The 121896-nt window shown below is 46.1% G+C and overlaps 1 protein-coding gene across 3 annotated transcripts; it reads left to right on the forward strand.

The window, feature by feature from the left end:
- The first annotated feature begins 27036 nt into the window (after positions 1-27036).
- Positions 27037-121588, forward strand: fam169a (family with sequence similarity 169 member A). 3 transcript variants are annotated; one of them, XM_033018649.1, is made up of 14 exons: positions 27037-27177; positions 77517-77653; positions 79214-79313; positions 81463-81548; positions 84458-84629; positions 89981-90160; positions 91619-91747; positions 98663-98796; positions 101387-101441; positions 110187-110317; positions 111312-111467; positions 112315-113007; positions 114568-115110; positions 119623-121588. In XM_033018649.1, exons 2-14 carry the CDS (start codon positions 77519-77521, stop codon positions 119656-119658), a joined length of 2550 nt encoding a protein of 849 aa, XP_032874540.1. In that variant the 5' UTR covers positions 27037-27177; positions 77517-77518; the 3' UTR covers positions 119659-121588. The 3 variants fall into 3 exon arrangements, with proteins under 3 accessions (XP_032874540.1, XP_032874541.1, XP_032874539.1); XM_033018650.1 differs by having other exon boundaries at positions 27038-27177; positions 110187-110328; positions 111320-111467; positions 114568-115136; XM_033018648.1 differs by having other exon boundaries at positions 27038-27177; positions 110187-110328; positions 111320-111467.
- Positions 121589-121896: the final 308 nt, after the last annotated feature.

Consider the following 121896-nt stretch of genomic DNA (forward strand, 5'->3'; position numbering starts at 1 on the left):
CCGATCGCCACCCATATGAAATGTCTGACCTGATGGTGATCAATGTGAATATTGTGCCTTCACAGCAAATGCAATCCCTGGTCCAGCACACTGCCAAGGATTCTGCCCTGCAGCAGCTTGCTGCCGTCATCCAGCAGGGCTGGCCAGACCGTCGCTCCACCTTGCCGGCTGGTGCCGTGCCCTACTTCCTGGTCCGTGATGAGCTTGTGCTGCACGACGGCGTGGTCGTGAAGGGACACAAGGTTGTTGTGCCTGCTGCGCTGCACGACCACTATTTTCAGGCCGCTCACCGCGGTCATCCTGGAGCCGAGGCCACTCTGTCTCACGCTCAGAGCCAGTTCTACTGGCCTGGTATGGCTCAGTCCATCCGGGAGAGGGTCTCCGCCTGCTCCACCTGCAACAGCCTCGCTCCCCACCAGCAACGACAGCCGCTTCTGCAACAGCCTGCTCCAGAACTGCCCTGGATGGCGGTTGCCACTGACATTTTCGAGTGGCGTTGCAAGCACTTCCTGGTCCTTGTCGACTCTTACTCCAGCTGGTTCGAGGTTGACCAGCTGCGCTCCCTCACGTCTTCGGCCGTTATCGGGAAGCTGCGCCGCCACTTCGCTACCTTCGGCTCCCCGGCCAACCTGCAGTCGGACAATGGCAGCCAGTTTACGAGCGCCGAGTTTCGGGATTTTGCGGCCAGCTGGAATTTCCGCCACTACACCAGCTGCCCTGAGTACCCGCAGAGCAACGGCCTGGCAGAGCGCGCAGTCCGCAGTGCTAAGGACTTGCTGGAACATTGTCGATTGTCTCACTCAGACTTTTACCTGGCCCTCCTTAACCTTCGCAACATCTCCCGCGACCCTGCCATGGGCTCCCCTGCGCAGCGACTCATGTCTCGCACCACAAGGCCCCCGATCCCGCTGGCCCAGCGCTCCCTCGTGCCCTCCGTCCTCAAGCCCGCTGCTGTCCAGGAGCGCATTGCCCTTAAGCACGAGATCCAGAAGCGCTCCCACGATAAGTCCTGCCGCTCCCTCCCGCGTCTATTCCCCGGTCAAGTCGTCCGAATGCAGTCCCCCTCCGGCCACTCCAGGCTCGCCACCATCGTCAGTACCGCGGGCTCGCCGCGTTCCTATCTAGTCGACCATGACGGCACCGTTTACCGCCGGTCCCGCCAACACCTGCGGCTCGTCAACGAGCCTCCACCACCGCCCGCTAACCCTTTTGCTCCTCCGCTGCAGTCTCCCATACCGCCCGCGGCCCCCCGCATGCCTCGGACCCTGCCTTCTCAGCTCTACCAGCCAAAGTCTCCTCCGGCTCATCCTCCCTCACCTGCCCGTCTGCCCACTGCTGCACACGTTTCCCCTCCTCCTTCTCCGTCTTCTCCCTCTCCTCCCGGATCCCCCGTTCCGGTTCGGTCTCCTGCTCCTGCGCCGGTTCCTCTTCTTCCTGCAGGGAGGGGAGATGGCGAGATGCGAACCCGGTCGGGGCGCGTTGTCAAGCCGCCCGTCCGCTATGGCGACTTTGCGTAACTGTTCACAGCGCATGAGACGTGGTCGCCCTGTCACTGCCTTGTTGCCTCTTGTAAACTCCAGAGTGTACAAGCCCAGCCGCTCCATTCTCTCAGCATATGACAGTGCCGCCATCCTGGGAATTAACCTTGTAAACCTACGCTGCACTCCCTCAATAGCAAGAATGTCCTTTCTCAAATTAGGGGACCAAAACTGCACACAATACTCCAGGTGTGGTCTCACTAGGGCTCTGTACAACTGCAGAAGGACCTCTTTGCTCCTATACTCAACTCCTCTTTGCTCCTACACTCAACTCAAGTCACAGAAGTGGATCTGCAATGACGCATTTCAATCGCTCCACAAATTTAAATCTCTACTCCTGCAGATTCCCTTATCATGTATCCATGCACTGTGGATGGCTCGATTGCAATCATGTATTGTCTTTCCGCTGACTGGTTAGCACGCAACTAAAAAGAATTTCACTGTTCCTCGGTACACGTGACAATAAACTAAACTGAAGCTGAACTGACTCTATGAGTCTATTCACCTTACCTATTCTCCTCATGATCGTATACACTGATGCAGGGTCTCGATGCAAAATATTCACAGGCATAGACCGCTGGGGACACCCCTCAAACAAGGGAAGGGATATCACTCCAGGGGGGCACATGAATGGCAAGGGTGTTTTGTTTAATATGCTGTTGGATATGTGGAGCTGCAATAACATTGAATACGTCTGTTAATAGACAAAACAATGCACACAATGATAATCCGGTCTCTTCCACATGAAAACACTGCAATTCTAATTTATATAACCAAGCGTACATTGCATTAACAGAACAAGCCCACCCGTACAACAGATGTATGGGAGCTGGCTATTATGAATTTAAATCCTGGTGGAGTTAAATAAACATCAGTGTTTAGTTTACGGTTTAGAGATACAGTGCAGAAACAGGCCCTTCGGCCCACCGATCCCCGCACACTAACACTTTCCTACACACACTATGGACAATTTGTATTTACATTTTTATACCAAGCCAATTAACCTACAAAACTGTACGTCTTTGGAGTGTGGGAGGAAACCTGAGATCTCGGACACGGGGAGAACATACAAACCTCGTATAGACAGCACCCGTAGTCGGGATCAAACCCGGATCTTCGGTGCTGCAAGCGCTGTAAGGCAGCAACTCTACCGCTGCGCCACCGTGCCGGTGTCTTCCAGGTTATTTTCCATTTTCCTCGGAATCTTTCCATTAACAATGATTTGAGGTATTTAACCTTCCTGGCAGTATTTAATGTTCATGGAACTGAACCCACCTTTATCGCACTGGACGTTGCCTTATTTAAGCCCAGCAGCCATTAACTCTTCATTCTTACGCTGATCCAATGGTTCTGTAATCATTATCTCACATCTGTTTTGTTTTCACATTAGTGTAAGAAACATATGTTTAAGAAACATTTAGACAGGTACATGGATAGGACAGGCTCAGAGGGATTGTGCCCAATGCAGGTAGGTGGGAATAGTGTAGATGGGACATGTTGACCAGGTGTGGGCAAGTTGGGCCAAAGGGCCTGTTTCGACAATGTATGACTAGTTATGTTTCTCATCATTTACCCATACTCAAATCAATTTAAGACAATTTACAATTTTACCGAAGCCAATTTTCACATACAGCAAGCCAATTAACCTACAAACCTGTACGTCTTTGGAGTGTGGGAGGAAACCAAAGATCTCGGAGAAAACCCACGCAGGTAACGGGGAGAGAGTACAAGCTCCGTACAGACAGCGCCTGTAATCGGGATCAAACCCACGTCTCTGGCGATGAAAGCGCTGTAAGGCAGCAACTCTACTGCTGTCCCACCGTGCCGTCCAGAAGAACAACCTTTTCACACAGAGGATGGTGGATACACAGTACGAGCTGCCAGAGGGGGCAATAGATGTGGGTAAATGTCCAAGATTTAAAAGACATTTAGGCAGATTTATGGATAGAAAAGTTTTAGAGGGATATGCCCCAAACACAGGCAAGTATCACTAGCTTAGATAGGTATCTTAACTAACATTCACAAGTTGGGATGAAGAGAGTTACCATGATGTATAAGATTTTTTTCTACATTTTATTAAATTATCAAAAAATAAGAAATAAATTCTTATTAAATGGAACGTGGAATTCATTGCCACGGACGTCTGTGGAGCCGTCATTGGCTAGTTTTAAAGCAGAGATGAACATGTACTTAATTAGTAACGGTGTCAAAGGTTACAAGGGGAAGGCAGGAGAATGGGGTTGGGGGGGAAGATATCTCAGCCATGACTGGATAACAGACTCAATGGGCCGAATGGCCTAATTCTGCTTGTATGACGTGTAAGTAAATGAACTCAATTCATGTTCTGGACTGCGACATGGTGGCGCAGCAGTAGAGTTGCTGTCTTACAGCACCAGAGGCCTGCGTTCAATCCTGACTATAGGTGCTGTCTGTATGGAGTTTGTACGTTCTCACTGTGACCACGTGGGTTTTCTCAGGGTGCTCCCACACTCCAATGACATTATGTACGTTAATTGGCTTTGGTAAAATTGTAAATTGTCCCTAGTGTGTATGGTAGTCTTAGTGCGTATGGGGTGATCGCTGGTGGGAGCGGACTCGGTGGGCCAAAGGACCTGTTTCCACGCTGTATCTCTAAACTAAATACAAGGTGATTTGAAAAGAATATTCCTTCTTTTGCAGGATTTGTGTATTGTTGACTATTGTTTTGGAGTTTAGAGATACAGCACGGAAACAGGCCCTTTGGCCCACTGAGTCTGCGCTGACCAACGATCCCCCTCACACTAAAGGGCCAGTCCCACGAGCATGCGACCTGCATGCGACAAGCGCGACCAACCCGGAAGCGGGGGCCGTGCGGAGGTCGAGTGATCCCCGTACAGGGCTGGTCCCACCAGCATGCGCCGGCATGCAGCGAGCGCGACCAAACCGGAAGCGGAGGTCGAGTGAGTGACGTGATGTTCGAGCGAAGTCCGCGGGAAGTTCGCGCGTGACATACGGCATCAAGACGCTGCACACGGCAGTCGAGGCGGTGGGTACGGCGTCGAGGCGGCTGCGGGCCGGCAGGCCGTTGTCGCGCGGAATTTTTGAACACGGTCAGTTTTTCGGAGCCCCGCGAGATGTCGGGACCAGCTCCGCACAACTCCATACGACTCCGGCGATCAAAGTGGGACCGGCCCCGCGAGGCCGTACGGCTCAAGCGACCACGATAGTTTGCGCTTGCCGCATGGAGTCGCATGCTCGTGGGACAGGCCCTTAACACTATCCAAAACACACTAGGGACAAGTTACATTTATACCAAGCCAATTAGCCTACAAACTTGTACGTCTTGGGGATGCTGAAGGAAACCGAAGATCTCAGAGAAAACCCAGGCAGGTTAAGCGGAGAACGTGCAAACTCCCTACCGACAGCCCCCTTAGTCAGGATCGAGCCCGGGTCTCTCGCGCTGTCAGGAAGCAGCTCTTCTGCGACACCACCATGCCACTCTGGTATTGCTAAAGTCTAAAGAGATTAATTAAAAATTATGTGCTACAAAAGAAAACACACGTGCATAACTTCTCATTCAAGTCTGGCAAACCTGTTGGACTGGTGTGGAACAGAGACCCAATTGCAAAATGTTCCCCTTCCATCAGCTCAGGACACTTGCGCTTTGGTATCTGACCTCCATCCTACTTTGACGTCCGTGTTGCAATTCACAAGAGCCAGGGTCAAGAACGAGTTGCCCTGTACACCACAGCTGGCCAGTGACCCTGGAACCCACCTGCTGCAAGGCAGATTGTTGGGGCCCAGTTTATCTCTACTCTGCTCGAGTTTCATCAGCCTTCTTTCCACAGCTGCCTTTTTCGTAGCAACCTCCTTGAAGATTGGAACAGTGGTGAGAGTCTGTGGAATTCTCTGCCTCAGAGGGCAGTGGAGGCAGGTTTTCTGGATGATTTCAAGAGAGAGCTAGATAGGGCTCTTAAAAAAAAGCAGAGTCATGGGATATGGGTTAGGGTTCGCTCGAACTTCACGTCACTCACTCGACCTCCGCGCGGCCTCAGCTTCCGGTTTGGTCGTGCTCGCCGCATGCAGGCGCATGCTGGTGGGACCGGCCCTGTACGGGGATCACTCGACCTCCGCGCAGCCCCCGCTTCCGGTTTGGTCGCGCTTGCCGCATGCAGGTCGCATGCTCGTGGGGCAGGCCCTTAAGGAATGGTGCAGCGGTTGCGTTGCTGCCTTACAGCACCAGGGACCCTGATTCGATCGTGACTATGGGTGCTGTTTGTATGGAGTTTGTACATTCTCCCCGTGACCTGCGTGGGTTTTCTCCGGGTGCTCAGGTTTCCTCCCACATTCCAAAGACGTGCAGGTTGGTAGGTTAATTGGCTTCTGTAAATTGTCCCTAGTGTGTAGGATAGAACTAGTGTACAGGTGATCGCTGGTCTGTGTACACCCAGTAGGCCGAAGGGCCTGTTTCCATGCTGTATCTCTAGACTAGACTAAACAAATGATTTTTAACCTGGTGTTATAATTAGTAGCATTTAAACATAAAGATAGATTAGACAAATAATTGGTTCCTGGACTTTATTGACAAAAGGAAATTAATTGATGGTGCCTGCCAGTTATATCCTGTAATTTAGTATGTGACACCTGTCTGTCACACTTTTCATTGCTATGTAGTATTGAAAGAACATTTCTGAAACTCATTCCAAAAACACACACAAGAAATTTCCAGGAATATATAATATGAAGTCAGGATATTTGTTTAGGAAGGAATTGCAGATGCTGGTTTACACCAAAGATAGACACAAAATGCTGGAGTAACTCAGCGGGACAGGCAGCATCTCTGGAGAAAAGGAATAGGTAGTGTGTCGGGTCAAGACCCTTCTTCAGACTGAGAGTCAGGGGAAGGGAATTGGGGGTATGACAAGTCAGACCCAGGAAAGGTGGAGCCCACAATGGTCCATTGTTGGCTGTGGAAGAGGTGATAATGAAGGGATGCGAACAGTGAAACTAGCAGGGTGACTGGGGTGGGGGGAGGGATGGAGAGAGGGAATCCAAGGGTTACTTGAAATTAGAGGAATCAATATTCATACCATTTTGTCGTAAACTGCCCAAGAGAAATATGAGGTGCTGTTCTTCCAATTTGCGCTGGGCCTCACTCTGACAGTGGAGGAGGCCCAGGAGAGAAAGGGTCGGGTTGGGAATGGGAAGGGGAGTTAAAGTGTTTAGCAACCGGGAGATCAGGTAGGCGAAGGTATTCAGCTGTGTGGTTAATGTTTTTAAGAGCTCTTCGATCTTCCATCCAAAAAAAAAACTCATTTGTGTTTTGCTTCACATAATGTTCCATCCTTTTAACAGAGAACCTATGTATATATGACCTTATTTTAGTTTAGATTTACAGCGCAGAAACAAGCTCTTCGGCCCACCGAGTCCGCACCAACCAGCGATCCCCGCATATTGAAACTATCCTGCACACCCCATGGGCAATTTACAATTTTACCAAAGCCAATTAACCTGTACGTCTTTGGAGTGTGGGAGGAAACTGGAGCACCCGGAGAAAACCCACGAGGTGCCGGGGAGAACATACAAACTCCGTATAGACAGCGCCCGTAGTCAGGATCAACCCCGGGTGTCTGGAACTGTAAGGCAGCAACTCTATCGCAATGCCACCGTGCTGCTGTACATCATCAGCTACATCACAGGAAAGTCTATAAACTAAAATAAACAAAATATTTGGACAATGTTTTTGGGCAATAATCTTATTTTCGGGATTACATACTGATTTTCCAAACTGCTTCATGAATGTTCTTTTGGTTTGTAATGCCTGGTCCATTTTAGCTGAGTCTGGGAATAAATCTTGGATATTCAGTGCAGGTATATAAACAAAACATTTCTTTCTGGTTATTTTCAGAATTAAAAGTTGCAAGTTCGGGTGAGTTGGACTGTTAAGTGTGGCTGGAAAATCAGAAAGGAAGCTCTGATTCTGTTGAACTTTAAGGAAATTCAGTCTGTCAATAAATACGATATTGAACTTCTGAAGGTGGACAATAGAGAGCCTACTGCCTGGTTCAGTAATTTGATGGCCCAGGAATGAAGAAGTGGTGGACATTGTCCAGTCCATCACAGGTGTTGCACTCGCTACCATTGAAGGGATCTATGGAAGGCTGCAACGACCATCAAAGATCCACATCACCCTGGTCACGCTCTCATTTTGCCACCACCATCGGCAAGAAGATGCAGGAGCCTGAACGGCCATGACCACCAGGTTCAAGAATAACTTCATCCCAACAACCATCAGGCACAAGAGAACATTGCACAACACTAACCACTACCACAGCAACTATGGACCAAGTCTTTGATTACACTATGTTCAAGTTCAAGTTCAAGTGAGTTTATTGTCATGTGTCCCTGATAGGACAATGAAATTCTTGCTTTGCTTCATCACAACAGAACATAGTAGGCATTGACTACAAAACAGATCAGTGTGTCCATATACCATTATAAAAATATATACACACATGAATAAATAAACTGATAAAGTGCAAATAACAGATAATGGGCTATTAATGTTCAGAGTTTTGTCCGAGCCAAGTTTAATAGCCTGATGGCTGTGGGGAAGTAGCTATTCCTGAACCTGGTCGTTGCAGTCTTCAGGCTCCTGTACCTTCTACCTGAAGGTAGCGGGGAGATGAGTGTGTGGCCAGGATGGTGTGGGTCCTTGATGATGCTGCCAACCTTTTTGAGGCAGCGACTGCGATAAATCCCCTCGATGGAAGGGGAGTTAGGTTTTGCACTATTATGGTTACCTATTATTAGTGCTATTATATTATTGTTTTGTTTAGTTTAGTTTAGAGATACAGCGCAGAAACAGGCCCTTTGGCCCACCGAGTCCACACTGACCAGCGATCCCCATACGCTAACACTATCCTACACAGTAGGGACAATTTATAATCTTTACCGAAGCCAATTAAACTCCAAACCTGTAGTTCTTTGGAATGTGGGAGGAAACCGGAGCATCCGGGAAAAACCCACAAGGTCACTAGACGAACGTACAAACACTGTACAGACAACACCTGTGGTCAGGATCGAACCCGGGACTCTGACGTTGCAAGGCACCAACTCGACTCTGATGAAACACTTTTTCACACAGAAAGTGACGAGTCTGTGGAATTCTCTGCCTCAGAGGGCGGTGGAGGCAGGTTCTCTGGATGCTTTCAAGAGAGAGCTAGATAGGGCTTTGCAGGAACGGGGTACTGATTGGGGATGATCAGCCATGATCACATTGAATGACGGTGCTGGCTCGAAGGGCCAAATGGCCTACTCCTGCACCTATTGTCTGTTGTCTATTGTCTACCGCTGCACCACTATTGGGGCATGCTGTGCCAACATTATTGATTACTATCTATCAATGTGTTACTGTGTTAACAAGCCTGTTATGCTGCAGCAAGTAAGAATTTAATTGTTTCTTGGCACATAGGACAATTAAACAATCTTGACCCTTGGCTGAGAGATTGCAGCTGTAGGTACTATGTCAATGCAGCCTGACTTTATTCATGAATACTCCTTTGTACACCATCTGTCATTATAAAATATCTGAAAGGTTGAGGATTTCACAAGGTTCAGGGTAAGCTACAACGAGAAGAGCGGAAACATGTTTCAGTTAATAAATCAATATGTATCAAGATTCCCGCATCTCCAACCTCTTGTGCCACAATTGTACCTGTACCCTCTGCCATAACTTAATTCAGTGAAAGTAGAAATGTATGGGCATGGCATGGTGGTGCAGCGGTAGAGTTGCTGCCTTACAGCGCCAGAGACCTGGGTTCGATCCTGCCTACAGGTGCTGTCTGTGCAGAGTTTGTACATTCACCCCGTGATCTGCGTGGGTTTTCCCTGAGATCTTCGCCTCCCTCCCACACTCCAAAGACGTGCAAGTTTGTAGGTTAATTGGCTTGGTATAAATGTAAATTGTCCCTAGTGTGTGTGTGTGTGTAGGATTGTGTTAGTGTGCAGGGATCGCTGGTCGGCATGGACTCAGTGGGCCGAAGGGCCTGTTTCCACGTTGTATCTCTAAGCTAAACTAAAATAAAAGTCAGGAACTTAGCTCAAGCCTGGCTTCCTCTTTGCCTTAACGTTATTCTGTATTTTGTACATAAAAAAACAGTTGCCTTAACTGTTTTCCAAAGTGTTTCTGATCTCTAGGACAGGAGAGAACATTTTGGTGTCGTATTTGCGACAATATTGTAACTGTGTGTCTCAAGGACATGGGTTGGGATTTCCTTGCTGTTCCAAGGCAACTTGTTTACACCAGAATTTCTGCTGCACTTATCATGGGGGAGCAAGAGCAGCCTAGTCGAAATGTTGATCCCTTGTTTACAAGTTCACTAAGTAAAGGCAATCTGTTTTTTCATCAAGAGTCCTCCAATCTCACGTAATCCAAAGCAAGAAGATTTCACTCTACGAAAACAATTAATTTGGAGCAGTGCGGATATCTGAAAAATAATGAGTTGTTTGGGTCAGATTTCAATGAGCGTGAATATCCAACAGTGGCTGCTGTTAGTGAGGCTAGACTCCACATACATCAGTTCATGATTATTCTACGAACACTACAGGAGTGAGCGCGGCGGTACAGTTGCTGCTTTACAGCGCCAGAGGCCCGGGTTCGATCCTGCCTATGGGTACTGTCGGTATGGAGTTTGTACGTTCTCCCCGTGACCTGCGTGGGCTTTCTACCAGTGCTCTGGTTTCCTCCCACATTCCAAATATGTACAGGTTTGTAGGTTAAATTGTCCCTAAAGTGTCCCCAGTGTGCAGGATAGAACTAGTGGACGGGTGATTGTGGTCGGCATGGACTCGGTGGGCCGAAGGGCCTGTTTCCCCGCTGTTTCTCCAAATGAAGCTCAAAACACACACGTCAGGCAGCTATTTATTGACTATGGTTCAGCGTTCAACACTATCCTCCCCTCCAAACTCATCACCAAGATGAGAGACTTGGGCCTCCCTGCTTCCCTGCAACCTTGAGGTCCTTATCAACAGACTTCAGTCAGTGCAGATGGGTAACAACACCTCCTCCTCACTGATCATTAACACAGGTGCTCCTCAAGGCTGCGTGTTTAGCCCCCTGCTCTGCTCTCTTGGGTGATTCTGTGGCTAAGTACAGCTCCAATGTCACCTATGAATTTTCTGATGATGCCATTGTTGTTAGCTGAACCGTGGGTGGGGATGAGTCAGGACACAGGAGAGAGATAGGTTAAGGACGAGTGTCACCCACCCCGGTCACTCCCCCTTCCCCCTTCTCCCCTCGCCCATCAGGCAAGAGATACTGAAGTGTGAAAACGCACACCTCCAGATTCAGGGACAGATTCCGATTCTTCCCAGCTGTTGTCAGGCAACTGAACCATCCTACCAACAACTAGAGAACAGTCCTGAGCTACCTTCTACCTCATTGGAGACCTTCAAATTATCTTCGATCGGATTTGGAAGAGGGAGTGGGCGGCGCGACTCTTGTCAGCAGCGGCCTCTGCGGTCCGTCTGTCTTTTTATTGTTTTCTGTCTTGTTCTATGTAGTTTTTATTGTTTTTTTTGTCGGGGTATGTGTGTGGGGGGGGGGGGGGGGGGAACTTTAAGGTCTTTCCCCTGCACGGGAGACCCGACCTTTTCTTTGTCGGGTCTCTGTTGTCGTTGGGGCTGCAACGTGGAGCGGCCTCCAACAGGAATGACCTGGGGCTCCAGTCGCGGAGCTGCGGATCTACTCACCATCACGGAGCTGGCCGAGTCCGGAGCGGGTGTAGCTGTGGTGGAGCGCTGCTGTGACCCGACACCCGGATATTCGGAGGCTCCTACCGCAGGTCTGTGGACAGTAATACCGGGAGCCCGCGGGTCCCTGCTGGGAGACCGCTTTTCGGGGCTTCCGCAACGGCGACTTCTCCCGCCCGAGTTGCGGGGTTGAAGATTACCTGGAGCGGGGCCTACATCACCGCCCTGCGATGCTTGGAATGGCCGCGGGACTTTGTGAGCGCCCGCCGGGGGCTCCAACACCAAGACCCGGTGCGTGGCCTTGCATCACCCGGCGTGGCTTTAATGGCTGCGGGACATTTAACATCGCCTGCCGGGGGCTTTGACTCTGTCCTTGACTCTGACATGGGGGGGGGGAGAGGGGAGTGCAGGGGAGAGATATGTTTAAGTTTTGCCTTCCATCACAGTGAGGAGGACTCACTGTGATGGATGTTTATGTGAATTGAATTGTGTTGGTGTGTGTCTTGGTTCTTTTTTTGTATGGCTGCAGAAACCAAATTTCGTTTGAACCTCATGTGAGGTTCAAATGACAAATAAAAGGTATTGTATTGTATTGTATTGTATTGTATTGTATTGTATTTTACTGGACGTTAGCTTGCCTTAAACATTATTCCCTTTATCCTGCGATACTGTGGATGGCTCGATTGTAATCACGTACAGTCTGTCTGCTGACTGGTTAGCGCGCAACAACAAGCTTTTTGCTGCACCTCGGTAAACGTGACAATAAACTAAACTAAACTAAACCTGGGGGTTGAGTGGTGCTGTAACAACAGCCTGTTACTCAACATCAACAAAGCTGAGAACTAATGATTGACTTCAGAAAGGGGATCTTTAGGAATTTTAGCTTGAAACCCCACGTGTGCGGACGCGGCGCTGACAGACGAGAAGCCGAAGCAAAGAAGTCGAAGCCAAAGAACCGAATGGAAGCAAGGTCGAAACGTCAAATAACCAAAAGAGTACGAAGCTGAAACGCCAACAAACCGAAAGGATGGGACGTCTAAATGCAAACTAACCGAAGTCTGTTGATAAGGACACCTCATTCATCTACCTCATCTGGCAGCTCGTACCATACACCCACCATCCTCCATCAAAAATTTGCCCCTCAGGTTCCTATTAAATCTTTCCCCTCGAATTAAACCAGTGTCCTCAGGATATTGATTTGCATACTCGGTGTGGAAGACTATTGTGCATAACCTATCTATTTCCCTCATGATAAACCAGTATCAATACCACCAGGACTGAGTGTGTAGGAAGGAACTGCAGATGCTGGTTTACACCAAAGATAGACACAAAATCCTGGAGGGACAGGCAGCATCCCTGGATAAAAGGAATGGGTGATAGAAACATAGAAACATAGAAAATAGGTGCAGGAGTAGGCCATTCAGCCCTTCGAGCCTGCACCGCCATTCAACATGATAATGGCTGATCATCCAACTCAGTATCCTGTACCTGCCTTCTCTCCATACCCCCTGATCCCTTTAGCCACAAGGGCCACATCTAACTCCCTCTTAAATATAGCCAATGAACTGGTAGAGAATTCCACAGATTCACCACTCTCTGTGTAAAAAATGATTTTCTCATCTCGGTCCTAAAAGACTTCCCCCTTATCCTTAAACTGTGACCCCCTGTTCTGGACTTCCCCAACATCGGGAATAATCTTCCTGCATCTAGCCTGTCCAACCCATTAAGAATTTTGTACGTTTCAATAAGATCCCCCCTCAATCTTCTAGATTCTAGTGAGTACAAGCCGAGTCTATCCAGTCTTTCTTCATATGAAAGTCCCGCCATCCCAGGAATCAGTCTGGTGAACCTTCTCTGTACTCCCTCTATGGCAACAATGTCTTTGTCTTTGTCTTTGTGATGTTTTGGTCGAGACCCTTTTTCGCTGAACTTAGTCGTGGAGTCAAAGAGTCACCTAGAGTGGAAACAGGTCCTTCAGCCCAACTTACCAACACGGACCAACATGTCCCATCTACACTAGTCCCCCCAGCCTATGTTTGGCCCACATCCCTCTAAACCTATGCTATCCATGTACCTGTCTAATTGTTTCTTAAAAATAGCGATAATCCCTGCCTCAACTACCTCCTCTGGCAGCTTGTTCCATACACCCACCGCCATATGTGTGAAAAAGTTACCCCTCAGGTTCCCATTCAATCACCCCCCCCCCCCCTCCCCCCCTTCACCTTAAACCTATGTCCTCTGGTTCTTGATTCCCCTATTCTGGGCAAGAGACTCTGTGCGTCTACTCAACCTATTGCTCCTCCGTAGGGATTTTACGCGGCCAACACCAGGACTCATGTGGGCGACAGTTGGGTTCCATAGGGCAACGGTGTGAATGTTTTCTTCAGTTTTCCTCTGGCCCTGAGCCGGAGTTATGATGAGAACCTGATGGAGACAGTTTGACTGGAATTTCAGCCCCAGGGTTTTTGGTTTGAAATTACTGAGCCTGTTGGAGGCCGTGGAGAATTTAGAAGATGCAGCCAGATCTTTAGTGTGGGGAGGAACTGCAGATGCTGGTTTAAATCGAAGATAGACACACAATGCTGGAGTAACTCAGTGGGACAGGCAGCATCTCTGGAGAGAAGGAACGGGTGACATTCCATAATGAAATATTTTTTTTCGTTTTCTGTAACATTGCACAATTATCCTCAGTTCGCCTGTGGTCCAGTGATATGCAAACATTATTCTACAGTTTGGATGCAAACAGCTCCCTGGTGCTGGAACGTCAACCCTCCTTTCCCCTCCCCCCCCCCCCCCCCCTCACCTCCTCTCCCCTCCTCTCACCTCGCCATCTTTGTGTCCCATGGGCGCCTCCTGTAGCCGATCTGGAAGGCACTGGAGGCATATTACCCTGGTACAGTCTCCTGTCGACCCTCGCACCTCGCTTCCGGCGTCTCCAGCTCCCACCGAACAACGGGCCTTCGGACGAGATCCTGCCAACCGATGAGCCCACGGCGAAAATGTTTTTTGCCAGAACCATTTTCCTGTAACATATATTCTGTTATTACATGCAGAACATGTCCCAATGTTACAACACAATTTCCTTTGTCCTGCCAAAATACATGTGGAATTCCAGCAACATCTGGGCTCTGCTTGTAAGTGCTTTTGTTAGGTTGCACACAAACAACTTCTGCAGGAGCGGGGTGTGGGGGGTGGGGGGGGGGGGGGGGTTGTGTTGGGAAGATTGAATTGAAGGTGATGGCCAAACACCACTGGTTGCGTTGGAAGATGTATTTAAGTGGGCAGAAGGATCAAAAATTAAATCCAATGCAAATTTATATGTTTTGCACAAATAAACACAAAGACACCGCAGGTAGTCCTGGAGTGGAGTAAAAAAAGCTGAGGCTTTGTTTTCATATATGTCTAAAGAATGTGAACATTACTGACAAAATTTACATTTCGTTAGACAAAACAGAAAATACCGACACACTCATTAGGTCGGGCACCTACGCTGGCAAGAGGAAAAGTGTTTCCAAACAGGAGAAGGTTTTAAGTAAGTAAGTAAGTAAGTTTATTGGCTAAGTATTCACATACAAGGAATTTGCCTTGGTGCTCCGCCCACAAGTAACAACATGACATACAGTGACAGTTACGAATGACTCAGAAAACACTAAACATTAATAATAATGAAACATTAATGATAAAACACCATTGATCAAGCATGTGAACCAACAAAATACCAGATCAAAGGGAGGCTACAGATTTTTGGTTGTTGAGTAGAGCAACTACTCGTGGATAAAAACTGTTTTTATGTCTGGCTGTGGCAGCTTTGACAATCCGGAGTCGCCTTCCAGAGGGAAGTGATTCAAAGAGTTTGTGGGCAGGGTGAGAGGGGTCAGAGATGATCTTGCCCGCTCGCTTCCTGGCCCTCGCAGTGTACAGTTCATCAATGGAGGGAAGGTTGCAGCCAATAACCTTCTCTGCTGATCGGACGATTCGCTGCAGCCTCCAGGTGTCGTGCTTGGTGGCTGAGCCAAACCAGACCATGATGGAGAAGGTGAGAACAGACTCTACGATGGCCATGTAGAATTGGACCATCATTGCATGTGGCAGATTGTGCTTCCTCAGCTGCCGTAGGAAGTATATCCTCTGTTGTGCCTTTTTGACTTAAGGTTCTTGGAGATGATGGTTCCCAAGAACTTAAAAGACTCCACAGATGTGACTGTGGTGTTGTTGATGGTGAGTGGGGTGAGGGGAGAGGGAGCTCTCCTAAAGTCTACAATCAATTCAACTGTCTTAAGAGCATTGAGCTCCAGGTTGTTGCGATGGTACCAGGACGCCAGCTGTGACACTTCCTGTCTGTGGGCAGATTCCTCCCCATCCTGGATCAGTCCAATCAGGGTTAATAATAATAATAAATTTTATTTAATGGGCGCCTTTCAGACATCTCAAGGACACCTTACATAGTAATCGGAATAAAAACATATAATCGGAATATAACAAGTAATAAAGACATCACAGAGACACAAATTAAAAACAGAATTCAATCCAAAAACAGAAAATCAAAAACACAGTGTGAAGAGAGAGCAGCGGCAGCCAAAGCGCGCCAGCGTCCACTCTCTCTTCACGGCAGCCATCTTGGACACAGACCTACAGGACTACAATTAGACAAAAAAATCATCCCCCCACAGTGGATAGCACTGTGGAGGAAGACACAATGTCCAGTCCCCACCCCATGTTCACCCCAAAGTCAGGCCTATTGAGGCCACCACAATTGCCTCTACGGAGGCCCGATGTCCCTGGCCGTTCTCACCGGGTGGTCTTGCCCCGGCGTCGGTTGTGTCGTCCGCAAACATGAGAAGCTTGACAGAGGTGGCTGTGGAGGTGCAGTCATTGGTGTAGAGAGAGTAGAGGAGAGGAGAGAGTACGCAGCCTTGCGGTGCTCCTATGCTGAGGATTTGTGGTTCCGAGATGTGCTTTCCCAGCCTCACATGCTGCTTCCTGTCTATCAGGAAGCTGGTGATCCACCGACAGAGGGGTTCAGGCACAGTCAACTCGGAAAGTTTGGAGTGTAGTAGCTCTGGCACAATGGTGTTGAATACAGAGCTAAAATCAACAACCAGGATCCTCGCATAGGTCCCCTGGCGGTCCAGGTGCTGTAGGATGAAGTGCAGACCCAGGTTGACTGAATCATCCACAGATCTATTGGCCCGATATGCAAACTGCAGAGGTTCCAGCTGGGAGTTTGTGATATTTTTCAGCTGGGCCAGCACAAGCCTTTCGAGTGTCTTCATGACAACTGTGCGACAGGCCTGTAGTCATTAAGACAAGTAATCCTTGCCTTTTTGGGTACAGGAACAATAGTGGAGACTTTGAAGCAGGCAGGGAAAGTACATGTTTGCAGGACTGGTTAAAAATGTCTGTATAGACCGGTGCCAGCTGTTTGGCACAGAGCTTAAAAGTAGAGGGGGAAACATTGTCAGGTCCTGGAACATTTCGGCTTTTTTGTCCTCTGAAAAGCCTCTCCACTTGCTCTATTTTTATTGTTGATATCGGATAAGTGATGTTGTGCAGCACAGAGGGTGTGGGTGATTGGGTGTGAAGTAGTGATTGGAGGGGGTGGGTGTAGAAGGGCTCAGTCTTTGCAGAATGAGGTCAGGCTGCGAGTGGGTGTGAAGTGTTGGTTGGGGTGGGAAATGGTCCAGTTATTTCATACTGGAGTCTTGCCTTAAGCAGGTGTGAAGTGGTGGATGGGAAGGAGAGGGTGCAGGGTTCATTCTTTGTAGACTACGTTTCTGCAGTAAAACCTGCAGTAAAATTCATTCAGGTCGTTGGTCAGCTGACGATTGTCCAAAGAGCGGGGGGCTTTCCTCTTGTAGCTGGTAATTTCTTGCAAGCCCTTCCAAACTGAAGAAGAGTCACTAGCTAATGCTTCTTCAGTTATTAATACAATAAAATAGGACCAAACAGTTTGACCATCATCATCTTTCTTAAAGACTTATTAAAGACAATTCATATTAAAGAATGCACAAAGCGCTGGAGGAACTCAGCAGTTCAGGCAGCATCTCTGGAGAACATGGATAGGCTAAGTTTTGGGTCAGGACCCTTCTTTAGACTGATTGGAATGGGTGGCGAGAAACCAGGAAAGGAGGTGGGAGTGTGACAAAGGCTGGCAAATGATAGGTGGGCACAAAATGCTGGAGTAACTCAGTGGGTCAGGCAGCATCTCTGGAGAAAAAGGATGGATGATATTTCTGGTTGGGACTCTTCCACAGACTGCATCAGCAGTCTGAAGAAGGGTTCCATCCCAAAACATCACCCATCGTTTTCCTCCAGAGATGCTGCCTGACCCACTGAGCTACCCACTGAGTTACTCCAGCATTTTGTGCCTATCTTTGGTATCAATCAGCATATGCGGTTTAGTTTAATTTAGACGTACAGGCCCTTCGGCCCACTGAGTCCGCATCAACCATCGATCCCCGCACAATAACACTATCCTACGCTAGGGACAATTTACATTTATACCAAGCCAATTAACCTATTAACCTGGGTAGACACAAATTGCTGGAGTAACTCAGCGGGACAGGCTGCATCTCTGGAGAAAAGGAATGGGTAACGTTTCTGGTCGAGACCCTTCTTCAGACTTCGATTTAAACCAGCATCTGCAGCTCCTTCTTAAACCTATAAACCTGTACGTCTTTGGAATGTGGGAGGAGACCGGAGCGCGGGGAGTGATAGGTGGATACAAGTGGGGGGGGGGGGGGGGTTGTCGATTGGTAGATGGTTAGACAAAGGCAAGGGATGAAAAGATAAAAAATAGTGAGATACAGAGATAAGGAGGAAAGAGGTGAGAAATGTGAAGCCAGAAGAAGGGAGTGAATAGGGGAAGGGGAATGGGGGAAATGGGTACACAGTCCAGAGGAGAGAAAAGGGCAAAGGGGTTTGTTTGCTGGTTAATTACCTGCAAACTATAATCTATTAACTACAAAATTGAATGGCACACTGTGACAACAATAAACGATTACAGTATCGATGAGTACGTACAAACTCCATACAGAAAGCACCTGTAGTCAGGATTGAACCCGGCTCTCTGGCGCTGTAAAGCAATCAATCAATCAATCAATCAATCAACCAGTTTTATTCGTCACATTGCACATAAAGTGCAAGTGAAATGAATTTGCCAGCAGCGGTACATTGATAAAGAACACACAAAACATTTAATACAAACATCCACCACAGCATTCATCACTGTGGTGGAAGGCACAAAATTTGGCCAGTCCACCTCCATTTTCCCCCGTGGTCGGGACCTCAACCCTCCGCAGCTGCTGCAGCGGGCGTCCAGATGTGCAAACAAGGCAGCAACTCTACCGCTGCGCCACCGTGCCCCTCCTTACTCCAGCACTTTGTGTCCTTTTTTAATGCTGAAGATTTCTGGTTCGATGTAGGTCAATTAACACACCCCAATGCCTTGCATACGGTAATGAGTCATGGTCATGTGCCCTGTCTGTTTACAAAACTGCCCTTTTAATCTCAAACTGATCACTGCTTCCAATGTGCATTAGAACAGATATTCTGAAGACTAATTCTTACTTTGAATTGTCTAGGAAGGAACTGCAGATGTTGGTTTACACCAAAGATGTACACGAAATGCTGGAGTAACTCAGCGGGTCAGGCAGCATCTCTGGCGAAAGGGAATAGGTGACGTTTCGGGTCGAGACAAACTGAAGAAAGGTCTCGACTTGAAAATGTCAACTATTCCTTTTCTCCAAAGATGCTGCCTGACCTATTGAATTACTCCAGCATTTTGTGTCGAGCTTCTTTTTTTATAATTAATGGCTGTTACTTCCACGTAATGTTTTAATTCCTCAATAATTCCTAACAGTCAGACAGTTTATCTTCATTTAATTCCAAAATGGCTTATTTCTTATTTTGAGTCTCCTCGTTCGAGACTCCTCTATCCACTCCATATCTACCTATGGAAGTCTGCAAGAATTCTGTTGCATTGCATTCTTCTAAACTCTGAAGAATAAACACCATCCTTATTCAAGTCCACCTCACATGTCAAACCTGCCATCACAGGAACACGCCTATTGAATCTTTGTTGTATTTCCTTTGTGGAAAATGTATATTTTTATCTAGAATACAAAGTGCTGGGGTTAAGGGCCTGTCCCACTTAGGCGATTTTTTCGGCGACTGTCACAGTCATAGCAGGTCGCCAAAATAGCAGCGACTGCACCCTCCTACGACAATGTCTACGACAAGCTACGACAACCTAGTCGACGTCAATCTACCAACAACCGGCGACCCAATAGGACGTTCACCTACAACCAGACAGGCGACAACCTACAATACAATACAATACAATACAATACAATACAATTTATTGTCATTTGAGCCCCAGTGAGCCTCAGTAAATTCTGTTTCCACAGCCATACAAACAAAGACAATTCCTAGACATACACACAATTAAGTTCACACAAACATCCATTACAGTGGACCCACTGTGATGGAAGGCAAAGTCTTTTCTCTCCCCTGTTCTCCATTTCTCTCCCGATGTCCAAGCCCCAGGCGGGCGATGATAAGTCCCACGGCCATTTTAGGCCGTGCCGGGCGATTTACGGCCCCGCTCCCGGTCTAGAAGTCTCGAAGTTGGAGCCCCCGGCGGGCGCTGTAATGTCCCACGGCCATGAAGCTGCGCCGGGCGATGTACGTCCCCGCTCTGGGTCGTTCCAACCCCGCGACACGGGCTGGAGAAGTAGCGTTGCGGGAGCTCCGGGAAGCGGTCTCTCCCCCCAGACCCGCGAGCTCCCGATGTCCCAGTCCACCGGACCTGCGGCTGCGTTGCTGGAGCCTCCGAGCCCCAGGAGTCGAGTCGCAGCAGCGAGTCACCACCGCTCCCCACGCTCCGAGACCGGCCAGCCCCACGATGGTGAGTAGTCCGCAGCTCCGCAGTCTCCCGAGCCCCCGGGTCATTCAGGCTGGAGGCCGCTCCACGGTGCTAGGCCCCAATGACAACGGAGACCTGACAGGGAAAAGGTCGGGTCTCCCAGACAGGGAAGAGATTTTAAACGGTTTCCCCCTGCCCCCCCCCCCCGCCCCCCACATATACACATTTAAAACCAGTGTTAAAAAACACCAACACTACATTTAACTAGACAAAAAATTAAAAAAAACACAGACAGGCTGTAGGGGCCGCTGCAACGGGTGAGTCGCGCCGCTACGACAACCAAAGTCAACCTACGTCCACTCGCGACAAGTCACGACAAACAACGACCCTGTCGCCGGTTGATGTAGGTAGTCGCCGATGGAATTCACCGAAGTCAGCACCCGGCGACAACCAACGTCACCTGGCGACAACCTGCGTCATCCTGGCGGCAACCTACGATAGCAACTGCGACAGGAGAAGACAAGCTACGTCAAGCCCACAGTCGCCGAAAGGTTTTGAACATTTCAAAATCCAGCGGTGACCAAAAAAACGTTAAGACTCTTTTGGCGACTTGAGGAGACTACTCAAGACCATGCAGGCGTCACCCCGCGACCATGTGGCGTCAGCCTAGTCACATGTATTCGCCGAAAAAATGGTCTAAGTGGGACAGGGGCTTAACTCAGCGGGTTAGGCAGCATCCATGTCCTCCAAAGATGCTGCCTGACCCACTGAGTTGCTCCTTGTGTTCTAAATAAAAAGATTCCAGCATCATTACATCATAAGATCATGTGATAGGAGTAGAATTCGGCCATTCGGCCCATCAAGTCTACTCCGTCATTCAATCATGGCTGATCTATCTCTTCCTCCTAACCCCATTCTCCTGCCTTCTCCCCGTAACCTCTGACCTGTAATAATCAAGAATCTATCTATTTCTGCCTTAAATATATCCATTGAATTTGCCTCCACTGCCTTAGGTGGCAATCAAATCACAGATTCACCACCCTCTGATTAAAGAAATTCTTGCTCATCTCCTTCCTAAAAGAACGTCCTTTAATTCTGAGGCTATGACCTCTAGTCCTAGACTCTCCCACTAGTGGAAACATTCTCTCCACATCAACTCTATCCAAGCCTTTCATTATTCCAACATCTGCAGTTCCTTGTGTCTAAATATATCCTATTATTAGGTAAGGAGTCCAGAATTGTACACAATACTCCAGGTATGGTCTCACAAAGGCCCATAAGATATATTGTTCGGCATCTTTTCTCTCGCACATAAATCACTCGCAATAAATGCTGCATTTCATATTAACTTCTCCAGGAATAGATCGAGTAGTTGCACAGAGTTTCTTACTCAGAGTAGGTGGACAGAGGACATAGGTTTAAGGTGAAGGGGAAAAGTTTCAATAGGAATCTGAGGGGTAACTTTTTCACACCAAGGATGGTGGGGTGTATGGAACACGCTGCCAGAGGAGGTAGTTGAGGCTGAGACTATCCCAAAGTTTAAGAAACAATTAGACAGGTACATGGATAGGACAGGTTTGGAGGGATATGGACCAAATGCGGGCAGGTGGGACTAGTGTAGATGGGACTTTTTTGCCGGTGTGGGCAAGTTGGGCCAAAGGGCCTATTTCCACGCTGTATCACTCTATGACTGTTATATAAAAGGCACATCGGTGATTTGAACATCAATGCTTCCCAACTACTCACCATTGGAACATATAGTATTAATCGGAATTAGTAAAGAGAGATATTAATGACTTAATCAACTACATGCTAATACATAACAAATATAATGGGTTCGGAAATTCAAAGGTATTCTTAAAAAGGGAGATTACATAATCCACCAGACAGGCTAGAGAAAATCTGTGCATTTATGTCTAACAGATTTAAAATGACTGGAATCTCCCCGGTTGTGACCCATTTATGGTTTGGCAAAGGTATCAATCCCATATCACACGGGAGTGGTAAACAAGGCACAATAATAAGATGAAGCATTCTAATACAAATTATAAATGGTGCTAAACCACCGAAAGCTCAGTTATTGTTATTGTTATTTAAAAAAATTAAATACTTTTTGTGTGCCACTCGGCTGATGAAATCTATATTGTTTTTATACATAATTCCAAGACAAATAATATTCAGGTGAAAAGATACACTTCTAGAGTCATAGAGTCTTATGCGCCTGTGCCACTTAGAAACCTGAACGGAAACCTCTGGAGACTTTGCACCCCACCCACGGTTTCCGTGCGGTTTACCAGAGGTTCCTGGAGGTTTTTGTCAGTCTCCCTAATGGTCGAAAGTGGTTTCCGCTTCTTCTATGTTCCAGCCGCAACTAAAAGTAGGTTGCGTTTTAAAAAATCGGTAATTTTTTAGTCGAAGCCGGTTGCGGTGCTAGTTGAAGGTGGTTGCCGGAGGTTGCAGGTAAGTGGGTGGGTCGCAAAGTCTCCAGAAGTTTCCGTTCAGGTTTCCTAAGTGGGACAGGGGCATTACAGTGTAGCGACACCCGCTGGTGCTCGCAGGTAACGAACCCCGAGGTTGGGTTCCATAAACACGTGACTCTGGGAGGGGTCGGGTTTTCGCGCGTTTTCTGGGCTGTGCCCAGTTAGTTGATCGAGACCACCGTTGTGACTAGACCTGTATTAGAAGCGTTTGTAAGACTCGTTGTCGTTGAACTGTTTGTGAATAAAACTTAGCTCAAAACATCCGACTTTTGGCTGCATCCGCCAAATTGGTGACCCCGACGTGTCCAGCCGAAGTTGGAGGAAGAAGAACATGCAGGACAATTATTTTCCTGCAGGCACGGCAGGTTCCCAGCAGGATGCAGTCAGTCTCAGACTGCCCCCGTTTTGGCCCGATCAGCCCCGAGTGTGGTTCGCACATGTGGAGGCGCAGTTCCATCTGCACCATATTGTAGTGGATGAGACCAAGTATTTCCACGTGGTGGGAGCCCTGCCGCTGGAGTCTGCCTCCCGACTACTGCCCTACCTCCGGGACCCGCCTGCAACGGCCAAATACGATGGCCTTAAGGCTCTTCTACTGCATACGTTCGGACCCAGCTGACGGGACCGTGCAGCCCGCATCCTGCACATGGACAGCCTGGGAGATCGGCGCCTGTTTCCCCGGCCATTGACCGCCAAGGGGTTTGTCGGGATGGTGAATTTTTACCACCGTTTTGTGCCATCAGCCACTGCTGTCATGCGCCGCCTGCTCCAGTGCCTGGCGGACAAGCCGCGGGACCTGGTGTGGTTCGACGAGGCAAACGCGGCATTCGAGGGTGCCGAGGTAGCGCTGGCCAATGCCTCTATGCTGGTGCACCCAAGTACGTCTGCCTCCACAGCTCACCGTTGACGCTTCAGATGCTGCTGTTGGTGCAGTTCTGGAGCAGTTCGTTGGCAAGCGCTGGCAGCCGCTGCCGTTTTTCAGTTGGCAGCAGCGGGCTCCAGAGTGTAAGGATAGTGCTTTCGATAGGGAACTGTTGGCGCTCTACCTGGTTGTCAGGCATTTCACGTATTTCCTTGAGGGCTGCGCCTTCACCGCTTTCACAGACCACAAACCTCTTATGTTCGCCTTTACTAAAATCGCGGATCTGTGGCAGCAGCGGCACCTCGCCTACATCTCCGAATTCACGACCGATATTCGGCACGTAGCCGGGCAGCTTAATGTCGTGGCCGACGCCTTGTCCCGTCCCGCCATTCCCTCAGTTTTGGCTCTCGACCGAGGCGTCAACTACAGTGAGCTGGCAGTGGGCTGATGCCAGTATGGAGGACTACCGCACCGTGGACTCGGGCCTCCGGTTAGCCGAGGTGCCTTGTGGCGCTGCTGGTAACCAGCTCCTGTGTGATATCTCCACAGGACATGCTCGCCCAGTCGTTCCCGTCAGTTGGAGGCGGCGGGTTTTCGACGAGGCGCATGGTTTATCCCACCCCTCCATACGAGCGGCGTTCGCCCTTGTAGCTGCTAAGTTCATCTGGCATGGACTACGTAAGCAGGTGGCTGCTTGTGCCCGCGCCTGCATTCCGTGCCAGACTTCCAAGGTCCAACGACATGTGCGATCTCCCGCGCAGGGTTCCACTATCCCGGAGGACAGTGGGGCTTGCAGTTCAACCCTTCCAAATGTGAAACCATGCGTGTCACCAGAAAGAGGAATCTAGGCGTCACATCCTACAACATACTTGGTGTCACCCTTGAAGAATCCAAACAAACCAAGTATCTTGGCATCAAATTGCAGAATGATCTGCGTTGGAATGGTCAGACTCATCATGCAACAGTGAAAGCAACAGGTGTCCTAAACTTCCTGAGGCGCAACTTTCATCATTGTTCAGCTTCTGTCAAGGAGAAGCTGTATTTCACCCTCGTTTGACCTCATTTGGACTACGCAGTTGCAGCTTGGGACCCATACACAGCTAAAAACATTTTATCCATCGAACGTGTCCAAAGACAGGCAGCTCGATTTGTTACTAACACCCATGAGAGAGAAGCGAATGTCACCAAACTTCTGAATTCTCTGGGGTGGAACCCTCTCCAAGACAGACGTGAAGCTCACTGTTTGACCTGTTTTTACAAAATGTTAAATGGTCAGCTAGACATAGATCACAAGACCTACACCAACCCCAAACCAATTAGGAGCAGACAGGGCTTTCGATCCAATTTGTGATCCCAGCTACAAAGACAGATGTATACAGCAATTCGTTCTTCCCCCGCACAATTAAAGCATGGAATAATCTCCACCCAACTATAGTTACCCAACCAGATGCAACTAAATTTAAAGTAGCTCTTTCTTCCCAATAACCCTTTCTGGCTTAAGCCCTCCCTTCACCACCTCCAGTTTAAATTCCAGTTGGAATATTTTGGAGGACCAAGCAACCAAGACAGGTTCCTGCATGTTCATGTGGATCTCGTGGGTCCCCTGCCACATTCACGAGGCGCCACACACCTGCTGACCATCGTGGACATGTTCACGAGGTGGCCGGAAGCCATCCCGCTTTCCGATACCTCGGCCGAGGCTTGCGCCCGGGCTATGGAAACCACTGGATCGCCCGGTTCGGGGTGCTATCCGACATTACCATGGACTGTGGGACCCAGTTCACCTCTTCCCTGTGGACGGCCCTGGCACAGCTCTACGGTGCCCGGCTGCACCAAACAACCGCCTATCACCCGCAGGGTAATGGACTGGTTGAAAGGTTCCATCGGCACCTTAAGTCGGTGCTGAAGGCCCGGCTTATGGATCCGGAGTGGGTAGACCAGCTGCCCTGGATCCTCCTGGGTATTCGTACTGCGCCTAAGGAGGATTTGGCTGCCTCCTCGGCAGAGCTCGTTTATGGCATGACCTTGCGGATGCCTGGCGATTTCCTGCCTGCCGCCCGTGGACATGAGGTTTCGGTCTCGGCATTGCTGGCCGAGTTTCGTGAACGGGTGCGCACGTTGGCTCCCGTTCCCACTTGCAGACGTCAGTCGTCCGCGGTGCATGTGCATGTGTTACAGAATTGTGCCTCTGTTTTCCTATGCAGGGACCCTCACCGCTCGCCACTGCAGCAGGTCTATGAGGGGTCGTTTCGAGTGCTGCGGGCCAGAGTCTCCACGCTCACGTTGGACATGGGTGGCCGGGAGGAGTTAGTCTACGTCGGCCGCCTCAAGCCCGCACATGTGGACGGTGACAGTCCGGTGGGCGTAGTTACACCGCGACGTAGAGGTCGTCCACCGGTCGTTCAGCCCTCTCTGAGCACCCCTGTTCCCGGCTTTGTTTCGCCGGTCCCCATTGTTACGCCCGCCCCGCGTCCGAGAACCACACGTTACGGTCGTACCATTCGGATCCCTGCTTGGTTCCGTACCTAGGGTTCTGGGGGGGGGGGGGGAGGACATGTAGCGGCACCCGCTGCAGACTTTCATATGAAGAAAGACTGGATAGACTCGGCTTGTACTCGCTAGAATTTAGAAGATTGAGGGGGGATCTTATAAAAACTTACAAAATTCTTAAGGGGTTTGACAGGCTAGATGCAGGAAGATTGTTCCCGATGTTGGCGAAGTCCAGAACAAGGGGTCACAGTTTAAGGATAAGGGGGAAGTCTTTTAGGACCGAGATGAGAAAAACATTTTTCACACAGAGAGTGGTGAATCTGTGGAATTCTCTGCCACAGAAGGTAGTTGCGGCCTATTTATTGCCTATATTTAAGATGGAGTTAGATGTGGCCCTTGTGGCTAAAGGTATGGAGAGAAGGCAGGTACAGGATACTGAGTCATGATCATATTGAATGGCGGTGCAGGCTCGAAGGGCCGAATGGCCTACTCCTGCACCTATTTTCTATGTTTCTATGTTTCTATGTTTGTCTGCATCCGCCAATACAGCGTAGAAACAAGCCCTTCGGCCCAAGTTGCCAACACTGCCCAACATGTCCCACCTACACTAGTCCCATCTGCCTGCGTTTGACCCATATCCCTCTAAACCTGTCCTATCCATGTACCTGCCTCAACTACCACCACTGGCAGATGGTTCCATTATTAATTCCATTAAAACGCTTTAATTATTCGCTTTTTCGTATTTTAGCAATCCCAGGTTTATGTTTTTTTTTAAATCCCGTTGACAAATAAGAGGTGGTGGGGGGGGGGGGGGGGGGGTGTTCTTGCAAAAACTTTAAGGGGGAAGAAAGGACTAAGAAAGCAACGAATATTGATTTTGAAATCAATGTTGTCTCCGAGGCAGAGTGCAACTTCCAGGAACTCTTGCAATTAGATTTTTTTTTTTGCAAGGAGTATTTGGGTTAATTATAAATTAACCTGCTGGAGTAATTTTTTTGTGTGTTTGTGTAAATCATTGAGGACAGTGCCCCTTTAATTTAAATCGCCGGCGTCGCATTGCGTGAGTCCGTCCGCCCGCTTTCTGTGCTGTAGCATCAGTGAAGAGCAGGGACTGGGCGCTGGAGCCTCAGCTACATCTCATTGCATCTCATTTCATCGCCGGCTGGCGAGTCCCAGGCACCGTGGCCGCTGCATGCATCTGACCTGTCGGTAGGCTTTCATTCCCTATTTGCAACGCCTCAGGGGGGCCGGTTGCAGTTGCAGGTTGAAACCAAAGATCTTTGCTGGAAACTGCAAGGCTCCCCTCCCCCTCCCGGTGTAGATATCAGGCAGCCAGCAAATGATGGGATTTAAGGATTGTTCTGCAAAACCGGCAGCAGAGCGCAGGCTTAGAACAACAGAGGGGAAGGGGGAAGGGGAGATTGGAAGGGGGGTGGTGGATGGAAGGAGGGTAAGTGAGGGAGTGGGGAAGAGAGGAGGGAGAGGGGGAAATTGGTGGTGGGGGTATGGGGAGGGAGGGGGATGAGGGAGAAATGGGTGGGGAGAGGGGGAGAGGTGGAAGATTCTATCTATCTATTATCTTCTATCTATTGGAAGTGGAGTGGGAGAGGGAAAGGAGATGGAAGGGAGGGTGCTTTGGGGAAAGACAGAGAACAGATAAAAGAGGGGAGGAGATAGAGTGGCGGGAGGAGGGGAAATTGAGAGAGTGTGGGGGAGAGAGAGGGTGGAGGGATGGGATGGGGACAGAGTGGGGGTGGGAGTGAGTAGCAAATCCCAATCAGCCAGAGTCGACGTTCCAGTACCGGGGAGCTGTGTGCATCCAAACTAGATCAGTGTTTGGATGACACTGGACGTTTGGATGACACTGGACAACAGGTGAACTGAGGACAATTGTGCAATGTTACAGAAAACAAAAAATATTGATGAGTTATTGCAGTGAATTTTTATTTGTGCTGAAACCTTTTTTTGATTGTAATCCTCCTGCAAGTGCAGCGGGAGAAAGTGGGTCAGTGTCAGATTGGATTGTGAAGTGTGTGTTCTCTAGCATGTGTGAGATGGCATGAACAGTGTAGACTTCTTGATTAGTATAGGGAGACTTCTTGAACCGCAGGCCGAGTGTGTGGGGCGCAGCGCAAAAAAGGCTGAAGGTGAGAGTGGACTTAGTTGAAGTTCGGGGGGAATACTCCAGTGGAGCTGGTGATAAACAGAGTAAGCACAGGATTGTCGGATGACTGCTTCAACACGAGCAATGCATTCCGTTTACAGTTAATGTGCTTTTTCAGACTGGTCTTTCCAATATGGAGGCCTGGATCGAGTGGATGTTGAGAGGATTTTTTCCACTTGTGGGAGAGTCCAGGATCGTAGGCCATAGTCTCAGATGTACCTTTAGGAAGGAGATGAGGAGGAATTCCTTTAGTCAGAGGATGGTGAATGAGAGGAATTAATTGCCACAGATGGCTGTGGAGGCCAAGTCAATGGATATATTTTAAAGCGGAGATTGACAGATTCTTGATTAGTACTTGTGTCGGGGGTTATGGGGAGAAGGCAGGAGAATGGGGTTATAATAATAATAATAATAATAAATTTTATTTATGGGCGCCTTTCAAGAGTCTCAAGGACACCTTACAAAAATTTAGCAGGTAGAGGAAAAACATGTAAGGGGAATGAAATAAATAGTAGAGACATGACTAGTACACAAAGTTAAGACAGAATTCAATACAAAACACAATATGAGGCAATTAATGCACAGATGAAAAGGGAGGGGGACGTGGGGCTAAGGATAGGCAGAGGTGAAGAGATGGTTGAGAGGGAAAGATAGATCAGCCATGATTGAATGGCGGAGTAAACTTGATCGTTTAATTCTGTTCCTAGAATTTATGAACTTTAAGAATATTGACCATAACAAATGGTAAGGAACCAAGTTACACAAAACTGGTGTTGCACATGAAAAAGTGTTTAGTTTAGTTCATTATCACGTGCATAGGTACAGTGAAAAGCTTTTGTTGCGTGCTATCCAGTCAGGAGAAAGATTATCCATGATTACAATTGAGCCGTCCACAGTGTTCATCTTGAATCAACTGGACTCGAGGTGCTGGAGTAACTCTGGTCGGGCAGCATCTCTGGAGAAAAGGAAGAGGTGACGTTTCGGGTCGAGACCCTTCTTCAGACTGAGAGTCGGGGGGGGAGAAATAAAAAGGTACAAAGAGCAGGAGGAATCACAGAGGGTCTCGACCCGAAATGTCACCTATTCCTTCGTTCCATAGATGCTGCCTCACCCACTGAGTTTCTCCAGCATTTTTGTATACCTTCGATTTTTCCAGCATCTGCAGTTCTTTCTTAAACACTTACTCAATGTTCTGTTTTGGCTTCAGGTTTCTGCCATGTATTTTTTAGTTTTGCTTCAATAACGAGTGGTAATGTGCGGTGAAAAGTATTAAGCTGTCGTTTAATATTGGTGTTCCTTTAAACTTTACGGGAAATATGCATCCAATTTTTTTCCTGACTAAACTCAGCATGTATGTACTAGTTTAGTCTGAAGAAGGGTTTCGGCCCGAAACGTCGCCTATTTCCTTCGCTCCATAGATGCTGCTGCACCCGCTGAGTTTCTCCAGCAATTTTGTGTACCTTCGATCTTCCAGCATCTGCAGTTCCTTCTTGAACACAATGTATGTACTAGTACTGCTCAAAGTGATATAACTTGTCCTAATTTTCAGCCTGGTTATGAATTTGTACAAATCCTATGGAAATTATTTTTTCCAGTTAACTACTTTCATTTTAAGATGATCGCTGCACCTTTTAGTTTAATTTAGAGATACAGTGCGGAAACAGGCTCTTCGGCCCAGCCAGTCCGCGCCGACCAGCGATCCTCACACACCAGCACTATTACCAACAATTTACCAAACATGTACATCTTTGGAGCGTGGGAGGAAACGGAAGATCTCGGAGAAAACCCACGCAGGTCACTGGGTGAACATGCAAACTCCGTACAGACAGCACCCGTAGTCAGGATCGAAACCGGGTTTCTGGCGCTGTAAGGCAGCAAATCTATCGCTGTGCCGCTCAATCTGTGCCATAATCTACCTATCCTATTTGTGCTAGTGTGGGATTCCACAACAAAGGGACATAAGCGGGTGCCGACTCGAAGGGCCGAATGGCCTACTCCTGCACCTATTGTCTATTGTCTTTCAGATAAGAACTTGGCAGTTTAGGGGTACCAAGGTAGTGGGTCAGGAGGTACACAAAATTGCTGGAGAAACTCAGCGGGTGCAACAGCATCTATGGAGCGAAGGAAATAGGCGACGTTTCGGGCCGAAACCCTTCTTCCCCATAGATGCTGCTGCACCCGCTGAGTTTCTCCAGCAATTTTGTGTACCTTCGATATTCCAGCATCTGCAGTTCCTTTTTGAACAGTGGGTCAGGAGATTTAATTTAGTTTATTGATGCAACATGGAAACAAGCCCACTAGATCCACGCTGGCAATTGATCACCCATTCACACTAGTTCTATGTTATTCCCACTTTCACGTCCACTCCCGACACGAGGTTCAATTTACAGAGGTCATTTCATGTACAAACCCCACACGTCTTTGGGATGTGGGTGGAAACCGGACCAACCCGGAGGAAACTTGCGAGCGGTCACGGGGGAGAACATGCAGACTCCACACAGACAGCACCTGAGGTCAGGATCGAACCCGGGTCATTGGCGCTGTGAGGCAGCGGCTCTACCAGCTGTGCCACTAAGCTGCCCCGCTCTGCCAGTGGAGACCACAGTATTGCTGGTGTTTAAGAAGGAACTGCAGAAGCTGGAAAATCGAAGGTAGACAAAAATGCTGGAGAAACTCAGCGGGTGAAGCAGCATTTATGGAGCGAAGGAAATGGACAACGTTTCGGGTCGAGACTGTTCTTCAGACTGATGACGTTTTGCTGGTTGTATCTTAGAATCGCCATGTATTATGTCTGCCTGGGTCAGACATCTTGTTTTAATTTTAGACCTGCATTAGTTCAGGAAGGGGGGGGGTGGTTAATTCTCCACTGAGAAGTGGGGACCACAGATTGAAAACCATTGCATGGATTAGGTGTTAGACACAGCATAGATAATGGAACAGATGGGTACTGGTTGGCTGGCATGGACATGGTGGGCTGAAGGGCCTGAGCTGCATGTTTTGGATATCTGTGTGATATCAGAAGTCATTTTTTCACACACAGCGTAGTGAAAATCTAGAATTCTTTAGCCCTGTGGAACTTGGAGAATTGATGATGTTCTGATGGTTGAGGTCGGCAAAGGAAATGTAGCAAAAGAGAATAGGTTTATTCACAATGTGTAGGAAGGAACTGCAGATGATTGTTTACATTGATGATGGACACAAAAAGCTGGAGTAACTCAGTGATTTGAGTAAGTGTCTCGACCCAAAACATCACCTATTCCTTTCCTCCAGAGATGCTGCCTGACGCACTGAATTACTCCAGCTTTTTGTGTCTGTCATAGATTTAGTCAAGTTACTTAACAGTTGAGATCAAAGCTCCCGGAAGAAATGCCACTGTTATTCCAATGCTCTTATCATTAATGAAGAGGCAATAAAATTCTTCACAAACATCGACATGTTACTCAATTGCAATTAAAGGCCATCAAGTCCTGAATCCAAGCCCAATGGCCAGTGTGCCCATTGCAGTCTGGAATTCATATGGGGTCTGTCGGATTCATTCTCTTTTGAGACCCAGTTTGATGAGAGGACCTCTGGCTGAATGCTCCAATGTAGGTCTTCTTGTGTGACCTATGGGGATGAGTGGAGGAGCAGAATTCCCTGTAACCCCAGTCTGTTGATGTTCGACCCATTGCGTGCGGTCCTGCTTTCGGTGGATACAAAGATAGTTCCCTTGTGATAGACACAAAAAGCTGGAGTAACTCAGTGGGACAGGCAGCATCTCTGGAGAGAAGGAATGGGTGACGTTTCGGGTCGAGACCCTTCTTCAGACTTGTGAGCTGGTTGCTACCCGGCTCGTTTGGACAGCTGTGATGGGGGCCGATGTCTTTGGTGCAATTTAAAAAGAATGGAGAAGAGCACTTACACAGGTCTATCTTAACTGAATCCCTCGGTTTCAGTTGAGTTAATTGTCACGTATCTTCGTGCAGTGAAAAGCGTTTTGTTGCGTGCTAACCAGCCAGCAGAAAGACAATACACTATCACAAGTAATCCATTTACAGTGTATCCCCCGTATAAAATGGAACTACAGATGCTGGTTTAAACCAAAGATAGACACAAAAAACTGGATGCTGAGTATAAAATGTGATATTTAAAATTATTTGTGTATCTGTTTGTCCATCTGACATGTTTTGAAAGATTTACAAGGATGTTGCCAGGACTTGAGGGTCTGAGCTGAGGGGAGAGGTTGAGTAGGCTGGGACTCGATTCGAATGAGGGGTGATCTTATAGAGGTGTACAAATTCATGAGAGGAATAGATTGGATAGACACACAGAGTCTCTTGCCCAGAGTAGGGGAATCAAGAACCAGAGGATATAGGTTTAAGGTGAGGAGGGGGGGGGGGGGGGGGAGATTTAATAGAGATCTGAGAGGTAACGTATGGAACTAGCTGCCAGAGGAGGTCAGTGAGGCAGGGACTATCCCAAAGCTTAAGAAACAATTGGACAGGAACATGGATAGGACGGGTTGGGAGGTATATGGACCAAGCGCAGGCAGGTGGGACTAGTGTAGCTGGGGCATGTTGGCCGGTGTGGGCGAGTTGGGCCGAAGGGCCTGTTTCCACACTGTATCACTCTATGACTCTTCATAGATGGACCCACAGGGAGAAAAAAATTGTCAATGATTACTTTTGCTCAAATCAAGAGTGTTTAATTGTCACATGTACTGAAACAGAACAATGAAATTCTTACTTGCAGCAGCATAATAGGTTTGTAAACACAGTACTCATAGATAACATAAGAAACAAAAAAATAAAGAGTAGGAGTGAACGGGTCCTTTTCAGAATGGCAGGCAGTGGTGAGTCGAGTGCCGCAAGGCTCGGTGTTGGGGCTGCACCTGTTTACCATATATATTAATGATTTGGAAGAGGGAATTAGGAGCAACACTAGCAAGTTTGCAGATGACACAAAGCTGGGTGGCAGTGTGAACTGTGAAGAGGATGTTAGGAGGTTGCAGGGTGACCTGGACAGGTTGAGTGAGTGGGCAGATGTGTGGCAGATGCAGTATAATATAGATAAATGTGAGGTTATCCACTTTGGTGGCAAAAACAAGGGGGAAGATTATTATCTCAATGGGGTTAGGTTAGGTAAGGGGGAGGTGCAGCGAGACCTGGGTGTCCTTGTACACCGGTCACTGAAAGTTGGTATGCAGGTACAGCAGGCAGTGAAGAAAACCAGTGGAATGTTGGCCTTCATAACAAGAGGATTTCAGTATAGGAGTAAAGAGGTTGCAGTTGTATAGGGCTCTGGTGAGACCACATCTGGAGTATTGTGTACAGTTTTGGTCTCCTAATTTGAGGAAGGACATCCTTGTGATTGAGGCAGTGCAGCGTAGGTTCACAAGATTGATCCCTGGGATGGCGGGACTGTCATATGATGAAAGATTTGAAAAGACTAGGCTTGAATTTCACTGGCGTTTAGAAGGATGAGGGGGATCTTGTAAAAACATATAAAAGGACTGGACAAGCTAGATGCAGGAAAAATGTTCCCAATGTTGGGCGAGTCCAGAACCAGGGGCCACAGTCTTAGAATAAAGGGGAGGCCATTTAAGACTGAGGTGAGAAAAAACTTTTTCGCCCAGAGAGTTGTGAATTTGTGGAATTCACCACAGAGGCCAAATCACTGGATGGATTTAAGAGAGAGTTATATAGAGCTCTAGGGGCTAGTGGAATCAAGGGATATGGGGAGAAGGCAGGCACGGGCTATTGATTGGGGACGATCAGCCATGATCACAATGAATGGTGGTGCAGGCTCGAAGGGCCGAATGGCCTCCTCCTGCACCTATTTTCTATATCTTTGTCTAAATCAATCAATAAATAAATGCAATATTAGTGCAAATCGAAACAAAAGCCCAAACTCCCTTGACAGTTTGTATTTCGAAGTGTTTGGTGTTTGCAATGTTCAAACGCTTGATGTTTGTTGGGAAGTAGCTGTACCTGAACCTGGTGGTCATGGTTTGTAGACTCCTGTACCTCCGATGGCAGGAATGGATGGCGGTGTTGCTCGAAGGGCCGAATGGCCTACTCCTGCAATTGAAATTGGCCCATCGAGTCCTCACCAACCAACCAACACCTCATGCACCTCATCCTACACACTTGGGACAATTTACAATTTTACAGAAGCCAATTATCCTACAAACCTGCACGTCTTTGGAGTGTGGGAGGAAACCGGTGCACCCGGAGAAAGTGCACGCGGTGACGGGGATAACGTACAAACTCCGTACAGACAGCACCCATAGTCAGGAACGAACCTGGGTCCCTGGCGCTGTAATGCCCCTGTCCCACTTAGTAAACCTGAACGGAAACCCCTGGAGACTTTGTGCCCCACCCAAGGTTTCCATGAGGTTCCCGGAGGTTTTTGTCAGTCTCCCTACCTGCTTCCACTACCTGCTTCCACTACCTGCTTCCACTACCTGCTTCCACTACCTGCAACCTCCGGGAACCGCACGGAAACCTTGGGTGGGGCGCAAAGTCTCCAGAGGTTTCCGTTCAGTATTCCTAAGTGGGACAGGGGCATAAGGCAGCAACTCTATCGCTGCGACACCCAGCAATGACTGACATTTGAATGCCCCTTGAACTGATAGGCATTCCTGGAGCATTCAATTTTCAGGTTTTGGGAGAAACTTTAAATAAAATCTTCCCAACACAAGATGTCTGCAAATCTGGAAGTCCGGTTGCCGTTTGCTTACGAATGTGGAAGTCAAAATCATTGAAGTAAAGAAAGGTCTCGACCCGAAACATCACCCATTCCTTCTCTCCAGAGATGCTGACTGTTCCGCGGAGTTACTCCAGCATTTTGTGTCAACCTTCGGTAAAAATCATTGATATGATGCTCGTGCAAATTGTTGTTGGTTTGCAATGATCATTTGTCCTTCTAAATCAAAGCTAATTGCTTCTGACAGACCTGCCATAGCCAGCAGCAATTACTTGACACCAGAATGTGGTTTAACTTCATGAAGCTTGTGGCATGCCAAGATATCTTTTGCAAGAAGTTGTTTCTTACTTTTGTTAGGTGTGTCGGTGTTCTTTACGACGCAACAATGAGCAGAGCTCTAACGAACGTGCTTCACCGACTGAGATTGTTGAAAGGAGGTATAAATACAGGCAAAATGACCTGCAGATGCTGGTTTATATATTTTTTAAAAGGTAGACACAAAATGCTGGAGTAACTCAACGGGACAGGCAGCATCTCTGGAGAGAAGAAATGGGTGATGTTTTGGGTCGAGACCCTTCAGACATACAGTGCCCTCCATCATGTTTGGGACAAAGACCCATCATTTATTTATTTGCCTCTGTACTCCACAATTTGAGATTTGGAAAGAAAATCACATGTGGTTAAAGTGCACGTTGTCAGATTTTAATAAAGGTCATTTTTATACATTTTGGTTTCACCATCTAGAAATTACAGCAGTGTTTATACATAGTCCCCCCCCCCCCCCCATTTCAGGGCACCATAATATTTGTGACACATGGCTTCACAGGTGTTTGTAATTGCTCAGGTGTGTTTAATTGCCTCCTTAATGCAGGTATAAGAGAGCTCTCAGCACCTAGTCTTTCCTCCAGTCTTTCCATCACCTTTGGAAATGTTTATTGCTGTTTATCAACACGAGGACCAAAGTTGTGCCAATGAAAGTCAACAAAGCCATTATGAGACCGAGTAACACGAATAAAACTGTTAGAGACATCAGCCAAGCCTTAGGCTTACCAAAATCAACTGTTTGGAACATCATTAAGAAGAAAGAGACTACTGGTGAGCTTACTAATCGCAAAGGGACTGGCAGGCCAAGGAAGACCCCCACAGCTGATGACAGAAGAATTCTCTCTATAATAAAGAAAAATCCCCAAACACCTGTCCGACAGATCAGAAACACTCTTTAGGAGTCAGGTAGTGAATTTGTCAATGACCACTGTCTGCAGAAGGATTCATGAACAGAAATACAGAGGCTACACTGCAAACCACTGGTTAGCTGCAAAAATAGGATGGCCATGTTACAGTTTGCCAAGAGTTACTTAAAAGAGCAATCACAGTTCTGGAAAAAGGTGTTGTGGACAGATGAGATGAAGATTAACTTGTATCAGAGTGATGGCAAGAGCAAAGTATGGAGGAGAGAAGGAACTGCCCAAGATACAAATTGCCTTTATTGTCATTCAAACAAACAGAGGTTTGAACAAAATTTTGTTCCCTGCATTCATAACAATAAAATAAACATAACACACAATTAGCACAGTTGCACACAAACATCCATCACAGTAAATCTCCAACACCTCTTCACTGTGATGGAAGGTAAAAGTATTTTCTCTTACCAGTTCTTTATTCTTCCGCGTCAAGGCGATCGAGGCTCCTGATGTTAAAGCGCCCGGCGGGCGTTGATAAGTCGCATTAAGCCGATTAAGCTGCACCGATGATGTAAGGCTCTGGGACGGGCCGATTCAAACCCCTCGATTCAGGGCAGGCAAAGTTGCCATTGCGGGAGCTCTCGGAAATCGGTCTCCCACCAGGGACCTGCGAGCTCCCGATTTTACCTTCCGCAGGGGCTGTGGCCGAGGCCTCCGACGCTCCGTGATCGGGTCACCGCCGCTGTGCCACCACAGCCTCCGCTCCAGCCAGCTCCGCGATGGTGAGGCCTCCGAGGCTCCACGATGTTAGGCCCCAGCAAACGGAGACACGACAAGGAAAAGGTCGCGTCTCCGTTCAAGGAAGAAATTAGAAAGTTAAACTTTTCCCCCGCTCCCCCACACACACATATACACAACTAAAAATAAACTTAAAATAAACCGAAAACATACTCTAACGAGATGGAAAAAGAAAAAAGACAGACGGACTGTATGTGAGCCGCAGCCACAAGGCGCCACCACACTGAAGCATACCACCTCATCTGTGAAACACGGTGGTGGGGGTGTTATGGCCTGGGCATGTATGGCTGCTGATGGTACTGGCTCACTTATCTTCATTGATGATATAACTGCTGATGGTAGTGGCATAATAAATTCTGATGTGTATAGACACATCCTATCTGCTCACGTTCAAACAAATGCCTCAAAACTCATTGGCCGGCGGTTCATTCTACAGAAAGACAATGATCCCAAACATATTGCTAAAGCAACAAAGGATTTTTTCAAAACTAAAAAATGGTCAATTCTGGAGTGGCCAAGTCAATCACCTGATCTGAACCCAATTGAGCATGTCTTTTATATGCTTTGAAGAGAAAACTGAAGGGGACTAGACCCCAAAACAAGCATAAGCTAAAGATGGCTGCAATACAGGCCTGGCAGAGCATCACCAGAGAAGACACCCAGCAACTGGTGATCACCATGAATCGTTACGACTTTTTGCAGCCTTTCCTGCTCCTGGACGCTCAGGGTGCTGTACCAAGCCACGATGCAACCGGTCAGCATCCTCTCTACTGTGCACCTGTAGAAGTTTGAGATAGTCCTCCTTGACATAACGACTCTCCGTAATCTTCTCAGGAAGTAGAGGCGCTGATGTGCTTTCTTTATAATTCCGTCAGTGTTCTGGGACCAGGAGAGATCTTCGGAAATATGAACGCCCAGGAATTTGAAGTCCTTGACCCTTTCCAGCATCGACCTGTTGATATAAATGGGACTGTGGTACCCCATCCTACCCCTTCCGAAGTCCAAATCCATTCCTTGGTTTTGCTGGTGTTCAGAGCCAGGTTATTGTGCTGGCACCATTTGGTCAATCGGTCGATCTCGCTTCTATACACTGTCTCGTCCCCATCGGTGATACATCCCACGACAGTGGTGTCGTCGGCGAACTTAATGATGGAGTTTGCACTATGTCTGGCTACGCAGTCATGATTATAGAGTGAGTACAGCAGGGGGCTGAGCACCCAGCCTTGAGGTGCTCCCGTGCTAATTGTTATCGAGGATGACACATTTCCACCAATACGGACAGACTGTGGTCTGTGAATGAGAAAGTCGAGGATCCAATTGCAGAGGGATGCGCAGAGACCCAGATCTGAGAGCTTGGTAACCAGCTTGGAGGGGATGATAGTATTAAAATGGCCTTTATTAAAATCTGACAATGTGCACTTCAACCACATGTGATTATTTTTTAAATTTGACAAATCTCAAATTGTGGAGCACAGAGGCAAATAAATAAATGATAGGTCTTTGTCCCAAACATTACGCTTTGTCCCAACAAAATGCTCTCTAGTATTTGACATTTCCACCCCAGGGAAAAACATTTCTGACTGTCGACCCTATTGATATAAATTCCAAATTAATTTTTACTGTGAATCAGTTGCATTTATAACAACGGGCCATTATGGGCTTTGCCCTTCCTTGGTCATCTGTTGCCGGCCCTGCTTTGTTCTGATCTTGTCTTGCCTCCAGTCCCCTCCCCTCTACTTTCAGTCTGTAGAAGGGTCCCGACCCAAAAGGTCACCCACACGCTTTCTCCAGAGATGCTGCCTGACCCGCTGAGGTACTCCAGTACTTTGTGTCTATCTTCAGTATATATACATTCATATCCATGTTGTTTCCAAACTTAATCTCACACATAATTGGCCTTGGGATGTATTAATACAATATTTGAATGTAATTGTCAGTGCTTTGGTGAATGTGGCTGAATTGACCTTGGCATATTGCAGACTAATGAAATTGAGCGCTAACCTGTTAAATGAGGTCACCAATTCAACAGATGCATGTCTTAACTATTTCTGAATGGAAGAAGAGCATACAGGGGCGCCAAGGTAGAGTTGCTGCCTTACAGCATCAGAGGCCCAGGTTCGATCCTGACTACGGGTGCTGTCTGTACGGAGTTGGTACGTTATCCCCGTGACTGTGTGGGTTTTCTCCGGGTGCTCCGGTTTCCTCCCACACTCCAAAGATGTACAGGTTTATAGGTTAAAATTGGCGTGGGTCAATATTGTAAAATAGTGTGTCGGATAGTTCAAGTTCAAGTGAGTTTATTGTCATGTCTCCGTGATAGGACAATGACATTCTTGCTTTGCTTCAGCACAACAGAACATAGTAGGCATTGACTACAAAACAGATCAGTGTGTCCATATACCATTATATTGTATTAGTGTGCGGGGGATCGCTGGTCAGCGCAGACTCGGTGGGTGAAGGGCCTGTTTCTGCACGGTCTCTTTAAAGGTAAGGAGTAGAAATTAAAAAAGACTGAATGAATGTTTGTACTAGCGTTGGCTTCTGAGGATCAGCAGTGGATGTTGCCAGTACTAGAAAGGCTTTATGTGTTCCTTAAACCTGAACTTTTCCATGTAATGTTCTATGTTCCTTGTTTGGTCACGATTGGGGTGGCGTTTCTGAGGGATAAACAGGGTAAATTGCCTTAGCAAATGCCTTCCAAATCTCTGGAAAAAAAACATATGAAGATTTTTAAATGGGGCAGAGTCGATGGGTGGGAGTTATTTGGAGCCATTGCAAATCGGCCATGGGAATGTACATTTTTATGGAAATTATTTCAGTGAAAAAATATCATTTGAACAACATTCTTGTAATTGGTACCATCTGCAGTTAGGACTGCTTTCACCAGTTTCAGAGAGCTATTGAAGTTGACGTGCGGAATTATTCAATAGAAGCAGGCTAATATATTTGTTAATTATCAAACACACATGCTTAGGAGGAATAGTTTAGTTTAGAGATACAGCGCGTAAACAGGCTTTTGCAGCCCACCGGGTCCGCGCTGACCAGCGATCCCCGCACATTAACGCTATCCTATACCCACGAGGGACAATGTTTACCAAGCCAATTAACGTACATTGCAGTTGTACAGGGTCTTGGTGAGACCACACCTGGAGTATTGCGTTCAGTTTTGGTCTCCAAATCTGAGGAGAGACATTCTTGCCATAGAGGGAGTACAGAGAAGGTTCACCAGACTGATTCCTGGGATGTCAGGACTTTCATATGAAGAAAGACTGGATAGACTCGGCTTGTACTCGCTAGAATTTAGAAGATTGAGGGGGGATCGTATAGAAACGTACAAGATTCTTAAGGGGTTGGACAGTCTAGATGCAGGAAGATTGTTCGTGATGTTGGGGAAGTCCAGGACAAGGGGTCTCAGTTTAAGGATAAAGGGGAAATCCTTTAGGACCGAAATGAGAAAAACATTTTTCACACAGAGAGTGGTGAATCTCTGAAACTCTCTGCCACAGAAGGTAGTTGAGGCCAGTTCATTGGCTATATTTAAGAGGGAGTTAGATGTGGCCCTTGTGGCTAAAGGGATCAGGGGGTATGGAGAGAAGGCAGGTACAGGACACTGAGTTGGATGATCAGCCATGATCATATTGAATGGCGGTGCAGGCTCGAAGTGCCGATTGGCCTACTCCTGCACCTATTTTCTATGTTTCTACGTTACATACCTGTACCTCTTTGGAGTGTGGGAGGAAAACGAAGATCTCGGAGAAAACCCAGGCGGGTCACGGGAGAAGGTACAAACTCTGTACAGACAGCACCCGTTGTCGGGATCGAACCCGGGTCTCCGGCGCTGCATTCGCTGTAAGGCGGCAACAATACCACTGGGCGGTAGAGTCATATTATAGATTATGGCTAGATTATGATGAGGGGAACTCTCCATCATATAACTCCATAAACTATCTTTCAACAATTTTGTTGCACGGACACTCAGAGAATTGCAGATGATGGAGTCTTGAGATTGATACACAGTGTTGGAGTCTTTTAGCAGGATCGGGCAGCATCAATGGAGGACATGGATAGGCTGACATTACAACGCCTCAAATTTTGCTTGAGCAGCTAGCAACCCAGCAGTATGAACATTGATTTCTCTAATTTTAAGTAACCTCTGCATTCTCCCCCCCCCCCAACCCACCTCCACTCATCCTACTAGTTCCCAGAAATAACCCACACAGCCACTGAAAAAACTTGACTACGGGTGCTGTCTGTACAGAGTTTGTGCATTCTCCCTGTGACCGCGTGGGTTTTCTCAGGTTTCCTCCGGCATTCCAAAGATGTACAGGTTTGCAGGTTAGTTGGCTTTGATTGTAAAATTGTCCCTAGTGTGTGTAGGATGGTGTTAGTGTACGGGGTGATCGCTGGTCGGTGCAAACCCAGTGGGCCGAAGGTCCTGTTTCTGCGCTGTATCTCTAAAGTCACGGGAGAACGTACAAACTCCATTGAGACAGCACCAGTAGTCGGGATCGAACTCGAGTCACTGGTGCTGTAAGGCAGCAACTCTACCGCTGCGCCGCTATGACACAGATGTTCCTTATAGTGTGACTTTTTTTTTCCTTCTAGACACAAGAGGTCAAAATTTCAGTCTTTAATTTTAACCACTGCAAGCTGTCTTCCTCCTGCAGTTTTGTGCCTCAAAACCCAGATTCCCTAAATAGTCATTTCCATTTGCCTTTAACCCCACTGTTTTCAATCTTATTGTTATTCTGTGTTTCATCGGGTTTTTTTCCGCCTGGGTCTCTCAATTTTAAAACTATCTTTTATTGACATTGTCTTTCAAAATCAAACCTTTGCTTTTTGAAATATTTAGGGCTAATGGAATTAAGGGATATGGGAAGAAAGCAGGAGATTTGGGATGATCAGCCATGATCATATTGAATGGCGGTGCAGGCTCGAAGGGCCGAATGGCCTACTCCTGCACCTATTTTCTATGTTTCTTTCATTGATTTGTTGGTACTCACCAACAAAAAAAATCAATGAAAGTCAAGGGGCATCAATTAACAAATACATTGCTACTAACAGCTCCACCATTCAATCACGGCTGATCTAATTTTCTCTTCTCAACCCCATTCTCCTGCCTTCTCCCTGTAATAGAAACATAGAAAATAGGTGCAGGAGTAGGCCATTCAGCCCTTCGAGCCTGCACCGCCATTCAATATGATCATGGCTGATCATCCAACTCAGTATCCTGTACCTGCCTTCTCTCCATACACCCTGATCCCTTTAGCCACAAGGGCCACATCTAACTCCCTCTTAAATATAGCCAATGAACTTTATGAACTTTATGATATAGCCAATGAACTATAGCCAATAATCTTTGATGCCCTTACTAATCAAAAGCCTATCACTTTCTGCTTTAATACCTAACGACTTGGCCTCCTCCATCATTTGTGGCAAAGAATTCCGCAGATTCGCTGCCCTCTGGCTAAAGAGATCGCCATTCCACATCCTTCAATTCTGAGGCTGCGCCCCCTGCTCTTAGACTCTCCCACCACTGGAAACATCCCCTCCACCACCCCCTCGGGCAGTGTCCCCCAGAATTCAATCTCCCCCTATCGCTGTCGAAACGAGGTGACACTTGTGTACTGACTAGCTGAGGTCTGCTACATGCTGCATGGAAATCAAATCATTTCCCTGTACATTTGGCAGCTTTCGTGATAAAGGCATCAGAATAAAATGGGTGGATAATTCTCATGCTTTGGAAATATTTTCAAGTCCAGATGCAGCCTCCGAGGCTCTGACCACCTGCCACGAACTGTTCAAAACACAGCCTTTGTCTCGAGTAACAAAACAGTTAAAACTGAAGAATACATAAAGTGTCATTGAAATCATTCTCCAACTGATTTCCTCTACATTCCTTGTCCTCAACCTATTCCCCCTGGTCAGAAATACTGCTACTGAGTGAAAATGTTCCTCATTATCTCTGCCCCTCCAGGTTTGTGCACCTCATTTAGGCTTCTTCCATCCCCCACCCCCTCCACAAAGTCTGAAAGTATTTTATCAGGATGCATAGCTTTGGAACAGCTCCATGCAAGAAACTGCAGCAAATTGTGGACACAGCCCACTTCCATTCCATTGACTCAATGTATACCTCGTGCTGTCTCAGCAAGGGCAGCAGCATAATCAAGGACTGGTCTCACCCTGGTCACTCCCTCTTCTCGCAGCAAGCAAGAGGTACAGAAGTGTGAAAACGCACACCTCCAAATTCAGGGACAGTTTCTTCCCAGCTGTTATTAGGAAACTGAATCATCCTATCACCAAGTAGAGAGTGGTCCTGATCTCCCATCCACCTCATTGGAGACCCTCGGACTACCTTCATTTGGACTTTACTGACATTTATCTTGCACTAAACATTATTCCTTTTATCCTGTACTGTACACTGTGGGCGGCTAGATTGTTATCATGTATTGTCTTTCTGCTGACTGGATAGCACACAAAAATAGCTTTTCACTGTTCTTTGGTACATGTGACAATAGACAATAAACTAAACTATTCTCTTGCATGAGACCATGTCAAAGTCTTACTTAAATCCATTTAAACCACCTTCAAAATTACTTCCTTAAAAATTCACTCCTGTTTGACAAAATCCTCAACTAAACCCTGAATCTCTCAAATTCTAATTAATCCTGCTCTTCTGATCATCTTCTGATCTGCATTATCACGTATCTCCTCTGGGACCAGAGATCACTTGAAGATTTCCACCAAACCCCAACAACCTTCTCCCTTGCACCTCAGGATCTAGGACCATTCCTCACGTGGTCAATAAAAACTGGTTGTTCACTGACCTCTACATTCAGTGATGTGATAAATAAAAAGTTCAAACAAACTTCACTGATAAATGACTAAATGTGTACGTTCATAAGTGGTAGTAGCAGAATTAGGCCGTTCAGCCCATCAAATCTGGCATTCAATCACGGCTGATCTGTTCAATGTAGAAATATTTGGTTGTGTTTATCATTTTTGACATTTTGCATGGTTAAACCTTGGTGTTTAATCATTTTGTGTGTTGCATGTACATCTCTAAACCAAGTCTTTGGTTTAGAGATATATAGCACGGGAACAGGCCCTTCCGCCCACAGAGTCAATGCTGACCATCGATCACACGTTCACAATAGTTCTAAGTTATTCTAGTCTCTCACCTCTCTCTACAGAATTCCCTTAGAACAAAGGGGAGGTCATTTAAGACTGAGGTGAGCAAAAACTTTTTCACCCAGAGAGTTGTGAATTTAAGGAATTCCCTGCCACAGAGGGCAGTGGAGGCCAAGTCACTGGATGGATTTAAGAAAGAGTTAGATAGAGCTCTAGGGGCTAGTGGAGTCAAGGGACATGAGGAGAAGGCAGGCACGGGTTATTGATAGGGGACGATCAGCCATGATCACAATGAATGGCGGTGCTGGCTCGAAGGGTCGAATGGCCTCCTCCTGCATCTATTTTCTATGTTTCTATGTTTCTACATACTAGAGGCAATTTAATCTACAAATCTGCACTTCTTTGAGATATGGCTGAGGAAACCCACAAGGCCACAGGGAGAACGTGCAAATGCCACACAGTCACCGAAGTCTGGTTTGAACATGATTCCCTGCAATTTAACGGGATGGGCAGCATCTCCGGAGAATAGGAGTAGGTGATGTTTTGGGTCGAGACCCTTCTGCAGTCTGAAGAAGGGTCTCGACCCAAAACGTCACCTATTACTTTTCTCCAGAGATGCTGCCCGACCCGCTGAGTTACTCCAGCATTTTGTGACTTATCTTCGGTGTAAGCCAGCATCTGCAGTTCCTTCCTGCACATTTTCTCTGCAATTTTGTTTAGGTTGAGAACTTCCCTGGTGTATATATGTTGTGAACCTTCTCCTTGAGAATTTGGACTGAGTTGAGAATGTTCAGTCCCATTCCTGGTTTAAACTCAGCCTTCCTTTGGTTGCAGATCCTAACAATATTTTTGCTGAAAGACACAGTAGCTCTAGCAAATCTCCCCACCAAAATATCGATCCCCTTTGAGTTCCGGTGCAACCAGCCTGCCTTGTGCAGGTCACCTCTGCCAGAGAACACATCCCAATGGGACACCAATCTGAACGCCCTTGTACCCTGCACCAGCCCCTCATCCATGCATTCAACTGCCCTGGCCTCCTATTCCTATTCTCTGCAGCATGTAGCACCAGGACTAATCCAGAGATTACAACCCTTGATCCTGCATGTTAATCTCCTGCCTAAACCACTTTATTCACTCTCAGGACCTCTTCCCTTTTCTACCGATGTCATTGGTACCAATATGTACACTAACCTTTGCCAGCCCTCCCTCCGTCCCTGTTGAGAATGTTCTGTAACCGCTCACAGACATCCTTGACCTTGGCATCAGGTAGGCAACACACCATCCCAGTGTCTCGTTTGCAGCCACAGAATCGGCCCAACCTTTTCCCTCTATCGAGTTTCCTCTTGCTACAGCTCACCGCAATTTTAGATTAGTTCTGAGATACAGTGCAGAAAAAGGCCCTTTGGCCCACCGAGTCCGCACCGACCTGCGATCCCCGCACCTTAACACTATCCTGCGCACACACTAGGGACAATTTACACATTCACCAAGCCAATTAACCTAGAAACCTGTACGTCTTTGGAGCGTGGGAGGAAACCGAAGATCTCGGTGAAAACCAACGCAGGTCACGGGGAGAACAATAGACAATAGGTGCAGGAGTAGGCCATTCGGCCCTTCAAGCCAGCACCACCATTCAATGTGATCATGGCTGATCATCCCCAATCAGTACCCCGTTCCTGCTTTCTCCCCATATCCCCTGACTCCACAATGTTTAAGAGCCCTATCTAGCTCTCTCTTGAAAGCATCCAGAGAACCTGCCTCCACATTCCTCTGAGGCAGAGAATTCCACAGACTCACCACTCTCTGTGAGAAAAAGTGTTTCCTCGTCTCCGTTCTAAATGGCTTACTCCTTATTCTTAAACTGTGGCCCCTGGTTCTGGACTCCCCCAACATCGGGAACATGTTTCCTGCCTCTAGCGTGACCAAGCCCTTAACAACCTTATATGTTATGGGTTTGGACACCCTTATGTTAAGGGTAAGGAACGTACAAACTTCCGTACAGACAGCACCCTTAGTCAGGATCGAACCCGGGTCTCCGGTGCTGCAAGCACTGTAAGATGGTGGATGGCAGAGCGTGTTCAAGGGACCCAGGGCTCGAAATTAGCGGTTGCCCGGGTGCCAATGGCAACTTACAGTCCCGCCGGGCAACATAAAAGTCATGCCATTTTGCCCGGCTTGTTAAGCAACTGGGACACTTAGCGTTTAATTCTGAGCGGGCCCCCTCTCTATCTCTCTCTCTCTCTCTCGCTCTCTGTCCACCTCTTTCTCCGCCCGCCATCCGTGTCCGGCTCTCGGGTCTCCGCTCGGCGCTAGGCTCTCGACTCTCGGCTCGGCTCTCGGGTCTCCGCTCGGCACGGCCGGCCCCCTTATCCGCACTGCCACGACCAGCACATCATCGGCCGTGGTTGTGCGCAAGTGCGGCCCTGCACATGCGCACTGCCACGGCAACTGGTCGGCGTCGGCCACTTTCTCCCTCCCTTTGCATTGTGGGAGTTCTGGCCGCCATTGCTGTCCGGTCGCTGCCTCACCGCGACCGCTGAAAAACAACGCAGAATCACTCCCTGGAGCTGCAGTAACTCCCTGGAGTAACTCTTACTTCTTGGTTTCCTGGTCCTCCAAAAATATTCGAAATGGAATTTAAACTGGTGGACCCACCACCACCAAACTCCAAACTGTGAAAAATAACAGCCTATTGCATTTTATCTGTTTATTTATTGTGTATATATATGGTCTATAGTATATAGATTCACTGAACTTTTATCTCCTGTTCTGTATTATGTTTACATATTCTGTTGTGCTGCAGCAAGCAAGAATTTCATTGTCCTATCTGGGACACATGACAATAAAACTCTCTTGACTCTTGACTTGGACTTAAGCAAAAAAGGGTTCTTGGGGGAAAAAAAACGACCTTAAATTTAGTTGCGTCTGGTTGGTACCTATGGTAGGGTGAAGACTATTCCATGCTTTAATTGTGCGGGGGAACTCCATGGAGCAGCCAGTAACTCTGGATAGAAGAAATTGGGTGACGTTTCGGGTAGAAACCCTTCTTTACATTTCCTCTGTGTTTTAGTTTAATTTAAAGATACAGCGTGGAAACAGGCCCTTCGGCCCACCCAGTCCACGCCGACCACCGATCACCCGTACTCTAGTTCTATCCCACATATTAGCGACGTGAGTCAAGAGTGTTTTATTCTCTCACGTCCCAGTTAGAACAATGAAATCCGTACTTGCAGCAACACAACAGAATATGTAAACATAGTACTCTGTAAGCAATGTTATAAATGAGAAAACAAATCTCCATACAGACAGCACCCATATTCAGGATCAATTCCGGGTCTCTGGCAATTTTAGGCAGCACCTTTATGGCCAATGTACTGCCCCAATAGCCTTGAACTGAATTAAACCATACAGTAGCTGTAAAGGGGGACATAGCGTCACTTAGAGATTTAAGACTGAAAATGGATAGTTTCTTTTTTTTTTTAGTAACCAAAGTTATCAACGTATAATTTTTTGTGTGTTGGAAAATATAGTGGCACAGTTGGTTGACTTGCTGCCTCACATGCCAGGGATCTGTGTTCGATCCTGTTCTTGGGCACCGTCTGTGTTGAATTTGCACAATCTCCCTGCAAGCATGTGGGTTACCTCCCACATCCCAAAGAGGCATTGGCTTTGTAGGTTAACTTGTCTCTGTAAAATTGCCCCTAATGTGCAGGGAGTGGGTGAGGAAAGTGGGATAACATAACTTGTGTGAATGGGTAGACAAAAATGCTGGAGAAACTCAGCAGGTGAGGCAGCATCTATGGAGCGAAGGAAATAGGCGACGTTTCGGGTCGAGACCCTTCTTCAGACTGATGTGAGGGTGCAAGGGGGGGCGGGAAGAAGAAAGGAAGAGGCGGAGACAGTGGGCTGAGGGAGAGCTGGGAAGCGGAGGAGAAAGTAGGGACTACCTGAAATTGGAGGTCAATGTTCATACTGCTGGGGTGTGAACTGCCCAACAGGCGACGTTTCGGGTCGAGGCCATTCTTCAGACCGATGTCGGGAGGAGTGGGGGGGCGGGAAAAAGAAAGGATGAGGCGGAGACAGTAGGCTGTGGGAGAGCTGGGAATGGGAGGGGAAGGAGTGAGAAAGCAAGGACTACCTGAAATTGGAGAAGCCAATGTTCATACCGCTGGGGTGTAAACTACCCAAGCAAAATATGAGGTGCTGCTCCTCCAATTTGCGGTGGGCCTCACTCTGGCCATGGAGGAGGCCCAGGACAGAAAGGTCGGATTTGGAATGGGAGGGGGCGTTGAAGTGCTGAGCCACCTGGAGATCAGGTTGGTTATTGTGAACTGAGTGGAGGTGTTGTGCGAAGCGATCGCCAAGCCTGCGCTTGGTCTCACCGAGGTTGATCATACGCTGAATAACCATATTTTTGTTTGCAAGTGGAAAGAGATAATAGAAATTGCATTCATTGCAACGTGTAAAAAGAGATGAGATACTGTATTGTAATTTTGCTGCATGTCATAGTGGGATATATCATGTCTTGATTGGTGAATATGTTTAGTTTGCGACTTTATTTGAAGCAGAAATAATATGTGAATGCTTCATTGACCATAATTCCGTCTGGTAACTACGCACTTCGTCCGAGCACATTATCGCACACGTCATGCAAGCCGTCTTAAATGACCACCTAAACTGTCATTTGGCAACTTAAAAAGCTGCCGAAGTTGCCCGGCTGGCAACAGGGGAAAAAAGTTAAGCGAGAGCCCTGGGGACCACATGGCCTCTTGTTCTTTTGCTCCTCGCCTTCTCTTGGCCTTTTGGGTTGACGGCTGTGGAGAGCACTGGATCTCTGGTTTGTCTCCGGTGCTACCAACTTGCATTTTGGACCCAGATTGCAAAGATAATTGAAACAAGGCTTTTTTTTGTTCTGGTTTCCTCCCACATTCCAAAGACGTACATGTTTCTGGATGTAAATGATTGATGTTACACAGGCCGAGAGTTTAAAGTCATCTTTAATTGTAACACATAGTGTAGTGGTACAGCAGTTTGTTAGTTCATCACCACCGCTTCCAAGACTACTTAATGTAGGAAGTGGGTGTTAATATAAAGCATACAGTAAGGTGGGGTTAATGATGCTACTCTACTATGATTGGTTCACATGCAATAACCAATCTACATCCTTCCCCGTAAAGAGTGAATATAGTTAAAGCAAAGGTAAGAGGCGCGAATTTAAACATATTCGCCGTATCTGTCAGGCGGTCTACTAATACGGCCCGAACGCATACGGACCAACCCCTCTCCCTCCGTACCAGAAAAATTAGTGGGGGAGGGAGGCAGTGAACCCGGAAGGGAGGAAGCAGCTGGGGACACATTAGGCGGCTGATAGGGTGAGCATGCGGGAGAGGTAGTGTTGTTGTGAGACGGGGTTGCCGACCGTGGCGGAGAACGGGACACGCTGGGACTGGTGATAGCGGCAGCAGCAGAGGGTTTAAACAGCAGGGGTGGAGCAAAGGGATCGGCTGGTGGCGGACGAGGTTATTTTACAAGCAGCAAGTGTTGGCGGCTCCGTCTGTACAGGGCACCATCGACGTCGACAAGGTAGGAGCGGGGTTCCTTAGACGGGCTGACAACGAGACCTAGACGGGAATGTCCCACAGCAGTCTGCAAACGGATGACTTGACCCTGCAGCAGCGGCTTCAGCGGTTTACTGGACTTGTCATCGGATCGTTTCTGGATGTTGTGTTTCCCGCTGGATGCGCTTCTGGACCGCGGCTGGCTTCAGCACCTGTGGCGCCAGCTTCCGCTGGGCAATTGGTATCGGAGGTCATGTTGTCCGAGACATCAGGCGTTGAGCTGGTGAGCCCAGGACCCCCTTCTCTGGAGATGTTTCTGAGATTTAAAAGGTCGAGATACACATCTGACTTGGCCAGGTGGGAGCGTTCCTTCAGCGAGCCCGTTACTTTGAGGGTATTCAGGGCTGCTCGTGACATGGTGGAAGTTCCATCTGTTGGCAAAGTGTTTGAATGTGGGACTGGTAAATTGTCTTCCGTTGGCAGTTTGCAGGCGGACTGGCGCGCCGACTACGGAAGAGTGTCTCTGTAGCTTTTGAATGACCATGTCGGATGTGATGGTGGGATGTGATGATGTGAATAGAGTTCGAACTAGTTGGAGTAGGAGTCAACTAGGACTCAGTAGTGTTTACCGTGCCATTCGAAAATGTCTGCTGCTAGTGACGTCCAGGACAGTGCTGGTGGGGGTTTTTGTAGCAGAGGCTGTTTCTGTTGGTCTGGTGCCAAACTGTTGCAGATGGGGCAGGATGCTGTTCTGTCCCGTATGTACTTGGCCATCCCGGGCCAGTAGAACATGCTGTGTGCATGGGCCAACGTGGCCTTGGTACCTGGGTGACTGTTGTGTGCCTCTTTGTAGTATTCGTCTTGTAAGGATGAAGGATCACGACTTTGTGACCTTTAACAATGACACCATCCTGTATTACCAGCTCATCGCGGACTAGGAAGAACGGCTGCACCTCCAATGGTGTACTGGATTGTCTGTCTGGCTAGCCTCTTTTGATTATGGATGAGAGTAGCTGTAGAGTGCCATCAGCCGCTGTGTGTTCAGCCAGGTGACGCAGGCGTTCCGTGGGAACAAAGTCAATCTTAAGAACTGTAAGCTCATCACATTCATAGAGATGTCGTTCTCTGGACGCATGTGGTGCACGAGAGAGAGTGTCAGCAACCAGCATGTCCTTTCCTTTGTTGTAAACGATTCTGAAGTCGAACCGCTGGAGCTGCATCATCGTGTACTGCAGTCGTGCAGGTGTTGCGTGGATGGGTTTGTTCAGGATGGTTACATGTGGTTGGTGGTCTGTTTCGACTGTGAAAGTGTTTCCCGAAGATGAAGTCCTTGAATTTTGAGCAAGCAGCTCTTTCTCGATCTGGGCATCGCGCTGTTCGGTGTCCGTCATGGTGCGGGAAGCGTAAGATACAGGTAGTACAGTCCCATCGGCAGATGTTTGAAGGCAGGCTGCGCCCAGCCCATATTGTGAGGCATCACAGGTTATCGTGACAGGACGCTTCAGGTCGAAGTTTGTCAGGGTGGGAGCGCTGGCCAACTGAAGTTTTAAAAAATCGAATACCTGTTGATGCTGCTGGTCCATTCAGTGTCCTTGCGGGTGAGTTGTCTCAGTGGTGAACTTAGCTCGCTGAGATTTGGTATGAACTTTCCCAGATCGTTCACCATACCCAGATATCGATGTCAGCTTAGCACATCGGTGGGGGCTGGCATTTCTCGGATGGCAGCAGTTTTCTTCGGGTCAGGCTTAAAACCATCAGAAGTGAATACGTGTCCGACATAGGTGACCTCTGGAACCCGGAACTTGCATTTCTTCGGGTTGAAATTTAGGTTAATCTCACGTGCCCTGTCCAGAATGCGCTTGAGGTTGTTGTCGTGCTCTATGTCCTTGCCATAAACCAGGATGTCATCTACGATGATGGCACACGGGAGGCCTGTGAACAGCTGTTCCATGGTTCTTTGAAAAACCTCGCTGGCCGAGTTGATGCCGAATGGCATTCTAAGAAATGTGAATCTGCCAAATGGTGTAGCAAATGTGGTGAGGTTTGAGGACTCGTCATCCAGAGGTATCTGCCAGAACGAGCTTTTTGCGTCTAGTACAGAAAACACTGTTGCGCGCCCGATTTGTGCAGCGACGTCCTCGATAGTCCTCATCGGATAGTGCGGGCTTGATGGCATTGTTTAAGTCTCTTGGATTGATGCACACGCGGAGCTCGTTTTTGTCTTTCTTATGTGTGACAACCATGGTGGAGACCCAATCTGTGGGTTTGTTGATTTCGGCTAGTATACCCATGGAGACCATGTTTTTTAGTTCAGTCTCAATTCTGTCTCCCATGGCATGTGGCACACGGTGGGGGGCACGGACCGCTGGGTCGACGGTGGGGTCGATGCCGATCTTATAGGTCGCAGGCAGCTTGCCCAGCTTGCCATCGAATAGATCAGGGTAGCTTTTTATCGGGTCCTCAGATATAAGTAACTTGTGAATGGAGCGGTCGAAGGCGACCAGCCCTAGGTCTTGGCACGCATGGATGCCCAGAAGAGTCACAGAGTCTGATTTTAGGATATAGAAAGTCAGATTTCTTGTGGTGTTTTGCAGCACACATTTAAAGCTAGTTCTTCCAAGAGGATGCAGGACCTCCCCCCCCCCTCTCCCCCCCCCCTAAACATGTAAAGTAGAGCTATCTCTAGTCAATGTCTCATTATTTTTTATCCTGTTGTAGACATGCAGAGACATTACATTCACGCGAGCCCCAGTATCCAATTTGGCCTTCACAGGCTTGTTGTTAATTAACATGGACACAGATGGATCCAAAAGCTTACCAGCTGTGTGTAGGAGTGTATGTACAGTGGACTCCTCATATGAGCTAATTGGATCATCCTCGTGGGCAGCTTCGAGCTGGTCCTGTGAGTCTGAGAATGTTTGGTCTTGTTGCAACAGGTGCAGATTAGACACTGAGCTGGAAGTTCTGTTCCCACGGGACCTGCAGGAAACGGCAAAGTGATTCACCTTCTTGCAGTAATTACATGGCTTGCCTTTCGCTGGACAGAACATCCGTCCCTTGTTGTGGAAATAGTTACAATTCGGACATCTTTGCGGCGGCTCATCTATAAATCCCCGGTTAGCCGTTTGCGGCGGTTCATTCATAAATCTTCTGTTAGCTGTCGGTGTGGCTCGTTTGTTGAAACCCGTCAAGTTTATACTCTTTTTCTGAGTGTCAAACTGGTCACTAAGTGGAGCCACGATCTCAGACATGCGGCAGGCATGCACAGCTTGTTCAAGGGTTAAGTCGGCATTCCATAGTAACTCAGTCTTTAGCTTTTGATCAGTCATGTCACTGACAAGTTTGTCCCTGATTAATTTGTTGGACATAACCCCGAAGCGGCATCGCTGAGCCATATATTTCAAATCACAAATAAATCTCTCAACAGGCTCATCAGGAAGCTGGTATCTCACGAAGAATTTTGCTCGTTCTAAGATACGGTTTGAGGGTAGGTCGCATAGTTCCCGGAATTTACGCAGTAAGACATTGGTGTCATGCACAGTCTCAGCAGGTACAACCACCTGATCGTTGGCGTCAAGAACGGCTGGCGCCAAGTCGAAAGTCTGCGCTCTCATCAGAGCCTCTGGTCCCGCCAGGTTTAGTCGAAGCGAAGCCTTGACAGCATCTGGTTCATTACGATGGACGATGCTGATATAGTGTTCGTAGTCGATCTCGAATAGTCGTTCCCCGATGTCTGAATCGAAGATGAGCTGCACTGGCCTGCGGCACGAGTGAGCCATGGTGATACAAATAAAAACTGATAAAACACAAATAAAACCCAATATACGTACGCAGTAAATTATGTAAATGATAGATGTTACCCAGGTCTAGAGTTTAAAGTCATCTTTAATTGTAACACATAGTATAGCGGTACAGCAGTTTGTTAGTTCATCACTACCGCTTCCAAGAGTACTTAATTTGGCCCGTTCGCGGAGCACGGTTGAGCCGCGGGACTGACTTTACTATCGCCCGGTGGGGTAACAACATCGGAGGCCTGGATCGCCTCAGCGCAGAGGGAGAATAAGGAGGGAAGAGACAGAGACTTTAAGACTTTTGCCTCCATCACAGTGAGGAGGTGCCTGGTGAACTCACTGTGGTGGATGTTAATTTGTGTTTATTGTGTGTTTTGTTATTTATTATTAAATGTATGACTGCAGGCAATAAAATTTCGTTCAGACCGAAAGATCTGAATGACAAATAAGGGAATCTAATCTAAATTAATCTAAATTAATGTAGGAAGTGGGTGTTAATATAAAGTAGCAATGTTACAAAATTTTGAGATTTAAAAAATCAAGACTGCAATTTATCCCATCAGATAAAGCATAAAAAGAAGTTTAATTTGACACCTAATTCACTTTCATATCTCAAGTATTTAAAAAGTTATGGCCATTTTCATACTCGGAAATTAGCATCTTGTTCCCTATTGATTTTCTATGGACATAATAAAAAAGCTGTGATCGTGGACAGTCAAAAGCCCATAACGTTCTTAAAAAATAAGAGAACTGAATGAAATTTTCAGTTATCATAGATTGAACCATTCTGAAACAAATATAAAATAATCTTACTTGGATGACCTGAAATTAAAGCATATAATTAGTTAGTTACCCAATTGTACCTAATTTCAAACTTCAATTACTAGATCTAAACATCTATCCATTTCTTAATAAATGATTAACATTTTTAAATAGCCTAAGTGTCCAAATAATATTCACAAATAATTCACAATAAAACATGATTTTAAAATCTCATTTACATTAATTTATAGGCCAAATTGAAGGAATTTAGTGTTCAATTGCTGTAAATTAAAGTCCATTTAAATCAGCTTTCTAGTGGGATCCTGTGAACGCGCTGGTTTAGAACGTTCACATTGCGGTAGATTTGTGCCCTCAAATGCCCAGAAAAATACTGCGGGATATAATGGGGCCCAAAATTAGCTACTCGCAACATTAAACTTTGTATAAAGGGATCTTAAGAAGCCCTTTTTAACGTAAAAAATAAACAGCCTACCTCCTGTTGTCCCCTGTATGAGATCCGGCCGGTTGCCGGCCGTCGGGGGTTTAGAGGTTAATTTTTAAACTACTATAGCAATTAGATAAAGCTCTTAAAACTAATAATAGCTCAAGCGACGGAATCTGCCAGCGAATTTTCGTTAATAATTAACTAGGCTGAACATCCTCGATTTGAACAGCCTAGAGAAAATCGCGTTTTAAACCCGCCCCCCTCTAAACGGCGCCAAAATCGCGCACACGGGCTAAAACAGATTTTCAGCGACGCTTCAGGTACGCTTTGCAACATACCTATATAAAGCATACAGTAAGGTGGGGTTAATGATGCTACTCTACTATGATTGGTTCACATGCAATAACCAATCTACAGTAGGTTAATTTGGCTTTGGTTTAAAAAAAAGAGTAATTTCCACGAATATATAAGGTGCTAATGTACAGAGATTGCTGGTCGGCACGGACTCGGAGGGCTGAAGGGCCTGTTTCTGTGCTGTTTCTCTAAACTGAATTAAAACAGTATGAGCAAACTAGATTTCATACTCGACCAGTTAATTTGCGTTGCTGAAATGTAAAGTTGTTCTCTTTTTGTTGGAGGTCCTTGGGTCGGTTCTGTAATCGTTTGTGGAGAGCACGTGGAATGAAGGTTCATTGTTGAAGGTTCACTTCTTTGTTTGATTAACTGTTCAGGCACTTTCTGTCTAGTAGGGATTTCCTTTCATTGTTTACCGATGGTCTAGCCCGCTTTTATTAAAGCATGTTCCTCATTTTCTTCGTTTTCTGCCCTTCAAATCTCCTGCCTTAAATCTGGCGTTTATTCACAAGAACAAGATTGAAGTAAATGTCCAACTCCACTGCAGTTGTGAGGTATTCTAATAATGAAAGAGTGGCAGAGAGAGATACCTAGAACATAAAACCGTGCAGTACTGGTAGATGTCTGAAGAAGGTTACCGAACCGAAACGTCACCTTAACATAGGATGAATCTTTGTCGGCACTGGGCCTGTACTCGCTGGAGTTTAGAAGGATGATCTCATTGAAACTTACTGAATAGTGAAATGCCTGGATAGAGTGGATGTGGAGTGGATGTTTCCACTAGTGGGAGAGTCGAGGACCAGAGGCAACAGCCTCAGAATAAAAGGACGTAGCTTTAGAAAGGAGATGAAGAAGAATTAATTTTACCAGAGGGTAGTGAATCTGTAGAATTCATTGCCTCAGACAGCTGTGGAGGCCAGTAAATAGATATTTTTAAGGCACAGATTGACAGATTCTTGATTAGTATGGGTGTCAGGAATTATAGGGAGAAGGCAGGAGAATGGGCTTGAGAGGGGAAGATAGAACAGCCATGGTTGAATGACGGAATAGACTTGATGGGCAGAACGGCCTAATTCTGCACATAGAACTTATGAGCTTATTCCTTTACTCCAGAGATACTGCCAGATCTAAGTTACTCCAGCATTTTGTGTCTTTCACCAGGTAAAGGCCGTTCTGCCCACAATGAATGTTCCGAACATGATGCCGAGTTAAACTGATCTTCTCTGCCTGCTCCTGATCGATGTTCCTCCATTCCCTGCAATTCTGTGTGGTTATATAAAAGCCTCTTAAATGCCATCATCCTGCCTGCCACCACCACTACCCCGACAACAAGTACCAGACACCCAACTGACTCTGTGTATATAACAGAAAAGCTATGCCCTGCAAAAATGGGATTGTAAAAATAGGGGGTTCCCAACTTTTTTCGTCCCGTTTACCCCTGGCAACTTTAATAGCACATAACAATGTTATTTCACTTATGATGAACAGATACAGGCATACCAGAACCAAACACAGTCAGTCGCTGAGAAAAAATATGTACAAATCCTGAATCAATAAAATTACCCCAAGTTGGGAACCCTTGGTATAAATATTCCTGTCACAGTGAAACATGAAAGTCCTGGGTCAAGATCAAGCTTGATATCCTGTTAGCATGTGCAGGAAGCAACTGCAGATGTTGCTTTACACTCAAGATGGACACAAAATGCTGGAGTAACCCAGCGGGACAGGCAGCATCTCTGGAGAGAAGGAAAGGGTGACGTTTCGGTCTGAAGAAGGGTCTCGACCCGATAAAATCACCCATTCCTTTCTCCAGCGATGCTGCCTGTCCCGCTGAGTTACTCCAGCATTTCAGGTCTATCGACCCAGTTAGTAGGCTTGCTGTTTTTTCTGATGCAGTCCCTTTCACAAAGCAAATGTGAGGCTGGTACATTTTACATTGATATTCCTCTCGAGTAGTTTAGATGTTCGTTGGTATTCGTGGCACACCTCAAACATCTGGAGCTTTTTAGAAACGTTGTGGAATGCATTAAACATGAATTTCATGGATTTCTTTATTTTATTGAAATGGTATTTGAAAAACATTGAAAACTTTGTTTAATATGCTTGCCTGGTGCCATCCCTAGATGGTTAAAAGTGTGATCATTTTTTTTAGTTTAGAGATATAGCGCGGAAACAGGCCCTTCGGCCCACTGAGTCCGTGCTGACCAGCGATCCCCGCACATTAACAGCATCCTACGCACACCAGGGACAATTTACATGTACACCAAGCCAATTAACCTACAAACCCGTATGTCTTTGGATTACTGACTTTGGTTAAAATGATATCATTGACCTGGATAGAATGGATGTGGAGAGGATGTTTGCACTAGTGGGAGAGTCTAGGAAATTAAAGGGCGTTCCTTTAGAAAAACGATGAGAAGGAATTTCTTTAGCTAGAGGGCGGTGAATCTGTGGAATTCATTGCCACGGAAGGCTGTGGAGGCCAAGTCGGTGGCTATTTTTAAAGCAGATAGATAAACTCTAAATTAGTACGGGTGTCAGGGGTCATGGAGATAAGGCAGGAGAATGGGGTTGAGAGGGAAAGTTGGATCAGCCATGATTGAATGGAGGAATAGACTTGATGGGCCAAATGGCCCAATTCTACTGCTGCAACTTGTGAACTTATTTCAGTGAACAATGAAACCACATGTTATTTCTCTAGATTCTGCTTAGGAAAACTACATATTTGTACATAGTGCTTGCATTAAAACCATTTTGTGTGTGCCCGAGTAAATCTTGTGGAGTTTGGTGACAATGATCAGCATCTAATCCACTGCCTATCTGATCGTATTTGTAAATAGCAGTAAGGGACTCTGGGTGTACAGAATTAAGCCTTAGAACAGTACAGCACAGGAACAGGCCCTTCAGCCCAATGCATTTGCGCTGACCACAAAGCTGAGTTAAACTAACCTACTCTGCCTGCATAAGATCCTTATCCCTCCACATCCATGTGCCTTTCTAAAAGCCTCTTAAATGCCACTGTGGTATCTGCGTAGGAAAGAACTGGATACTTTCAAGAGAGAGCCAGATAGGGCTCTTAAAGATAGCGGAGTCAGGAGATATGGGGAGAAGGCAGGAACAGGGCACTGATTGTGGATGATCAGCCATGATCACTTTGAATGGGTTATTTGTGCTGGCTCAAAGGGCCGAATGGCCTACTCCTGCACCTATTGTCTATTGTCTAACTGCAGATACTGGTTTAAATCAAAGTTAGACACAAAATGCTGGAGTAACTCAGTGGGACAGGCAGCATCTCTGGAGAGAAGGAATGGGTGACGTTTTGGGTCAAAACCATTCTTCAGACTGATCAGATACTGTGGTCTCAGCCTCCATCACCACCCCAGGCAGCGGGTTCTAGGTTCTTGCCACAGTGTTTGGGTGGAAAAAGAACCGACCACACACATCTACTTGGGGACAATTTACAGAAGCTAGTTAATCTACAAACCCACACGTTTTTTGGGATCATAATAAATAGGAGTAGAATTAGGCCATTCAGCCCATCAAGCCTACCCTGCCATTCAATCATGGCTGATCTATCCCTCCCTCCTAACCCAGTTCTCCTGCCTTCTCCCCATAACCTCTGACACCTGTACTAATCAAGATTCTATCTATCCCTGTCTTAAAAATATCCACTGACTTTGCCTCCACAGCCGTCTGTGGCAAAGAATTCCACAGATTCACTACCCTCCGACCAAAGAAATGTATCCTCATCTAGTTCCTAAAAGAACGTCCTTTAAATCTGTGGCTATGACCTCTGGGAAATCCATGCGGTCACAGAGAATGTGCAATCTCCACATTGACAGCAAGTGAGGTCGGGATCTAACCCAGGTCTCTGGGCAGGGACCCTACCAGTTACACCACTGTGCCGTCCGGCACTGAATATCAGATTTTTGCATTCATACATTAACATTTTTTTATACAAGTGCCAAATAGAAATCAATGTACATTTAGTTTTTTTTAATACAAGTGCGAATTAGAAATCAATGTACATTTAGCTTTTTTAAGTTTTGGAAATACAGCATGGAAACAGCCCTCGGCCCACCATGCTCGCACCACACATGTCCATCCGCATATTAACCCAACCTTACACACACTAGGGACAATTTACACTTATACCAAGTATACAAACCCAAACCAATTAACCTACAAACCTGTTCGTCTTAGCAATGTGGGGGGGAAACTGGAGATCTCTGAGAAAACCCACGCAATCACGGGGAGAGCCCGGGTCTCTGGCACTGTAAGTGTTGTAAGGCAGCAATATTACTGTGCCACCGAGGTGCCCTATATTTATGTAGCACCTCCAGCATAAAAAGCTGCTGGGCACTTTGCAGAAGCAAAACAAACATAATGTAATTAGAATTGTAGATTAGTAACTTTGGAATACAAGCTTTAATATACAGTGCCCTGCAGAAAAGGGGAGATGCAACGAGACCTGGGTGTCATGGTTCACCATTCATTGAAAGTAGGCATGCAGGTGCAGCAGGCAGTGAAGAAAGCGAATGGTATGTTAGCATTCATAGCAAAAGGATTTGAGTATAAGAGCAGGGAGGTTCTACTGCAGTTGTACAGGGTCTTGGCGAGACCACACCTGGAGTATTGCGTACAGTTTTGGTCTCCTAATCTGAGGAAGGACATTCTTGTCATAGAGGGAGTACAGAGAAGGTTCACCAGACTGATTCCTGGGATGTCAGGACTTTCATATGAAGAAAGGCTGGATAGACTCGGCTTGTACTCTCTAGAATTTAGAAGATTGAGGGGGGATCTTATAGAAACGTACAAAATTCTTAAGGGGTTGGACAGGCTAGATGCAGGAAGATTATTCCCGATGTTGGGGAAGTCCAGAAGAAGGGGTCACAGTTTAAGAATAAGGGGGAAGTCTTTTAGGACCGAGATGTGGGGGGCTGTGTATAAACACTGCTGTAATTTCTACATGGTGAAAACAAAATGTATAAAAATTGCCTTTATTAAAATCTGTCAATGTGCACTTTAACCACATGTGATTTTTTTTTTTTCTATTACCAATCTCAAATTGTGGAGTACAGAGCCAAATAAATAAAAGATGGGTCTTTGCCCCAAACATTATGGAGGGCACTGTATATATATACAGTGCAGTTGTACTGAGCCCTAGTGAGACCACACCCGGTGTATTGTGTGCAGTTTTGGTCCCCTAATTTGAGGAAGGACATTCTTGCTATTGCGGGAGTACAGCGTAGGTTTACAAGGTTAATTCCCGGGATGGCGGAATTGTCATATGCTGAGAGAATGGAGCGGCTGGGCTTGTACACTCTGGAGTTCAGAAGGTTGAGAGGGGATCCCAAGTTGTCCTACAACTTTAGGCTGTGCACACCATACGCGAGAAGAAGAAGATGGGATCTTATTGAAACATATAAGATTGTTAAGGGTTTGGACACGCTAGAGGCAGAAAACATGTTCCCGGTGTTGGGGGAGTCCAGAACCAGGGGCCACAGTTTAAGAATAAGTGGTAAGCCATTTAGAACGGAGACAAGGAAACACATTTTCTCAAAGCGAGTTGTGAGTCTGTAGAATTCTCTGCCTCGGAGGGTGGTGGAGGCCGGTTCTCTGGATACTTTCAAGAGAGAACAAGATAGGGCTCTTAAAGATAGCGGAGTCGGGGGATATGGGGAGAAGGCAGGAATGGGGTACTGATTGGGGATGATCAGCCATGATCCCATTGAATGGAGGTGCTGGCACGAAGGGCCAAATGGCCTACTCCTGCACCTATTGTCGATATACAAATGTATCGGGATGTCTTGATGAATAATTATGCTAGTGTAACTGATTTAATCTTTGGTTAATTTTATCAGGCAAATTCTTAAACCAATGTTGAAATTTCTTTAAGTAAGTTTATTGGCCAAGTATTCACATACAAGGAATTTGCCTTGGTGCTCTGCCTACAAGTAACAACATGACATACAGTGACAGTTACGAATGACTCAAAAAGCACTAAACATTAATAATAATAAAACATTAATGATAAAACACCATTGATCAAGCTTGTGAACCAACAAAATACCAGATCAAAGAGAGGCTACAGATTTTTGGCTGTTGAGTCGACCAACTACTCGTGGATAAAAACTGGTTATATGTTTGGCTGTGGCAGCTTTGACAATCCGGTGTTGCCTTCCAGAGGGAAGTGATTCAAAGAGTTTGTGGCCAGGGTGAGAGGGGTCAGAGATGATCTTGCCCGCTCGCTTCCTGGTACCTTGCAGTGTACAGTTCATCAATGGAGGGAAGGTTGCAGCCAATAACCTTCTCTGCTGATCGGACGATTCGCTGCAGCCTCCAGGTGTCGTGCTTGGTGGCTGAGCCAAACCAGACCATGATGGAGAAGGTGAGAACAGACTCTACGATGGCCGTGTAGAATTGGACCATCATTGCCTGTGGCAGATTGTGCTTCCTCAGCTGCCACAGGAAGTATATCCTCTGTTGTGCCTTTTTGACTGTGGAGTCGATGGTAGACCCCCACTTAAGGTCCTTGGAGATGATGGTTCCCAGGAACCTAAAAGACTCCACAGATGTGACTGTGGTGTTGTTGATGGTGGGTGGGGTGAGGGGATGGGGAGCACTCCTAAAGTCTACAATCAATTCCACTGTCTTAAGAGCATTGAGCTCTAGGTTGTTGCGACGGCACCAGGACGCCAGCTGTGACACTTCCTGTCTGTGGGCAGATTCCTCCCCATCCTGGATCAGTCCAATCAGGGTTGTGTCGTCCGCAAACTTGAGAAGCTTGACAGAGGTGTCTGTGGAGGTGCAGTCATTGGTGTAGAGAGAGTAGAGGAGAGGGTAGAGTACGCAGCCTTGCGGTGCTCCTATGCTGAGCAATTGTGGGTTCGAGATGTGCTTTCCCAGCTGTGCATGCTGCTTCCTGTCTGTCAGGAAGCTGGTGATCCACCGATAGAGGGGTTCAGGCACAGTCAACTCGGAAAGTCAACTCTGAAACTGGTCAGTTGAAACCCTCACCTCTACCTCTCCCATGTGTCCCACCTGGACTTGCATCTATTTCTCCCCTTTTTCCCTCCCCTTCTCCTTGCATTGCTTCCTTGGGCTTCACAATTTGCAGCTTATCCATCCTTTTGTTTCACACAGTCTGTATTTTCATCTCTGACCTTGGTTCCGCACCCATGTTCAAAATCCCCCCCCCCCCCCCCCCCTCTCCTGTGTTCACCTTCTACCTGCCATGCTTAATCCCACCTCTCCTACCTCCCAGCGTTCCATTCTCCATTTTACCCTACGTTCATAAGTGATAGGAGCAGAATTAGGCCATTCGGCCCATCAAGTCTACTCCACCATTCAATCGTGGCTGATCTATCTCTCCCTCCTAACCCCATTCCCCTGCCTTCTCCCCATAACCCCTGACACCCGCACTTATCAAGAATCTATCTATCTCTGTCATACAAAATATCCACTGACTTGGCCTCCACAACCTACCAAGCACAACACAGATTCGCCACCCTCTGACTAAAGTAATTCCTCCTCGTCTCCTTCCTAAAGGAACGTTCTTTCATTTTGAAGTCCTCTGGTCCTCGACTCTCCCACTAGTGGAAACATCTTCGCCACATCCACTCTATCCAGGATTTTTACTCTTCTGTACGTTTCAATGAGGGCCCCCTAATCCTTCTAAACACCAGCGAGTACAGGCCCAGTGCTGACAAACGCTCATCATATGTTAACCCACTCATTCCTGGGATCATTCTCTTGGGTTCTTCAGTTGCTGCAATGCATCCTTTAGATGGTACAAACGACTGGAGCTACATGTTGGTGGTGGAGTGAGTGAATTATTGTAGCTCAAGTGGGCTGTGTGATCTGCTGTTTGAGCTGCACTCATTCGGGCAAGTGGGGAGTATTTCATCGCACTCCTGACTTGAGCCTTGTCGATTGTGGACCGGCTTGGTGGAGTGCTCTTCTTCCCCCTCCCTCCTTACAATCAGTCTGAAGAACGGTCCCAGCCTCAAACGTCACTTCTCTGTCTTCTCAGCAGATGCTGCCTGACCCGCTGAGTTACTCCAGCACGGTATCCGTTGCTGACATTTCTTGTGTAGGAAAGAACTACAGATGCTGGCTTAAATCGAAAATGCTGGAATAACTCAGCGGGACAGGCAGCATCTCTGGAGAGAAGGAATAGGTGACCTTTCGGGTCGAGACCCTTCTTCAGACTGATTTCAGGGAATAGGCCAGTACAGAGATAAAATGTAGATGGAGGCACTAAGATTGGTCAGAGAACGGGGAAGGGGATGGATAGAGAGGGAAAGCAAGGGCTACTTGAAGTTAGAGAAGTCAATGATCATACAGTTGGGCTGTAAGCTAAGCAAGCAAACTATGATGCGCTGGGCCTCATTCTGACAATGGAGGAGGCCCAGGGCACATTGGTCAGTGTGGGAATGGGAGGGGGAGTTAAAGTGTTGAGGAGATCAGGTGGGTTTGGGCAGACTGAGCAGAGGTGTTCAGTGACAAGATCACCGAGCCTGCTCTTGGTCTCACCAGGAGTCCATACCTGGGACAGCGGATACAGTAGATGAGGTTGGAGGAGGTGCAAGTGGACCTCTGCCTCACCTGAAAAGAGTATCGGGATCCTTGGAGTTGAGGGGGGAGGTAAAGGGACAGGTGTTGCATCTCCTGTGGTTGCAGGGGAAAGTACCCGGGGAGGGGATGGTTTGGGTGGGATGGGACGAGTTGACCAGGGAGTTGCGGAGGGAACGGTCTCTGCGGAAATCAGAAAGGGGTGGAGATGGGAAGATATGGCCTGTAGTGTGATCACGTTGGAGGTGGCGAAAATGTTGGAGGATTCTATGCTGTATGCGACAGTTGATGGGGTGGAAGGTGAGGACAAGCGGCACTGTCCTTGTTACGAATGGGGGAGGGGGAGTAAGAGCAGAGCTGCGGGATATTGGGGAGACCCAAGTGAGAGCATCATCTGTAATGGAAGAGGGGAACCCTCTGTTCCCTAAAGAATGAGGACATCTCCGATGGCCTGGTATGGAAAACCTCATTCTGCGCGCAGATGCGGCGTAGACGGAGGAATTGGTAGTAGGGGATAGAGTCTTTACAGGAAGCAGGGTGGGGAAAAGTATAGTGTAGATAGCCATGGGAGTCAATGGGTTTGTAATAGATGTCGGTCAATAGTCTGTCTCCTGTGATAGAAACAGTAGGGAGATGTCGGAGATGGTCCAAGAGAATTTGAGTGCGGGATGGAAATTGGTCGTGAAGTTGATGAAGTCAGTAAGTTCTGCATGGGTGCAGGAGGTAGCACCGATGCAGTCGTCAATGTAGCGGAGGTAGAGTTCGTCGATAGGGCCAGTGTACGCCTGGAACAATGATGATTCGACGTACCCTACAATGAGGCAGGCATAGCTAGGGCCCAAGCGAGTGTTCATCGCTACGCCTTGGATTTGGAGGAAGTGGGAGGAGTCGAAGGGGATGTTGTTAAGGGTAAGGACCAACTCGGCTAGGTGAAGGAGAGTGTTAGTAGACGGAAATTGTCTGGTTCTGCGGTCGAGGAAGAAACGGAGGGCTTTAAGACCTTCCTGGTGGGGGATGGAGGTGTAGAGTGACTGAATATCCATAGTAAAGATGAGGTAGTGTGGGCCTGGAAAATGGAAGTCATTGAAGAGACGAAGAGCGTGTGAGGTGTCTTGGACATAGGTAGTGAGGGATTGGACCAGGGGGGATAGGATGGAGTCAAGGTATGTGGGAATTAATTCAATGGGACATGAGCAAGCAGAAACTGGGTCTGCAGGACAGTTCTGTTTGTGGATGTTGGGGAGAAGATAAAATCGGGCCGTGCTGGGCTGGGGAACGATAAGGTTGGTGACTGTGGAGGGCAGACAGCCGGAAGTAATGAAATCAGAAATGTTGTGTGATAGTAAGGTCTGGTGCTCGTCTGTGGGATCATGGTCCAAGGATAAGTGAGAGGAGGTGTCTGAGAGTTGTCACCTGGCCTCAGCCCGGTCGAGGTCAGCGCGCCAGATGACCACGGCACCTCCCTTGTCGGCGCGGTTTGATTATCATGTCTGGGTTGCTGCAGAGTGAGCGGAGGGCTGTAGGCTTGGGGAGTGGGGAGAGAGGTTGAAGTAGGCAAGGGGAGTGGAAAAGTTGAGACAATAGTTGATGTCACGCCGGCAGATGGCAATAAAATGGTCTAAAGTGGGTAGAGGGTCATCTGGGGGAGTCCAAGAGGAGGGGATCCGTAAAATCACTCAACCATCAGCCAAAAAAATATATTCCCTGGTCAGTAGCCACATGGCGCGATTTGTGCGAGCTTGCTGTGTGCAAATTGGCTGCAAAAGTCTTCAGTATCAGAACAATAAGCTAGCACGGCATGGTGGCGCGGCGGTAGAGGTGCTGCCTTTCAGCGCCAGAGACCCTGGTTCGATCCGCCTACGGGTGCTGTCTGTACAGAGTTTGCTCGTTCTTCCTGTGACTGTGTAGATTTTCTCCAGTTGCCCCAGTTTCCTCCCACACCAGGCATGAGATTTCTCCGTGCATCTGCGGATTTTGAAATTTGATAAGGCATCGCCGCCGCTGCGAGGCTTCACCGCCGCCATTGGCCCATCGTCGCAGGCTTCACCGCTGCCGATGCCTCACCGCGGTCGACGCCCCACCTCACGCCTCTGTGGTGCAGACATGGGCCCCAGCCGCGGGCGCCGTAGGCCGCTTCATCCGACCCGAGCTTCTACCCACTAGGCCCCGACTGGGGTTCTACGCGGCGATCTGGGAGGCATCGAGACCGTGGTGCCTCGATAAAGGCTTCTGGTCGCGTTCACAGCCGCGGCCCGTCGGGATGCTTTCTGGCCGCGCGGGGCGTCGGGAAACCTTCTGGCGGCGCAATACAATGTATTGTTGCATTTCCAACTTGAACTCGCCATTGAGTCAGCAATCAGCACTCCTTGCATTCCTTGAGTCTGAAGAAGTGTTTCGACCCAAAACGTTGCCTATTTCCTTCACTCCATAGATGCTGCCTCACCCGCTGAGTTTCTCCAGCATTTTTGCCTACCTTCGATTTTCCAACATCTGCAGTTCCTTCTTAAACATTAGCACTCCTTAATAGTCACTGACTTTGCAAATTCTGGCAATCAGAAAATGTCCAGCAATCAAAAGAAGATAAAAGATTATTCGCTTATTTTTCTTTTTTTTTAAATAATTTGACAATGGATGTAAAGAATTGAAATCTTTAATTTTAAGTTTTGGGAAGTGTTATGTTCAAATAATGTCTTAAATTCCAGGTTGAGATGTTAATATATTGTCCACTGTACTTAGTTTGACTGAGTAGCTATGTAGCACAATATAAGTAAGTTATACTAAGCTACACAATATAACACCAAGTTACAGAGAAAGGTTGAACAAGTTAGATCTTTATTCTTTGGAGCGCAGAAGGTTAAGGGGGGGCTTGATAGAGGTCTTTAAAATGATGAGAGGGATAGACAGAGTTGACGTGGATAAGCTTTTCCAATTGAGAGTAGGGAAGATTCAAACAAGAGGACATGATTTGAGAATTAAGGGACAGAAGTTATGGGTAACATGAGGGGGAACTTCTTTACTCAGAGAGTGGTAGCTGTGTGGAATGAGCTTCCAGTGGAAGCGGTGGAGGCAGGTTTGATTTTATCATTTAAAAATGAATTGGATAGGTATATGGACGGGAAAGGAATGGAGGGTTGTGGTCTGAGTGCAGGTAGATGGGACTAGGGGAAAAATAAGTGTTCTGCACGGACTTGAAGGGCCGAGATGGCCTGTTTCCGTGCTGTAATTGTTATATGGTTAATATGATCATCTTTGAAGTTGATGGACCATCATTTTCATCCCAACTGTTAAGAGTTGGATTTGAAATTAATTTGGCATTTAAATACAATGGTAAAGGATACTTCTCTCTAATTAAACCAAGCAAGGAACAGCTATCATGTTACAAGTAGGTGTAGTATAAAATATTTTCAATATGACGAGTGTAAACAAGCAAGGAGTTGGTGTCATTTTAAGGTATGATTATTACACATTTTCTGTGTAAATTAAGAAGTGACAAGCAAGTAAAATGTGTTATTTTAAAGTACAATAAAAAAATTACAGGATGAATTAAGGGTAAACAGGCAAGAAAACTGTCATTTCAAGGTACATTTCTGCATATAGGGGGCACTGCCCACTTTTACCCCTGCCTGGTAAGGGGTGTTGCCCCTTGGAACCCTACCAGGGGGCATTGCCCCCAGGACCCCCATCGATCTACCTCTTTTTTCAGTTTTTTCCTGTCTCATGCCTGCACACTCAAGACGTACAGGTTTGTAGGTTAATTGGCTTCGGAAAGTTGTAAAATTATCTCTAGTGTGTGTAGGTTAGTGTACGGGGTGATCCCTGGACTCAGTTGGCTGAAGGGCCTGTTTCCGCGATGTATCTGATGTCTAATGTCTAAATAACCTAAAATACTTCAGGACATCCCACATCATAAATTCAAACCCCTCTTCAATGCGGTATGATTTCTGTGTAAGGGCGGCACCGACGGCAGCCTGTGCCTACAGCCCGTTTGTCTTTCAATCTTTTTTAGTTTTTAGTCAGTTTAAAGTTTGTTTTTGGGGGAATCTTTGACTTTTATTTGTGGGGGAGGGGGGTAGGGTAAGGGGGAAACTGTTTCCCAGTCGCTTCCTGGCAGGGACGCGACTATTTTCCTAGTCGCGTCCTCGCCCCCCTTCCTCGCGGCCTACCACTTGGATCGGAGCGGCCTTTCCTGCCGGGGACCGGGAACCGGACCAGAGCTTCCAACAGCGGCAGCGCGGCGCTGAATTCACCGCGGAGCGGGCAATGCCTACCTGGGTCGCCGTTTGGAGCTCCAGAGCATTGGGCCGCTGCTCCAACATCGTGGAGCTGCAGTTTCGGAGAGCTCCTAGCGCGGGAAATGCTGACTCTCATCGTGGAGTCCTGGGGCCCTTTGCCAAGGGCCGCCAGTGCTGCATCTCCGCCCAGCGCGGCCTGCGGACTTTGGGAGCCACGGAATCCGGAAGGAGGTGGCCGACTCGGATGTCCAGGCCGCTGAGGAGGTCCCCCAGCTCCGACGTCGGACTTACATCACCCCGGCGAGCGGGCCTGAACATCGGGCCGCCCGTAGCGGCGACTGCGGAGGGCTCGGGGAGGCCCCGACCACGGGTGAACATTGGGGAACATTAGAGGAAGAGACTGACTTTGTTGCCTTCCCTCACAGTGGGAAACTTTGATTCTGCAGTGTGGGGATGTTTTATGTTGAATTCTATCAACTCTATCGTGTGTTGTTTATTTTTCCTGTATGGTGATTACATTTCACTGTGCCAACTGGCACATGTGACATATAAATGTATCTTGTAAAAATAATGAATCTCCCGTCTTTGGCAGCAAGCATGCTGCACAACTGTATCGGCGACTTGTACTCCGTTGTAAATCACATCAAGTGTTACTGACTGGAAATAAAATTCAATCTGATCACGTCCAGAGTACAGCAGCCATCCAATCTTCAAAGAATGGCAGCATCTTGGCACCCACAGACCCTCAGCATAGGAGCGCCGCAAGGCTGCGTACTCTCCCCTCTTCTTTACTCTCTCTACACCAACAACTGCACCTCCACTGACTCCTCTGTCAAGCTTCTCAAGTTTGCGGACGACACAACCCTGATTGGACTGATCCAGGATGGGGAGGAATCTGCCTACAGACAGCTGGCGTCCTGGTGCCATCGCAACAACCTGGAGCTCAATGCTCTTAAGACGGTGGAATTGATTGTAGACTTTAGGAGAACTCCCCCTCCCCTCACCCCACTCACCATCAACAACACCACAGTCACATCTGTGGAGTCATTTAAGTTCCTTGGAATCATCATCTCTAAGGACCTTAAATGGGAGGCCGCCATTGACTCCACAGTCAAAAAGGCACAACAGAGGATGTACTTCCTGCAGCAGCTGAGGAAGCACAATCTGCCACAGGCAATGATGGTCCAATTCTACACGGCCATCGTAGAGTCTGTCCTCACCTTCTCCATCATGGTCTGGTTTGGCTCAGCCACCAGGCACAACACCTGGAGGCTGCAGCGAATCGTCCGATCAGCAGACCTTCTGGTTTGGCTGCAACCTTCTGCCTATTGATGAACTGTACACTGCAAGGGCCAGGAAGCGAGCGTGTAAGATCATCTCTGACCCCTCTCACCCTGGCCACAAACTCTTTGAAGCACTTCCCTCTGGAAGGCAATTCCGGACTGTCAAAGCTGCCACAGCCAGACATAAAAACAGCTTTTTTCCATGAGCAGTAGCCCGTAGTAATCAATAATCTGTCGATCTCCGCCTTAAATACATAGCCGTCTGTGGCGATGAATTCCACAAATTCCATCTTTAAACTAAACACTAAATGTTGTACACTTTATCTTTCATCTGTACACTGTGGACAGCTGGAGTGTATTCATGTGTAGTCTGACTGGATAGCCTGCAAACAAAAGTTTTTCACTGTACCGAGGTACATGTGACAATGATAAACTACACTAAACTGCTGACTATGATGTGAAGGCTGTCTTCTGCAGTTGAGCAGAATCCAACACTGGTCAATCGATGGTTTTCTCTTGGACTCTCAGTTCCGGGTTACGGTTAGGGTTGCCAACTTTCTCACTCCCAAATAAGGGACAAAAGGTCAAAATACGGGACAAATTCCCGACAGCAATTCGTTGACCGACTCTGCCGTGGCTGGGTGAATGATGAGTTGGCCCGGGTGCTGGACTGCACACAAAGCCCAGCCGGCGGGCCAGCTGAGGAGTTTTGGCCCGGGCCGCGCGCAAAGTCCGGCAACCCGTCCAACTCATGAACCGATGATCGACCATGAGAAGGAGGGGTGGTGGTGTCGGCGGTAAGCGAAGGTCCGAAGGTCAGACAGCTGGCCGGGCTGCCGACCGACGGGGCCACGGGCGAGGCGCTGCTGCTGCACTCCATGCGCTGCACTACGTCGGGACAGGTGAGGCGGGGCCGGAGGCGGTACTCCGACCCGACAGTCCCCTCGACCCGAGTCGTAGCAGTCATATACGGGACAAGGGCGGTCCCGTACGGGACAAATCAGTTTGGCCCAATCAGGCATGTGCCTAACTAAAATTATAAAATGGTAATTATTAAATATAAATAGTCAAGATTTCCAATTAATTTACTAAATTCGGTATTTATTATAAATGGTTATTATTTTAATAATCGATCTTAAGTAGGCATAATTCTCCCGTGCCTTTCATCCACAGTACATGTAATATGTGGAACTATGTTCAACTCATGTGCTGTGGACGCTGCTTCAAGCCTTCACTTACAACGGGTTTAAAGGCAGCTGAAATTCTGCCTTTGCACCGTGGACTGGGCGCATGTGTGCCGTGCAGCCTTCGCAAGTAGTTGCGCATGCCCACAGGAGAGGAGACCAATCTGCGCATGCGCGCTTTTTAAGATTTTTAAAAGTCGACTGGCTGCCTACACAGGGCTGCCAACTCTCACGCATTGAGCGTGAGACTCACGCATTTCACGAAATTCTCACGCTCTCGCGTTGATCACAAAATTTCTCACGCTCAATTTTTATAAAATAAATTAAAAAATAAATAGAATGACGGGCAGTTCAATTCACACAAGGCTTCCAGATCTCCTCCACACTCACCAATGAGAATAGTTTTCTGTCGGACGGTTTCCCGTAAAGAATGTGTAATTTGATTGTCTTAAGCCCATCGCACACTATTTAAAATGTCAATGTAACTACAGTACTAATGATTCCATTTGACATTCATGGAGATAAAATCTGCAGATGATGGGTTTAAAATAAAGCAAAAATTGTTTTAGAGGTGAGTAAAAACCATGAAGGGAATATATAAGGTGAGTGCATTGTCTTTTTCTCGGGATATGTGATTTAAGAACTAGGGGGCATTGGTTTAAAGCAGGGATGTCAAACTACTGGCCCATGGGCTGCATCCAGCCCACGTAGTTTAGAGACTAAACGAAACGACACATTCCCGTGCAGCTGGTGTGATAGGTGAGATACGGCGGTGGTCCTGAGACACCGCTCACACCTCCCACCCTCACCTCTGGCGGTTCTGTGGCCGTCGGCCGCTCTGTCCACACCCCATGCAGTTTTAACCCCGACCCGGAGCCAGGAGCGGACCGGGTGAGTGGGGGCATCGGTGCCGCCTCTCGGGCTAAGGCTCCGCTCCGATACGGGATGTCCCGGCTAATACGGGACACTTGGCAACCCTAGTTACGGCCCCTCGATCTGCTCTGACTCTAGGAACTGGGGCCTGCGTGTTGGTTTTCCCTGTTGCCTGTTGCGCGGCATTTTGCAGTGTCCTTGTGCACGCAGCCTTTCCGCCCGAGTGATTGCGGGTTGTGTGTGTGTGTGTGAGTGTGCCCCTGGCAATATTCCCTCCGCTCGCCCCACACATCCTTCAACAAATAGCAGCTGGAACTCGAGTGCACTCGAATGGGTGATCTCTATTTAAAATGACAGCTGCGTTGTGTGGATGAGTGGCGCATCAGACTTGCCGGCAAAATGAAAAGACACGGTCACAAAATGTATAGTCTAAACGGCCTAGATTCATCACAGGTGCTCCACATTCCTGCTCGGTTTGTTTAACATGTAGTGGGAATGTTGGGTGGGGCTGCTGCCACACAGCTCCAAGGACCCAGGTTCATAAGGTCATAAGTGATAGGAGTGGGATTAGGCCATTCGGCCCATCACGTCTACTCCGCCATTCAATCACGGCTGATCTATCTCTCCCTCTCAACCCCATCCTCGTGCCTTCTCCCCATAACCCCTGACACCCGTACTAATCACGAATCTACTTATCCCTGCCTTAAATATATCCACTGACTTGTTCTCCACAGCATCCCTCTGACTAAAGAAATTCCTCCTCATCTACTTCCTAAAGGAACGCCCTTTAATTCTGAGGCCATGATCTCTCGTCCTAGACTCTCCCAGTAGTGGAAGCAACCTCTCCACATCCACTCTATCCAAGCCTTTTGATCCCGACTACGGGTGCTATCTCTATGGATTCTGTACGTTCTCCCCATGGCTTTTCTCCGAGTGCTCCAGTTTCCTCCCACATCCCAAAGATGTGCAGGTTTGTAGGTTAATTGGCTTCTGTAAAAATGCCCCTAGTCTGTGAGATGCAAAAGTGGGATAATGTAGAAGTAGTATTGGGGTGATTAATGGTCAACGTGGACATATTGGGCCAAAGGGCTTGTTTCATTTCTCTGATCTCCCTGTCTCGACTTTTCTGATCTGTTTTAATCTTCTAGGTTTCGTTCGTGACCCTCAGAACGTTTTCTCTCTGAAGCATTACTTTAAACCCACACAGACACAAGTGTTGCGACCATGAATAATCGTGGATGTAACTGGGAATACATACTAACGCTCAATATGAGATGTGTTTTCAAGGGAGAGTTAGATTGAGCTCTTAGGGCTGAGGGAATCAAGGGATATGGGGGAAAAAGCTGGAACGTGGTACTGATTTTGGATGATCAGCCCTGATAATATTGAATGGTGGTGCTGGCTCGAAGGGCCGAATGGCCTACTCCTGCACCCATTTCCTATGTTCCTGTGGATTTAATGCAGTGTTCAAACCTGGTGGAGTACAGTGGTGCAGCTGGTAGAGCTGCTGCCTCACACTGTCACAGACCTGGACTCCATCCCGACCTCGGGTTCTGTTTGTGTGGTGTTTGCACGTTCTCCTAGTGATCGCCTGAGTTTCCTCCCACATCCCACAGACATGTGGGGTTTGTAGGTTAATTAGCCTCCATTAAAATTGTCCCTTAGAGTGTAGGAAGTGGGGATGACATAAGATAAGACTGAACGGTTGAATGATTGTTGGTGTGCAATTGTTGGGCCGAAGGGCCTGCTTCCATGCTGTATCTTTCAATCAATTGTTAAGACCTCAGACTTTAGCGATCTACAGCACAGAAACAGGCACTTCGGCCCACCAAGTCCACGCCGGCCATCGATCACCCCGCACACCAGGGATCATTTATGATTTTTTATTTCTTACCGAAGCCAATTAACCTACAAACATGTACGTCTTCGGAGTGTGGGAGGAAACCGGAGCACCCGGAGAAAACCCACACGGTCACGGGGAAAACGTACAAACTCTGTACAGACAGCTCCCGTAGTCAGGATCAAACCTGGGTCTCTGGCGCTGTAAGGCAGCAACTCTACCGCTGCACCACCATGTGCCGTCCCGCACAGTTTAATGGAGAGCTGAGCAATTCTTCCAGTAGTTAAAAGTCCATAGTGTTTTATTGTCATTTGTTTGGAAATACTCCTGATCAGAAGTTGAACCCAACCAGCACCAACAAAACCAGCTTTCTGTTCCTCTATCGCAGTACTGACCGTGAGATCCTTTTTGCATTTGCCTCCATAACTGCATGGGATAATTGGTCATGGAAAATTAAATAGTTTTGTATCATCAACAAACATGGATATCCAACACTTGAAAATCATCGTTTGACTTGTTATTGGTACAGGTTGTATCATCTCTCACACTGATCACCAGCTCACACTGGTTCTATGTTATCCCACTTTCTCATCGCACCCTACGCCATGGGCAATTGTACAGAGGCCAATTAATGCACGGACCCGCACGTCTTTGGGATGTGGGTGAAAACCGGAGCAAGCCGTGTGGTCGACTGGGAGAACGTGCAAACTCCACGCACACAGGGTCAGGATTGAACGCTGATCTGTGGTGCTGTGGGACAAGTGTCAAGAGTGTTTTATTGTTATATGACCCAAATAGAACAATGACATTCTAAAGGGCCTGTCCCACAAGCATGCGACTGCATGCGGCAAGCGCGACCTAACGTGGTCGCTTGAGCCGTACGGCCTCGCGGGACCGGTCCCACTTCGATCGTTGGAGCCGTATGGAGTTGTGCGGAGCTGGTTCCGACATCGCACGGGACTCCGAAAAACTGACACTGTTCAAAAATTCCGCGCGGCAACGGCCTGCCGGCCCGCAGCCGCATTGAGGCCGTACGCACCGCCTCGATGGCCGTACGCACCATCTCGACGCCGTACGCAGCCTCTTGACGGTGTATGCCTAGCGCGAACTTTCCGCGGACTTCGCTCGAACTTCACGTCAACTCGTACGGGATCACTCGACCTCCGCGCAGCCCCCGCTTAAGGTTTGGTTTTGCTCGCCGCATGCAGTCGCATGCTCGTGGGACAGGCCCTTTGCTCGCAGAAGCACAATGGAAAATGTAAATATAGTATAGGAAGGAACTGCAGATGCTGGTTTAAACCGAAGATAGACACAAAAAGCTGGAGTAGCTCAGCAGGAAAGGCAATATCTCTGGAGAGAAGGAATGGGTGACGTTTCGGGTCTTAAGAAGGGTCTCGACCTGAAATGTCACCCATTCCTTCTCTCCAAAGATACTGTCCCGCTGAATTACTCCAGTTTTTTGTGAAAAGTAAATGTAGTACAGGGTACTCTGTAAACAATATAATATAACAAAGAACTTCTGTATGTATTCACACACACAAAACAATCGTGCAAAAAGACAAATGCGATGATCCCAAGTCCATGTAGTTCTGAGCTTATTTGGAGGTGTAGTGTTTAATAGCCTGATGGCTGCATGGAAGAAGCTGTTCCTGTACCTGGATATTACAGTTTTCAGGCTCCTGCACCTTCTTCCTGATGGCAGGTGTGAAATGAGTGTGTGGCCAGGGTGGCGTGGGTCTCTGATGATGCTGGCTGCCTTTTTGAGGCTGCGACTCCGGTAAATCCCTTCGATGGTGGGGAGGTCAGAGCAGGTGATGGACTGGGCAGTGTTCACAACTTTTGGCAGTCTTCATCGCTCCTGAGCATTCAAGTTGCCGAACCAGGCCGTGATTCAACCAGTCAATATGCTCTCTATCGTACACCTGTGGATGTTCAAGGGCAGCACTTCCAGCTGCGACACTGTGCTGCCGTCGAAATTTGTATATCTGATACTGATACCTCATCTGATTCAACATTGGTATAGGTGGTGTCATCCGGGGACCAGAGCAGAATCGTTTACGGCACCCCACTGACCAAGCCTATTGATCTGAAAATGGACCATTTATTCTGGCGCAGTTTTCTTTCATTAACTAATACTGGAATTAAGTCAATGTAGTTCCTCTACGTACTGGCTTTGTTTAAGGGGCACCTTAGTGAAGGTCTTCCTTAAAATCCAAATACACCACATCAACTTGTTTAGTTTCTTATTGTTCTGTGTACCAACACAGTGTATATAGGAAGGAACTGCAGATGCCGCTTTATACCGATGATAGGCACAAAGTGCTGGAGTAGCTCAGCAGGCCAGGCAGCATCTCTGGAGAAAATGATGGGTGGCGTTTCAGGTCTGAATCCCACTTCAGACTGCTAGTTCCAAGTCCAGTCTGAACAAGGGTCCCGACCCGAAACGTCACCCATCCTTTTTCTCCTGAGATGCTGCCTGTCCTGCTGAGTTACTCCAGCACTTTGTGTCTTATCTTCAGTGAAAAGCTTGTTCAATGTGCTATCCAGTCATTTCTTTGTCCTTAACTATTGCCGATTACAACCACTTTTAAAAATGTAACGGGTTTGTCAAATGTGATTTCTCTTTCATAAATCCATGTTGATTTATGATTTATAAATGTCTAGTTATCGTCTCAATAATGGATCCTAGTATTTTCCCTACTACCAATGCCAACTCAGTTTCAGTGGGGGTTTTTTCTCTTCCCTAGTTTTGGAAAGAGTGGGGTTACTAATATCTTCCAATCTGCAAGAACATTTCGAGAATCTACAGAATTTTGACAACCGGTATTTCGAGTATTTCCACAGCTGTGACTGACAAAATCCCCCAATGCAGGTCACCAGGCGATTTATTGTCTTTCTGTTCCATTAATTTATCCAATACTATTTTTAATATTCCAATAGTAATTAGAGATTAGGTTTGGGTTAAGGTTTATTATTGTTATGTGTAGCGAGGTACAGTTACAAGCTTTGTTTCACATGCAATCCAATCAGAGCGTATAATACTACAGGTCCACCACTTTTTTTGTTTCTTTTTATTTGTTATTTTATATGGATGTATGGTAATCTAATTTCTTCTCTGTAAAGCACTTTGATTTGATTTGATTTAAAAGTGCTATATAAATAAAAATTACTTAAGGGCCTGTCCCACAAGCATGCGACTCCATGCGGCAAGCGCAACCAAAAGGGCCTGTCCCACCAGCATGCGCCTGCATGCGGCAAGCGCGACCTAACGTGGTCGCTTGAGCCGTACGGCCTCGCGGGGCCGGTCCCACTTCGATCGCCGGAGCCGTATGGAGTTGTGCGGAGCTGGTCCCGACATCGCGCAGGGCTCCGAAAATCTGACCGTGTTCAAAAATTCCTCGACGCCGTACGCCCGTCGGACTTCGCTCGAACTTCACGTCACTCACTCGACCTCCGTGCGTACGGCGTCGAGGCGGCTGCGGGCTTTAGGTCGCGCTTGCCGCATGGAGTCGCATGCTCGTGGGACAGGCCCCTTCCTTACAGGCCCCATCAGTCTGAAGAAGGGTTTCGGCCCGAAACGTCGCCTATTTCCTTCGCTCCATAGATGCTGCTGCACCCGCTGAGTTTCCCCAGCAATTGTGTGTACCTTCCCCTTCCTTACTTACTTCTTCCCCGGCAACTGGTGGTCCGGCACCTCCTTTTAATCCAGACAAAATTACGAGAGCCCACCTGAAATCCCCCCCCTGGAAGTCCTCTCAAAATGGTGCCCAGGCCGGGTTACGTGACCGCTCTACTTCATCGGGACATCCGTGCCGATCGGTGGGTCGAATTTGCTCCATGCGGCTGGGGCTCTGGAACTCCAGCCTGGCTGGAGCTGGCAGATCCGATCCCTTAGCTGACTTCCACGGCCGATTGTGTGAGTCGGGATCTTGGACCCCCACAAGGCTGTGGCCACTGTTGGTCCAGCAGAACAGTTAATACGGCAAGGTTCTGGAACCAAGGGTAACAGAATATCAGTAGTGGACATGTAGACGTAAATACATTGGAGTCAAACTAGGTTAGGAGCAAAGGGGAAGACACAGAGTGCAGACTATACTCAGCATTGTAATGCATCAGTTCCATAGCACAGTCTAATGTCTGCAATGGGACAATATCCTAGCTTTGTAAGGACCATTCTGAATGATGATAAAACAACAAACTGTGGCGAGAAGCCCTGTTCCTGCTACAGATAGATTGAACAAGGGTCCCGACCCGAAACGTCACCCATCCTTTTTCTCCTGAGATGCTGCCTGTCCTGCTGAGTTACTCCAGCACTTTGTGTCTATCTTCAGTGAAAAGCTTGTTCAATGTGCTATCCAGTCATTTCTTTGTCCTTAACTATTGCCGATTACAACCACTTTTAAAAATGTAACGGGTTTGTCAAATGTGATTTCTCTTTCATAAATCCATGTTGATAGATTACGATTTTCATCGAAGCATTTAATAATCAGTACAGGAAGGAAATGACTGGGGTATCTGAAAGATGCTGCTGCAAAAAGACAACTCTATTGTTGTCTGAAGAAGGGTGACGATCCCATTCCGTCTCTCCAGAGATACTGCCTGTCCCTCTGAGTTACCCCAGCATTTTGTGTCTATTTAAACCAGCACCTACACAAACTGTATTAATGTCTTTTCTCCTTGTGTGGCAGGGATGGCATTCCCAGTGGATCTGCTCGCCGAGCTGGACTATGAAGATATTGAGCATTCAGCAGAGGAATACATGTCCAGCCTGCTCTTTGGTGACCCTGACAAGCTGGAGTATTTCACACTCCCCAACAGAAGGAAGGTACAAGACATAGCACATCTAGAGATTTAAACACAAGCTTATTGTGCTGGAAATTCTCAGCAGGGGCGGCACAGTATGGCCACGGTAGAGTTGCTGTCTTGCGGCGCCTGAGACCTGGGTTCGATCCTGACTAATGCCCCTGTCCCACTTAGGAAACCTGAACGGAAACCTCTGGAGACTTTGGGCCCCACCCAAGATTTCCGTGAGGTTCCCGGAGGTTTTTGTCAGTTTCCCTAATGGTCGAAAGTGGTTTCTGCTTCTTCTATGTTCCGGCGATTATTTCAAAAAATTCAAAACCGGCCGCGACTAAAAATAGGTTGCCGTTTTAAAAATCGGTAATTTTTTAGTCGAAGCCGGTTGCGATGCTAGTTGAAGGTGGTTGCCTGAGTGTTACATTCCACTACCTGCAACCTCTGGCAACCACCTGCAACCTCTGGCAACCACCTGCAACCTCCGGCAACCATCTTCAACTAGCATCGCACTTTCGACCATTAGGGAGACTGACAAAAACCTCCAGGAACTGCACGGAAACCTTGGGTGGGGCGCAAAGTCTCCAGAGGTTTCCGTTCAGGTTTCCTAAGTGGGACAGGGGCATTAGGGTACTGAAAACCCGTACCAAATATTTGTCTCACCGTTCGGATTTAGTCACGTCACATTTCCAGCACTTGAGTGCTTCTACCCTTAATTTATTTTCTCTGCTGTCAGCCACAAATCTCATTAGTTGTCAGTGTGATTGGTTGGGTGTCGACAATAGACAATTGACAATAGGTGCAGGAGTAGGCCATTCGGCCCTTCGAGCCAGCACCACCATTCAATGTGATCATGGCTGATCGTGGCTGATCATCCACAATCAGTACCCCGTTCCTGCCTTCTCACCACATCCCCTGACTCTGCAATCTTCAAGAGCCCTATCAACCTGAGTATTCTTGGCAACAAATTTGTTGCAAAAAAAATGTTAGGGAAATTTTTTTCACTGATTCAATCTGCACATCCAAAATCAAGATGTTGATGATGCTATAAATGTAAAATGTAAATGGAAATCACTTGGGTTGGGGGGGGGTAATACAAAGTTAATGTTCTTGATTCGTGCGGGTGTCAAGAGTTATGGGAGGGGGGGAGGCAGGAGAATGGGGTTAGGAGGAAGAGATAGATCAGCCATGATTGAATGGTGTAGACTTGATGGGCCAAATGGCCTAGTTCTGCTCCTATCACATTGTCAGATTGATGATAAATAATCAGAATGGGAAAGGTTTGGTGTGAACAACATTTTAAGAAGCAAATAAAGGTACAAGGGAGGAGAGAACATGGGGGAAGGTCCGTGACAGCCATTTTGTTTTATATACGGTCACTTTCTGCTCATTAAAATTGACCTTTTGACCTTATAGCAGCATCTGCCTGCTAAGGTGATTTAAAATGCTGGCTTGATTTTTGGAGTAAAGTACTAGTCAGGAAGGAGAAATTCATGCTAATGGACTTGTCTGAGCTAGAATGGTTTGTGAGAAGAGGTGATTTGTTTTTATTGTATTAATAGCCAAATTGACATGTGTTTCTTGAACACAGATTCCAGTGAGTCTGTCATCCATCGCTTTTGTTCCACTCTATGGTGGTGAGACGATGTATAAAATCCTGGCCTTGTTTGCTCCGGAAAGTCAATTCACAGGTTAGTGCTGTGTTTTTCTAAAACCAGTTTCCAATAAAGAGGACACTATACACTGTGCATTCTCAGTTTATTAAGTAATAAGTAATAAATATAATATTACATTGGCCAATAACTTTGTCTTTGCCTACTTGCATTTTCATATTTTCTACTGAAATGATCTGGCATAATGTGTTCTATCAAATATGTCAAATTTCAAATCCATTAATTTACAAAGACTAAGTTTCTCTGATATATAAATTAACACTTGGAGTCGTACAGCACAGAAACAGGCATTTCAACCCAACTCGCCCATGCCAACCAAGATGCTCAATCTAGCTAGTACCATTTGCCTGCATTTGACCCATATCCCTCTAAACCTTTCTTATCCGTTTACCCGTCCAAGTGTCTTTTGAATTGTACCTGCCTCAACTACCTCTTCTGGGAGCTTGTTCCATATGCCCACCACCCTCTGAGTGAAAAAAGTTGACCCTCTGGTTTAAGATGAGAGGGGAAAGATTTAATAGAACTTGCATTTTCTGTTTCTTGATTCCCCCACAGAGTAAAAGAGTCTGTGCATTCACCCTATCTATTCCGCTCATGATTTTAGACACCTCTCCTGGATCACCCCTCAGACACCTGCACTCATACTTGTTGACTACTTAACGTTTGACCAAAGTCCATAGAACGTGGGGCAGCACGATGGCGCAGCAGTAGAGTTATTGCCTTACGGCGCCAGAGACCAGGGCTTGATCCCGATTACGGGTGCTGTCTGTACTGAGTATGTACGTTCTCCCTGTGAGCACGTGCGTTTTTCCCGGGTGCTCTGGCTTCCTCCCACACTACAAATACATACAGGTAGGTAGGTTAATTGGCTTAGGTATTGTCCCTACTGTGTAGGGAGAGGATGAGAAAGTGGGATACTATAGTGGAGGGAACGGGTTGGCATGCACTTGATGGGCTGAAGGGCCTGTTTCCACACTATTTCTGAACTAGACTAAACTAAACAGAAACTCAGTTGCAGTCTGTTCTTTTAACCTTCTACTTTCTCTTGTCCTTCAAGTAGCTTAGCAACATAGAAACATAGAAACATAAATAATAGGTGCAGGAGGAGGCCATTTGGCCCTTCAAGCCAGCACCGCCATTCATTGTGATCATGGCTGATCGTCCCCTATCAATAACCCTTGACTGCCTTCTCCCCATATCCCGTGACTCCACTAGCCCCTAGAGCTCTATCTAACTCTCTCTTCAATCTATCCAGTGACTTGGCCTCCACTGCCCTCTGTGGCAGGGAATTCCTTAAATTCACAACTCTCTGGGTTAAAAAAGTTTTATCTCACCTCAGTCTTAAATGACCTCTCCTTTATTCTAAGACTGTGGCCCCTGGTTCTGGACTCGCCCAACATTGGGAACATTTTTCCTGCATCTAGCTTTCCTCTTTCCTAGGTCCATGATCAACTTCAAGTCATTGCAACACTTGGTCCCAGTCCCATAAGATATAGAAGGTACACAAAAAAGCTGGAGAAACTCAGTGGGTGCAGCAGCATCTATGGAGCGAAGGAAATAGGCAACGTTTCGGGCCGAAACCCTTCTCAGACTGATGGGGGGTGGGGGGGGGGGGGGGGGGGGGGGGGGGGCGTGGAGAAGAAAGAAGAAAGGAGGAGGAGCCCGAAGGCTGGGGGATGGGAGGAGACAGCAGGAGGTGCTGAGGAAGGGGAGGAGACAGCAAGGACTAACAAATTGAACATTGAATTCTCCCAATTTTGTTAGACCTTGCTGTCTCCTCCCCTCCCCGCCCCCCCCCCCAACGTTGCCTATTTCCTTCGCTCCATAGATGCTGCTGCACCCGCTGAGTTTCTCCAGCTTTTTTGTGTACCTTCGATTTTCCAGCATCTGCAGTTCCTTCTTAAACACCATAAGATATAGAATTTGACATGTATATTTAGACTTTATAGATACAGCACAAAAACAGGTCGTCCAGCCCACCGAGCGCACGCCAATCAGTGATCACCCCGCAGTGCGTTAGTGTACGGGGATCGCTGGTCGCTCTGAACTCGTGGGCCGTAGGGCCTGTTTCTGCGCAGTATCTCTAATCTAAACTAAACCGTTTGTATACAAAGTGAATGGGCTGAGACGAGGCCAACATTAATTCTCTCTTGCTTTCCTTTTCCAGCTGTGGCTTTGTACCTCGCGGACAGGTGGTGGGCAATAGATGACGTCATAAAAACCGCAGAGTCATCCCGCCAGGGTCTCCAGCAGGTAAATTAACACTCTTCATATTTTAAGCTTGCAATATTTTTCAAAATTTAGTGGAAATTTTCTTTAGGTAGTGGTAATTCTTTTTCTTGATGCAAGGTTTCTTGAATGTGTTCGTTAAGAGCTGTAACCAGCAGGGTTCTAACATAATGCTGAAAGCATCCATTTGGCCGGAGAGGTCTTTTTCTACTGACGGGCCATAAATGTCTCCGTGATCCCATGATATTAAAAAGCATAATTTTAAAAAAATGGTTACAATGATGTAACACCATTTGCTGGGTAGTAACAGACCAGGAGGATGTCTACTAATGGATTTACAAAAGACTGCAGCAGGGTAATTAGGTAGCAATATATCTGAAGGACGGCATGGTGGTACAGCTGTAGAGTTGCTGCCTTACAGCGTCTGGGACCTGGGTTCGATCCTGACTACGGATACTATCTGTACGTTCTCTCCGTGACCGCGTAGATTTTCCACGGGTGCTCCGGTTTTCTCCCACACTCCATAAATGTAGAGGTTTGTAGGTTAATTGGCTTCTGTAAATTGTAAATTGTCTCTTATATGAAGGATGGTGTTAGTGTCTAGTGTATGGCGTGATCGCTGGTCAGCGTGGACTCGGTGTGCCCAAGGGCCTGTTTCCACGTTGTATCTCTAAAAATCTTTTTTTTTTTAAAAGCACCTCGATTACATTGAACTGATATTTTAGGCTGCGTAGTTCAATGTAAGAAACAGCCAGAACGGATATGGGTTGCTAGATTCTCCCATGACCACAATGGAAGCCAGGAGAATGGTTTGCATTAATTTTGCAACAATTATGTAGGTATGTTGCAAAACCTACCTTAAGCATCGCTGCAGATCTGTCCAAGCTCGTGTGTGCGATTTTGGCGTCGTTGAGAGGGGGGCGGGTTTAAAACGCGATTTTCTCTCGGCTATTCAAATCGAGGTTGTTCAGCCTACTTAGTTGCTGACGAAAAATCGCTTGGAGGTTCGATCGCTGGAGCTATTTTTAAATTTAATTGGTTAATTTAATTATTATAGTAGGTTAAAAATTATCCTCTAAACCCGCGACCGCCGACAACGGGACGGATCTCATACAGGGGACAACGGAAGGTGGGTTGTTTATTTTTAGATTAAAAAGCGCTTCTTAAGATCCCTTTATACAAAGTTTTATGTTGCGAGTAGCTAATTTGGGGCCCCATTAAATCCTGCAGTATTTTTCTGGGCATTTGGGGTACAAATTCACCGCAATGGGAATGTTCTAAACCAGCGCGTTCCACAGAGTTCCACAGGATCCCACTCGAAAGCTGATTTAAATGGCCATTAATTTACAGCAATTGAACACCAAGTCCTTCCATTTGGCCTATAAATTAATGTAAATGAGTTTTAAATATCATGTTTTATTGTGAATTCTTTGTGAATGTTATTTGGACACTTAGGCTATTTAAAAATGTTAATCTTTTCTTAAGAAATGGATAGATGTTTAGCTCTAGTAATTGAAGTTTGGAATTAGCTACAATTGGGTAACTAATTAATTATATGCTTAATTTCAGGTCATCCAAGTAATATTGTTTCATATTTGTTTCAGAATGTTTCAATCTATAATAACTGAAAATTTCTTTCAGTTCTCTTAATTTTTAAGAATGTTATGGCCATTTCACTGTCCTCGATCACAGCTTTTGTGTTAAGTCCATGGAAAATCAATAGGGAACAAGATGCTAATTTCCGAGTATGAAAATGGCCATAACCTTTTTAATACTGAAGATATGAAAGTGAATTAGGTGTCAAATTAAACTTATTTTTGTGCTTTATCTGATGGGATAAATTGCAGACTTGATTTTTTAAATCTCAACATTTTGTAACATTGCTAAATTATGCTAATACTCCTCCACTCTCTGCATTTTGCTGAAAAAGATTGCCTTCATCTAGATATCACAGTGTTATGGTCAAGAGTTCCATTTATTGGGATAGTTGTTCAGAAAATAGACCATGCACTGCAAGGGGGAAATTTCTTCAGCAGAGGGTGGTGAATCTGTGAAATTCATTGCCACGGACGGTGGACATTGGGCATTCTTAAAGGGTTAAGGACCTGTCCCACTTTCACGAGGTAATTCACGAATTCTCTCGAGTTTTCCCCTTGATTCAAACTCGTAGAATGTTTGTAACGAGTCCGTAGGAGGTCGTAGGAGTTTGTAGATATATCGTAGCGGCTCGTTACGCTAGGAACTCGGGGCATCAGGTAAGTCGGGAGGTTTTTTCCAGCCCGATTAGAAATGTCCACAAGTAAAAAAAATGATAGTGATGAAGGAAATTGCAACTTTCTACTCGTATGGAGGGCATCGAAATAGTCGTGGGAATTCGTAGACATACTTATAGGAGTTTGTGAACATAGTCGTGGAAGGTCGTAGGAGTTTGTAGATTATCACGATCTTGATTTTTTTTTTTAGTTCCTTTAATCTCGGCAGAGGTTTTGAATTAAGTCGTGAAAGTGGGACAGGCCCTTTAGAGGGATATGGACCGAACGTTGGTAGGTGGGGCTAGTGTAGATGGGGCATGCTGGTTGGCGTGGACTTTGGGCCGAAGGGCCTGTTTCAAAGCTGTATGTCTCTACGACGTCACGATTCTCTCCACGCACATTCCAACATCTGCAGTTTAGTTTAGTTTAGAGATATAGCACAGAAACAGGCCCTTCAGCCCACCGATTCCATGCCGACCAGCGATCCCCTTGCATCCTACACCCTAGGGACAATTTACAGAAGCCAATTAACCTATAAACTTCCAAGTCTTTGGAATGTGGGAGAAACCCGGAGCACCCGGAGAAAACCCACACGGTTACTGCCCACTGTGCTCTGGTAATTAATTATCTTTTGAAATGCAGTCGCTTGTTAACTTTTCTACCATGTTTGTGTCACGACAGGTGACTTCGCTTGGGGAGCGCATTGTTCTCTACATTTTGAATCGCATCATTTACAGAGCCCATGAAATGAACGCTGAAGAGCTCCCTTTCCTTTGCCACGGCGCCGCTGAGTTTGCAAAAATCCTCTGGAAGTCAGGGAAAGCAATTGGATTCTATTCCATCAAACCCACAGGTATGTGGCTGGAGATCGGGATGATTACTAGGTGGCTCTAGAAATAGTGGATGCATTGGTGATCATTTTCCAATGTTCAATAGATTCAGGATCAGTTCCTGTGGATTGGAGGATAGCTAAGGTTATCCCGCTTTTCAAGAAAGGAGCGAGAGAGAAAACGGGGAATCACAGACCAGTTAGCCTGACTTCGGTGGTGGGAAAGATGCTGGAGTCTATTAATAAAGAGGTAATAATGGGGCATTTGGATAGCAGTAAAAGGATTAGTCCAAGTCAGCATGGATTTATGAAAGGGAAATCATGCTTGACTAATTTTTTGAGGATGTGACAAGTAAAATGGATGACGTGTATCTAGACTTTCAGAAAGCCTTTGATAAGGTCCCGCACAGGAGACTGGTGACTAAAATTAGAGCACATGGTATTGGGTGTAGAGTGTTGACGTGGATAGAAAATTGGTTGACAGACAGGAAGCAAAGAGTAGGAGTGAACGGGTCCTTTTCAGTTCGGCAGGCAGTGGCGAGTGGAGTGCCGCAAGGCTCGGTGTTGGGGCCGCAACTGTTTACCATATATATTAATGATTTGGACGAGGGAATTAGGAGCAGCACTAGTAAGTTTGTGGATGATACAAAGCTGGGTGGCAGTGTGAACTGTGAAGAGGATGTTAGGAGGTTGCAGGGTGACCTGGACAGGTTGAGTAAGTAGGCAGATGCGTGGCAGATGCAGTGTAAGATAAATAAATGTGAGGTTATCCACTTTGGTGGCAAAAACAAGGGGGCAGATTATTATCTCAATGGGGTTAGGTAAGGGGGAGGTACAGCGAGACCTGGGTGTTCTTGTACACCGGTCACTGAAAGTTGGCTTACAGGTACAGCAGGCATTGAAGAAAGCTAATGGAATGTTGGCCTTCATAACAAGAGGATTTCAGTGTAGGAGTAGAGAGGTTCTTCTGCAGTTGTATAGGGCTCTGGTAAGACCACATCTGGAGTATTGCGTACAGTTTTGGTCTCCTAATTTGAGGAAGGACATCCTTGTGATTGAGGCAGTGCAGCGTAGGTTCACGAGATTGATCCCTGGGATGGCGGGACTGTCATATGAGGAAAGATTGAAAAGACTAGGTTTGTATTCACTGGAGTTAAGAAGGATGAGGGGGTATCTTATAGAAACATATAAAATTATAAAAGGACTGGACAAGCTACATGCAGGAAAAATGTTCCCAATGTTGGGCGAGTCCAGAACCAGGGGCCACAGTCTTAGAATAAAGGGGAGTCCATATAAGACTGAGGTGAGAAAAAACTTTTTCACCCAGAGAGTTGTGAATTTGTGGAATTCCTTGCCACAGAGGGCAGTGGAGGCCAAATCACTGGATGGATTTAAGAGAGAGTTAGATAGAGCTCTAGGGGCTAGTGGAAATCAAGGGATTTGGGGAGAAGGCAGGCACGGGTTATTGATTGGGGACGATCAGTCATGATCAGCCATGATCACAATGCTGGCTCAAAGGGCCGAATGGCCTCCTCCTGCACCTATTTTCTATGTCTATGTCTAGAATCGAGGCTGTACAGTTTAGTTTATTGTCACGTGTACCGAGGTACAGTGAAAAGCTTTTGTTGCGCGCTGACCAGTCAGCAGAAAGACAATACATGATTACAATCGAGCCATTCACAAGTGTATGGATACATGAACTATAAGGGAATAACGTTTGGTGCAAGGTAAAGCTAGTAAAGTCTGATGAAAGAGTCTGAGGGTAACCAATAAGGTAGATAGTAGTTCAGGTCTGCTCTCTGGTTGTGGTAGGATGGTTCAGTTGCCTGATAACAGCTTGGAAGAAACTGTCCTTGAATCTGGTTGTGTGCGTTTTCACACTTCTATACCTTTCGCCCGATAAGAGAGGGGAGAAGAGGGAGTGGCCAGGATGCGACTCGTCCTTGATTATGCTGCTGGCCTTGCCGAGGCAGCGGGAGGTATAAATGGAGTCAATGGAAGGGAGGTTGGTTTGTGTGATTGGCTGAACTGCATCGACAATTCGCTGCAGGTGAGGGTGTAGGGGAGATTTCTCAGAACAATACCCAGTTGTCATATTTTGTGGGATGGCTGGGGATATTGGGATTGTTCTCCTTGAGAATAGATGTGCTCAAAATGTGATGAGCTTTAACGGAGTAATATTAAAGTTGCAATTTATTGGCAGGAAGGTTTATTGGACGGCACGGTGGCGCAGCGGTAGAGTTGCTGCCTGACAGCGCCAGAGACCCGGGTTTGATCCTGACTACGGGTGCTGTCTGTACGGAGATTGTATGTTCTCCGTGTGACCATGTGGGTTTTCTCCGGGTGCTCCGGTTTCCTTCCACATTCCAAAATTTGTAGGTCAATTGGCTTCTGTAAATTGTTCGTAGGTAAGGTGTAGGTGATAGCACGGGGTGATCGTTGTTCTAATTGAATTGTCCGACATAAAGGAATAGTGAAGCTAGTTGCCATGGCAACTTCCGAAATAGAGATTTCAGTATCTAGTAGAGGGGAAACAGTTGTAGGGCCGTGGGGAAGGAGCAGTGGAGGTGAACTAATTGGACAGACTTTTAAAAGAACTGGTATCTGCTAAGCTCAGACGATTCTGAGATGCTTTTTTTCCCCCAACTATGTTTTGTACTTCTATCAAAAAAATATCAGCTGTTCCCTCACTCTCGTCTCCCGTTCCATCCCGACTGCCTTTGTCGTTTTAACTTCTCCTTTTATGCTGAGTGTTGTGTGGGTTCTGTTCTCGTTTATGTTTTAACCATCCTTCATCTCATTTTCTCAAAGAGATTGCTGTTGAGTGCATCATTGTTGATCCCAAAGCTGTGCCTGTTTGCCAATCAGTATGACAACCATGGTAGTTGTATCTCCAAGCTGGGTATCTGTATTGTGTGATGTTAATGTCCACCTATCCTTCTTTAGATGGAAGGCCCAGTAGCTAGTGTCAACCTACTATTTGGGGACGACAGATGGCACAATGGGCTAAGTGTTCGGCTGGCAACCGGAAGGTAGCCGGTTCGAATCCCGCTTGGAGTGCATACTGTCGTTGTGTCCTTGGGCAAGACACTTCACCCACCTTTGCCTGTGTGTGAATGTGTGTGAGTGATTGGTGGTGGTCGGAGGGGCCGTAGGCGCAGATTGGCAGCCACGCTTCCGTCAGTCTGCCCCAGGGCAGCTGTGGCTACAGAAGTAGCTTACCACCACCGAGTGTGACTGAGGAGTGAATGAATAATGCGATGTAAAGCGCCTTGAGTATTAGAAAGACGCTATATAAATCCCATCCATTATTATTATTATTATTTGGGTTCCGTACAGTACAGGTCCAACACTTTTTTTTCTTTTTTCCGGCGCTCTTGTTTCCTGAGCGTTTCTGGATTCTGAAGATTCTGAGTTCAATGTTTTAGCCGAGAGGACGTTTTCCCTCGTATTACTGAAAGCTTCCCTGAATGCACAAGGATGTCACATCCCTGTATTGTGTAGTAGTCCTCCTTCTGCTGGGACCTCATTCCAGACCCGTCAAGCCTGAGTCAGTGCTACCATGACTAATGTGCTTCAATACTATACGATAGGACTTTATTTATCCCAGGAGGGAAAGTGATCTGCCGACAGTCATAAAAACAAAAGGTACATGAAACATTAAATTAAAGTGACAAGTGGAAAGGATTGTGGATGTGCGAAGATTTGGGATGGGTGGGGGGGGTCTACCCACCACAGAGGAGAAGTTGTATCGTTTGATAGCCACAGGGAAGAAGGATCTCCTGTGGCGTTCTGTTCTGCATCTTGGTGGAACCAGTCTGTTGCTGAAGGAATGTGGAGTGGAGGTTGTGGGATAAACTCTGCATTCTATAAATCACCAAGGTGGGATGCTGCTGTATGATGGCAAGGTCGAACATTTATAATTTTCTTTTGGAACTTGTGTCTTGAGTCTCCTTTGTAAGAGCAGTAGGTGGCACAGTTGATTGGATTTGGATAAGTAACAAATTAGTTTAGTATAGAGACAGTTTTTGGGGTGGCGCAGTGGTAGAGCTGCTACCTTATAGCATCAGAGACCCGGGTTTGATCCTGACTACTGGTGCTGTCTGTATGGAGTTTCTACTTCCTCCTGTGACCACATGGGTTTGCTCCAGTTTCCTCCCGCGCTCCAACCACTTGCAGGTTTGTAGGTTAATTGGCTTTGGTAAAATTGTAAATTGTCCTTGCTGTGTAGGATGGTGTTATTTTATGGGGTGATCGCTGGCCAGCGCGGACTCGGTGGGCCCAAGGGGCTGTTTCTGCGTTGTATCTCTAAAGCCCAAAGATACAGCATGGAAACGGGCCTTTCAGCCCACCAAGTGTACGCTGACCAGCGATGTCTGTTCACACTTTTTCTATGTTATCTCACTTTCTCATCCGCTCCCCACACACTAGGGGCAATTTACCGAGGCCAATGAACCTACAAACCCCGCACGTCTTTAGAGTGTGGGAGGAAACCAACACGGTCACAGGGCAAACGTGCAAACTCCGCACTGACAGCACCCGAGGTCAGGATTGAACCTGGGTCTCTGGGGTTGCGAGGCAGCAGCTCAACCAGCTGGGCCACCGTGCTGCCCTATTTATGAGTTTGACATGACTGTATCTTTGTATCTATGGTCTAGCATCTGTTTGGATAGCATGCAAAACAAAGCCTTTTGCTAATACCTCAGTACAGGTGACAATAATTAACCATCAACCGACTCCAACTGGTCCAGAACGCAGCCGCCCGACTCATCACCCACACCAAATCCTGGCATCACATCACTCCAGTCCTCAAACAACTTCACTGGCTTCCCATCTCCCACCGGATCACCTACAAAATCCTGGTCCTCACCTACAAAGCCCTCCACCATCTGGCCCCCCCATATCTCACTGACCTCCTCTCCCCCTACCAACCCTCACGGTCCCTCAGATCCACATCAGCCGGTCTCCTCTCCATCCACAAGTCCAACCTCCGCAGTTTTGGGGACAGAGCCTTCTCCAGGGCAGCTCCCAGGCTCTGGAACTCCATCCCCCAACTGATCCGCAATTCCGTGTCCCTCACCATCTTCCAGTCCCGCCTCAAGACCCATCTCTTCACCTCTGCCTATCCTTAGCCCCACGTCCCCCTCCCTTTTCATCTGTGCTTGAATTGCCTCATATTGTGTTTTGAATTGAATTCTGTCTTTACTTTGTGTACTAGTCATGTCTCTACTATTTATTTCATTCCCCTTACATGTTTTTCCTCTACTTGCTAAATTTTTGTGTCCTTGAGAGTCTTGAAAGGCGCCCATAAATAAAATTTATTATTATTATTATTAATAATTAATCACAACCGTTATTATCATTTTACTCTATAGGAAGCAAGTGTCAAGCCTTCCTGACTCGGTGCTACCGGCTGCCTGTCCTGGACACCATCTTTGTGAGGAAGAAGCACCGTGGGAAGGGATATGGTCTGCAGATGCTGGAAGATTTTGTTGACTGTTTCACAGAGGAAGCATTGGGTTTGAGATATCCACTCTCGCCATCTATGTATGCAGGTAAAAAATATATCAAACCCCGTATTGTAAAAAGTTGTATTTTTGACAATTGATACAATAGCATCATTAGGATACTCCGTTTGAAAGGTTCTGGTGAGTCTTTAATATATATCACTGAAACAAACATTGAGTCTGAAGAAGGGTCTCGACCCGAAATGTCACCCATTCCTCTATCTATGGAAAAAATTGTTATTTTATTAAGCTATAGCAAGCGCCTAATGGAAATTGAGCGAAAACTTGATAGCTCATAGCTACTCTTTTAAGGCAAACTTTAGTTTTAGAGATACAGTGTAGAAAAAGGCCCTTTAGCCCATCAAGAGAGTGCTGACCAGTATGCTAGTTCTATTCTATTCCAGAACAAGGGGTCACAGTTTAAGGATAAGAGGGAAGTCTTTTAGGACCGAGATGAGAAAATCATTTTTTACACAGAGAGTGGTGAGTCTGTTGAATTCTCTGCCACAGAAGGTAGTTGAGGCCAGTTCATTGGCTATATTTAAGGGAGTTAGATGTGGCCCTTGTGGCTAAAGGGATCAGGGGGTATGGAGAGAAGGCAGGTATGGGATACTGAGTTGGATGATCAGCCATGATCATATTGAATGGCGGTGCAGGCTCGAAGGGCCGAATGGCCTACTCCTGCACCTATTTTCTATGTTTCTATCCTACACACTAGGGACAATTTTACAGAAACTAATTAACCTACAAACCTGTATGTCTTTGGAAAGTGGAAGTATTCCAGAGCGCCCGGAGAAAACCCAAGTGGCGACAGGGAGAACATACAAACTCCCTACAGACAGCTCCTGTAATCAGGATCGAACCCGGGTCTCTGGCACTGTAAGGCAGCTTCTCTACCACAGTACTTTCTTAAACATATCTTTGGATTACTCAACCCATTTTACCAAGGATATTCACAATATTGGTATTGGTTTAGAAACAGAAACATAGAAAAGGAATGCACCCAAGTGAAGGAAATTGGGTGCATGCCAAAGGTCAAAACCTTTCCCAAAATCTCCTAGAAACATAGAAACATAGAAAATAGATGCAGGAGTAGGCCGTTTGGCTCTTTGAGCCAGCTCCGCCATTCAATATGATCATGGCTGATCATCCAAAATCAGTGCCCCGTTCCTGCTTTCTCCCCATATCATTTGACTCCGTTAGCCCTAAGAGCTATATCTAACTCTATCTCTTGAATACATCAAGATGTATTCCTAGACTTGGATGTAGTCATACAGAGGCGAGCAAGATTGAGACGCGGCTGAATTTTAACGGATGGATGAACTTTAAGTTTGAGGCATTGAGGGATCCGGCCTCGTGATTAATTTCATTTGTCTTTTTACTATTTATTTAGTTCAATAACCTGTGAGCATTATTTGGACAATGTGACTGATTAAACATAAAAGGCTCCTCAGTCTAAACTCGTTGTGTCTCCAAGTTTTTCATGGCTTCTTTTCATTTCTTTAGTCTGCCAGAAGTATCTGAACAATTATCCTGATGATCACAACCTTCTTTGGGAAGTTGAAGGCGTTGGACACCCCTTCCAGCGAACTCTAATTGCTGACAGGCTGCTGGCACAGATATCACCTATAGAAGGTAATGCAGGCCTCATGTAGAGTCAGAAGAAAGGCTCTTCGCTTCAACTTGGCCATGCCGACCAATATGCACTGTCTAACCTAGCCCCATTTGCCTGCGTTTGACTTAAGTTTTCCCGTTCATGTACCCGTCCAAGTGTCTTTTTAAATGTTGTTTATAGTATCTTTCTCAACTACCTGCTCCGGCAGCTCGTTTCATAGCGAGAGGATTTGAGTTTAGGAGCAAGGGCTTCCTTCTACAGTTGTACAAGGCCCTGATGAGACCACACCTGGAGTATTGTGTGCAGTTTTGGTCTCCTAATTTGAAGAAGGGCATTATTGCTATTGAGGGAGTGCAGCGTAGGTTCACCAGGTTAATTCCCAGGGTGGCGGGACTGACATATGATGAAAGAATGGGTCGACTGGGCTTATGTTGACTGGAATTTAGAAGGATGAGAGGGTAGCTTATAGAAACATATACAATTCTAAAAAGATTGGACAAGCTAGATGCAGGAAAAATGTTCCCGATGTTGGGGGAGTCCAGAACCAGGGGTCACAGTTTAAGAATAAGGGGTAGGCCATTTAGAACTGAGATGAGGAAAAAACTTTTTCAACCAGAGAGTTGTGAATCTGTGGAATTCTCTGCCACAAAAGGCAGTGGAGGCCAATTCACTGGATGTTTTCAAGAGAGAGCTAGATATAGCTCTTGGGGCTAATTGAATCAATATAAGGGGAAAAAGCAGAAGCAGGTTTTAGATGATCAGCCATGATCATATTGAATGGCGGTGCTGGATCGAAGGGCCGAATAGCCAACTCCTGCACCTATATTTCTATGTTTCAATGTACCCGCCACCCTGAGTGAAATATCTCCTCTCTCCATCCATCCAAACTCTAAAGATCCTGTCCCTACACATTTTGACAGCTATTTGTTATTTTTAAACAGGTTTGACATCTCAGCTTGATAGGACTTTGATTAGGCCGCATCTGGTGTAATGTGTGCAGTTTTGGTCACCCCATTACAGTAAGGTTGTGGAGACTATAGAGCGGGCACTTACCAGAATGCTGCCTGAATCAGAGGGTATTAGTTACAAAGTGATAGACACAAATACTGGAGTAACTCAGCGGGACAGGCAGCATCTCTGGAGAAAAGGAATGGGTGGACGTTTCAGGTCCAGATCCTTCGGATCTGAAGAAGGGTCACGACCCGAAATGTCATCCATTCCTTCTCTCCAGAGATGCTGCCTGTCCCACTGAGTGACTCCAGCATTTTGTGTCTTATCTTCGGTGTAAACCAGCATCTGCAGTTCCTTTCTACACAGCTACAAGGAGACGTTGGACAATCTTGAATGTTTTTGCTCAGGTACTTTGGGCGCAGAGGGAGGGAGCTGATAGATGTATTTAAAATTGTGAGGGATAGATAGGGTAGGCATTTGCAACGTTTTAAAATGCCCTGAACATCGGTGCACCACAGGGCTGTGTGTTGAGCCCCTTCCTCTTCTCCCTCTACACTCTCGACTGCAAACCCACCCATGAGGCCAACACCATATTAAAGTTTGCAGATGACACCATCGTGGTAGGCAGGATCACGAGTAACAACGAGGCCAGCCTACAGGACAGAGGTAGAGAACCTTGTGAGCTGGAGCCGTGAGAACAACCTGATCCTCAATGCAGCAAAAACAAAGGAGATGATCCTGGACTTCAGGAGGAGACCGAAGACCTTCGTCCATCAGCCCATCACCATTAACGGCGAGACAGTGGAGGCTGTGGAGAACATCAGGTACCTCGGGGTCAACATCAGCCACGACCTGACCTGGACCGTCAACATCACGGCGACGGCCAAGAAAGGACTTCAAAGGCTTCACTTCCTGAGGTGCTTGAAGAGGGCACGTCTCCCACAACAGCTGCTGGTGAGCTTCTACAGGTCAGCCATTGAGTCAGTTCTCACATACTGCATCACAGTATGGTACTCTGGCTGTACCGCAGAGAACAGGAAAGCTCTCCAACGCGTCATTAAAACTGCTGAGAGGATCACTGGCACCCAGCTCCCCAGACTGCAGGACATCTACCGGACCCGCTGCATCCGGAGGGTCAAGGGCATCATTAGAGACAGCACACACCCTGGACACTGTCTCTTCACCCTCCTGCCCTCAGGAAGACGATACAGGACACTGAGCGCCCGCACGACAAGACTAAAATACAGCTTCTACCATAGAGCTGTGACACTACTGAACTCTATCCCCCTCCCACACTGATTCCCCCCCTCTCTCTCACACACCCGCCCATACTCCTGTATGTTTATAGTCTAATTTTTTAATAGTTCTTTTTTTAAACGTATTTTTATACTTATATTCCTGTGCAGCTGGAGGACTGCTCCAACAGAATTTCGTTGTCTTGTACAATGACAATAAAGATTTATCTATCTTTATCTAAGGTGGGATTGGCAAAGACTAGACGACATGGGTTTAAGCTGAAGAGGTAAAGTTTAAGGAAGATGCACAATAGAGGCTTTTGAATAGGCACATGGATATGGATTACATGCAGGCAGGGGAGATGAGTTTAATTTGCCATCATGTTCAGCATGGACATTGTGGGATGAAGGGCCTGTTGCACTGCTATAATATTCTCTCTATTTGTCACATATTAGTTTATCACCTCCAAGATTACATTCTGTTGTCTGGATGTTCATGTCAGAACTGATTTGTAGGAAGAGCCTGCAGGCTTGTACTGAATTCTGAGACTTGTTTTCTTTGAGGCATTGCAGCCCTAATCCCAGGAAGCAGTTTTTTTTTTCTCCCATTGTGTCAAGTACTATTAATTGTTAGTTTAGTTCTTTTGCTTGCAAAGGGTTAGAAGACATCTGTTTGTTCAAATCTGAATGTTATAATCTATCTTTGTGGATGTTGGTTTATGATGAATTGGGATGACTCTAGAATGTGTGACTGCTAAGGAAGTTGGTGTTTACTGCAAGATGAAGCAGATTTTGAGAGTATCAGTGAAGTTGAGTTAATTTGTTTAGAGATAGGAATATAGAAAATAGACGCAGGATTAGGTCATTCCATGGCTGATCATCCAAAATCAATACCCTGTTCCTGCTTTCTCCCCATATCCCTTGACTCCGTTAGCCCTAAGAATCTAATGCCCCACTTAGGAAACCTGAACGGAAACCTCTGGAGACTTTGCGCCCCACCCAAGGTTTCCGTGCGGTTCCCGGAGGTTTTTGTCAGTCTCCCTAATGGTCGAAAGTGGTCTCCGCTTCTTCTATGCTCCGGCGATTATTTCAAAAAATTCAAAACTGGCCTTGACTAAAAATAGGTTGCCGTTTTAAAAATCGGTAATTTTTTAGTCGAAGCCGGTTGCGATGCTAGTTGAAGGTGGTTGCCGGAGGTTGCAGGTGGTACCTGCAACGGCATTACTCTCTCTTGAAAACATCTAGTGAATTGGCCCCACTGCCTTCTGTGGCAGAGAATTCCACAGATTCACAACTTTTTGGGTGAGAAAGGTTTCCCTCATCTCAGTTGGAATATACAGTTACATGGAGACTGACCCTCCGGCCCACCAAGTCCACGCTGACCACTGATCACCCATTCACATTAGTTGTATATTATCCTCGTTTCTCATCCACTCCCTGCACACAAGGGGCAATTTACAGTGGCACATTTACCCATCAACCCGCAAGTCTCCAGGAGGTCTTGGGGAGAACGTGCAAACTCCACACAGTGAGCACCCAAGGTCGGGATCGAACCTGGGTCTCTGATGCTGTGAGACGTCAGCTCCTGCCGCTGGGCTGCCCTCAATAGCTTATAATTTCTCACTTTTTCCACTATTTGTTGTATTTCTAATGTTTAGCAAAATCCTATTATAAAGTGGGTGCACATTTATGCTTTTTTTCTAGAAAGGAGGAGTAGCTACATTTAATAATCCTGCATGAAAGAAGAGCTCATTGAATCATTTCCCCAGGGCAATCATGATCCAATCACGCCTTCAAGTCATTGGGTTGAAGCAATCAGAAGAAGGGCCCTGACCTGAAACACCACCTATCATTGTTCTACGGAGATAGTGCCTGACCTTTTGATTTACTCTGGCACTTTTTTTTAATTGTAAACCAGCAACTGCAATTCTTTGTGTCTACATTCAAACCATTTGCTTTGGTTTAGTTTAGAGAAACAGCATGGAAACCCTGACCCACTGGGGCCACACTGACCATTGATTAGCAATGTTACAACATTTTGAGATTTAAAAAATCAAGTCTGTAATTTATCCCATCAGATAAAACATAAAAAGAAGTTTAATTTGACACCTAATTCACTTTCATATCTCATGTATTTAAAAAGTTATGGCCATTTTCATACTCGGAAATTAGCATCTTGTTCCCTATTGATTTTCTATGGACGTAACAAAAAAGCTGTGATCGTGGACAGTCAAAAGCCCATAACATTCTTAAAAATTAAGAGAACTGAATGAAATTTTCAGTTATCATAGATTGAACCATTCTGAAACAAATATAAAATAATCTTACTTGGATGACCTTAAATTAAAGCATATAATTAGTTAGTTACCCAAGTGTAGCTAATTTCAAACTTCAATTACTAGATCTAAACATCTATCCATTTCTTAATAAATGATTAACATTTTTAAATAGCCTAAGTGTGCAAATAATATTCATAAATAATTCACAATAAAACATGATTTTTAAATCTCATTTACATTAATTTATAGGCCAAATGGAAGGAATTTAGTGTTCAATTGCTGTAAATTAAAGTCCATTTTAAATCAGCTTTCTAGTGGGATCCTGTGAACGCGCTGGTTTAGAACGTTCACATTGCGGTAGATTTGTGCCTCAAATGCCCAGAAAAATACTGCGGGATATAATGGGGCCAAAATGAGCTACTCGCAATATTAAACTTTGTATAAAGGGATCTTAAGAAGCCCTTTTAAATGTAAAAATAAGCTACATACCTTCTGTGGTTTGCTCTATGCGACCCTGACGGCTGTCGGTGGTCGCGGGTTTAGAGATTGATTTTTAAACTACTATAACTATTATACGAGGCCTTTAAAACTAATAATAGCTTTTGCGACGGGGTCTTCCAGCGATTTTTCGTTAATAATTAACTAGGCTGAACATCTTCGATTGGAACAGCCTAGAGAAAATCGCGTTTTAAACCCGCCCCCCTCTAAACGGCGCCAAAATCGCGCACACCCGCAGCGACAGATTTTCAGCGACGCTTCAGGTAGGCTTTGCAACATACCTACATTGATCACCTGCTTCCACCTTCTCATCCACATCCTGCATGCCAGGGCCAATTTCTAGAGGCCAATTAATCTACAAACCTTCATGTATTTGGGATGTGGGAGGATACTGGAGTACCAGTATAAAACCCACATGGTCACAGAGAGAGCGTACACTACCAGAAGTCAGGATCGAACCTGGGTCTCTGGTATTGTGAGGCACCAGCTCTACCAGCTACACCACTGTGGTGTGCCTTTAATAGTTAATAATGGAAGGAGCACAAAATGCAGTTGTCTGCTGGCAATCACTGCTCCATTGGGAGCTCGGCAACACAACTAATAAGATGCCCCAAACAAAGACAGCGCTGGAGTGACTCAGCCGGTTGGGTAGCATCTCCAGAGAACATTGAGAGGTGACATTTTAGGTTGTGAACCCTCCTTCAGTCTGAAACGTCAAAACAGGACAACCTGAAACATCACCTATCCATGTTTTCCAGAGATACTACCTGACCTGCTGAGTTGCTGCAGCACTTTGTGTCCTTTTTATTTTGTAAACCAGCATCTGCAGTTCCTTGTGTCTCATTAATAGAAACAGAAACATAGAAAATAGGTGCAGGAGGAGGCCATTCGGCCCTTTGAGCCAGCACTGCCATTCATTGTGATCATGGCTGATCATCCCTATCAATAACCCGTGCCTGCCTTCTCCCCATATCCCTTGACCCCACTAGCCCCTAGAGCTCTATCTAATTCTCTCTTAAATCCATCCAGTGACTTGGCCTCCACTGCCCTCTGTGGCAGGGAATTCCATAAATTCACAACTCTCTGGGTGAAAAAGTTTTTTCTCACCTCAATCTTAAATGACCTCCCCTTTATTCTAAGACTGTGGCCCCTGGTTCTGGACTCGCCCAACATTGGGAACATTTTTCCTGCATCTAGCTTGTCCAGTCCTTTTATAATTTTATATGTTTCTATAAGATCCCCCTCATCCTTCTAAACTCCAGTGAATACAAGCCTAGTCTTTTCAATCTTTCCTCATATGACAGTCCCGCCATCCCAGGGATCAATCTCGTGAACCTACGCTGCACTGCCTCAATCACAAGGATGTCCTTCCTCAAATTAGGAGACCAAAACTGTACACAATACTCCAGATGTGGTCTCACCAGGACCCTGTACAACTGCAGAAGAACGGCTCTGGTGAGACCACATAATAAGTTGCCAAAGTATATTTTCTATAACGGGTAATAAACTTTTAAAAGACATTTGGACAGATACGTTGATAAAAAGATTTTATGGGTATATGGGCCAAATGCGGGGGACTAGTGTTGATGGGGGCATGGGAAAATTGGGCCGATGGGATGTTTCCCTGCTGTATAACTCTCTAACTCTCGTTAGCCATGAGCAGACTTGCTGTGGCATTCGCTACTTTGCATTAATGACGACACATCAAAAATTGTTTGTACATTAATTCTGGGTGTCCTAGAAGGTGCGATACAAATGCCTGCCTTTACTTTGCTCCATCAGCTTTTCCCACCAACATGAATTTATAAAGGAAAATACTGCCACAAAAGCTGTAATGTGCATCATGGCCGATATGGGCAAGTTGGGCCTAGAGGCCTGTTACCGTGCTGTAAGACTCCAAGTCTGTTTTCTGTTGCACAATTGACTTGCTCTTATCTATGTGGCCAACTGGTATGTGTGTGTTTCTCTCGAGGTACGGATATCTCCCAGGAGGATGAACAGGGAAGTGTGGGAGGAGAGTCTTCATCTCTGGTCCTGACGGAGACTGAAAGTGGAAGCCAGCTGCCTGGCCACGTGAAGAAGCAGCTGAACCTGACAGAATTGCCTGTAGGTTCCCATTGATTTGTTTCCCTTTGTTCAGTGAGGGGCTGGTGGGGGGGGGGGAGAGTCTAGAATGATGGCAATCCAGAGAGTTATTGCTGTCATGTGTGTCAACAAATGAAGTTTAGTTTAGTTTTCAAAATACAGTGTGGAAACAGGCCCTTCGGCCCACCGAGCCCACACTGACCAGCGATCCCCGTGCACTAACACTATCCTACACACACTAGGGATGGCGGGACTGTCATATGCTGAGAGAATGGAGCGGCTGGGCTTGCATACTCTGGAGTTCAGAAGGATGAGAAGGAATCTTATATAAGATTATTAAGGGTTTGGATACGCTAGAGGCAGGAAACATGTTCCCGATGTTGGGGGAGTCCAGAACCAGGGGCCAACATAGCGGAGTCAGGGGATATGGGGAGAAGGCAGGAACGGAGTACTGATTGGGGATGATCAGCCATAATCACATTGAATGGCGGTGCTGGCTCGAAGGGCCGAATGGCCTTCTCCTGCACCTATTGTCTATTGTCCAAAAGAACTTCAAGGACATAGCTTAGAAGTGGCACTTTGAATTTATGAAGGAGAACTCTGATGGGTATATGCTTTTAGAGGGTCTGGATTTCTCTAATGCATGCATACAATTACAAGCAGACAAATCCTAATAAACCCCAATGATCCATAGAGGAGTATTATGCAGGCAACTAAATCAATAGTGCACTTGTTGCAAACTACCCCAGCTAACAATAAGTGTAAGCATTTGACCCAGAATGATGCGATGGCTGTTGGCTCAAGGTGACTCGAAGTTAAGCCCCTGTCCCACTTTCCCGAGTTACTCACGAATTCTCCCGAGTTTTCCCCTTGATTTAAACTTGGAGAATGTCCGTAGCGAGTCCGCAGGAGGCCGTAGATATTTCGTAGCTGCTCGTAATGCCAGCCGTAGGTACTCGGGGCATCAGGTAAGTCGGGACGTTTTTTCAGCATGTTGAAAAATGTCCAGGAGTGAGTTGGAAGATGACCTCAAGACAGAATATTTTTGAGAGGGTGGTTCCTGAGGAAAGCTAGCTTAACTAACTCATTAGAATTTGGGCATAACGGGATACTGATTTGGTGAAATTGTCTTCAGAAAACATTTCAGATTCTGATGCAGAACCTTGCAAACCCATGATATCTACCAGTAGATGGTGGAGCTGCTGTCTCACAGTGCCAGAGGCCCAGGTCCGATCCTGACCTGTCGGTGTGGAGTTTGCACGTTCTCCCTGTGACCACATGGATTTCCTCTTACGTCCCAAAGACATGTGGGTTTGTAGGTTAATTGGCATCTGCCCCTAGTGTAGGGTGTGGATGAGATAATGGGATAGCATAGAACTCAAGTGAACGGGTGACCAATGGTCGGCATAGACTCTGTGGGCTGAAGGGCCGGTTTCCATGCTGTATTTCTAAACTAAATTAGACAGACTAAGAACACCACCTCCAAGCTGCACACCATTCCGACTTGGAAATACATCACCGTCACTGTCAAAACCCTAGAACTCTCTCCTCCCCATCAGCATAGTCGGTCGGCATTAGTTCATAAGTTATAGGAGCAGAATTAAGCCACTTGGCCTATCAAGTCTACTCTGTCATTCAATCATGGCTGAACTTTCTTTCCCATTCAACCCCATTCTCCTGCCTTCTCCCCATAACCCCTGACACCTGTGCTGATTAAAAATCTATAAATTCACCTTAGAAATACCCATTATTTGGCCTCCACAGCCTTCTATAGCAATGAATTCCACAGATTTACCACCCTCCGACTAAAGAAATTCCTCCTCAGCTCCTTTCTAAAGGTAGGTTGTTTTATTCTGAGGGTATGGCCTCTGGTCCTAGACTCTCCCACTAGTGGAAACATCCTCTCCACATCCACTCTATCCAAGCCTTCCACTATTCAGTAAGTTTCAATAAAGTCCACCCTCATCCTTCTAAACTCCAGCGAGTAAGGGAGTATACTTGCTCCTTAAGGACTGCAGCTGTTCAAGAAGGCAGCTCGTCACCAAGTTTAAGGACAATGAAATGCTGCTCAGCTTGTGAAGCTTATATTTCTTCAATGACAAAGAGATAGAAACATAGAAACATAGAAAATAGGTGCAGGAGTAGGCCATTCGACCTTTCGAGCCTGCACCGCCATTCAATATGATCATGGCTGATCATCCAACTCAGTATCCTGTACCTGCCTTCTCTCCATACCCCCTGATCCCTTTAGCCACAAGGGCCACATCTAACTCCCTCTTAAATATAGCCAATGAACTGGCCTCAACTACCTTCTGCGGGAGAGAATTCCACAGATTCACCACTCTGTGTGAAAAAAGTTTTCCTCATCTCGGTCCTAAAAGATTTCCCCTTTATCCTTAAACTGTGACCCCTTGTTCTGGACTTCCCCAACATCGGGAACAATCTTCCTGCATCTAGCCTGTCCAACCCCTTAAGAATGTTGTAAGTTTGGGTTTTTGTTTTGTGTTCTGGTGAGAGGGTACATAAACCAGAAGGAAAGACTCAGTGACGCTAATCAGGCTGTTTTAAAAAAAAACAAAAACATTTTGACACGGAAATATTGTTCTTTCAGACCGAGTCGAACGCTAACCAAGAATTGCCGAGTGTCTCTACGATCCTTTCAGAAGGTGAGTTAACGGATAGGTCCACGTTCAAAGTTACATCACTAATGCTGGATGCTGCTCTCTTGATAGAAACCAGAATAAAATTTACACCCATGGCTTTCAAAACTACTTTCTGTGATACCACGGTGGCATGGCGGTAGAGTTGCTGCCTTACAGCGCTTGCAGCGCCGGAGACCTGGGTTCGATCCCGATTACGGGTGCTGTCTGTACGGAGTTTGTACGTTCTCCCCGTGACCGCGTGGGTTTTTTCCGAGATCTTCAGTTTCCTCCCACACTCCAAAGATGTACAGATTTGAAGGTTAATTGGCTTGGTGTATGTGTACATTGTCCCTAGTGTGTGTAGGATAATGTTAGTGTGCGGGGATCGCTGGTCAGTGTGGAATCGGTGGGCCGAAGGGTCTGTTTCCGCGCTGTATCTCTAAACTAAACTAAACCCCATTAGTTTTGTTCCATGTGGCACTGTGGAATTAATTGCCACAGACCGCTGGTCTGGTAAATATATCTGGTCAATCTTATTTAATGTAGAACCAAATGAGTACGGTTTAGAAGGTTGTCTCACATTGCATGGGGTTAGAATGACCAGTGGTATTGTTCATGGGGAGTGAAGACAAAATGCTGTACTTTGATAGTGGGATTGATGTGGAAAGAAAATGGTGATCGAAACAGATGAGGAGAGGCAGATGGTTGAACAAGGGCCATCGATGAAAAGACAGAAGAGTCTGAAGCAGGGTCTCAAGCCTAAACATCGCCTGGCCACGTTCTGAGATGCTGCCCAGCACCCTGGGTCATCTTAAAGTGGAAGGAGATGCTTCCTGATTTGAAGAAGGCTCTCGAGCCGAAACGTCACCCATTCCGTCTCTCCAGAGATGCTGCCTGTCCCGCTGAGTTACTCTAGCATTTTGTGTCTATCTTCAGAGGTGCTTCTATGAACTGAGGTGGAAGATGGGATTGAAATATTGACCCATTGGTATTGTGTGGGAATGTTTGAAGGATCTAATGATTTTTGGGTCGCATTATGTTTTAGTTATAAGGTGTAGGAGCAGAATTAGGCCATTCAGCTCATCGCTTGGCCATTAATCCATTTGTTGAGGGGAAAGGGATTGGAATCCGTGGACTAGAAGATTCAGATTATTGCTCGAAACATTCAATAAAAATAGAACATTATTTTATTGTGGTTAATGAATGGATAGGGAATGCTGAGCATTGTACATTGCGACGGTTTCATGGTATGATAAATCGTGCTAGTGATATATATTTTAAAGTAATCACAAGGACGAGATTGTTTGGAACATTATAAAATATACATGGCACTTGCCAGTGTGCTGCAGAGCACAGTTCATCATCTAGGCTGATGCAAGTGTTGAGAAGTTTTGGTACACAAAAAAAAGTTTGTAAGTTATGGAGGCAGAAATAAGCTATTCTGACCATTGAGACTACTCTGCAATTTAAATCATGGCTGATCTGTCTTTCACTTTCAACCCCTTTCACGTGCCATCTCCCCATAAGCCTTGACAACCAACTATTACGAGCGCCCAATGACTTGACCTCCACAGCCGTCTGTGTCAATTAATTCCACAGATTCACCACACTCGGACTAAAAAAAATTACTCCTCTTGTCCTTTCTAAAGGTACATCCTTCAAGTCTGAGGCTATGCCCTCTGGTCCTAGACTTTTCCACTAGTGGAAACATTTTCTCTAAATCCACTCTATCCAGGCCTTTCACTATTCGGTAAGTTTCAATGCGGGTTCCCCTCATCCTTCTAAACTCCAGCGAGTACAGACCACTGCCGTCAAATGCTGAACGTCCTTCCTCTGGTATGGGGCCCAAAATTACTCACGATACTCCAAATGTGGTCTGACAGTTGCCTTATAGAGCCGCAGCATTACATCCCTGTTTTTATATTCTAGTATTCTCGAAATGAATGCTAACACTGTATTTAACTTCCTTACTACTGTTTTGACTTGCAAATTAACCTTGCAAACATACACCTCGGATTTTTGAATTCTCTCCCCATTTAGAAAATGGTCTATGTCTTTATTCCTACTACCAAAACCCATGCCCCCACACTTTGCTCCACTGTATTACATCTGCACCCAAGGGAAAGATTGGCAATCAAATTTTTAGTTTAAAGATACAGCACGGAAACAGGCCCTTCGGCCCACCAGGTCCGTGCCGCCCAGCACATTAATACTATCCTACACCCACTAGGGGCAATGTTTACATTTACCATGCCAATTAACCTACAAACCTGAGTATTTTATCTTGCATTTGCTATTATAGCCCCACCTACAGGCAAATCTGTTTTAATGATACATTTTCTCATTGCAATGCTCAAAAGTGATGTTCTACAATGTACTTTGAAAATTAATTTTGATAATGTCTGGATTTTCTTTGTCATAAATATTCAAGTGAATTGCTTGGGTTTTTTTTTTCCTTCCAGCATTCCAGGGTCCTTTTCCCCCATCCTCTCACTCCCTCGTGGCCTGCTTAATCTCATCCCAACATTAAAACAGGGATCTGCAGATGCTGGTTTACACAGCAACACAAGGTGCTGGAGTAACACAGTAGGTCAAGCAGCATCCTTTGGAGAACACAAATAGGTGACTTTTTTAATCGGGACCCTTCTTCTGACCTCTCTCCCCACCCCTTTTCCAGCTTTCACCCCATGCTACAATCAGTGAAGAAGGGGCCCCACCTGAAACATGGCCTATCCATGTCCTTCATAGAAGCTGCATGAACTGCTGAGTTATGCCAGCACTTTGTGTTTTTTTTTTAGTAAACCAGCATCTGCAGTTCCTCGTGTCTCTACACCCTCAACTTGCTGCTCATGCAGCCTCTTTCCAGTTTACTCGCGCTGATTTAAGTTTTTAAATGTTAGCTCTCTTAGCTTTACGGCGAGTTCCTTTTTCAAAACTGTCCTCGGCACGTGGCACACGGGTGGCGCGGTGGCGCAGCGGTGGAGTTGCTGCCTCACAGCGCCGGTCACCCGGGTTCAATCCTGACCTTGGGTGCTGTTTGTACAGAGTTTGTACGTTCTCCCTGTGACCGCGTGGGTTTTCTCCGGGTGCTCCGGTTTCCTCCCACATTCCAAAGACGTTCAGATTTGTAGGTTAATTGTAATCAGGAAAAACGTAAATTGTCCCTAGTGCTCACCCCCTCCATGACACACTGGTTAACCTGAGGAGTACTTTCAGCATCAGACTGGTTCCACCAAAATGCAGTACAGAACGCCACAGGAGATCCTTTTTCCCTAAGGCTATCAAACTGTACAACTCCTCCCCCTTCGTTCGTGGGGTAGACTGACTCGACCCCCCGACCCTCCCCCTTATCTTTGCACTTCCCCAATCCTTTCCACTCGACACTTTAATTTCATGTTTCATGTATTTTGTGTTTTATGACTGTTGGCAGATCAATTTCCCTCCTGGGAAAAATAAAGTTCTATCGTATCGTGCGTGTAGGATAGTGTTAATGTACGCGGATCGCTGGTCGGCGTGGACTCGGTGGGCCAAAGGGTTTGTGTCATTACCGAACTCGTACACGTATAAAGATACAACACATGTTTATTAAACACTTACAGCATTGGATATGCAGTACGTTACATGTCCGAGCTGCTACATCTACTGCCTGACGTAGGCGAGTTCTTAATGTTATAAAGCATGTACTAGGCGGGGCTACTACTAACAAGCACTCTAATTGGTTAGCATTCAATAGCCGATCTACATCTCTTGTAGAGAATAAAATAAACCGGTGCCTTAAACAATATACCGAGGGGATGCTAAGAACATGCTAGCAAGATGATACAAAATCGCCATATCTAATGGGTGTCCTGCAAACCCGTCCAGCCCTTGTGCGGTAGGAGACCGCCTTACCTTCTTTCGCGGGAGAAACAACGGGACTCGGGAATGGGGATACGACCGGCGACCTGGCGGGGGAAGTTGCCACAGGCGGGCCAGGTGTAAACAGACGCGGGGAGCCCGCGGCAGCAATATCGGCTGGTGGTAGAGTGGCTGGAACAGCTGTTGGAGCGAACAGGAGAGGTGGGGCATCAGGACCTGTATTTGCAGGACGCGCTTCCTTCACTGGAAGGATAAGTTGACGGTTGAGTCTGTAGATGACCCCGTCCGCTTCGACCAGGTACTAACGTGGTTCTTTGGACGGGCCGCAAATGTGCCCCAGCCGTGTATGTCCTTTGTCGGTTTGCAGGCGAACCACGTGTCCACGTGCAAGTGGTTTAAGCGGCTTGCTGGACTTGTCATAGAAACGCTTTTGCGTGTCACGTTTGAATCGTAGCTGCTTCTGCACCGCGGGCGGCGAGCGGACGCGCGGCTGCAGCCGCTGCTGAGAGACAGGCAAGGGTGCACGGGTCTGGAGAGACATTAGTCGCTGGGCGGGGGAGCCTAGAATGTTGTCCCGTGCAAGGTTTCGTAGGTTGAGCAAGTCCAGGTAAACGTCGGATTTGGCAAGATAGGAACATTCCATGAGTTGTTTAGCACACCGAACAACGCGCTCGGCCAGTCCGTTGGACTGCGGGAACTCTGGGCTGTTGGTGACGTGTTGGAAGACCCATCTTTCAGCAAAGTTCTTGAATGCTTGGCTGGTGAATTGCCTGCCATTATCAGTCTGAATACGTGCAGGGGAGCCGTGCAGGGAGAGGTGTCGTTGCAGCTTTTCGATCACTGACTCAGAGGAAATGGTTTGCAGTAGGTCTATTTCGAACCATCCCGAGTAAGAGTCGACAAGAACTAGATAGTGTTTTCCATGCCATTCAACGATGTCGGTGGCCAGTGAGGACCACGGGAGAGGAGGAGCTGGTTGGGACAGTAGAGGCTGCTTCTGCTGGCGTGGTGCTAGACTGTTGCAGACAGCGCACGTTTCGTTTTTTTCACGTATGAATTTTGTCATTCTGGGCCAGTAAAACACGCTCTGGGCCCGTTGAAGGGTGGCTTCCGTGCCGGGGTGGCCCCTGTGGATCTCGTTGTAGTACTCGCCCCGTAGTGCGGTTGGAACCACGACCTTGTGGCCTTTGATTATGATTCTGTCCTGCCGCACTGGCTCGTCACGAACTAGGAAGGATGGTTGTATCTCGAGCGGGGTGTTTGACTGTTTATGGGGCCAACCGTTCCGTATGACTGTGGACAGCAGTTGTGAAGTCTCGTCCGCAGCCGTGTGTTCGGCAAGGCGGCGTAAGCGGTCAGTCGGCACAAACGAGACCTTCATGACTGAGAATTCATCCTGTTCGATGAGGTGCTGTCCGCTGGTTGTGCGCGGGGCTCTGGAAAACGTGTCTGCTATGTGCATGTCTTTACCCTTCTTGTAGACGATGTGGAAGTCAAAACGCTGCAACTGCATCATCATTCGTTGCAGCTGTGCTGGGCCCGCGTGGATTGGCTTGTTCAGAATAGTGACCAATGGTTGAGGGTCAGTTTCGATGGTGATGGTCTTACCAAAAATGAAGTCCTTGAATTTGGAGCAGGCAAAAACCACTGCAAGCAGTTCCTTTTCAATCTGGGCATACCGTTGTTCGGTATCAGTCAGCGTACGGGATGCATATGAGACTGGCTTGACGTCACCGTCGGTAGTGGTCTGTAGGCACGCCACGCCTAGCCCGTACTGGGATGTATCACATGTGATTGTGACCGGTAATTTAATATGACGGTGTTGGCGCGCTGGCCAATTGTAGTTTGAGTGTGTCAAAAGCCCTTTGGTGCTGCGTGCTGGTACCAGGGCCATGCTGTGTCCTTGTGTGTCAGGGGGGCGGGCCGATAGTTCGCTGAGGTTGGGAATAAATTTACCCAGGTAGTTGACCATGCCGAGGAATCGTTGCAAACTTGTGACATCGGTGGGAACTGGCAGTTCGTTGACGGCTGCAGTTTTCAGTGGATCAGGCTTTAGGCCGCTGATGGTGAAAACATGTCCGATGTGTGTGATCTCAGGAACCCGAAACCTGCACTTAAGTGGGTTAAGTTTGAGATTAATGTCTCTGGCAAGGTCGAGTATTTTCTTCAGGTTGGCGTCGTGCTCGGCCAGATCGCGACCATAGACGAGGATATGGTCAACAATGATGGCGCATGGGTATTCTGCAAATAGTTGTTCCATTGTGCGCTGAAAGACTTCGCTGGCGGAGTTGATGCCGAAGGGCATCCTTAAAAATTTGAAACGGCCAAAAGGTGTGTCTAAAGTAGTCGGGTTGGATGATGCAGGGTCTAGTGGTATTTGCCAAAAGGAGCTTTTGGCATCCAGGACTGAGAACACTGCTGCGTTTCCAATCTGCGCAGCGATGTCTTCTGTGGTTCTCATCGGGTAGTGGGGGCGCTTGATTGCAGTATTCAGATCTCTGGGGCTCTTTGTTTTTCTTAGTTGCCACGACCATGGTGGAAACCCAATCAGACGGCTCGGTAACTTCAGCAATGGCTCCCATTTAAACCATGCGTTTGAGTTCATTGTGTATTCTTTCTCACATGGCATGTGGAACACGGTGTGGTGCACGAACTACAGGTGTGACTGTAGGATCTACAGCCATTCGATACTTCGTAGGCAACTTGCCAAGTCCATCATCAAACAAGCCTTTGTACTGGGAAAGCAGCTGCTGTGCTGGCTCGTCAGTGAGACATAACTTGTGGACGGCACGTCCAAAATACACCAGGCCTAGGTCGCGGCATGCATTAATACTGAGCAGGGTCTCTGAGTTTGATTTTACAATGTAAAACGGCAGGGTGCGCGTCTGTTCGTCTACCAGGCACTTTAAATCAGCTTTTCCGAGCGGATGCAAAACCTCCCACCCCGTAAGCCCGAAGCGTGGAGGAGTCCTTGTGCATTCGTTCGGCATTCCGGATTCTGTTAAACTCCCTTATCGACATGACGGTGACCTTTGCACCTGTATCCACTTTGGCGAGTTGTTTATGAACTCAGTCACTTCAGGGTCAAGTAGCTCGTTAGAAGATTGTAGGAGGGAATGAATAGCAGAGCTGTTATCAGCATTGTCTGAACGGTGCTCATTGGAGACTGTTTCAAGCTCTTGGGAGTCAGAATCTGAGAACTCTTGTTGAAGCAGGTGCAAGTTTGTTTTTTGAAGCACTGGCAGTCTCACGGGAACGGCAGCATTTCGCGAAGTGATTAAGCTTTTTGCAATGATGGCAGGTTTTACCATAAACTACACAAAACTGGTGACCCCTCGCGTGAAAATAGTTGCAGTTCTGACATCGTGCATCAGGCGGGAGGAGTAGTTGGCAAGATTAACATTGTGTTGCTGTTGTGGGCTGAAAGAGACAGGATCAGCATGTGGTGCAATAACTTCTGAAATATGATACGAGTGGCTCGCTTACTCGAGAGTCAGTTCAGTGTTGCGAAGGAGCTCAGCCCTCAGTTTACTATCAATCATGCACCCCACAAGCTTATCTCCCACAAGTTCATTCGTCAACTCACCGAAACGACAGCGCGCAGCCATGTGTCTTAAATCGCTGATAAATTGTTCGACAGGCTCGTCGACCTGCTGTGAACGGGCATAGAACTTTGTTCTTTCGATTATATGGTTTGATGGCAAGTCACACAGCTCTCTGAATGTTCTGAGTAGGTCCGTTGGGTTATCAATGGTCTCGGCAGGCACTAGGACCTGCCCGTTGCCATCCAGAATGGCAGGAGCAAACTCAAAGTTGTTGGCACGCTTCATTGCCTCTGGGCCCGCTAGATTGAGCAGTAGTGATGCTTTCAAGTCATCAGTGTCATTCCGATAAACAATGCGGATATAATGAGTGTAGTCATGTTCGAAAAGCCACCATCGCTCAGCGATGTCTGAATCAAAGATCAAAGGGCTCGATCTGCGGCAGGAGTTAGCCATAACGGAGAGAGAAAAATGATAAAATAAAAGAATCCCAGTAAACAGCGGAATGAGACCGAATCACGTATCTGACACCATGTAATTACCGGACTCGTACTCGTATAAAGATACAACACATCTTTATTAAACACTTACAGCATTGGATATGCAGTACGTTACATGTCCGAGCTGCTACATCTACTGCCTGACGTAGGCGAGTTCTTAATGTTATAAAGCATGTACTAGGCAGGGCTACTACTAACAAGCACTCTAATTGACTAGCGTGCAATAGCCGATCGACAGTTTGTTTCCGCGCTGTATCTCTAAACTAAACTAAACAAAAACTCAAATGTCGGCCTGTTCTCCACTGCATTACTTCTAAACATCTTCTTTCTAATGGCCTGCAAGCAGTTTATTTCCCAGGTCCATGATCATCTACAAGTCATTGCAGCACTTGGTCCCAATCCCATAGGATATAGGAGCAGAATTGTGGTGTTCGGCACATCTCGGCGGCTCCGCCATTCGATCATATCTAATCCATTTTTCCTCCTCAACCCTATTTTCCTATCTTCTCGCCAGTAAAAAGATGGGTGACGTTTTGGCTAAGGACCTTTCTTCAGACTTTGTTTCTTTGATTCAACCTGAATACTCCTGAGAACGGAGTTAAAGTAGAAGTTAATACTGACACAGAATTACTGGGGAAAACCTTTGATAATGTCTCATAAACATTGTGTGGTTCATCATAGGTGCAAAATCAATCTGTTGTTGCGTTTTATTGAAACAAACCTATTTTTAGCCTTCAGTGCAGTTTGGAAGGAAAACAATTTTAATCTTTGTTGGCAATTGCTTGCTATGTCTCTCAATTGCAATGTATCTCTTTTGAAATGGTTCTTGCAAAGCCTCTGCCTATTTTATTAAAATATTTTGCTTCCAGAGCTAACGAGGCCGCCTGTGGCTAAACGGGGAAGACATTTCCAGTCTAAGCATTCCAAAGAAGAGAAGAGGAACATTGAATTGGAGCAAAGGTGTTTGACCAGCGAAGAGGAGGTGGTTGTGCCTAAAGATCAGCTAAACAGGTATTTGCGCACCTTGTATACAGGTCAGGTCGTGGGGAGTTCCGCACTCCGCCACGGGTACCATGTAATCCCGTGCTACCTGCTCCATGGTGGGATAGTCGGCAACTAAACCGTCTCCCCCACCTGGTTTGCCAGGTGAGGAGGGGGCGGTGGACCAAAAACAAGACCTGTCAAAGGGCGGATGAGCTCCTAGCGAGCGAACGGCCATCCACACTTCAGTAGATATTGCAATCACTGTCGTATGTAGTGTTGTAAGGCACCGTGCCCGTTGATGTCTTCGATGATGATGATATACAGCTTGGTTGACATCCATTTTGAGAGGTTGGGCAGGTTAGGACTCTATTCCTTGGAGCGCAGGAGGATGAGGGGTGAACTTATAGAGGTGTACAAAATCATGAGATGAATAGATCGGGTAGACGCACAGTCTCTTGTAGAGGACACAGTAGGGGACTCGAGAACTGGAGGATATAGGTTTAAGGTGAGGGGGGAAAGATTTAATAGGTACCTGAGAGCTACCTTAATCACACAAAAGGTGGTGGCGTATGGAACGAGCTGCCGAAGGAGGTAGTTGAGGCATGTACTATCGCAACTTTTCAGAAAAATTTGAACAGTACATGGATGGGACAGGTTTGGAGGGATATGGGCCAAATGCAGGCGGGTTGGACTAGTGTAGATAGGACATGTTGGTCGGTGTGGGCAAGTTGGGCCAAAGGGCCTGTTTCCGCACTCTATGACTCAATGACTCTAAATATGGATCTTGAAATCCAGTTAACATTTCAGGTAGAGCTGCTGCCTCACAGCGCCAGGGACCAGAGTTCGATCCTGACTACCGGTGCTGTCTGTGTGGAGTTTGTACATTCTCCCAGTGACACGTGGGTTTCCTCATTAGTTCATACCAATTAGTCTCTTTATCTGAAGCAACATTTGTAAATATGTGAAATCAAGATAGTTTTAACACCTATTTCGAGCACGCAATATGTATGTTTTTCAGTTCTGAACCCACGACAGACAGAACTGAGGAGGCTCTGGAAATAACTGAAAACCAGGAAAAGTGCACCATTATGGAGGAACCTACAGAACTAATAACAGATGATGTTGTAGTATGTGAAATTGAAATTTTGCAACCAGATGGTGATGAGGTAATTGGGGTGTTATCAATGGGGCAGGGGATGTGAACTTAAGACATACGAGCAGAATTGGGACATTTGGCCTATTGAGTTTGCTCCACTATTCAATCATGGCTGATCTATATTTCCCTCTCATAAGGTCATAAGGGTTAGGAGTATCATTAGGCCATTCGGCCCATCAAGTCCACTCCGTCATTCAATCATGGCTGATCCATCTCTCCCTCCTAACCCCATTCTCATGCCTTCTCCCCATAACCTCTGACACCCATGCTAATCAAGAATCTATCTATCTATGCCTTAAAAATATCCACTGACTTGGCCTCCACAGCCTTCAGTGGCACAGAATTCCACAGATTCACCACCCTCTGACTAAAGAAATTCCTCCTCATATCCTTCCTAAAAGAACATCCTATAATTCTAAGGCTATGACCTCTAGTCCTAGACTCTCCCACTCTCAGTCCCCTCCTCTGCCTTCTCCCCATAACCTTTGACACCCTTACTAATCAAGTACCTATCATTCTTCACTTTAAAAACACCCATTGACTTGACCGGAAACGTCCCCTACCCATGTTCTCCAGAGATGCTGCCTGACCAGCTGAATTACTTTTGCACCTTTTGTGTGTTAACCGTCATCTGCAGCTCCTTATTTCTGAGGTGTATCTTATTTTTAATCTCTTTGAAATATGCTACCAAATATCCACCAGCATATTTTGTTGCTTATCACATCACATTATCTAAGAAATGAAACCAAACTATGTTGTCTAAACATGAATATCAGAAAGTAAAATCAATATTTATGTGGTACATTAATCTTAGTTTAGTTTAGAGGATAATCTGTTTTCACTTGTTTTAAATTTAGGATAAGGAATCTTCATCTGAGTCGGCTACTGAACCAGTGGACAATGAAATGGCAGACTTTGTTACTGAAGAATCGTCAAAGACAGAGGAAGTAATTCTTTCGAAGTCACAACATTTGGAGGAGATTCCTTGTGAGTCACCAGCGAGTGAAGAGGGTATTCCTCCAAAGCCGTTGGATTCCGAGGAGGTATTGCCTCCACAGGCGTCAGAGACTGAACAGGCCAGTCCTAATTCTGAGGAAGTTATTCCACAAGAACCCTCAGAAACTCCGGAAGATATTGCTCCTGAGCCGTCAAAGACTGAAGATGTGGCCGCTCTGGAATCTGTAAAGCCAGGAGTCAAAACTGCTCAAGATACGACGATAATGGGTGAAGAAGAAATCACTGAGGATGCAACCAAAATGGAGGAGGAGGATTCAATCAAAATGGAGGATTCGACCAAATTGGAGGAGGAGGATTCAATCAAAATGGAGGATGCAACCAAAATGGAGGAGGAGGATTCAATCAAAATGGAGGATGCAACCAAAATGGAGGAGGAGGATTCAATCAAAATGGAGGATTCAACCAAAATGGAGGACAAAGCCGCAATGAATGATCCTGCTAATGGTGCATCAGGTGATTCTACAGAGGAGCCCGATAACCTGGAATGTACAGAGGAAACAAAAGAATGTGGTGAAGACGACAAGCTGGAAAAGGTACTGTTTAACCTCTGTTTCTTTCTCAATTTCACTTTCTTTCAAAACAACTCCTTTGTGAGTTGAATGAGCAGAGCAGCTGATTTTGACTGCTTTGAATGTTGTCGAGATGGACTGAAGGAGTACACTTAATTGGATTAAGTCTGATTTGTAACTTCTATTTCTTCTTTTTGTGATAGCCACATAGTTCACTTTTAAGTAAACATACTAGACAATGATAAATCTTGCCCACCCTAACCTTGGGACCATAACTTGAGCTAAATTACAATATAACCTTTCAAGAATTTAAATGATACAACAAAATATATAAAAGGCTGGAAATATGCAGCAAGTTGGGCCGCATCTGAGGAGAGAGGGACGGGGTTAACATGTGGGGCTGTAGATCCTTCCTGGTGACCTTCCTTTGCCAGTTCAGCCTGACATGCTGTTCCTTCCTCCACAGGTGCTATATGACTTGCAGATAATCTCCATTTTGTATTTAATAAATTATAGTAGTATTGGACCATTCGGCCCATTGAATCTACTCTGCCATTCATTCATGGCTGATATCTCTTTTTCCTTCTCTTTCTTTCCCTCTCTTTCTCTCCATCCCTTTGCCTTTCTCTCTCTTTTGCTCTCTATTTCTCTCTCCTTCTCCTTCTCTCTCTCTTGCTCTTTCTTTCTTTCTCTCTCTCTTTATCAAAATTGTCCAATTAGTCTCTGCTCCATTTGCATGCAAAATCTAACAGCAGACACTATTCGTGGATATAGTTTCAGTTTAGAGATACAGCATAGAAACGGGCTCTTTGGCCCATTGAGTCCATGCTGACCATTGTTCACACTAGTTCCCCCTCATCCCACTTTCACATCCATTCCCTCCTGGCAATTTACAGAGGCCAATTAACCTACAAATCTACACGTTTTGAACATGTGAGGAAATATACTAACCATTGTCCCTAATGTCTTCCTGCAACCCAGTGGCATTAAAAGGTAAGATATCCACTGGGAAGTTACAGCCCAACAACATGAACATTTTATTCTCTAATTTCAAGTCATACTCCATTTACCTGCCCTCTCATTCCCAACACACTCCCTCCCCGCAGGATGCTCACTTTCCATCCTAAGTCCCAGATTTTCTTTTATCCCCTCCTCCCGTCTCTCCATCCAAAATCTTTCTCTCCATTGTCTCCTTTTTCTTTAGCCTTTGTCACATTCCACCCATTAGTTCATCTCCCCACCTTGCCTGTATCCACCTATCACTTCTCAATTCCTGCTTTCTTCCCTCATTCTGTTAGTTTGAAGTGAGGTCCTGACCCAAAATGTCATGTTCATTCCCTCCACAGATGTTGCCTGGAAAACTGAGTTCCTCCAGCATTTCTTTGCTCAAGATCCCAGCATCTGCAGTTTCTTGTGTCTCATCTTTCTGCGAATAAATGTTTCTTCTTGAAAAGCTAGGGGTGAAACTATTAAGTAAAGGAAGTGATGTTAATGTAAATGTTGTTGGGAATTGATGTGTGTTTATTCACTCATGTTTATTGTGATTATTATTGTGGCTAAGAGTTCTTTACTTTTCCTGTTCAGGATGGAGACGTCGCTGAGCAGAATGACAGCAAAGAAGATGAACCAGTGCAGGATCCAGCAGCCGACTGCACCCCTTCCAACCACAATGTAACTGATCCAAATAAAGATGCACTAGCCGAACATACAGAACAGCCTGATGTCCAAGCTGACGAGAAGACATCCGATAGCGGTCATGAGTCTGTTAATGAGGAAGTATCTCAACATAGCGGTGCGGAGAGCGATGCCACATCCAGCGCGACAAAGACTGACTCGGCACAGCAGGAAGGAGAACCAGCGGAGTCCAATGCCCCGATGGACCTCAGTCTTGGTCCCTTGCTGGTGATTGAACTTCAGGATGTTTCGCAGAAGCAGGCTACGGCTGTCAATCCGGAAGCAGATGAAGCCAAAGAAATCGATCTGAAAGATCAGTCCTCGTCGGCTGTGGCTGAGAAGAGTGTCGACAGTAGCTCGGAGGAGATGGAAACGGAAGTGCCGGTTGTGGATAGGAGAAATTTGAGGAGGAAAGTCAAGGGAAACAAAGGACCTCCCAAGAAACGAAGCAAGGTAGCGGCATGAACACGTTACACCATGTATGTAACGCATTGTAATCCACTTTGTTACAGGAGGTGCAACATTCCAGCTATATTGTATGATAGTGGGATAATTCAAGCCCTGTTTTCCTGTACTCCATTAACAGACACTCCCATTTCATCAACACTATTAAATAACAATTAAATTCTAATGCAGATTTTTGATGTTGCATCTTCAGTTTGAAAAAGGAAACCCCATTTATGAGGAAGCTGTTTTATAAGCATCACTTTAACTTCGGAATGTTCATGATAGAATACAATGATGCTACAAATGTTTAATTTGATGTACTATAGGACAGTGGCCTATAAACTAAATTTATTAACAGCTGACTTTGTAGCTTGTTTTAATTTTGAAGTTGTTTTTAAACTTCATTTTGGTAGTAATCTTTGAATATTGTACCTAATGTGCAAAAAATGCAGTATGTTAATAGTATCTTCTTAGCTTTAGATTCAGTTTGACTTCAGTGCTCTGAATGGTAATCCAAAGAAAAGCCTTTGTATTGCTTGTCTGTTTGTGTCAGAATAGTAGGTTTAGTCCAGACCTTCTAATACAGCACAGTATTATAGCCACTGATGTCTATTGTAATTTCAAACAGGCATGTCTTGGCACTGATGTTTTGAGCTTTCTACTCATTATTCATTTTTGGATCTGATACTAAATATCTAGTGTTAGAATAGTTCATAATTTTCCTTAATCTAATATAGAATAAAAGCAGGGAGGGATGCAGTGATCAGGCAAATTGGAAAAGCGTTCACAATTATCAGATTTATTTCCGAGGTAATTTAGAACAAATTCTGGATTATTTTTTTCTGATTTGATTATCATTGGTCCAGAATCCTTAAGATTTTTAGATAGTGAAATACAATGATAAGAATGCTTTTTCTTTAACCACACATGACAGATCCTTTTCAAAGTTTTAACTTTGTGACGACTCACTTTGTTTTATTGTCTAATGCTTTTAAAGGCTTTTTTTTTTTGCAGTCTGGTCAGTACAGTAAAGCATCAGCATTTTCGAAACAAAATGCTAATCTTGTAATGGAAGTAACTGGCAATTCCTTTACGTGGTATCTGAAGTTTCTGGTCCATCATATAGCTTCAAGGACGGTTAATGAGTGCCATACACCCATTGTGATTACATCTTCCAATGTGATGTGGTTTTGTACCTCATGTGGTGTCAATACTGTCTTTCTAATATCGGCTTATTTGTTAAGAAACTTATTTAATTGCCTTTTATAATTCCACAGCACCATTGTGATTCACTATAACTGGACTAGGAAGGGAATAATGAAAGCTTTTAAATGTACTGAATAAATCTTTATGTATTAAGTAACATTGGTACTAGAATGTTATTTTTTGTATGTATATTTTTTACAGTGAAGCCTGTCATAATAAATGTCTTTCTCTCTGGCAAAATATTGTCAAATTTAGCTATTTTGCAGATCTTGAACAAAATTCCATTGAATATTAGCCCAAATTGGACAGATCTTGGTTGAGATTTTTTAATCTACTTTTTTTTTTAACATTAGCATTGATCTAATCTTTATATTTGTTACAATGCATATGGGACACATTTTATGATACTCACTTCATCTAAGATTGGATAATTATGATTAACACGTTAATACACTTGCATCATGATATTCTCCGCAAGATAAGAGGAAAGACCTAAGGCATCAGTGATTGCAGTTGAAAATACTAATACTGTTTCATCCCTTTTGAGAATGACTTGCTTTCTCCAAGACTCTCAAGATCTACAATCCTCTTATTATCCTGAACCTTTATCTTCTGCATGGAGAAAAATATTCCAGATTTTCCTCCCCAGTTGTCTCCTACTCCAATACCCTCCATAAATATCTAGGTGTCTATTTTAGGCTTCATCTTACCTGGTGGTTCTTCATGGATTTGAGCATCACAACTAATGCAAGTGATGCAAGTCAGATCAGTAATTAGACTTGTGGATTCAAACAGTATACAAGGGGCAATTTGACACTTCACTGGGGATCTGACTAGAATAGAGAATACATGGGATAGCCGAGTACAAATATCGATTCCATGGCAAAATAAATAATGAAATGCTGTGGTCATATTGTTTATCAAATGGAAAAAGTACCAACATTTATGAGGGGCACATTAACTTTCATTCTTTAGCATTGAAAAGAGTCTTGATTGCTGGAAGTCAATCACAAAACCACATCAAATTGCAGCAGGAACTACTACCACTTGCATTCAAAATGGCATTTTACTGAGGTTAGAAGTGGGAATGTGTGTTAATGGTGGCAGATAATGAACTATGTATTCATTTACCAAGCCCTGGACAATCCATGTTTGGGTTGATGTCTGACATGAACATTATGTGCCACTTTAGTGACCTACAATAATCATCTTAATCATAAAAAGAAAGTGCTGGAGCAACTAAGTGGGTCAGACAGCATCTCTGGAAAACATGGATCGGTGATGTTTTGGATCAGGACCCTTCCTCGGACTGTGGCTGAGGAAGGGCCCTGACCTGCAAAACTACTCCAGCACTTTATTTTGTATACCAGCATCTGCAGTTTCTTGTTTCTACAAACATAAAAGTGTTTAACCATTTCACCTTTAATCTCTTGCTGACAACCTATTGTGTTTAATTAATATTAACCAAAACCTAAGTGAGCCAGCTAAATAAATAGATACAAAAGCAGGTCAGAGGTTGAAAATAGCTTGTCTTACTCTCTAGCTTCCCATCACCTCCAAGACGAGCAGTTCAATTGCCAAGATGAGTGCAGCTGTAGTCCCCCCCCCCACCCCCCCCCCTAATCAAACCCATTCAGAATCTGAAATAGACAATGTACTGGAAACAGTAAAACGATATCTTTGCAAAGAATTTCAGAAATTTTAACCTGAAATGTCAGTTTTGTGTCTCTTTCCATGGATGCTATGTGATCTGGATGGTTCTGGCATTTCTACACTTAAATTCTCATTCAGGATGCCCTTTCCATTTAATGACATGCCTTCCAACACTGGCACTCTAGAGGCTGCTGGTAACATGTTAAGCTATTAAGAATAAGGAGTAAGCCATTTAGAACGGAGACGAGGAAACACTTTTTCTCACAGAGAGTGGTAAGTCTGGAATTCTCTGCCTCAGAGGGCGGTGGAGGCAGGTTCTCTGGATGTTTTCAAGAGAGCTAGATAGGGCTCTTAAAAATAGCAGAGTCAGGGGATATGGGGAGAAGGCAGGAACGGGGTACTGATTGGGGATGATCAGCTATGATCACATTGAATGGCTCGAAGGGCCGAATGGCCTACTCCTGCACCTTTTGTCTATTCACTCTCCAACCTGACCTCCAGAAAGCACACAACACTAAATTCTTAATTCCTTGTCTCCGTGCTGCCGTGCAAACTATGTGTTGGCGTAGTTTGTGGACACCCACATAGAAATTTAAAATATCATTTGAAACACAACTGGGTCAGATTAGAAACTGAATTCAGTATAATTAAGATGACCACTTATATCTGGAGCCTGCATTGAACATGGAAATCAACTTGCTGAGGGCTGCCACCATTGCAGTTTCAGAGTGGGCCTGATTTAAAAAAAAAAAACTCCTCAGACTCCAAGCTCCCATCAGTTTAACATTGCTCTGTAACTAATATCCACAAATGGCATAAGTGTCATAGAACCATAGAAAATAGCAGCAGGAGGCCATTCGAGCCAGCACCACCATTCATTGTGATCATCCCCTATCAATAACCCGTGCCTGCCTTCTCCCCATATCCCTTGACTCCACTAGCCCCTAGACCTCTATCTAACTCTCTTAAATCCATCCAGTGATTTGGCCTCCACTACCCTCTGTGGCTGGGAATTCCATAAATTCACAACTCTCTGGGTGAAAGTTTCTCACCTCAGTCTTAAATGACCTTCCCTTTATTCTAAGACTGTGGCCCCTGGTTCAGGACTCGCCCAACATTGGGAACATTTTTGCTGCATCTAGCTTGTCCAGTCCTTTTATAATTGTATGTTTCTATAAGATCCCCCCTCATTCTTCTAAACTCCAGTGAATACAAGCCTAGTCTTTTCAATCTTTCCTCATATGACAGTCCCGCCATCCCAGGGAACAATCTCGTGAACCTACGCTGCTCTGCCTCAATCACAAGGATGTCCTTCCTCAAATTAGGAGACCAAAACTGTACACAATCCTCCAGATGTGGTCTCACCAGAGCCCTATACAACTGCAGAAGAACCTCTTTACTCCTATACTGAAATCTTCTTGTTATGAAGGCCTGTTGTGAAGATGCAGTTTTACCTTCCTGCAGATAACGAGGTAGATTAAGTCCTTTACTGGGGATGAGAACGTGGTTGGCCATTTTCCGCTACTGTTGCAGTAGCCGAGGTGCATATCTCTACTTGCATTCAGAAAACCTATCCTCATTTGTGCAATAGATTTTCAGTCCTGTTCCAGCATGATCCATTTCAAGGATTTAATTTCAGCTTGTTTTGTCTCCTTGTAGGTCCGCCGTACTCGTGCATCCACCCGAACACGATGAAAGGAATTCATTTATCATCATTGTCAATCTTTAATACATTTTCTTTAACTAAGGTGAGAAGTAGCTGCCGGGGAAAAAAAGCCATAACATTTCTACTAATGATGAAACAACATTTATGTAGCACCTTTTAAATGTTGTAAAACAGTGCAAGGTGCTTTGCAGAAACATTAACAAAACTGGACACTGAGCACATAAGGTGATTAACATAGATAAGGACAGTAGGTTTAAGGAGCAACTGAAAGGAGGTCATTTGAATGCTTCGGGTAATAGGGTGCAATGGCAAAATCACTAATGCTGAACTAAATTTAAAATTTGAGCAGCTCAAAAGGGAAAATTAGCTAAAAAATACTGGCAGAGTTTTCCTTCCAGGTAAGGCAGAAAAGTGAACGCGATTTATCATCCAGCTCAAAACTAGCCATGTTGACCTAGAACAAAATCAAATGGCAAGGTTTCATTTTTGCTCATACACCCGGGCTAAATAAAATGTATGCAGTAACTTTTTTAATTTGCTAACACGGATTCCTGTCAACCTAAATTTTGGACTTTTTATATTTTAAAATGTGTTATTCACGTAGTAAATTAGTTACGAATGGCGTTTGCAATTAAACCTCTTCAGCTTTTTGTCTGCTCAGGTTTCTGCCTGATGTTCAAATAAAGAACATGGAATGTAGATAAGTCATAGTTGAGCTGCAGATTACATCCAAAGCAAAAACTCCATTTATAAAAAAAAATCAACACTATTGGATACAATGCGTCCTTCATTTCTCACATCAAATCCAATTTAAATCTCAATTCAAAATCCAATTTTATTTTGGCAAATTTAATTTGTTATTTGCAGTTTTCTTACTAGGCATCCCGCATACAAGAAGCCCTTCCGTTCTGTGTATCTCAATGCTCATTTTACAATTTTAGGGTAAGGCGGTGTGGGTGGAGGGAGCATTATAGTTATGGGGAAAAACAGTATTATGCTAGTGTTAGAAGAATTAGGCTGCAGCTTTTTTGTTCCCTATTATAACTGTTCCTGCCTTCAAGAGCACTGAGCAGCACTACTCGCCAACCCAATCCTTTATTTCAATGTGAAATTACCCCCAAAATGCAAGCAGCATCGTGCTGTAATAATAGATTATTAATAATGATCCTGTAATAATTTGATCCATAAAGATGATTTTGAATCTAAGGCAGTATACATTGGGAAGGCACCATTTCAGCACAATATACCCCAAATTTAGAATCCCTAAACAAAATCAAAATGAACTCTAGTTTATTCCCTGAAAAGAACACTTACCCGTTTGTCACTAGATGTGAACAGGCAAATCAATTTGATCAAAAAACTAATTCAAAAGGTTATATGCTTCTACAAGGGATGTTGTGCACCTGTATCTCTTGATACTGTACGATAAATTACAATACACAAGAGATTAGATAATGAAGTCCGAAAAGATCTATACGGAAGAGTACTTGTAATCAAACATTTATGCCGGTGTCCAGTGAACCTTTTAACCAAGCAAACTCCCATTGTTTATCTATGCAACTTGATTATTCAAGCCAATACTTTGCAATAGTACTAGTTTGCTGCCTAGATGTTGAATTAATAAAACTGAATCTTGATTTGAGCTTGTGTAATTTATGGCAAAAGCAGAATATTCAAATTAATAAAGTTTTGTATGAAGTATGTCTTCAATCTAACTGCCTACCATTAGCCTTCTGAATGTTGAGAGAGTGAATTGATGTAACAGTTTGCTGACCAATCCACATTCAGTGTAGTCTTGTTTTGGAACAAAATACGGTTGAGTATATTGCTACCCATTCATTTCCGATCTGAGAAAATGCTAAAAGTACAAATTCAATGCAATAGATGTTTATGATAAAATAAACTATTGTCATCCTACAATGTGTATAAACTTAGAATGGCACTGTCAAAGCTGCTTTTTAAAAAATATACCAACTTGAATGTCGAAGAAAGAATGATCAAAATTAACTTCACTTTGATATCATTCAACATAAATGGGTTTAAAAGCAGGTGCTGTTCTCCCTCATGCACACTCCATAATTCAGGAACAACTTCTTCCTGACTATTAAACAGTACTTCCCATAAGCTAGGATGCAGTTCTGATCTTCCAACCTACCTCAATGCAGACCGTGCATTTTTTTCTGTAACTAACACTTCTGGACTCTGGTATTTTTCTCTTTGCTCTACCTGTTGTACTTGTATCTGGTTTGATTGTACACGTGTGTGGC

This window comes from Amblyraja radiata, chromosome 3 (genome assembly GCF_010909765.2).
Source record: "Amblyraja radiata isolate CabotCenter1 chromosome 3, sAmbRad1.1.pri, whole genome shotgun sequence".
NCBI lineage: Eukaryota > Metazoa > Chordata > Chondrichthyes > Rajiformes > Rajidae > Amblyraja > Amblyraja radiata.

What these genes read in the sequence shown, in the direction of transcription:
- fam169a (XM_033018648.1), top strand. Translation starts at nt 77,519, where the DNA reads ATGGCATTCCCAGTGGATCTGCTCGCCGAGCTGGACTATGAAGATATT. An exon ending in CCCGCCAGGGTCTCCAGCAG is followed by an intron (nt 81,549 to 84,457) that starts GTAAATTAACAC and finishes GTGTCACGACAG; the next exon opens with GTGACTTCGCTTGGGGAGCG. An exon ending in CTCTACGATCCTTTCAGAAG is followed by an intron (nt 101,442 to 110,186) that starts GTGAGTTAACGG and finishes TTTTGCTTCCAG; the next exon opens with AGCTAACGAGGCCGCCTGTG.